At 39.9% G+C, this 144,179-nt stretch overlaps 1 protein-coding gene across 3 annotated transcripts; it reads right to left on the bottom strand.

The window, feature by feature from the left end:
• Positions 1 to 28,979: 28,979 nt before the first annotated feature.
• flrt1a (fibronectin leucine rich transmembrane protein 1a) lies at positions 28,980 to 118,882 on the bottom strand. Of its 3 annotated transcripts, none has more exons than XM_047378437.1 (3): positions 118,423 to 118,882; positions 56,045 to 56,302; positions 28,980 to 33,095 (listed from the first exon to the last, which is right to left on the bottom strand). In XM_047378437.1, exon 3 carries the CDS (start codon positions 33,003 to 33,005, stop codon positions 30,969 to 30,971), a length of 2,037 nt encoding a protein of 678 aa, XP_047234393.1. In that variant the 5' UTR covers positions 33,006 to 33,095; positions 56,045 to 56,302; positions 118,423 to 118,882; the 3' UTR covers positions 28,980 to 30,968. The 3 variants fall into 3 exon arrangements, 2 of the variants coding, with proteins under 2 accessions (XP_047234393.1, XP_047234392.1); XM_047378436.1 differs by having other exon boundaries at positions 118,427 to 118,882; XR_007040178.1 differs by lacking the exon at positions 28,980 to 33,095 and adding an exon at positions 44,964 to 45,127 and having other exon boundaries at positions 118,427 to 118,882.
• Between the last annotated feature and the right edge of the window lie 25,297 nt (positions 118,883 to 144,179).

The raw sequence follows: 144,179 nt of genomic DNA, 5'->3' as shown, positions 1-144,179 counted from the left end.
CTATTGTTAAGAAGTGAGTTTTACTTTTATTAATTTATATTAGCACTTTTTATTTAATTCAGTCAGTCATTTTCTACCACTTATTCCATAGTGGGTCATGGGGAAGGTGGTGCCTATCTCCAGCAGTCTATGGGCGAGAGGCAGGGTCCACCCTGGACAGGTCGCCAGTCCATCACAGGGCAACACACAGACAACCATGCTAAGGGGAAATTTAGAGTGACCAATTAACCTAATAGGCATGTTTTTTGACTGTGGGAGGAAGCCGGAGTACCCGGTGAGAACCCTACGCATGCACAGGGAGAACATGCAAACTCCATGCAGAAAGACCTCGGCTGGGAATTGAACCCAGGACCTTCTTGCTGCAAGGCAACAGTGCTATCAAGTGCGCCCCCGTGCAGCCCGTTTCTTTAATCCTTTGTGCTTTATTATATATACTTTTATCCTATTTACTCTAGTACTCTAGGTGTCTTCTTCTGACACCTTATTTTAAATATTTATCCACCTTTTTTTTTATATTTATCTAACAGGGGTATAGTATTTATATATATTTTTGTAGCCTACCATCAAATCAAAACAGAATTCCTCAACGGGCCCCCAACATCTCCCAAAAAACAGGCTTCAAGATCAAACACCTAGTTTGATAACCCTAACCCTAACCCTAAAAGGAGTTGGAGGACCCATAGGGCCCAGCGTCTCAAACCGGTGAAGAAAATAGCTGATCTGCGCCCAATTATAAAATGTCTCTCTGTAACATGTGGACAGGACTGATAAGCCTGAGCTTAATTCTGGTATCTTTCTCTGTCTAAAGCAGGATCCACAGGAGGTGATACCGAACCAGAAGAGATGGACATCTGACGGAATGCATCTCAGAACACTGACGGAAGAACATGACGCACATCCATTCCTACAGAATTTCTGGTATTGTTCATGGTGGCATATGCAACAATGAACTAGGTAGAAATGCACAAAAATGAAGGGAACGATTATGATGACATGTTGTAAATAAATCACATCAAAAGCCTGATTGTACTCATACATTGTATTTCATAAAATGACCTTACAGCAGAAAATCGAAAGAAGTTGTTGCTTAAGTGAAATGAGAAAAAGTACAATGATGACATAAACAGGGCAGACTTTTAAATTCTTTTATTTTTATGTTTTCAAGTATTATTATTTTATTTTTATGATTTCAAGTATTAATCATCATTTAACTTTTAATGGTTGCCGAGGGCGGCGGGGCCGTATGAGTATTTCCCACAAAATATAATCTGTTTACCGTCCGTGGGTTTTCGCTCATACAGAGTATTTTTCTTATTCATTTTTATATTAAATGTTTTTACTTGTGATAAAAGGAGGGACTGTTGGATGGGTGCGAGGACTTGTTATCACTCATGTAAAAACTTTGTGTTGCAAGGCACCTGCACTCCGCTTTGTTTTCTGCTCTGGTATGCCTTCCTCCCTGTGTGTGTGAGATCATCGTTATCTCCGTGAGAACCAGCCTCCTTTCAGTCTCACACACACACATATACACCCTGTCTGAACTGTCTGTTGAACTGTGTATATAAATAAAGAGATAGGGTGTCAAAACTTTGTAGTTGCACTGCAAAGTGGGCTACCCTTGTCACAAGTAAAACTGACTCTGTATCGTTCTTACCTCTGAGTTGACTGAATAATGCCTAACACCCACATAGGATTTTTCCAGGGAGATGAATTTCCTCCTAGTTTGCGTATAGCCTAAGCCTACTTTAAACTTCTCCACAACTTTATCCCTGACCTGTCTGGTGTGCTCCTTGGACTTCATGACACTGTTTGCTCCCCAATATTCCCTTAACCAACCTCTGAGGCCGTCACAGAGCAGCTGTATTTGTACTGAGATTAGATTCCACACAGGTGGACTCCATTTAGTCATGAGCAATCATCAGGCAACTTCTGAAGGCAGTTGGTTGCACTCAGAGTAAAAGGGGCTGAATACTTCTGCACACAGAACTTTTCAGTTTTTTATTTATAAAGAAGAAAATAAATCATGTATGATTTTCATTCCACTTCACAATTGTATACCACTTTCACTTAAAATTCCAATAAAATATATTTATGTTTGTGGTTGTAATGTGACAATATGTGGAAAAGTTCAAGGGGTATATATTCAGTCACCTAATTAGTAAATAGTCCACCTGTCAATTTAATCTCAGTATAAATTCAGCTGTTCAGTCAAGGCCTCCGAGATTTGGTCGAGAACGTTAGAGAACAAAAAGCATTTCGAGAACCAAGGAAAACAGCAGAGTGTAATTTTTGTCAGTTGAGGGAAGGACCCAAGTGCATATATGATTGGCAGCAGAGAATTTTAATAAGAAAATAAGAAAACTTACAGATGTAGTGGAATGAAGAGAACTAGATATCCAGAGTAGATGGCAAAAGAGGAACAGACTAAGAGGCCGATTAACGAAAGAAACCAGCAATGAGTGATAACAACCCGGAAGGCAGAGGTGCTGAAGGGGAGGAGACTGATTAACACAGAAGAGCTGAATGGAGATAAATAAAACCCTAGAAAAATCTAGCAGACATAATATAAATGTGCAAAAACAAGAAACTAATAAACAAAGGAATAAACTAAAATAGCATAAACAACAAGCAAATGGAAAAAAGACATAAAAGAAACCTAAAACTCCGACACCTAACGATTTTAACACAGAGAGGTCAAGGAGAAAGATCTGTAGCAGTTTATAGTGAGGTTAAGTTATAAAACATTATCCAAACCTTTGGGCATTTCTGGACAGAGCTGTTCCATTCCTCATCTGAAAATGGAAACAGGGTGCCACGACATTAACCTACATGGCCACCTACATGGCCATCTACCTGAACTGACACGCTGGCCAAGGAGGGATTGAATCAGAGAAGCAGCGAAGAGGTGTATGGTAACTGTTGAGGTGTCCTGTTAAGAATCATGCTCTCATGCTGGCAAGGAATCTGGAATGTCGGAGACTTGAAATAAGCAAATATGTTGAAATAATGTTAGAGGTAATTTGTTTTCAACCGGTCTCTCTGACCTTCCCTGATTAGTTTAGTAAAATCTCCTACTTTAATTTACTCCAACGAGACAGAAGCCATAAGCCTCCGAACTCGAGGTAGGTAAAGAAACAAAAGAAAGGTTGGCCTGATTGCTCCTCTTTATGCCCCTCCTGATTAGGCAAAATGAGCTGCAGTTGCAGGAGCGCACCTATCTTTTACACCCTGCAATGAGAGGAGGTGAGGAGAGACAAACATGCACACACCAACCTGGTCTGTGGATATGACATGAGGGGCTGCTGAGATCCACAGTTCAGGTGGAAGAATCTGTTAAACTCAACAACTGTAAGTCATGCCCTCAACCAATCTAGTCTTTATGAAAGAGTGTCAACAAGAAAGTTATTATTGATCGAAAATCAACAGAAGTCTTGTTTCCAGTTTACCACAAGCCATGTTGGGGACACAGTAAATGTGTGGAAGAAGATACACTGACCAACCAAATTACTGTAACACTGCATCCCACCATAAACACACCATCCCTACAGTGAAACATAGGGAAGGCAGCATCATGCTGTGGGGATGCATTTTTCAGCAGGGATATGGAATCTGGTCAGAGTTGATGGGACATAGGTAATGATAAGGACAAGAAATTCCTGGAAGAAAACCTATTGGAGGGATAAAATACTTGAGATTCAGTTTAGTTCACCTTACATCAGATAGTGACCCTAAACATAGAGTCAGAACTGCAATGGAATGGTTAAGATGAAAGCATAGTCATGTATTAGGATGGCCCTGGGGGCTGAATACAAATGCATAGCATTTTTCAGATTTTTAGTTGTATTCAATTTCAAATCAATGTATTATATATTCTTTCCTCTACACAATTAAACACTATTGTGATGGTCTGTCACATCACAGAAAATAGCCTTGTGGCTGTACTGCAACAAAATATGAAAAAACTATAGGTGTATACTTTTTACAAAGTTGTGTACAATAGATACCAGTATTCTAAATGTGTTGTAATGAAAGAATACATGATTGTCCCAGAATCTTTTGATTTATTTGAACTATGTAGAATGTGTAAATGAGAAAATATTGTTTTGACAGTTAAATGTATTAGTTCATTAAATTAAAAGACCATTGAGTAATTACACAAAGGATCATTACAGATCATTACATGACTCTTAACGCCCTGAAACAGTGTCTGGGTCTCCTAAAACCCCTGTTATCAGTTCCTCATCACCTCTGCAGGTGAACAGCTTTCAGCTGGTGCTTTAAGAAGCTGGAATTTCTAACAGTCTGCATGTAAGTTTGTGTGTGACAATGACCATGGCTGTATATGTGAAAACAAATTGTTTCTGTCACACTTCACTGCCCCTGTGAATTGCCTGTAGAGGGAGACATTGCGGGCAAAATGAGAAAATGAAAAATTAAAGGAACAAACCAAGAGCAAAGCAGGGAGACAGAGCAGGGCTGCACATGTATTATTCCACGTGTGGTCGAATTTGGTTTAATGCATGACACAGCAAAAAGTCAAATAAAACCACCTAACTGTTCGAAAAAACATGGCTGAGCAGGGGAGTAATTTGTTTTCACACAATCTCTACACAAGTCACTTGCTCATTAGATGAAACACGTTTCAATAGCAAGGATACATGTGTCACCCTAACACTGTGAGAAAAAGAAAGAACAAGACTAAATGAGTTTGTGCCAAGGAGCATGGACCTGTAATGTCCTGCAGTGACAACTGGGGACAAGCATAAATCACTGACAGGGGGGAAGGGGCACATGGAAAGACTAGAGCTTTCAGATGAAGACAAATCTAAAGACAAATGACAGAGAAGCTGGAGGACGTATCAGCCCCCGAGGTCCTGCAGCTTGGCTTGAAACAGTGACTGAGAGCCGAGCCGGGTTAGGCTGCAGGACACTATTGACTGATTGAGTCTGGCAGGTATTGATCAGCTATCAGCTCTATCTGTGAGGGAGAGCGTTAAGATTCAGGCCTGGTGTGTTGAATTATTCTCCCTGATGCTGCAGTCAGAGCACAGCCTTTATGTGTTCACATGTGTTACTTTGACATGTCGTATTTAGATTACTGTACATGAGAAAATTCTGGTTTCTAGTAAAATGAGCTATGATTTATCAGTAGGATACATGCAAGTTTTTAATTTAGTATTGAGGTTTAACCAAAATCCACCTCCTTCCTCGGCACACCGGTTAATTTAATCCAAAAACATAAACAATAGTCAGTCATTTTCTACCGCTTATTCCATAGTGGGTCGCGGGGGAGCTGGTGCCTATCTCCAGCAGTCTATGGGCGAGAGGCAGGGTACACCCTGGACAGATCGCCAGTCCATCGCAGGGCAACACACAAACAACCACGCACACACTCATTCATACACCTAAGGTCAATTTAGAGTGACCAGTTAACCTAACAGGCATGTCTTTGGACTGTGGGAGGAAGCCAGAGTACCTGGTGAGAACCCACACATGCACGGGGAGAACATGCAAACTCCATGCAGAAAGACCCCCGGCCGGGAATCAAACCCAGGACCTTCTTGCTGCAAGGCAACAGTGCTACCAACTGCGCTACCGTGCAGCCCCTTTTTTTCTTTTGTCTTCTTTTTTCTTCTCCAATTTTTCTATGGCATTGTACAGTAATTCCCTTATAGCATGTACTAAAGCCTTTTAGAAATTCAGTCAGTCAGTCATTTTCTACCGCTTATTCCATAGTGGGTCGCAGGGGAGCTGGTGCCTATCTCCAGCAGTCTATGGGCGAGAGGCGGGGTACACCCTGGACAGGTCGCCAGTCCATCACAGGGCAACACACAAACAACCAAGCACACACACACTCATTCATAGACCTACAGGCAATTTAGAGAGACCAATTAACCTAACAGGCATGTCTTTGGACTGTGGGAGGAAGCCAGAGTACCTGGTGAGAACCCACACATGCACAGGGAGAACATGCAAACTCCATGCAGAAAGACCCCCGGTTGGGAATTGAACCCAGGACCTTCTTGCTGCAAGGCAACAGTGCTACCAAGTGCGCCACCGTGCAGCCCAATAGTGCATTTAATAATTTGGGTCAAACAAACAAATAAAAAGATTTTATTGATAAAACCATCAAAACAGAACAAATTGTGTCTACATAAAAATTTCATTTTGAATTATTGAAAAACATTTCCTTTATTAGTTTGTTATATGAGACAAACAATCAATACCAGCATAGAACAAATCCTTTCAGTGAACTGCTTTCTTTTGTTAACTGTGCTCACGTGGCCTTTTAATGAAGATTGGATCCAGCTCTGCTCCTCATCAGAAAGGTCTCCAAACAGTCTTGTATTCAGTCTGAAATAATTAGCTGCCATCTGTCAAAAAATGAAATGTACAAAAATGAAAGATGCAAAATAATACACTATATTACCATAAGGAAAAATACACTCTCCTACCAAAAGCACTGGCTCGCTCCTTCAAATGATTGGACTGAGGTGTTCCAATCAGTCCAATGGCCACAGGCGTATAAAATCCAGCACCAGGACATGCAGATTGCTACTAGAATCATTTGTGAAACAATTGGTTACTCACAGAAGCTCATTGAATTCTAGTGTGGTACCATCCACAAGTTCCCACTGGCTTTTAGAGCACTGGAGATTTTCTCTGGAGAGATGAATCCTGCCTCTCTGTCTGACAATCCAATGGGTGAGTCTAGGTTTGACAACTGCTAGTTGAACAGCCTGACTGCAATGTGTCAAGTGTGAAGTTTGATGAAGAGGGGAATATGGTGTGGGCCTGTTTTGGATAAGACCCTTCAGACAATTTCATACTCCCTTTTCATCCAACATCAGTGTCTAACCTCACAAATATTCATCTAGAAGAATGTTCAAAAATGCACATAAACACACTCCTAAACCTTTTGAAAAGACTTCCCAGAAGAGCTGAAGCTGTTATAAGGTGGGCTGACATTATATTTCACTTTATGAATTATTACATTTGGCACATTTGGAAACTGAAATTTCCTCAAAACATTTCAAGCTCAGACAGGTTGGCTCTGTGAGCCATCTGTGAACATTGTTTTTTAAGCCCTGCCACAAATTCTCAATCAGACTTATAGTATGTGTAGACTTTGACTAGGCCATTCTAACACATGTGTATGCTTTGATGTAAACCTTTCCATTTTAGCTCTAACTGTATCATTATGATCTTTGTCCTGCTGGAATGTGAACCTTAGCCCTAGTCTCAAGTAGCCTCTAACATGGTTTCTTCCAAGATTGTCCTGTATTCACCTCCATCTATCTTGCCATTATCTCTAAACAGTCTTCCTGTCGAAGATGAAGCAAAGCATCGCCACAGCATGATGCTGCCGCTACTGTGTTTCACCTTGAAGATTGTATTTTTCAGGGTAAAAAAAAAGTTTCGTTTTGGTCTCATCTTACAAGAGCTGCTTGTTCCACATATTTGCTTTTCTCTTTCATGATGTTTGGCAAACAATAAACAGGTGTCCTTTCAGCTTTATTCCAGCAGGGGTGTTTTTCTTTCTACTTTTTCATGCAAATCAAGCCTGCGAAGTTCGAGACTAATACTTGGCCAATTAAAGGAGTCTTCCACTTGAGCTGTGGATCTCATCAGCTTCTCCAGAGTTGCCAGGAACTTCTTGGCTGATTTTCTGATTTATGTTCTTGCTGTGTTTAGATGGAAAGCCACGCCTTGGTAAGTTTGCTGTTGACGTACTCTGTTCTTTTTCAGATGATTTTTCCATACTCTGAGATATTCATAGCTTTGGTTATTGTTTTATAACCTAACCCTGTTTTAAACTTCTCCTTAAAACTTTAAACTTCGCAACAAATTCCTGACCAATCTGCGGTATCCCTTGGTCTTTATGCCACTGTTTGTTCACTGATCTTCTCTAACAAACCTCTTACTCCTTCACAGCAAAGCAGGATGTATACTGAGATTGAAATACACACAGGTGGATTCTGTTCACTATTACTACCATGATCTCTGAGGTTGGTTGCACTTGATTTTTTTTTGGAGTATCAGAAAAAGGTCAGCTGGAAATATTTTTGTTTACTGAAAATCAAATATGATTTTCCCTTCAATTAACAGTGATTTTATTTTGTTGGGCTCTATAACAATCCCAACATGATACATCGAAGAGAAAATATTATAGGAAAATTAAGAACTGTATCTTTAAGCTTGTGTGCATTTTCTACGGTGTCTCCAGTTTCGTCCTGCAATCAAAGATATGCATGGTAATTTAATATTAATCATAATTTTAATTTAATCTGAACTTACTTTGTGTGTGTGCGGATGGTTTTGTGTTTCCATATTGTCCCTGTGATGACCAGACTGGTGGGATGGGTTCCAGGTCCCCAACGTCCAAGCAGATAATCAATAGGAAGTCTTCAGGTTCTTGTTTGATTCTTTTCTGAGATGCAAACAGGTAAGTCCTCAACGTTATCCTTCAACCAACTGGCCTCAAACCAGTGGGTGTCATGACAACTGGTATTTTAGTCTTCCAGTCCAGAGATGTACAATACCTAAGTGTAACCAATGTTAAAAAGCAAAAAATGACAGCTTCTGTTAAAAGTCTCAGGTTTTCCAACACTTTTAAAACAGTAGTCTACTTTATTTGTGTGTGTGGTTGTATGTATGAGAAAGGCTGAAAATGAAGCTATATCAAATCCATGGTCACATAGACACATCATCTAATTCAAAGGGTAATTACATTCTGGATACCGTTACTTTATCAGGACGGTGGGTCTGAAGCAAATCCATCAGGCTTTGTTCTGGATGAAATTGGACTGATTGATTTATGTATGTCAAGTGAAGGGCAAAGAAATAGAGACAAAGAAACTCCGGAGTGTGGGAGCAGGTCAGGGGAGGGGAGTCGCAGATGTATGGATGAGGGATGGTCCCCTGATAGGGGGGAAGAAGAGTATTGAATCAGACAGAGACAAATGGAGTGTGAGCGACAGAGAGAAAGAAATTTAGACATATGCCTGCTGACCTCAACTCTTTTTCTGGACTGATCAATAGAGAGAAATGCATGTGTGTGTGGTGTCTGTGTGTGCCACTCCCCATAAACATTGGAACGGCAGTGACATTACCTCAGTCCCTGTTGGCTCCTCCCTCGCTCTCAAACCTTTTCTCATGTCTCTATTTAATTTGAGACCTTGCAATCTTGTCAACAACTGAGAGGTTTGGAGATCCTGGATTATCCTTGCCACTGAGTTTGCTGAGGAGAATCACAATTTCACTGCAGCCTGTGAGATTCAAGTAAATAGTAAATGCAGTTGAAATAGACAAAAGTAAATAAATAAAGAGCCAGGTAAAATATTTTTTATTTTTGGTTGTCATTCACACCCCACATCAGAAATGAGACCAGTCAGTCAGGACAACAGCTGCTCAAATGGGGAGCTATTAGAAGAAGCTACCTAAGATGTGCAGCGAATGCAAATCCATTTTGATGTTTAATAAGTAAACAAATCTATCTGAACTTCCTCTTCCCAATGTTTGGTTTTAGTTTATAATTGAAAATGTGTCTTTGGTTGATTATACAGCTGTACCTATGTTTCTTGGCAAATCTTACACCACTGGAAATCCTGTTTATTCCCTATAAATAGGGACATTTCTGTTGGGAAAATGCATTTGTGGGTTGAGCAGCAGACTTGAATATGTGAGGTACACCCAAGTAAAACTTGCCAAACAGGTTGTTCCGGTACTGACTCTTGTTTAAGTTTGAAGTAAAAAATACACATTGGTAATTTATTGGTTTATCATTTAACAAACAAGGGCCTTAGTTGCATTTGGAAAAAATGTACACAGCAACAACAGCTTGGAACCTCATGGTCACCACCGCCTTGGACACACACTGTTGTGGGATGGTTTCCCATTCCTCAACAAGTTTGTTGCAAGCCAGCAAATGTGGCTGATGTGGACATTCGGGCAGAAACAGCATGTCCAAGTGTTCAGTGGGTTTGAGGTCAAGAATTCAGGGAGCCCCTTCCATCCTCTTCACTCCCAAATACTGGAGCTAGTCTGGAAAACCGAGCTCTGTTGAGGTGAGTGTTGACATTTTAGAGGTTAGAGTTTGATCCCGAAGAGTGGAGATGTGGACTGTCACTGGTTGCAGAAGCTATTCTTCCTAATAACAGTTGTAAAAACCAACTCGGACTGAAATCTCAAAGAGTATACAAATGACTAGTTGTTGTGGTAGTGCTTTACACAGCTCGTATGGGTTCAGTCTAATGTTTCTTGACAGTGGGTGTCAGTAAAATAAGTTAAAAGCAGCTTTCAAGTTTGCAGCAAGCAATCCACACATCACAGCTGTAATATTCATATTCTAATATCAAAAGGGTATCATAATAATGACAGCACAAATGTCTCTCAAACTCTGCATTTAAAATGACTTTGGCTTATTGCAAAATAAAACAAACTTAACTAGCCTCTAACATTTTGATCTCTTTCTAAATTATCACTAGAGACACTTCAATTCAATATTTTCTTTCATTTTCTTAAACTGGGTCTTGCTTTTTGGTAATTTCTTGCATACTACTTATTTACTGTGTACTCATTAGACTTGAAGAAGGTTTTTAATGCAGATTTAGTTAATGATTTCCTTATAATCATGCAAATTCTCTTAATCAGAGAAAAAAGAAAAAGAGCTTCTAAACCCTGTATAATTGGTGAAATAGTAATGAAGCAGTGGACAGTTTGAGCACAAGGATAAGTGTTACTACTATCATAACAGTTCTTTAAAATAAGATCACATGATTCATTCAGAAATTCTGTAATTAAAGTTCTTGCATATTTATGTTTTAGGGCATTAAATATACCCCCTAAAAATATAGTGTCATTATAAATAAATAATGTCATTAATTTATAGATTCAGATAAATTAAAATATTTTTGCACATTAAATTTAATATTCAGAAAAAGATAAAGAAGAAATGTTTAATTAGTTTGGAGGAAAAGTACAGGCAAGCAGTCAAAGACTATAACTGCCCTGCCTGACAGGGACCAAAGTTGTGTAGAGGGTCGAGGGACCCTCCCCATCCCAGTTCTCAGCTGTTATTGGTTCTTAGGATAGCCCGTGATCACCATTAAAGTCTCATAAGGCCCTGCTTTATTAGACTGTAAATTAAGTTGACATTGCACAGTGTGAGATCTGGGTCAGTTTGATTTAGAGATGGACGCCCTTTTGATGGGCTACGAAACTGTCGAAACCTTGAGTGGTGTGTCACAGGGTGGAATCCCACCCCAGTTGTCACCCACTGCAAGAAGATAAGAGCATAAATATAAGACAATAAGAATAAACACTGGTGCAGTGCATGTTATCTTTACATTGTAATAAATTTTTGTTCTCTTAACTTAGAAACAAAAGTTCAAAAGCTACCTTAAAACTATGAGTAAAATGAAACGGTCTTAAATTCTCCCATGCAGACACCCATTTGGAACAACCCAGACAAAATAAAAGGGCTCTTAACTTTTCAATATGTAACAGTGAAGGAATAAATTATTTAGAGGACATATTTGATGGAAAAGATTTCATACTATTGATAAAAACAAATTCTTTGAATATTGCCGAATAAAATCAAATATCCAGTCCAAATTTAAGAATAAACAAACATCCTCAAGTAAAAACTTGCTTCCTTAAACTTCAACCCCCAAAGTTACTCTCAAAAACTTGCACAAAACTTTCAGAAATAGATTTAACAATCTCACTTCCTATCAGTAAATGGGATGTTGATTTATCTACCGGTAAAGATTTTAACTTTTGGAGTAAAATTTGCTCGAACTCTTTTAGAATGACCAAACACTCTGCTTATACAATACAAAATCCTTTATAGAAAGCACTACACAGGACAAAGGATGTTCGAAATGGGTTCCTCCCTTACTAACACATGTTCAGACTGCATGGGAGATTTACCTGATGACTATCTACATGCTCTCTCACACTGTCCTACTGTCTATGGCTTTTTGCTAAAAGTATGTGAAGATCTATCAACATGGCAGTCCACAGTCCCAGTCTGCCCGTCACTTTGCATGATGACATCACAAAAGTGCGTTTTGAAGCAAATAGAAACCACACACATCTTGCAATTCTAAGCATTGCAAAAAATTATATTTATCAACTGGAAGAATGAACAAAGTTTAAAAATAGTTTAATTTTAGCTTAGAATTCATCAAAACTTTTCATATTACCACAGACACACATGAAAACACCATGGGATGGAGGGGCTAAGCTCGGGGGGCATAGCATGGTCATCTTTTGTTCCTGCTCTGGTCTGGCAGGGACTGGAGGTATGGGGATGGCCTGGGATCTCTGACTGCGCCATAATGGAAGTGGCAGGAGGCCACCTTGGTGGGGCGTTGCTTATGTGGGTGCCTGAGCCATGTCCTGGAGTGGTGGGCTCCCATTGGGTGACCTATGACTCCTGAGAACTTTTCGGACTGGCTGTGGGCCGAAGGTGTTTTACAGAGCTTTGGTGGGTATCCCTCCCTATTGACCTCCCAGGGGCTAACTCACCAGGTGGGAATAGTAATGTGCCCTCCTTTATCCAATTGGATAAGGTCTTCTCAGCTGTTAAAAAGCTGCTGTTCCAGCAGATAACACCAAAAAAGATGGCTGAGAGTGGACAAAATGCCACCTGCACTCCAAAAGATCTATGTCTCCTTAGCAGGTAGAGTCTGCCCTGAACCATCCTGTAAAGTGCTTCTGGGTTGTGGCTCCAGTTTAACATGTTACTCAGGTGATTGCCCAGGTACCTAAAAGAATCTACTATCCCTTTGTCTTGTTTCCAGAATGGTCACTTGTGTTAGTGTAGATCTCTTGATGGTTAAAGAGATGTCCCAGATTATTAAAGGTGAATTTCATTGGACCTATCAGAATTAGTTCCATTACACTGACAAATGATGTGATATTGCTGTAAGCTTGTAGAAAAGTAAATAAATCCTTACTGTTGCGGAAAGCTAACAACAGACTGTCAGATGAACACCCCTTTTAGCAGTTTTTAGCTATTTAAAAACTTAAACTGAATATTTTCATATTTCTGAGATGCAGTTCTATACAGTCTTACATCCTTGCCATTTAATCAGCTGATCAGGCAACTTGATAAAGTCGGCAGCTTCTGCCAATATAACGTTAGCGAACGAACTTGTTTTTTGTGAAAGATCATACATTAATGTCCACTAATACAGTGCTATATTCCATAAGTTTGAACAATTTCAGCTTAAGATGTTTTGGATTCAAAATGTCCAAAATTGTCCAGCATAAAAAGAGCATTAGCTGAATAAGCAGCACTTGCTGCCAACATTAGAAATAAAACATTGGCTGGTTGCTAAGCTATAGTCTAAAAACCTAACCTGCCAGAGCCAGTCCTTCTTCTCTCCACATGTGAAAAAAAAAACTTTGAATTTCATTTCTATCCCTCCAATTGGTTGTTTTTGCCAAACGCTCTTCAGCAGGAATACAGTCCCACATTACTGTTTAGTTTTTCTTTTACTGATAATGGCAAATGGCTCAAATGCATTGCTTCGGTTAACAGCTCACATTTTAAATTAAACTCTGTTTTCTTTCTTTAATCAAACTCTCCACTGTGGCTTGTCGGTTGGTCAGGTTTACCAACCACTTCAAAACTTTCTCCGCATTTGACCAGTGGTAGGTGCTAATTTCAATACCTGTTTTCATTACAACAGTGTTCAGCTATCCTACAACTTTGTGAAGCCAAATTAGCCAAACACAAACCTAGGAAGCTAACATGAACATGCTAACACATTTCTCTGTTGTCTGCTGTTTCCTCAAAGACAGATGTAGCATTAGCCTGCCTGTTTTCACTGTCAAAATGTTGGTCGGAAATGTCTCATGCTGTGGCTATTTGCGCACTGACTCATTCTCTACAACCAGTGATTCTGACTTGTTAACAGCATCCACAGTTTACTGCTGTTTGACTAATTGTTTCTACCACTGCAAGATGCTGTTTCTGTTCATTACAGTGTACATTTTCAGCTTTTTGGAGGCAGAAAGAGTGCTTACTCACTTTGGTATAATACAAGGTTCAGAATGAAAATGGGTTTTAGACCCAATTTAACAACTCAGTATGCAGGGCACCTGAATCCACACTGAAATGTTTAAACGCTGTAGTCAGCCTTACCCTATGTCTGTTGACAGAAAGTCAATGAGGGAAAGGCCAATTCGAAAACAGTTTTTATCTTGTTTTATACAAATAATGAACCTATCCTTTTCAGTCTGGGCAGAAAAAGATGAGCCATTTGTAATGTGGTATAATGACTTATTTTTAAGGAGGCACAAACATGCTGAGTGTTTCACAAGTCCTAAATGATTAAGCATTTCAGTTAATCTCTTAAGAACTGAAAATATTACTTCTTTATATAAATATGAATGGTCTCTGGGAAATGGACAGAAATGTATTACCTTAATAACGGCCAATCTGATTTTTAATAGATACCTCTGTTGGCCAGACGTATCATTGTTGGGTTGTAAAATGTGCTTTTTACATAAGCAAATGTTGAAGAAAAAAAAAAGTATAATCTAAAGAGCCTGTTAGGCTTTTCTGGTACCTGGAAAATTCTTCTGCTTGCAAGTATAAGCTATTTTTATTGTTAGATTTGTTTTGTCTACTCTTACTGTTTAATAAGTTAGTGGATGGGTTATATAGAACAGAACTGTGTTTAAATGAATCACAAACAGAGCTATACAGACTTTTTTTTCTAACAGCGGATAAAAGGCATAAGAAAAGGTGGCAAAAGGGAGTTCTACATAATATTAACATTAGTGGTGTTACTACTTGTGGATTTGTAATTTTATGAAAACAATTGTTTTTCAATATGGGACACCCCCCTGTATAAATATACTTAAACTAAAGGTAACATCGTTCAGTGTTAAATTATGTTTCAGCAACAAAAATGAATTTATTTTAAGGGTTCTTACAAATGTTATTGGGGAGTGCCATCCCTCATACTGAACATGCATGTAGCAACAGTGGAGAGGAAAAACTCCCTTTTGACAGGAAGAAACCTCCAGCAGAACCAGGCTCAGTGTGAGCGGCCATCTGCCACGACCGACTGGGTTTGAGAGAACAGAGCAGAGAAACAAAGATAACAAAGAAGCACTGATCCAAGAGTACTTTCTATGGGGAGGAAAACTAAATGTTAATGGATGAAGCTCCTTTAGTTGTTTCATCTAGAAAGAAAGAACAGATAAACTCTGAGCCAGTTTTCAAGATTAGAGTCTGAGAGCACATATAATTAGTTACAGGAAAAGCTCAGTCAGTAGCTATGTTTAGGAGAGCGACAGGTTTAAACACTGAAAGACGGAGTCATGTAGATTATTGGTAGAGGGTGAGTATTAAGTTGTTGCCAGCAGAAGCTTGGACAATGCCCCTCTCCAGGACGGTGTCACAGGTAGACACAGTCAGGCCAGGGGTATCTTCTAGGAAGAGAAAAGAGAGAGAAGTTAAAGGCTGAAATAACAGCAAATTATACAAAATTGGAGATTAGTGTGAGAATGTGGCGTAGAAAGTGGTCATTATGTCCTCCAGCAGCCTAAGCCTATAGCAGCATAACTACAGAGCTAGCTCAGGATAACCTAAGCCACTCTAACTATAAACTTTATTAAAAAGGAAAGTTTTAAGCTTAGCCTTAAAAGTAGACATGGTGTCTGCCTCGCGGACCAAAACTGGACTTGTTCACAGTACCACACTGGAATTCACTGAGCTCCTGAGAGCGACCCATTCTTTCACAAATGTTTGTAGAAACAGTCTGATTGCCTAGATGCTTGATTTTATACAACTGTGACCATGGAACACCTGATTTCAATTATTCTGATGGGTGAGCGAAGACTTTTGGTAATATTGTGTAAGTGGAGATTGCTGTGAGTGAGTTACAGGATTTATAGTTGTGTGGAGAATGTAAGAGAAGAAATTTTCAAATTATTTGGGTGAGAAAAGAATTACGTATGTGTGAGAAGAATATATGTACATGAGAGTGGCAGAATTAATTATGGCTTAAATTGCCCCTCATTTCTGTTATACGTTTTTTAGAAGCTTTTTCTGTTGTGGTATCCAAACTTTGCAATACATTGCCCTTAAATATTAGGCAGGCACCTTCTCTTCCTGTTTTTAAGCCTCTTTTAAAATGCATCTTTTTTCAAAAGCCTTTGGCCTGGTGTGAGTTGACGTGCTCTTTTTATTCTCTCTGTTCTAATTTTTTTTTTGTGTTTCACATTTCTGTTTTGTGATTAGGTTTTATGCCTTTTATTTAACTTTTTTGGTAAAGCACTTTGTTCAAACTTGCTGTTTCTAAATGTGCTTTATAAATAAATTTGATTTGGCAGTTGTTATGCACACACACACAGGCTCCACAAACTCAACCTATATTGTTGTTTTTGAATTACTTGTATTTTGTTGTAAAAACTCTATGGATGTATTACCTAAAATAAAAAGAAATATAATTCTATTGACATGTAAAGAAAATTCATTGTTAGAGTTATTGTAGTTTATAGGTAAAGTGCTGGAGAGCAGAATGTGGCCTTAGAGTTTCAATGTTGCACATCCCTGCTCTGGTCCGTATCATTTAAGGATAGCAAAATATGGATTCTACATCTGTTACAATAGAATCACCTCTGTGAAACACTGCTTCCTATTAATGCCAAGCACCACTAGAGGAAGATGCAAACAATCAGGTTTACTGTTACATGTTCTTTGTATTTAAAGACCTATACATTCAATGCTAAAATTCACTTTTACACATCATTCTATTTTAGCATTTTACACATACTTTTTACCTTATAAGCTACATTAGTCAAATTTTTCAAAAAAATATTTATAAGTAAATGTCAGTCAGTCATTTTCTACCGCTTCTTCCATAATGGGTCGCGGGGAAGCTGGTGCCTATCTCCAGCAGTCTATGGCCGGGAGGCAAGGTACATCCTGGACAGGTATAAGTAAATGTGTTTTGGGTAAATCTCAGTTACTTTTATATACTTTGTAATTTGTGAGTAATAATATTACTCAATAAACTAGTAATCATTTTGTGCCTCAATTATGATTCAGTCTATGATGAAAATTCACATCAGCGAATAAGGAGTGTAATCTGTAAAGAGGCTTCTTTAAGAAGTAAATGTACAAAGATGTACATATACCACACTGTAGAAAAAACAACTTCCATTTCTTTGGCAAGAAAAACTATTTTTAGATTGTGAAAACATGAAAAACTAAGTTTCACATATTAGGGGCTGTCAGTTCAAAAAACCAAGGTAGCTATAAGCTGTTTACATTATGTAGTACACTGTCAGTACTTACATTTAAGTTGTAAGTCATTGCAACAAGTAAAATGTCTAATTTTTGTACTTTTGCTGTGAAATACGGAAAACACAACTTTTCAGGGTGGCTTTTGAGTCAAAAGTTTAGTGTGTTGCTCTGGCAAGGGGGCTACAGAGGTAAGTTTTGCTGTCCTTTTATAGGTTTTTAAACTGTAGCAGCCAATACAGTCTGTGATTTATTTTAAACAATTACTGTGTTTTGGAACAAAGAGCATCTTGGTAATAAAACTGTTTTATTAATTTCCATTCCCCAGTGCAGCGACAGAACACCCCCTGTGTAAAAACTTTGTCTTCTGTGTAACACAAAAGGCAAAGTTGATTTGAGGCAGTCATCTCCAAAAAAACAGAAAGGGAACAAAATATTCTGATATTAGTCATGTGGGTTTATGGTGGAAAACAAATTTCCATTTGATAACTTGCAATTACAATCATATTCACTTTCCTGGGTAGGTTATCATGGTAAGTTCAGAAGATCATAATGCTGATGAAACTAAATCTTATATATCATGTATATTAGTGTAAAAACAGGAATTCTCCTGATTGTGCATTTCCAAACTTGATTAGATCACTTTCACCTGTCCACACATACCAACCTACCTGATTTAACCTTTAGATACCATAGTGTGATTACAGTAGCGACAAGGCTATTTTTCACAGATCCTAAAGTGTTTAGGTAGCACAAATTCTGGTACGGTGCACATAAGATTTTTCTTAATGGTATTAGTTTTATTCATTGCCTTCTGTAAAATGTATTTTTTTTCTCTCTTGAACAAACGCATCGGTGGTATTCCCCTGATTTAATTTGGAAAAAAGGGCAATGCTAAATTGATTTACAAAATGTAATTTTATACCAGTCTAGATCAGGACCTCAGTAATGTGAGCCACATCACAATGATTACCACCACTTCAGAATAAATAGCCCACTTCAAACAGATGTTTGGCTACCTACAACAAATCTGTTCAGCAGTAAATTTGCTTTTGATAATACTATGAGTAAATTGAGGCTTGGATGTAATCTCTCACCCCCACGCACATATATTAAGTCTTCATTTAGCTCCCACATTAATTAATTAGGCAAAAAACACAAATGCAAGCTTTGGAGCAGATCAGGGAATACAGTCCACCTGCAGAGTGTGTTTCTGGGAATCTGCCACAGATAGTCTCTTAGACCTTGAGAACAACAGGATTAGACTGGTATACAATTACTGTATGGATCATTGTACAGTAATAAAATGTCACAGGGCAAATCATCCTGGCTCATGAATACCAGGGTATCATCTAACAGAAATAAAGTCAGGGGCTGATAGAAAGAATAGTGCTGTAATGTTTTGGGCTCAGCCATAGGAGGAGAAAAAGACTGAACTATACAGAGAGAACAAAAGAGACTGGTAAAAACTGTGGATCCCAGAATGAAAAAGAACAATCCATTTTCATGACATCTCCCAGCAATAAAGAAGTTTCACAACTTGAATCCCAGTGACTTCATAAAGCTACAAAAGTCTGCGGACAGCAGTGTTCAACCTCTTTGCCTGCAGCTTTTCACAGGCTGCATTGGGAAGGAAACATGTCTGTCAGGATCTGCTCAGTTTGGGTTTTATGTTTGTTTACTTTTTCAGTTAGGTGATTATGTTCCTTTTGGCTTAATAGTTATGTTCTGTTATCCTGGTGTTTTAGTTTTGTCTATACTTCTGCCCCTTAGTTTTAGTAGTTCTTTCTTCCCTCATCCGTAGGTTCCTTTGGTAATTGTTTACTCATTTGTTTATTCCTTTGAATTGTTTCTCCCTCTGGTTTATTATTATTAGTACAGTTCTCTTTGTCTATTCCTTATGGTTATTTCCCTTCTTTGGTTTTATTTAGTTTTAGTTTCTTGCTTAGTATTCTTGTGCTTGTTTACTTTTAGTTCTTTCCATGTCTTTAGATTTAGTTCCTTCTAGAGTTACTATTTATGTTAGTTTATATTCTGTTTAGTTTCTTGTTCCCTGCTTTGCTCAGTTAGTGTTTCCCTTCAGATCTGTTTCCCTGAGTTTGACGTTTAGTTTACTTTCTCCTCATGTTCCGTAGCTCAGTTTCCCCATAGCCATAGTAACCTATTTCCCTCAGTTCCCTACACCTGGTCATCACAACTGTCGGTACTCACCCTGATTACCTGCCTCTCCTTCCCATTGTCTCACTATTCACTTCCCTCTGTATAAAGGCTCAACGGTTTCACTTGTTCCCCATCCCCGTGTCCTGCTATGTTCCTGTTAAGCTCCAGGTATGTTCCGCTACTTGTAAGTCCTATGCGTTTTTGTTATTTGGACCTGAACTTTTTGCCTCTGTCAACTCTGCTCATCAAGCCTTCCCAATAAATAATGAATCTTAAAAATACCTTATGGTTCCCAAGTATCTCCCTGCATCCTGGTCTGACTCTTCAAACACTACTTCTGACAATGTCTTGATCTTGCTGGCTGAGTAAAAGACAACATCTATGAAGAAACCTTGTATCCAAAGTAAGGTGCGGTCTGCTGTGTTTTATTTTCCCTTATGCTTTGCATGTTTGAACACAACCAGTTTGAACACCTTGCTGTTTGAGAATGCCAGTGCATTCACTTTATTATTCTATAATACCACACCTCACCGACTCATATTCATGAAACAATTAATAGTTATTCATAGCCAAACCAAACTTATTGTTGCACACACTCGCAAACGTATTCACACCTATGGAACCTTTCTGCAATATGGTACATTACATCCACAAACTTGGATGTACTTTATTTGGATTTCATATGATAGATCAACACAAACAATTGCATAATTGTGAAGGTGAAGAGCAACACGTGAAACAAGGTACTTCATCCTGATGAGACTAAAACTGAACTACACTACAAGCAGAACGCTATACATGGTGAAAAACTTAAACTGCATATCACCCTGTGAAATCCCCACTATGAAACATTGTGATGGCAACATCATGCCATCGCCATGCTGTGTGGATGCTTTTCTCCAAAGAAGATGGCCAGAATTGATGGAAGACGGATAGAGCTAAATATAGGGTAATCCTGGAAGAAAACCAGTTAAGGCCTATACATACTCATCAAGAACAGAGACATTTGTTCTCTTTCCCAGGGCTGCCAAAACAATTTGATATGATTCTGTTCTCACAGCGGGCTGCACGGCAGCGCAGTTGGTGTTCAGTGATAACACATCAACAAGACAAAGACAGGTTGTCCATGATCTTTATACCGGACTTTAAAAGTTCCAGAAAGCTTCTACTTCACTGAGTTCTCATCCATGTTGGTCACTTTTCAAAAGTGACAAATAGAGTGTGAATGTCTGTGTTGACAGAAACTGGGATTTCAGTGCAGCCGGTGCAGGTATTACTCAAGATTCCTAAGGCTCAGATTAAGCATTACTTCAAAAATCCTTGCAGTATATTGTGTTATTCCTAACTAAGATGATCCTAATACAGTTGTATTAGATGTTAACTGTTGAAACCTTGGAAAACCAATCACATTAACCCGCCTAGTGTTAAAACCTAGTAGGCCAAGCCTATCTGCTGTTATACTTTGTAGACTCATCTAGCCTGTATCTCCATGTAGACACTCTTATACATGCTCCCAGTTTGGCCTCTATCCTATTTGTTGTTTTGGATTATTCAGTGCTGTAGCCTGTAATTGTGGCTGCACAATGAGATTTACAGGAGATGGTCTTAAATTGTCCAGTAATGAGGCAAGAAATTACTGCCTCACATCCAATTTGTCTCATTTTCGAGCTCACTTTTTATCTGTGTGAGCAAAAAAGAAGCGCTTAGTCCAAGACCAGCAGCAGATGCACATATATATTTACGTTTTGTGCCAATAAAGGCTTCAAGAAGAAACAATGAGGTTTTAAAAGACAACGCTAAAAGCAGAAAATAATCAATTTGTCTAAAAGTGTTTTCAAAATAAGCATAACTTCTCTTGACAATGATTATATGAGCTACCATCATCTCCAAAGTATTCCCTCATTTTTTTAACTTTGCGTTTTTTCTGTGCTTTGAACATGATTCACAGAGAAATCTTTATCATGTACCTGTATACTTGACCACTTTAGTCAAAAATGGTGGACCTTATTTAAAATGTTTGGTTTCCCAGCAGAAATCAGGATTTCTTAGTATAGTTCATCAATTTTAAACAGGGATTACCTAAGAGACTTTTCAGAAATTTACAATGTCACCCTTCCTTATCTATTCCAAAATCAGCTGTGATGTGTGCTTAAGATTGTTGTCCTGATGGAACTTTAATTTATGTCTAATTTTTAACCGTCTAGTTCTTGATTTGATGAGAAATTCACAGAAATTGAAGCTAGCCCTCCTTCGTTGTTTTACCTACAATGCGCAAAACAGAGCTATCACTGGTAGTGACAGACCCTCAGCATGATGCCACCACTGCCGACCTTGATAGCAAGTACAGTGTTTTAAATTTAAAAACCCTCACCTCCTAGAAACATTTTTCCTGTTCTTGTTGGCATCCAGCTCAGTCTTCTCCTGAAGGCATTAGACAAGTTAAGCAAGTTTACAAAATGTTTGTGGCTTCTCTAAACCTTGCTGAGCGACATTGCTCCACATATTAGTGGGACTGCATGTATATATTTGAGCATGTTTATATACACTGACCTTGTATGGATAAGACAAATTCACATTAAGTTCAAACTTGGGCAACTGATTGTTGTTGCAAAAGATCATAGCAGGTACAGTATTTGTTTTATCATCATTCCACCTTTTAATAAAGAACAGTTCAAAAATGTAATTAAAAACCAAAAATGAGTTGGACCTTTATGTTCATTATAAGTGCCAATGGTTATGGTCAATCTGACAGAGAGAGGTATCCCAATCGTTGTGGTCTTTAGTATAACAATGGCCATCAGTGGGCTCTAGATGGACAAACTGTCTACTTTTAAGGCTAGGCTTAAAACTTTCCTTTTTAATAAAGTTTATAGTTAGAGTGGCTTAGGTTATCCTGAGCTAGCTCTGTAGTTATGCTGCTATAGGCTTAGGCTGCTGGAGGACATAATGACCACTTTCACCCTCTTCGCTACATTCTCACACTACTCTCCAATTTTGAATTATTTGCTGTTATTTCAGCTTTTAACTTTGTTCTCTCTTTTCTCTTCCTAGAAGCTACACCTGGCCTGACTCTGTGTCTACCTGTGACACCGTCCTGGAGAGGGGCAATGTCCAAGCTTCTGCTGGCAACAACTTTATACTCACCCTCTACCAATAATCTACATGACTCCATCTTTCAGTGTTTAAACCTGTCTCTCTCCTAGACATGGAAATTGACTGAGCTTAGCTGTAACAAACTCTATGTGCTCTCTTTCAGACTCTAATTTTGAAAACTGGCTCAGAGTTTATCTGTTCTTTCTTTCTAGATGAAACAACTAAAGGAGCTACATCCATTAACATTTACTTTTCCTTCCCATAGAAAGTACTCCTGGATCAGTGCTTCTGTGTTCTTTTTGTGTCTCTGCTCTGTTCTCTCAAACCCCCAGTCGGTCGTGGCAGATGGCTGCTCACACTGAGCCTGGTTCTGCTGGAGGTTTCTTCCTGTTAAAAGGGAGTTTTTCCTCTCCACTGTCGCTACATGCATGCTCAGTATGAGGGATTGCTGCAAAGTCAACGCCAGTGACTGTCCACTGTCTCTACATGCTCATCCAGGGGGAGTGAATGCTGCAAGTCACTGACTGGATGCAATCTGCTGGGTTTCCTTAGACAGAAAAACTTTTTTATCCAATTTGAATAAATAACTAACTCTGACTGCACTGTTCAATGATTAGGATTTATTGGAATGTATGTACCTGACTTTTGTGAAGTGCCTTGAGACAACATGTGTTGTGAATTGATGCTATATAAATAAACTGAATTGAATTGAAAATGTGGGTGTAGGCTTTTCATTGATACTGTTAAGTTTAAGGAGCTCTAGGCTTTTGACCTTTTTTGTCATTTATCTTAAAATTTGATGACTAGTTAAGTGATTGATATATTGTTTTTCCTGCTAATGCAGCGTCATGCTGTTGGAGAAAGAGTCAGAGCAGGTCTGCCATGTTCATTTCTCTTTCACCTCTGCTATCAGAAATCTTCCGCTAACATTTGCTGCTCTGTGAAGAAGTTTATTGTTTTAACAATTTTTAATGGTAGCCAGAGGGCTTGAGCTGCCATTAGAAATTACAATTTAACAGCAGACTACACTTGCATGGTTATGAATAAATGAAATAGCAGCACATTGTATTTCTGTTGCAATCAACAGGGTAACAGGCAGAACCTGAAGGTGTAATAAAGAAGAAAAAAACTATACATCTATCTTCCATCCATTGTTTATTCCTGTTATCCCTGAAGGGTCAGTTAGAAGGAAACTGCTGTTCCCTCCACACTTATTGGCCCCTCTGATAATTAAAGCCATCCAATAGCATGATATTACAGATATTTTTGAAAGATCCAGTGTTTAATAAGAGTAAAATTTTTCATTTGTGAAAACAAAATAGCATTTTTTTACACAGTTATTAAAACCCCTTACAATGTCCATAAACTAATTGTATCTGAAGAATTTAACTAATATTTTAAGTTGATCCAAATGTCTATTGATTTTTTAATTAGTAATTCATAGCAACATACACTGCTCAAAAAATAAAGGGAACACTTAAACAACACAATATAACTCCAAGTAAATCAAACTTCTGTGAAATCAAACTGTCCACTTAGGAAGCAACACTGATTGACAATCAATTTCACATGTTGTTGTGTAAATGAAATAGACAACAGGGGGAAATCATTGGCGATTATCAAGACACACTCAATAAAGGAGTGGTTCTGCAGGTGGGGACCACAGACCACTTCTCAGTACCTATGCTTTCTGGCTGATGTTTTGGTCACTTTTGAATGTTGGTGGTGCTTTCACACTGGTGGTAGCATGAGACGGACTCTACAACCCACACAAGTGGCTCAGGTAGTGCAGCTCATCCAGGATGGCACATCAATGCGAGCTGTGGCAAGAAGGTTTGCTGTGTCTGTCAGCGTAGTGTCCAGAGCCTGGAGGCGCTACCAGGAGACAGGCCAGTACACCAGGAGACATGGAGGAGGCCGTAGGAGGGCAACAACCCAGCAGCAGGACCGCTGCCTCCACCTTTGCGCAAGGAGGAACAGGAGGAGCACTGCCAGAGCCCTGCAAAATGACCTCCAGCAGGGCACAAATGTGCATGTGTCTGCACAAATGGTTAGAAACCGACTCCATGAGGATGGTATGAGGGCCCGACGTCCACAAATGGGGGTTGTGCTCACAGCCCAACACCGTGTAGGACGCTTGGCATTTGCCAGAGAACACCAGGATTGGCAAATTCGCCACTGGCGCCCTGAGCTCTTCACAGATGAAAGCAGGTTTACACTGAGCACATGTGACAGACGTAACAGAGTCTGGAGACACCGTGGAGAGCGATCTGCCACCTGCAACATCCTTCAGAATGACCGGTTTGGCAGTGGGTCAATAATGGTGTGGGGTGGCATTTCTTTGGAGGGCCTCCATGTGCTCACCAGAGGTAGCCTGACTGCCATTAGGTACCGAGATGAGAACCTCAGACCCCTTGTGAAACCATATGCTGGTGAGGTTGGCCCTGGGTTCCTCCTAATGCAGGACAATGCTAGACCTCATGTGGCTGGAGTGTGTCAGCAGCTTCTGCAAGATGAAGACATTGAAGCTATGGACTGGACCGCCCGTTCCACAGACCTGAATCCGATTGAGCACATCTGGGACATCATGTCTCGCTCCATCCACCAACGTCACGTTGCACCACAGACTGTCCAGGAGTTGGCAGATGTTTTAGTCCAGGTGTGGGAGGAGATCACTCAGGAGACCATCTGCCGTCTCATCAGGATCATGCCCAGGCGTTGTAGGGAGGTCATACAGACACGTGGAGGTCACACACAATACTGAGCCTCATTTTGACTTGTTTTAAGGACATTACATCAAAGTTGGATCAGCCTGTAGTGTGTTTTTCCACTTTAATTTTGTGTGTGACTCGAAATCCAGGCCTCCATTGGTTAATACATTTGATTTCCATTGATCATTTTTGTGTGATTTTGTTGTCAGCACATTCAACTTTGTACAGAATAAAGAATTCAATGAGAATATTTCATTCATTCAGATCTAGCATGTGTTATTTGAGTGTTCCTTTTATTTTTTTGAGCAGTGTATTTTCCATGACACAGAGGCTCATTTCTCTTAGCCACTCTTCCAAAGGGAAAAGAACTGGGATTTCAGTCGACCAAATGTGTGTCGATCTTTATACGTCAGGAAACAGCTACAAGAAAAAAGCTACTTGCCTAAATTTGTCCAAATATACAGGAAATCTGGAACTAGAACTGTGACAAAGAAGGCTGGACATAAACCTAACTTTATTTCATCACGGTGCACATTTAGATGGCTAGTAGTAAACAAATCCTAGAAGCTAAGCATTAAAAAACCTGCAGGATAGCATTCTGAGGTCACAATGTCTTCCTACCAACCATTAGATGTTATTTACATACTAAACAGCTCTTTGGGAGGCATGTTGGAAAAAGGAAACATCTTCCCTTCCATAACAAAACTAAAATGTTTGTGTTTACTCTGTTATGAAGTTGTGTATAAAGTTTTGTGCTGCAGTCTCTTTGTTTTATTTTGGAAATCTGGGTCTCTATGTGCGCAGAGTTCATTGTGGTTCCTGTTTTATGTCACACTTGTTTCAGTTTCTTTTTGCTTTGGCATTTTAAATTATTCTTGTAATGGGTTATGTTCTGTTTTGTGTTTGCACTATTATCTAGTCTCTGTAGGTTAGTATGTTTTGCCATTCTATTGTAACATTTCCCAGCTAGCCCAGTCAGCTGTTTTTATTCAGTTAATTACTTCTACCTGTTGTCCTAAGATGGACTGGCGACCTGTCCAGGGTGTGCCCTGCCTCCCGCCCATAGACTGTTGGAGATAGGCACCAAAGGAAGAAGCGGTAGAAAATGACTGACTGACTGACTTCTGTTTCTTTTCTCAGTAAATCACTCATCCCTTTATATTATTTCCCCAGTTCATTTATTCAGTGCAAGAACTTGCTGTTGTCAACCCTTCATGTCTCTGACATGGTTTTTGCCTTGTTTCTTTTTTTGTCACTCATGTTATCATTTTGACTACTTTGGACATGGTTTCTGTCAATTTCTTCTGTAAACGTTTTATTATTGCATTAACCCTGCCTCTGGTCCGCCTGTCTACCAACATTTGTGTCCTCCAAAAACAAATAATCAGCAACAATTGTACTTTGCTTCACTCAACTTGATTTTCACCTGAAATTTTGGTCAGATGGGACTAAGATTAAAACTTTCAGCAGCAAATATCAAACGTGAGTGGGACATAGGACAGGGATGAAAATTTGAAAAACACTCTGCATACTCTGTTGAGTATGGTGGAGGATCTATGATGCTGGGGGCCTGTTTCTCTTTCAAATATCATTGGAGCCTTGTTGAAGTATGGCATTCAAATACGTCTCCAGAGCCATCTCTAGTTATCAGAACTCCCATGTTTAAATACGAATAACACTGATGGGGGAATTCACTACACATCACAATCTCCTCCAATTCTTGCAGCTTTTATTTACTTTAGTTTTGCACTGTATTAATAAAGCCAGTGGCACTAAATAGATGCAGAGGCAAATGCACCCATCAAGTCCAGTTAATGGGAGCAACTCCCACCTATTTTGCATTAGGTTGCAGTTTTCCTCATTTCAGGCACAAACACAGCATATGCAGTGAAGAGAGGGACTTAAAGAAAGATGGTTGAGCTTTTTACTATTATTTTAATTACCAGAGAACTCAAGTGCTTACCTGAGTCGGTGGAATGATTCATCTTTAATAACCACTCCATGTGAAGCACTATAACAATATGATTAAAAAAAAACAATTTACATTTACAATTTCTATTGGAAAACATTAATTTGTAAAGATATCAGGTACACCTCACTTTAAGAGACCATGTACTCTATCTTCTGTAACCTCCCTGACCTGATTTTGTGAAGATTTGTTTAAACTTAGTCAAATAGCTTCATTAATGTGCTGCAGTGTCCTTTAGCACAGATCAGTTGCCAACTTGCCTAGCGTTGTAAACAACAAGAGCTGGTCCTTGTCTATCAGATCACATGGCAGCCACTCAATAAATTTAGTCCTCTAGACATGTGTTACTGAAGTTCTGCCCAAGAATCAGAATGGGTTAAACTCAAAAAACTTGGTCATAGCACCAGATCTGGACAATAAAAGATTGTAAAAACATAGCCTGGTTCAATGGTTTAAAATTCTGATGATGAGGCGTGGTGCTGTGGCAGCGGTGGAGCACTTGTATACAGAAGCTTCGGCCCTTGATGCGGCTGCCCCCTGGTTTGAGTCCTGGCCATGGCGACCTGTGCTGCATGTCTTCCTCCTCTCTTCACCCCATTTCTTGTCTATTTGCTTTCAAGAAAATGACAAAATAAAGGGCACTAGTGCTATGAAACAAAAAATAAAAAAATAAAAAAAATATGATAGGGTCAGATTATGAGGTAAATAACATAAAAGCATGCATTCATCCTGGTGGCAGTGGAGGCATAATGGTTTGGGGGATATTTTCTTCGCAAATTTAAGGCGCCTTAATACCAACTGAACATTGTTTAAATGTCACACCCTACTTAAACAGTGTTGCTGATCATCTCCATCTCTTGATCCATCATGATCACAGAGGATCTATCTTCTCATGGTCACTTTCGGCCAGATAGTGCACCATGTCACAAATAATCTTAAACTGGTTTCTTGAACATAACAGTGAGTTCACTGTACTCCAGCAGCCACCACATCTTAATCCAATTGAGCAGCTTTGGAAGAAGAATGGTTGGAATGGGAGATTTACATTGAGGTAGTGCAGCTAACAAAGCTTCAGACACTGCTGCTATCAGGTCAATATGGACCAAACATTCTGAGGAATGTTTCAAACACCTTATTGAAAAGCAATATGTACCTAATAAAGTGGCCAGTGAGTATAAGTCAAATGACTCAACATGTGGTTAGAAACTAATTTTATAAAATAACATTTTGATCATGTGTTAAATGGGAATCTATTTTGGTGTTTCTTTATTATTGCCATGGAGACTACATACTAAAAGAATCCAACTGTATGCCATTCAGTCTTCCTTACTGCCTCTCGGGTACATTCACACATCTGTACTGAGTGCTGTCTACACATGTTAACGTCAGGTTTGAACAAGGCCATAAGGTCACATCTAGACAGGAGCCTGTTGAGAGTCTTGTATGCTCTGTCTCATACTCTCAGCCAGTTTCAAGCTTGTGGCTCCAGGCTGTGGTACGTTTTATCACAGCATACATTAGCCTCTTTTAAACTAAAACAATATGTGGGTTAGACTTATGCATGAAGACGGCTTATTTAAATTGATTTTTTTAATCCTCCAATGCTTGTCAAGCTGTTAAAAGATGATTTCCACAGGGTGAGGTGAAAAGACTGGTTGCAGTGATAACAAGATTATAAAACTTTTATTAATCCCCTCTAAAGATGAATTTATAAAGCAAATTCCACGGATATCTCTATTATTTTCTTTAATTTTACCAGAAAAAAATATTCATGTGGCTGTGGCCATGGTTTTATTTTTACAAATGAAGAGGAAGTACGCATCTTTAACAGACCCACTTAAAAAAACAAAAACAAAACAAAAAACACAATAACACTATATCAGCATTCCCCAAAAGAAAAATAGCCAGGCCATAGAGATTTGTTTAAGCCAGTAATTTTGGGTGCAAGGTCAATTTTACATTCCACTGACATATTGTCGGACACCAGTTCAAAGCTTTGCTGGACAGAACAGTCAAGGAAGCACAAACGGTTTCCCCTTTGGAAGCAACACAGTGATAAACAACTGATAGACGATAATAAAACCAGGGGTAGCATCCAGGTATGACAAACAGATTTATGCAGTGCTGTACCCAACTGTGCAGCAGCCATTAATTTTGTATCCTTCTCAGTACACAGGTTTGTGTCTTTACCCTCTTTCTCCCCATGTCTGTCGTTACTTTTATCCCTCCTCCATCCTAAGTGCTAATACATTTACATTTTTAGTGCTGCTCAGTCATAAAAAAGGTGGAATGAGTGGAGGCCTTTCTCCCGTCACTAAAACAAACATCAGTGAATCACTGCAATCACTGATGAGCCATCCCGCCCTCCCAGGCTCTCCTCCCCCCACCTGTCCACCCGCCCACACAAGCTTTGCCACCGCCCCACAGTGTAGGTCAACAGTGTTGCGGTTGGAGTCTCATCAAATGCACTCACAGTTCTTGGCCTCATCTTCTCCGTCATTCACAAGAGTCTTCCTCCAGCAGGAGGCTCCACATTATTAGTTTGTCCACTCAGTCAGAATGTTGGTGGGGCGGAAACAGTTTACAAACCAAAAGTCAGCAACTGAGGTTATAAGGTGGAGCACACGGACACAACATTGGAAAAGAGCAGCTGAGGTCGTTTTCTAAAGGAGCTGAGGGTCGACATGCTAAACTTTGGGTGGTTTGGTTTAAAAAAAAAAAAAAGAAACTACATAACAGTACACACAGACTCAATTCACATTTATGTTTAAAATGAAAAACTGAAATCTGCAAACAGCTATCAATGCCAGTTTTTTCACTGCTTAGATAAAACAAAGACCACATTCTCATGTGAGAGCTGAAATGCATTAATTATGACAAACATGAGGGACAAATAAAGATAAAGCAGTGTAAGCAAATCATCTCATAAAGGGCAATATAAATAAAGATAGCTCTACAAAATTTTATCATTAAATAAACCAACTGGAGAAGATGACAAAGCAATTACTGAAACACAGCCAAATCAGTTATGATAATGGTAAATAATCCACATACATGTGCTGCAGCACTACCTTATTGATCTCAGGTGAATTATCTCAAGAGGTAAAATCAAAGCTGACGAGCCCTCGTACCATCGTAACCCTGCCATCTGCTGGATAAGGAAATAGCAAGCCTACTTTAAGACAAGTGGTTATTGGGTTGTTTAAAATAGAACAATTCACAGCTTTACAAAGCCCTTTGCTTGGGTAGCTGGTAGGGCACATCAATATAGTTGAGGCATTTGGAACGAGTCAATAAGACTACATACTGTGTGTGACTGGTGACCAGGAAAAGAGTACCAAAAAATGTCTGTTTTTATCATTAATAAATCCATTTTGAGCTGAATGCTGCAGCTCCTATGTGTGAAAAAGAAACTCTACCTTCACCCACGCTAAGTTTGACCTTTCCACAAAAGATACATTCTTACATGTCACAGGGAAAGAGCAAAAAAAGGAATCATACACAGGCCATTACTAAGATGGTGAAGAAACACTCAGCTGTGCATTTACACCTGGGGCACTGGCTGCTGCCTCCTGCAGTGAATTGTTCCCACAAAGTTCAGTTAATCGTATCCAGTTCACTCAGTAATGAACTGTAGGTCATTTGGAATGGGAGACCAGAAGAAGAAGGCACAGAGGGTGCTTCAGAAGTGTCCATGCCAAGGGAAATTGTGCATCTATACAGTTTTACCAATTACACTATGAACAGCATCTGGTGCAATACATCATGTGTAACAGTAGTCTATATCTGGGATTCCTCCTTCTCTATAGCCACGGTTGGTGCCATGTGCTGCATTGGAAACATGGTTAGAGCCTTTGTACAAGCTACTGCCATTGGAGGGAAATATGGTGTGAATGATGTAATCCTCTCGTAGGGGTTTCGGCTGCATTGGCTGGCAAGCTGGCATTGGTGTCATCTGGAAACCTGGTCCATGAATCTCCAGGATAGTATTATCCTTCTTGGTGCCAGATTCAATGTAATCATCGTAGGTTTTGCTTTTTCTTGAGCTACTACGAGTATAGTGGTCACGGGAACATAAATTCCCAGTTCTATGTCCATACCAACAGAAAACACCTAAAATTAGAGCTAAAGATACAGTGGCGGTAGCTCCGCCAATAATCCCTGCTAGGGGGAGCACTGTAATTTGCTGTGAGTTCTCATCCTCTTTTTCTTCTAATGAACTAAGGTCTGATGTTTCTGCTTTCGCACAAACTAAAGTTTCATCAGAGTCAGTGTCTCCAGAAATTGCTGCTTTGCTTTCTGAACTGACAGGCAGTGGCACCATGCAAATGATATAGCTAGAGCGTGGTTGCAGGGAAGTAAGCAGATACTCTTGTCGATCCCCCCGTACAAGGGTCTCTGTGATTGATTCCATGGCATTCCCAGCGCCCTGTCGGAGCCAGCTTAACCTAAAAGAAGAGCTTGGCTGAGCTGCACTCCAAGTAACACGAATACTGTTGTGTGACAAAGGTTTTACATTTAGAGCCAGGCTCTTCCCCACACCACTGCTGCTAAGCGTGTAGTCTAACCCAGAGTCAGGAAACCCAAAGCCGGGCCTCTTTGAACGCAGGGTGAAGAGGGAACCCTGTGAAGGTGCATTGGTTGTAGAGCTCTCGACTCCACCAACAGCCCCTTTTTCTTTAGTCCCTGTCAGTCTCACTACTTCGCATTCCTCCATTTCACTGCCCAGATCAATCAGAGCCATGTCTCGCACCCTGTCCGGCCCATGGCAAGTCAGACCCCTGACAGTGATAGTGTTACCACGGGCACTCAACCAATCATAAAGCCATCGAAGGTTGCAACCACAGTGCCAAGGATTCCCACGCACAAGCAGCTGACCAAGACTGTCAAGGTCTTTGAACAGTCCTCTTGGTAGCGTAGTTAGGTTATTTCCTGACAAGTCCAACCTCTGCAACCTGTGCATGCCATCCAAGGAACCACGTGGCATGTGAGTCAGGGCATTATCTTGTAGAGATAGTCGCTGTAAATGGGCACTGGGCAGGTTGACAGGTGGGGTTTGTAGGGAATTGCGCACAAGGGACAATTCTGTCAAGTTGGAAAGGCGGGAGAATGTGTCATCTGCAATGCGCTGGTTTGCCAAAAGGTTCCCATCCAAAACGAGACACCTTAATGAGTTGAGGCCTCGGAAAGCATGTGTTGGGATAGTAGAAATCCGGTTATCATCCAGACGTAGTTCCTCTAAAGAAGCTGGCAGTCCTGAGGGAATACTAGACAGGTGGTTGCGTGAAAGAAAAAGCAAGCGTAACCGTGGGTTGTCAGCAAAGGCTTGATCTTCAATGGAGACAGTGGAAATTGAGTTGTCGTCCAAGTGGAGCTTTTCTAACAAGGGCATTCGAGCCAGCGTGCTACGAGGGATGGTGCGGATATTGTTGTCCTGCAAATGGAGTTCCCGCACAGATGGCGGAAGGTGCATGGGAAATTCATCCAGCTCATTATCATAGAGGTAGACAACGCGCACAGACAGATGACGCTCCAAGGAGGTGGGGAGGCCCGGGTTGTTAATGTGGTTGTTCTGAAGGTAGAGGACAGATGCAGAAGGAGGGAGTGATGGGATGGAGCTCAGTCCACGATCATTACAATAAATAAAGTCTTCATCGCACCTGCATACAGATGGGCATGTCATGTCTATGTCCCCAATGTATCCTTGAATAGTGGCTGCAGCAATGCCGGCATTTATAGTCAGCCAAAGGAACACTACGAAGAGCCGGGCACCAAGTTTGGCCATGTAAGAAGGTGCCATTATCAGGAACGGGAAGACTGTCTTTTTTCCCTCAAGTATGGTGTTACTTCCTAATATGCTCAAATGAGCTGGAATCCTGTGACCTCCACCCTGAGAGAAAAACAGAAAAAAAGGAAGCAGTTAACACTGATGCAGGTGTGAATTAGATGATTGTTGTAAATGAAAACTGAGATGATTTCAATTAAGCTTAATGAGTTTAAATATTTAACAGCATAATTTATTGTGGCTTTGCCATCATTTTTATTAGAATAAAAAAGATTTACAACAAAGGTACATATGCTTTCTTGCACCAAGCAGCAAGACTGAGTTTTTCTTTTCACCAGGTAATAATGATCATCAGGGGTTCAAACACACATGGATGGACCTGCAAAGATTCCTAGTCTCTCAACACAGTTTGCCATCATTTCAAAGCCAAAAAGACAGGCTGGTGCCAATTTAGGGACTAATCCAAGCCTACAGATACAGTATCTATCAAAGATTATTAACGGTTCTCAACCTTATAATTAATGTCTGTCTTATGAAAATCCAGAGTTGAACTGATAAATCCAATCTAAAATTTAGAATTAAACATTGTGAGTAAATGATAAGTCTTAAAATAACTATAAATTATTTTAAGAAATTACTTAAGAGGCTCCATAACGACTCTGTCTAAAGGTGTTAACTCGACAGACATGGTCATGAAGTAGTCAGAATGGCAAATGTAAATAAAGATCTTATCATCAACTGAATCAAGAACATATTGATACCTCATTAACAGGCTATGGTCATCCTAATTGTGCAGGAGGAAACTACATAAGATGCTCTCAGACCTTGATTGGGATCGTGATTTGCTGTTGTTAGTGATTAAATGAGTGATATAACAGCAAAGCATGGGATTGCATGGATTTGGAAACTGGTAAATTGCAACACTATCAGTGACAACTTGAGCCCATCACGGTGTTCAGCATCTTCATTTTGCGTTGTTCAGGCCCACACAGCAGCCAACACAGCCCGGCACAAGAATTGATTTTCCCACAGATCCGAGGTTATCTGCCAGAGTGAGTCACCTCTCGTAGAGATTACAGGATTTCCAGGAGTGTAAGTCAAACAGCGCGATAATTAACCAAATGAATGACAAACTTTGCAGGGAGTCCACTTTGGTAAATGCACATCTGCAAACATTGCCGGAGTGTGCTTCTTCAAAAACAGTCAAGAGTAACCTCAACTGGCTTTGTGTAACAAATCACCGTTTCAAAAAATAAACACGTGCAAACACTCCAGGAGCTGTAGAGCCAAAGCAGATTAGGGATCATTTACAGGAAAAATAAGAACTGCATGTCATTAGTCAATCCAAATGTTTGTGGAGGATTACATTCAATCTTCACAGGGATTGGGGTTGGTAGTGTGGGGGCATGTTAATGTATCATTATGACTGGAGGGGATTTCAGGGTCTCGTTAACAAATACATTTGAACACGCTTTTGCCTGTTGGTTGGAGCAATTTTACACTATAACAGCAATGTACCCAGAAAAAGAAACTGGGTTGGAAGTAGGGTTGGGCAGGTTACCTGTATCAAGTTTGTAGCTTGAACCAATTTTTAATTTTGACTTTTCACCTCCAGAAACCCTCTGCTCTTCTGGTCCATTTCAGCTGCTCAGCTGGATTTTTTTATTCATTTAAATTTAACTTTACATTAACCAAAATGAAGTATCTTTCTCAAAATAGTCTCTCAAAATATTGGATGCTTTTCTGACATCTAAAACTGTTGCATCGTTCTGTTTATTCTGTTTTCTAAAGCCACCTGCAGCTGTATGGCACTGCTGTATGAGACAAAAGAAGAAATCATGAAGGTTACTCATTTTATTTCCTTTTAAGTAAAATTATCTAGAATTAGCCATAAGAAGGTGTAACACTGAATGTTTATTATGTCAGAACTCTGAATGTGAAACAGATTTTATTCACCAAAATTATTACAGGTGAAATGTTGGTAAACTTCACACATCTGTGAAGCTCTACGACGTCACAGAGGCTACATGCCATCACAAGTAGTCTCGTCTCTAAAAGCATGCATGTTTATGGTATGGAAACGCTGCTAAGTTAAACAGTTGGTAAGTTAAGAGCAACATGTCAGTGAAGCAGCTGACTGCAGGCTAGCAGATGGGCTATTGAACTAACTAATATCAGCTTGGCCAAAAGTGATAATATTCTGTGCAATAAACACTGCTAAAAGTAGTAAGTATGTTTCAAAATAACAATAAATTTCTGTTAAAGGTAATATTATCACTGCAATAAAATATTTAGAGTGAAAAATATTTGTTACTTTTCTATTTTAAATAAAATCAGTAGACTATGTTGTTTTACACTTTTGTCTTATGTATTATCACTCAAGATATCATAACATGAGAATATCACTCTGGCCAATGCATGGTTAAAAACAATTTTTACTATGCATCAGAAATGAATAAAATAACAATTGGCTTTTTTACATTTGTTTTTCCTCTAAAATGTCTGCTGACACTACTGTTTAGGCCAGTTTTAGAGTCTAGTGCTGGTTTCTAGTACTTGCTTCAGTTTTACTTGACTGAGTACAGTCTGATAGTAAATCTTGGTCACCAACATCTATACTGCGTCCCCGAACTTCACAAAATATTCAAATTCACTGTCACCACACTAATCCCTTTTCATGGCTACTTCCACTCCAGTCCCCTCGACGCAGCAGAGTGGAGTCAGTGCACTCTAAAGTGGAACCTGAAGAGCGAAATAAAAAATTTAAAAAGCGTAGATTGTTACTTTACGCTTTTTGATATTGACTCGGTTTACGAGCAGAAAGCCAGATATACGCTGTTTTCTGCTGTAAATGTTTATAGGGTTTTAATGTGTGTGTGTGTGTGTGTATGTGTGTGTGTGTGTGTGTGTGTGTGTGGGAGCGAGCGAGAGTCAGAGTAGTGCTAAAGAATGGATGACTTTTAAATCCCAAGAGCTTCGGCAGTGAGTCTCTTGAACACTAGAGTATTTGGGTCAGCCCTTTAAAAACAAGATAGATGTGGTGTGAGATTGAAGCGGTGCAGAGAGCCAGAGGGATTAAAAGAACATATTGAGCTGTGATTCTCTGGATTAAGCAGGTGCTACACAGAATAACTGCCACACATTTTCGGATTTTCTTTCTTTTTGGCCCTGTGCTTGCTCATTTTTTCCTCTCTCTGTCACAAAATAGTGCAAAAATCTAAAGTGAAACTTACTGTTCTTTGTGTTTGTGAATAATTAAGGAGATCTCTTTGTTTGTCTGTTCATGCACGATCAAATTGAAGGCATTAACCTACATGTGGACCGTCGACCGAGATCTATGGCGGGGAATAAAGTTGGGATGTAGGGTAATGTGTGAGGTAGACAGTCACCTCAGGCTGAGTACAGTACACCCAACTACAACCGATCTAATGCTGGAACCCTGGGCTGGATCAATTTACATAAAAAACAGACACAGATGGAAAGAAAGCAACAGAAAGCAGGGAAAATCTGGAGAACTAGACTTTAGATGGCAAGAGAAGCTGCCGATGTATCAGGAAATCCACTTCACATGGCCACGCATAACATTTTAGATTTAAATAATTGACATGTGGAAAGGATGAAAAGAAAGAAAGAAACAAACAAACAAACAAACAACCAAACAAAACAAACAAACAAACAAACAAGCAAACAAACAAACAAAGAAGAGGGAAGCATGGCCCAGTCATTTTGGTTAATATTTTGGTTGTAGGATTTTATATGGGCTAAAAAAATATTTGTTGTAATAGTTTAGGATGCTTTAGCCTTGTAAAATGTCCCAGTAAGCTATGTAGTAAGTATGTAAGGTAAATAAAATCAGTTCAAAACAGCATTTTAACTTAATTCTATACATATTAGTATTCACATGAAACATGGTGGTGGCAGCATCATGATGTGGCATGCTTTTCCTTCAAGAGGGACAGGGAAGGTGGTTAGAGTTGATGGGTAGATCGTTGGAGCAAAATACAGGGCAATCCTGGAAGAAAACCTGCAAAAGACTTGACCTTGGGGTTGAAGTTCACCTTCCAGCAGGATGACTCCAAGCAAACAGTAGGAGATGCCTATATTTTCAGTATGTGTCAGAATGGTCCAGTAAATGGTCCAGACCGAAATCTAATTGAGAATGTTACAAAACTTGAAAATTACTCCTGACAGATGCTCTCCATCCAAACTGAGTGAACTTAAGATATTTTGCAAACAAGATGAGTCACAAATATCTGTCTCGACATGTGCAAAGCTAAAAGAGAAATATCCCAAAAGCAGCTGCAATTAGAACCATGGGAGGTTACATGAAGTAAGACTCAAACAGGACTGATTACAAATGAATTTATTTTCAGATGTTATCTAATTTCAAAGACAATTGAGAAAATATATTTTCCTTCCACCTCACAATTATGCCCTACTTTGTGTTGATCTAGGCACTGGATTTTATTTAGTGGTGTCACAGCGAAGGGGGCTGAATACAAACAATTCGGATTTTTATAAGGAAAAACTTCTGAAACCTATGTATGTTTTCCGTCCCCTAAACAATAATGCACTAATTTGTATTGGTCCATCTCATAAAATCACGTAAAATACATCGAAGTTTGTGGATGCAATGTGACAAAATGTGAAAACGTTCAATGGGTATGAATACTGTTGCAAGTATTATGAATAATGGGATCTTTTAATACGTCTAACATGTTTCTTAACAGTTCCTTTGCATTTAGGTCTGATGCAAGGGCGTAACTTTGGGTCTGGCATTGGGGGGGGGCGGGTTAAGTACTCTGCCTAGTTGTTTATTTATTGAATCATTTACTTTTGTAATAGGAGTCAGGCTAATTTTGCGTTCCTGTTTTAAAAAGTAATTCTAATGCTTTTACTGTGATTGACTCTGCAGATTTTCTGATCAAAATCAGCTAAGCAATTAATAAAAAGCTTACTTTTAGTTCATATTTTTTCTAACGCAAAACCAAATATTTAAAATTTTTAGAGCACCTTCATATTCATGAATGCTGCATTATGGTGTTTCAAAAGCCTCTCAATAATTTGACTTGGTTTTAATTTTGTGTTTGTAGTTTAAGTAAAGGATGAAGATTAACAGTTCATAGCTGATGAAAAAAACATGGCTGAAGCAGACACTGACACATTTTGTGATATTTACAAAATACTTTCTGCTCAGTCTATCCCACTAAAATTGTTCTTATACTCAGAGAAACTATATTTACTGTGGCTCAAATAAATGTGCTTCTTTCCTCATCCATGTAAATGACTTTTTAAATTTTACTCTCTCACTCTCTCTCCCCACATCTGGGGCTCCATTATCATAATTTCTTACATTTCTAAAAAGACAACAGCTATAAAATAGATTTTCCTAGATTTTATTGGAAGGGTAACCCCCTGAAAACACATTTATTTATTTTAATTATGCTGTGAGTTATCCCAACATTTCATTAAAATATGTTCCTCCTTTCATGAACCTTTTGACTAAAGATCAGATATTTTTCACATCATGATGCAGATCCAGCTAGACGCTCACAGAAAGGGTTCCTACTGTTTTCTATCAAAGACAGATTATTTAACTCTACCTGTAGCTCAGGTGAAAGTCCCTCATCATGACCCTGATGATGCTCATTAGTGAACCTCCACCTCATGTCTTGCTGGTGAATCAGTGATTAGCGCTAGCTTACAATTAGCCCATTCTGAGCCAGCTCTCAGGTTTAACGCTAACTTCACACTAGGTTAAGCCACTCTGCTTCCACCTGTTCCTGGGCGCGCACACCCACCAGGCTCCCACTCTCTGGTTGGCTGCTCTGAAATGAGCCATCTCCCCTATTGCAGCCCTGTTTGATGTACTTAGTGTAACTTTTCGGGTAATTAATGAGACAGCTGTTCTGGACTTGTCCAGAATGAATAAATTGCCAGTTCGCCTGAGCCTGCGAGCGTAGTTGTGCAGGCGCGGTACCATTTGTGTGCAAATAACCACTTTTTGCCTTCTTTTCCTTTAGATTCATTGTCAGGTTGGGTAGAGCGGGCAGTGATTACAGTGCCTTGCTAAAGTACAGACTTCATTAAACGCAATAAGATTTGTTTCTATTGTGTTCCATACACAGTGCCTTGCGAAAGTATTCAGCCCCCTTGAACTTTTCAACCTCTTGCCACATTTCAGGCTTCAAACATAAAGATATAAAATTCTAATTTTTTGTGAAGAATAAACAACAAGTGGGACACAATCGTGAAGTGGAATGAAATTTGTTGGATGTGTCAAACTTTTTTAACAAATAAAAAACTGAAAAGTGGGGCGTGCAATATTATTCGGCCCCTTTACTTTCAGTTCAGCAAACTCATTCCAGAAGTTCAGTGAGGATCTCTGAATGATCCAATGTTGTCCCAAATGACTGATGATGATAAATAGAATCCACCTGTGTGTAATCAAGTCTCCGTATAAATGCACCTGCTCTGTGATAGTCTCAGGGTTCTGTTCAAAGCACAGAGAGCATCATGAAGACCAAGGAACACATCAGGCAGGTCTAAGATACTGTTGTGGAGAAGTTTAAAGCTGGATTTGGATACAAAAAGATTTCCCAAGCTTTAAACATCCCAAGGAGAACTGTGCAAGCAATCATATTGAAATGGAAGGAGTATCAGACCACTGCAAATCTACCAAGACCCGGCCGTCCCTCTAAATTTTCATCTCGAACAAGGAGAAGACTGATCAGAGATGCAACCAAGAGGCCCATGATCACTCTGGGTGAACGGCAGAGATCTACAGCTGAGGTGGGAGAGTCTGTCCATAGGACAACAATCAGTTGTACACTGCACAAATCTGGCCTTTATGGAAGAGTGGCAAGAAGAAAGCCATTTCTCAAAGTTATCCATAAAAGGTCTCGTTTAAAGTTTGCCACAAGCCACCTGGGAGACACAGCAAACATGTGGAAGAAGGTGCTCTGGTCAGATGAAACCAAAATCAAACTGTTTGGCCACAATGCAAAACGATATGTTTGGCGTAAAAGCAACACAGCTCATCACCCTGAACACACCATCCCCACTGTCAAACATGGTGGTGGCAGCATCATGGTTTGGGCCTGCTTTTCGTCAGCAGGGACTGGGAAGATGGTCAAAATTGATGGGAAGATGGATGGGGCCAAATACACGACCATTCTGGAAGAAAACATGTTGGAGTCTGCAAGAGACCTGAGACTGGGATGGAGATTTATCTTCCAACAAGACAATGATCCAAAACATAAAGCCAAATCTACAATGGAATGGTTCACAAATAAACGTATCCAGGTGTTGGAATGGCCTAGTTAAAGTCCAGACCTGAATCCAATCGAGAATCTGTGGAAAGAGCTGAAGACTGCAGTTCACGAACGCTCTCCATCCAACCTCACTGAGCTCGAGCTGTTTTGCAAGGAAGAATGGGCAAGAATTTCAGTCTCTCAATGTGCAAAACTGATAGAGACAAGCCCCAAGCGACTTGCAGCTGTAATTGCAGCAAAGGGTGGCGCTACAAAGTATTAACACAAGGGGGCCGAATAATATAGCACGTCCCACTTTTCAGTTTTTTATTTGTTAAACAAATTTTTGACACATCCAATAAATTTCATTCCCATTCAAGTTTGACACATCCAAGTGGGACACGATTGTGTCCCACTTGTTGTTGATTCTTCACAAAAAATTTGAATTTTATATCATTATGTTTGAAGCCTGAAATGTGGCAAGAGGTTGAAATGTTCAAGGGGGCAGAATACTTTCGCAAGGCACTGTAAATGGAACACAATAGAAACAAATCTTATTGCGTTTAATGAAGTCTGTCATTTTGGGGCTTAATGCATCTTTTTAACTGACATGAACTCCTAAATGTCTTCTTTCATGAGATTCGGGGCTGTTCTGAAAAGATTTGGAGCTTCAGTACCAACAGAGGTCCGCGTGGCAGGTCTAACAAAGGACCTGGGTACCACTGTATTTAGGAGCTAGTCTACATGCACCGCCACTCAGTGTGTCTGTGTGTACAGGCGTTTGTGGGCGGCATAGGGAAAACTAACTTAACAATACATTTATATTTACCTACCTCATTTAGATTTTTGCTCTTTTTACAAGGGGTTGTTGTTGACCAACAGTGAAAAATCGTTGTCTGTCCACTTTTTTGAGAGGACAACCAATCTCGCAAGCACAGCAAACTGTGAATGCTTGGTGAGGAAAGCGGGTTGGGTGATACCAAGTTTTTGGGAGGGGGGGGGGGGGGGGGGGGAGGGGTTACATTACCAGATGATGATGTTAGTTTGCCGGCAAATGAAAATAAAAGAAAATCAACCACTTATTTATGCATTATTTATTTTTAAATCAGAGTGATGTTATCATATTGGGGGAGTCATATTGACTTGATCAGATTTTTGGAGGGGACATAACCCCCCTAACCCCCCTATAAATTACGCCTTTGGTCTGATGTACCAGTACATTGAAAACCTATCAAATCTCAATCATCTTGTCCTCCCTGGCTTATTCAAACGTACAATCTGAATGCACCTGACAGGAATACTAAATAACAGAAAGTAACACATTTGATTCCATATTGTCTAACGCTCTTTCTTTACTTTGGTCTTTTCATGTAATTCATAAAAAGATGGACTTATAACCTAGCACAGTGTTCCTGATGTATCTAAACATTTTTTCTCTTGCAACTTCAAATGTTGCTCTTATTAAAACCAGAAAGGCTAAATAAACTTTTTCTGAGTTGGACTGTGAGATATTAGCTAATTTCAGCATCAGCTACCCACAAATTAACTTGATCAAACAGCACAGACACTGTCCATGAAAAGTTAGTTCTGGAGCAATTATGTCCTTTCATTATGCAGCTGTCCGTTCATGACATCGGCAGCACTTTGACACACTCTGGGTGTTAAGGTTAAATACCTTAAAACATGAAGGCTATAATTAAGTACTTCACTCACATTTCACTTTCTGTATTTACAACAGTAAGGATTTGCCATTAGGTTCTGAAAGGTAATAGAAATTCAACAGTCGTCTTCCGAGTGCCCAGCATCATTCACAGTTGAGAGATTCACCTTTAGAGGGTTGTGTTTGTTGCCGGCTACGCAGCTCACAGGACCCTAAAGCCACTTGATATATAGCTTTACAGCACTATATCGTGTTTCATTTCTACAGCACCATAATAAGTTCTGCTCTGCCACCAGTCTAACTCCCCGCTCTGTCTGCTGCAGCTTCCCTCTAAATGCCTTTAGCTCACCGTTCCCTCTTCAGGATAGCTGGATTGCAGTTAAATCCTTTCAGCATTAACATGAGGGCGGCATCCTCCTTGCAGCAATATGCTCTAGCACTGTGAACAAAGCTGGGACAAAATCTATCATGAGTTGACAGGATTTTTATTGGGAGGGTGAGTGTTTGCAATGTGCTGGATTCTAACCTTGATCAACAGCGTAGTCCAGCAGGTTTCCCAAGGGTGTTACAGGGGAGTTAGTCATCTTAACTCAGATTCAGATACAGTTTATTTGCCATTTACAGCATAGAAAACCACATTGGAAGAGAGATGCTAGTAGCTTTAAGTGCGCGGTATGACATTCACACAAGCAGAGGGACAAAAAAACAGTAGCCACCCAGTTAAAAACAACAAGAGGGTCCCATGAATACAAAATTCAAAATTTAAATTGTGTACTAAAACCAAAATAAAACAGCAAGCCAAAAAGCTTTTATTGTAGTGCGATGTCCCACATTTAATTGCTTGATAGCACATCTCAGAAGGGAGTAGTTCAAACAGCTCCCTGGCAGAATGCAAATGGTCCTTAATGATGACTGAAGCCTGGGAACAAAGTTTTTGTTGGTTAATATCCTCCTGGACTGGCAAGTCCGGACCAATAAAACAGCTGACAGAGCGGACTACTCGGTTTAAAATTTTCCTTTCTTTAGGGATTGCTTCTTACTAAAATCAAAGACCAGTTCAAAGGTTTTAGAGGCGTTCAAATTCAAGTTGTTTTCCTTACTCCAAACACTACATATTCCACCTTAGTTCTGTAAGAAGTGGCGTCATATGAGGAAATCGGACCAACGATGGTTGTATCATCTGCATAGGTATACAAAGTGTACAAGAAAGGACTCAAAATACAACCCTTTGGCAAACCAATGTTTACAGTGAGTTCATCAGAGAAGCAGTCATTAACCTTAACCCATGAGATCTACAGGTTAAAAAAGTAAAAATCCATTTGCGAATGACATCATTCAATTCAAGCGCCTTTAGTTTATAAAGAAGCCTCGCAGGAACAAGAGAATAAAAAGAGTTGTAATCAATAAAAAGCATTATAACTTGAGATTTTCCCTTATCCAAATGTACATATACAGAATTCAGAGCAAGTGAGATGGCGTCTTCTACACTCCTATTCTGTTTGTATGCAAACTGGAGCAGATCCACCGACAAAGCCGGGCTTTAATATAATCCAGCACAAGACACTCAAAAGTTTTAATCAAGACTTGTGTGAGGTCCATGGGCCTGTGTGGAACAGTGCAGTACCTGAGTGACATGTTGAAAAGGTCAGTTAAAGCAGGAGCAAGTTGCTTAGAACACAGCTTAAGAGCGCGTGGAGAAATGCCATCCGGTTCAGGTGCTTTCCTGGCTTTAGTCCTGGACAGAGCCCTATGGACATCCTCCTGAAGAACAGTGAAACCACTATCCTCACTGTCCAACAAGAAATCTACGGACTGCCTTTCTAAAGCCTCAAGCCGGCACTAAAAGTTGTTCAAGTTATTCGGCAGTGAGTTATCAAAAGAAACAATCTTCTCATTCCTAGATTTTCAGGAGGTAATATTGTTGAGACCCTGCCACATTATTTGTGGATTGTTGTTTGAAGAATCCCTCATTAATGTCTCCAGAGTCCACCAGCAACAAGACCCCCTGTGTCCGTGTTAGCGTTCTCATAGTTTTGTATAATGTAACTTAATTCATGTAGAACCACTGAGGAGTCTGCCCGAGGATAAATGTAGACTGCGCACATAAACATCACAGAAAACTCCAATGGAAGATAAAAAGGGCAACACTTCACAATGAGAGACTTAAAATTAGCTGTACACAATTTGTTAACTGTAACATTGTCCGTGCACTGAAGTTCATTCATAAGCAAACACGCAACTCCACCCTTTGTTTTTCCGGTGTGATCTTTCACTTGATCCAAACCATGAACAGAGAATCCTGGTGGCTCAAAAGCAGAATATGTATGTTATTGTGAAGTCACGTCTCTGTCAGGCAAAACATCATGTCCAGAGGTCAGTCTTTTAACTGACTTCTGGATCTGACCTCAAGTTTATTACTAAATGTCCCATTTGGAAATCTTTTCTTCAATCCGGCAAACCAAACACTTTGGAGTCATAAAAATGCAATTTCATATCTTCCTCTTAATGAAATGTGCCATAATTTGAATTTGTAGTGCTTTGCACTGCAACCAAATACGCCACATTTCCCAGCAACACTTTAATCCCTCCAAACAAGCAAGAACATTTTCCACCATAGAAAAGTGTAATAAGACACACATCAAACATCACACTTATTTATCACGAGTGCTAATACTGGCATCGACATAGCAGGGTTGGTGTGAGAACAGATCTTGCATTAGTGCATTAGTGTGACTAAATTCGTCTGCAACCATTTGGCACATAATAGCCTCAAAAACAACAAGTAGCTAAATAAACTCTCACCCCTCCCAGTCAGAAGCAACCAATCACAGCCAGGACGAATGTCCTAGTCCTAGTCGTGTCAATCATGCTCGTGAACGCGCTGCTCACATTCCTCCCCTGCACAGCTCATACATTAAGACTGCCGGTGTGCTATAGCTGTTCTGACAGAACTGTGCTGATGAGAGGAGGACCAAGTTTGTAGTCAAAGTTTGGGCAGGCCATGGTCAATGTAAAACATATCATTGATGTTTCGTCCCTACCAGTGAATGTGCCATTGTTGTTTATCCGCAGTCATCAGGGGCCCTGCTCACTCCTCTCCGCTGTGGGTAAGGAGCAGTGAAGAGAGGGCTGTAGCACATCAGAGAGCAAGGGGGAGGGACCTGTAAGGTGTGCTTCAAATTTTCAGGCTAAATCCACCATTTCCTCAGAACTCCCTACTGCAGCTTTAGTAGAGACACATATAACACATACAATAAAAATAAATATAAGTATGTAGTATGCCAATTAAATTAATTAACTAATAAATTTTTTGGAATACCTTCGATCACTAGGTGGTGGTTGGAGGTCTTCTGACCCAACCCTAGCTCCTATTCAGTCTGTTTTATCTTTTTAACCATTCAAACTCTAATTGTGTGGAACATGTTGTATTTGGTTATGTCAACAGCCTTTCAGAAAGGTAAACTAAAGACAAACATTCTCTGGGGGATATTCAAAGAGACTAATGTTTACAGTTAAGGATGCTAACAGCGCTAATTGCTTATATAAAGAGCTAAAGACTAAAGCTGGCAGTAAAATGTCAACTTCGTAGTTGTTTTGTCTTTGTTTATAAATATTAGAAAAGTTCAATTCAATTCAATTCAATTCAATTCAATTCAATTCAGTTTATTTATATAGCGCCAATTCACAACACATGTTGTCTCAAGACATTTCACAACAGTCAGGTACATACATTCCAATTAATACTAACAATTGAACAGTGCAGTCGAAGTTAGCTTTTTATTCAAATTGGATAAAAAGTTTTTCTATCTAAGGAAACCCAGCAGATTGCATCCAGTCAGTGACTTGCAGCATTCCCTCCTCCCGGATGAGGATGTAGAGACAGTGGACAGTCACTGGCGTTGACTTTGTAGCAATCCCTCATACTGAGCATGCATGTAGCGACAGTGGAGAGGAAAAACTCCCTTTTAACAGGAAGAAACCTCCGGCAGAACCAGGCTCAGTGTGAGCGGCCATCTGCCACGACCGACTGGGGGTTTGAGAGAACAGAGCAGAGACACAAAAAGAACACACAAGCACTGATCCAGAAGTACTTTCTATGGGAAGGAAAAGTAAATGTTAATGGATGTAGCTCCTTTAGTCGTTTCACGTAGAAAGAAAGAACAGATAAACTCTGAGCCAGTTTTCAAGGTTAGAGTCTGAAAGAGAGCACATATAATTAGTTGCAGTAAAAGCTTAGTCAATTTCCATGTCTAGGAGAGAGAAAGGGTTAAACACTAAAAGACAGGGCTATGTGGATCATCAGTAGAGGGTGAGCATTAAGTTGTTGCCAGCAGAAGCTCGGACGATTCCCCTCTCCAGAAAGGTATCACAGGTAGACACAGAGCCAGGCCAGGTGTAGCTTCTAGGAGTCCTGTTTCATAGAGACTCCTCTACTGGTCACAAAACTCCACTGGTGCATCTCTAGATAATATTGTGAAATCTTATGTAAAGAAGCAGTTTTCCAAAACAAATATCTGTCTTTATGCCTTTATGCTTATATACAAATTGAATGGTGTGTTTATAAGATACTGTGTCATCCTGCGTACTACTGTGAATAAGAGATGAGGCTAAGTTATTGTGGAAAAAGGAAAAATTAAAGCTGTTCAAATGCTTTTTTGCTTTTTTAAATGCTTTTGGTAATACATTTATATTCTAAGGCAGCCAAACAATATTTTCAAACATCCATATCATTAACTGGTCAACATCTGATCCACATAAAGAAAGAAATGTAACTTCAGGAAGAAATGTAATACACTTGGAGGCACAAACACAGTGCAAAGCGATGTCATTACTTTCTGAGAGGCAGATGTCACAATTTTTGCCCCATGATCAAAATGAAAAGACATGGCATGAGCAGAATGTCTTCCCAACATAACTACTGCGGCCTTTTCAAAAGGAAAATGTGTTAATTATCAGACTAAAATGTGGGATTAGCTTCCAGAACTGCAGGGCAAAAACAAAGAAATCCGGCATAATGTTGAATGTTATTTAAGACGTCTTTCTGACATTACATTTCCTCTAAATTAGCACCGCCAAATTTATTGGCACTTCCCGGTAAACATGTAAAAACAAATTCTAATAAAATAATATCTAATCACTGCAGCATAATTTCACTCACTCTCTCTTTCTCTCTCACACACACACACACAAACACATAAAATTGATCAAATTAATAAATAAAAAGTGCAACCATTTCAGTAGAGTTCAAAAAATCCACGGCTACTACTTGTAAAATAAATGTTCCTACAGCATTTTTGTATGCAGCAATAAACATGGATTATTAAACAGAAGTTTCTCAGTGTCGAGAAACTTTTATTTAATAATCCATGACATCCTGTTTCCCTGGGGTATATGACTTTACAAACAAGGCCCATTTGCCTTAGCCACTCTTCAATATGGGAAAGACAAACACATTCTAGAAGGGCAGATATTTGTGCAACTTTTAGAACTGTGACAAACAGAGCTGTAGGAATGGTGGTTAGGTTTAGGACACCACCACATTAAAATAATTAGTTTTATCATATTTTCTCTGAACAGTTGCACATGCTTTAAGCTTTTGTGATGGAAGTTTACAGTGATTTCTTCTATAGCTAAATAAAACAGAAAAAAAAGCTCACTGTTTGACAATTGCAGCTAAATTTTCTTCGTAAAATTATGCTGTTACAATACAGGATTAATTATAATTTTAAGGCGTTATACACATCATTACTTTAGGTGCCAATAAATGTGCTGCTTCTATTTGTATGTTTTTGGCTGGAGTTCCAGAAATCCAGTTTCTTGTCACCGCAAGTGAAATTTGGTCAGACCACAGGTAGAAATAAACAAGACAGACATCTGCCCTTTAGAGACGGATACATTGGGACATCGGTGGACAGCATGAGCTTGGTAGAGTACCTGTTAAATAAAGTTTAAAGGTGTCAAACTGTGACTGTGGTCATACCACAGGCTTTAATTAAGGCTTCTGGATTAAAGGGCTCTGTTTTCATTGTTGTTGCAACAGACCATAGAGGACACTGTTTCATCTCAAGAAGCGCTAGCTTCTAGATTTTAAGAAAATGTACTTCATGGTTTAAAATGGGGCATATAAAAGGCAAATTTATCTCCCCCATTCTTTAAGTCAAAGAGTCAGCCTGTGGTTGTCACGCTTCAGCAACAACTCTGATTGGATTTTTTTTTATTTGTGAGAGACACTGAGAGGGAGGCTGGTTGGTTTAATTGGTTAGATTTTAATTCAACCCTGACGAGTTGCAGGATAAACGCAAGGCGGTGGGAGACCCAGTCAAACAACAAGGCCTTTCCTTCATGGAGAAAATGAAGATAAGAAAAGAAAAAGAAGAGCATTTTTGCACACCTTTTTGTGTTAAAATGTATCTGGCAGGCATATTGGACTTTTATCATGTATAAATAACTGAACATGTCTCCAATAACAATATCTTAAGCCATTACATTAACATGAGGATATTGTGTAAAATATACATAACACAAAAATTCCGGCAGCATTTATGTAGACATTTCAATGTTTTGTACGGTGGCCAACAGGTGAAAACACAAGGCAAAAGTCTAAAGGTGCCACAAACGGAGAAAACGCGCTGCAAACACATGAATTATGCAAACTACATAATTTCCAAATAATGTTCTGACGAGCATTGTTATTCTGACAGGTATCAGTGGCCAGGTGTGTCACCAGAGAATCATGAAAGTATATTAGAAAGTCGTGCAGTAGTTGGAAAACACAGAAAAATCAGTATACAGTTCATTTGTTTTTGTTTGTTTTTTTACAGCAAAATGCTTTCTGATTGTTTTGTGACTGAAAGTAACGTTAAACGTTAATATGCAATCACTGGTTCATTTGGCTCAGACACAGAGAAAAAAAAACAAGTCACTGTTGCAGCTACTTATCATGGAAAACATGGAGGGAACCATTTAGAGAGGGGAATTATACAGGTCCTTCTCAAAATATTAGCATATTGTGATAAAGTTCATTATTTTCCATAATGTCATAATGAAAATTTAACATTCATATATTTTAGATTCATTGCACACTAACTGAAATATTTCAGGTCTTTTATTGTCTTAATACGGATGATTGTGGCATACAGCTCATGAAAACCCAAAATTCCTATCTCACAAAATTAGCATATTTCATCCGACCAAAAAAAGAAAAGTGTTTTTAATACAAAAAACATCAACCTTCAAATAATCATGTACAGTTATGCACTCAATACTTGGTCGGAAATCCTTTGGCAGAAATGACTGCTTCAATGCCGCGTGGCATGGAGGCAATCAGCCTGTGGCACTGCTGAGGTCTTATGGAGGCCCAGGATGCTTCAATAGCGGCCTTTAGCTCATCCAGAGTGTTGGGTCTTGAGTCTCTCAACGTTCTCTTCCCAATATCCCACAGATTCTCTATGGGGTTCAGGTCAGGAGAGTTGGCAGGCCAATTGAGCAGTGATACCATGGTCAGTAAACCATTTACCAGTGGTTTTGGCACTGTGAGCAGGTGCAAGGTCGTGCTGAAAAATGAAATCTTCATCTCCATAAAGCTTTTCAGCAGATGGAAGCATGAAGTGCTCCAAAATCTCCTGATAGCTAGCTGCATTGACCCTGGCCTTGATAAAACACAGTGGACCAACACCAGCAGCTGACACGGCAACCCAGACCATCACTGACTGTGGGTACTTGACACTGGACTTCTGGCATTTTGGCATTTCCTTCTCCCCAGTCTTCCTCCAGACTCTGGCACCTTGATTTCTGAATGACATGCAGAATTTGCTTTCATCCGAAAAAAGTACTTTGGACCACTGAGCAACAGTCCAGTGCTGCTTCTCTGTAGCCCAGGTCAGGCGCTTCTGCCGCTGTTTCTGGTTCAAAAGTGGCTTGACCTGGGGAATGCGGCACCTGTAGCCCATTTCCTGCACACGCCTGTGCACGGTGGCTCTGGATGTTTCTACTCCAGACTCAGTCCACTGCTTCCGCAGGTCCCCCAAGGTCTGGAATCGGCCCTTCTCCACAATCTTCCTCAGGGTCCGGTCACCTCTTCTCGTTGTGCAGCGTTGTCTGCCACACTTTTTCCTTCCCACAGACTTCCCACTGAGGTGCCTTGATACAGCACTCTGGGAACAGCCTATTCGTTCAGAAATTTATTTCTGTGTCTTACCCTCTTGCTTGAGGGTGTCAGTAGTGGCCTTCTGGACAGCAGTCAGGTCGGCAGTCTTACCCATGATTGGGGTTTTGAGTGATGAACCAGGCTGGGAGTTTTAAAGGCCTCAGGAATCTTTTGCAGGTGTTTAGAGTTAACTCGTTGATTCAGATGATTAGGTTCATAGCTCGTTTAGAGACCCTTTTAATGATATGCTAATTTTGTGAGATAGGAATTTTGGGTTTTCATGAGCTGTATGCCAAAATCATCCGTATTAAGACAATAAAAGACCTGAAATATTTCAGTTAGTGTGCAATGAATCTAAAATATATGAATGTTAAATTTGCATCATTACATTATGGAAAATAATGAACTTTATCACAATATGCTAATATTTTGAGAAGGACCTGTATTGCCATTAGAAAGGTCTTTGTTTGAAGAAACAAAATCTGACACAGTCTTCTGTTCACACTGCTTTGAATAACAATGGAAAGACTGTTTTTTTTAAATTAATGTTTCATTCTATAAATGTTTCCCAAAATATTTAGATTTTATACCTCATAAATATGATGAAACTGGCTCTTTAACCTAGGAATGGAGAATTGCATAAACTTTTGCTCATCTTAAGGATTATGAATACACATATTACAAAATTAGCATTTGTGGATCTTAGATGTGTTGCTGACTGAACTTGTTGGAAAACCTGAATCAATATGAACATGTTGGCTGCACTTGCCTTTAGTAAATAATTCTTTAGAAAACAACTAAAACAGTAGTAATTCAAGGTATATGAATTTGTTTTCGGGGCTGCACAGAGGCGCAGTTGGTAGCACTGTTGCTTTGCAGCAAGAACGCCCTGGGTTCCACTCCCGGCCAGGGGTCTTTCTGTATGGAGTTTGCATGTTCTCCCCGTGCATGTGTGGGTTCTCTCCAGGTACACCGGCTTCCTCCCACAGTCCAAAGACATGACTGTCAGGTTAATTGGTCTCTCTAAGTTGCCCTTAGGTGTGTGAATGATTGTGTGCTTGGTTGTTTGTTTATGTGTTGCCCTGCGATGGACTGGCATCCTGTCCAGAGTGTACCCCGCCTCCCGCCCATAGACTGCTAGAGATAGGCACCAGCTTCCCCGCGACCCACTATGGAAGAAACAATAGAAAATTACGGACTGACTGACTGAATTTGTTTTCAGCTTACTAGTGGTTATAAAGTGAGCAGAAGCAGTCACCATAGGGAACATAATTGCAGCACTGTGTGGCTTAAACATGGACAACTGTGGCGTAGAGATTAATTCAAGGGAGTTAAAATGTGATCAATTTAGTTTTTCACTGTGGACTTCCACATACTTTAATGTAATTGATCTTTAGTCAGAATGTCCAATTAAAGTCAAATCCACCTACTATAAAAATAGATCCACTCAATATGATAACTAGAAAGGAAAACACATTGGAGGCATATTACACACATTAAAGTCACCCCGATTCATTTCAGTGGTTTTGCTTAAACTCTAGGATTTCTGTGCTTTTGTGGCCAATATTAGATCAATTTCCTTTATGTGCTCTTAGGATAATGTGTTCATGCTATTTCCCAATTTAATTGATGCCTCTGCTTCTCAAAGACTTGTATTAGCTTTGCTTTCCAAGTTCAAAATTCAAATCTGGAACTCTAAACGTTCCACAAAGCAACACCCTCTAAACATCACACACAGCCGGCATGTCTGGGGTTCAACTTAGTCTGCAGGGGGTTTAAAAAAGGAAGTTCTGAGTTACACTTCAGAGACATTTATTCTTGTCCTTGCTCTCCCTTTTGTAAATGTCCCTACATGCCTATGGGACCTATGGGAACAATAAAGCAGCTGACTAAGACTCAGTTTCCTTTCGCCCCATCACTGAGTTCATAATCATGTGAGTTTTTGTCTGGGTTTGCCTGTCCTGTCAGCTGACATAAACATGAATTTTATATTTTGCATCTGCGTTTCAAGATGTTTTCATCCAGAGCCGTTTCCATCTGTGTTTCTGTCTCTTTGTCTTTGAGCAGCTTTTGTTAAGCTTCTTGGTGAAAGTGAAAAGGCTCAGTAACAATTCCTGAGATTGACACAAGTAATAAATGTTGGCAAAATGCCATCCAGTTAAAATCCACTTTGGCTAATAATGTATTTCTCAAAGGAAATTACAACAGCGAAGAAAAAAAGAAAATCACATTCATAAAGTAATTTTTGGTTAGATTGTTTTCTAGTTGTCTTTAAAATAAACTAGATTGCAGCGTGTATGTTTGAAAGTGACTTACAAAAGTCTTAACCTTTTTACATGTTTTCATGTTACCATCACAAATTTCATAGTTTTTTAATCCAGCAGTGTGTAATTTAATCTCAGTATAAACCCAGCTGTTCTTTGGAGATCTCAGAGGTTTGTTAGAGAATGCAATGGAGACCTGGGATTCCATTATTTCATGATTATTGATATTGTGTGATGTATGACTGAGTTATAAACCAAATGGTTGGGTTATCATAGTTCTTTGTTGTAGTTGAGTTCAGACATTCTCGAGAGACAAAGGGACTGGCCATCCTTCCTGTATAAGGAGAATGCAGTTACAAATGTCAGTTTGTGTTTCCTTAAATGTATATTGGTTTAACTTAGTTTAACAAGGTACATGTTTAGTGGAAGAAACATTTACTTCTTCCTGGCTTGTCTCCTCAGCAGAGTGGGGCAGCAAAGGGAGAAACATGCTCCAGGTGCTGATAAAAAGCTCTTGGAGCAAACTAATAAGATTAGAAGGGTAGTGCTAAGAGTTAAGCTAAATTTGATTTATTCTTTTTATTTACTTTTTATTTGTTTAATTGTGTTTAGTTGTAATGATTTGTATTTATGTAATGAGAGCATAAATCAAAAAAGCAGCCAAGTTCCCTGTGATATCTCTGGACAAGCTGTAGTGATCCACAGCTTAGGTCGGAAAATCTGTTGACAGGACAGCTATTATTGGTGAACTCCAAAATATCTGGACTTGAGAGAAAAGTAAAAAGAGTAAATCAATTGTTGATAAAAAGCCATAAGAAGTCCCATTTAAAACCAGCCACAAGGTATATGGGGCACAGCAAAGAGGTGGAAGAAAGTGCTCTAGTTACATGAGACCAACATACAATGTTTGGGGGGAACTAACACTACACATCACCCTAAAAAAACTTCATTCCCACTGTGACATCTGGTATTGGCAGGGACTAGAAAGTTGGACAGAGTTAGAAGATAGATGGCTTAACAGGTTAATACAGAGCAATCCTGTAAGAAAACTAGAGGCTTCAAAAGAGTTAAGGGGCAGAGGTTCGTCTTTGTGGCAGAATAACAAACCTAAACATGCATCCAGAACTAAAGTGGCCTTGTTCAGATCAAAGCATAAACACATGTAGTGACTTAGTCAAAGTCCAGACTTAAATCTGATTGAAAATTTGTGTCGAGACTTGAAAATGTAAATTCACAAACAACCGGAGCTTCAGTTATTTTCCAGGAAGAATGGGAATAATTTCAGTCTATAGATGTGCAAAGCAAGTCCCAAATAATGGCAGCTGTAATTCCAGCAAAAGCTGTTCTACAAAGTGGAACAATATTTCATGAGGGATGAATATACTGTATGCCTGGAAAAGAAATGTAAAAACATTATATCCTTTTCCATCCATTTCACAAATATGCACAAAATTATGTTGGTCAATCACATTCAGTCCAATTAAAAATCTTGAAGTGTGTGGTTGTAACATGTGGAACGGGAAAAAGTTCAAGGAATACTAATTCTTCTGCAAAAATTGTAACAACCATCTTGAAACCATATGAGTTTATTCTTTTTTGTAAGAGAAATCTCTGGAGAAATAGAACCAAAACCCTTAAAGCCCTGAAAACATCCTATGAGTCTACACTCAAATATGACTTTTCCGGATGTGTGGGGTTTCTTATGTATGAGACATCGGATGTGGGAGAGTTCTGGTCATAAGAAGACGCTGAGTGTAGAGTTTCTTTACACTGATTTTCTTAACAAAACACCTAAAATAAAATCATCATCACTTTCACTATAAAATCTGGTAATCATTTCCTAATTTAAGATGAATCAAACGATCCATTAAACTAACTTTATCTTAGATTTTAATGGCATATTTCATATTACATCATCTATTGTACATATTTAAAACTGAGAAACTGGAAATTTTCGTGTCCCAACGCAAAGCTCTTTTAAAAACCATTAAGTAGTTCTGTTCTTCTAATGGGGACTGGCTTTTAGAGAAACCTTTAGTGATTGCCCTCTATGGCTTCCTGCCCACAAGAAGAAAATGAGGGGGATAACCGTGCTTTATGGCTCAATTTTTAACTGTTGATAAGTGTTTGTTTTTAATGAGTGCATTTAGGTCAGATTTAATTACTGCCACAAATTGGGAAACAGCAAGATGATGCTCTGGTTTGGTTGGTGTTTGCTACAGCTTTCTGTTCTCGTTCATGTTAGGGATTATTTACAGTTTTTTCACTCAAATGATATGACTATGAGGGTGAAAGAAAACTTAGCCTCAATTTATGTATTTTATTTGTTTAAGTCTATCAAAAGAAAATATAATAACATAACATAATATAATACTTTTTGCATTTCTGTTATAATGTTTGTGTTAATCTTATAATACTGTCGAACCGGGGTTATTTTTACTCAAGGTTATCATACCATGAGAATTTTATACCAACTCATACTTGCATAATAGCCAACAATGAAAAGGGGCTTCATTCACAGAAAGAAAAATCCTTCCTGTTTCTGAATTCTAATCCAAGTCTTACACATTTTATAGAGGAATTTGTAAATGTTTTATTTTAGGCACTAGTGGCTTTTATTTTTCACAATTTTGGCAAGTAAGTAGAACGGAAATCAGGTGGAGAGAGGGGTGAGGGTCAGGATTAGTAAAGGTCAGCGCGCCAGGACTCCAACCTGCGACAGCCTGCTTCGAGCACTAAGGCCACCGAACATGGGTAGCACACTTAACCCCTGTGCCACCAGCGACGCGCCGCGCCCAGAGGAAGTATTTTGCTTCAGTTGCATAAAAACAACCTGGGAAACAAATACATTAAAAAAACATAAGACCGACAATACATCTTTCTGAGATGCCACCAGTAAGATCTCTCATGTGATAAATATTAGTGATGCGCCGATCAATCGTCCAATTTTCAATCAGCTCGATTTTCTATGACTGGTCATTTATGCAGGGAGGCTGCAGTATAATGTGAGTCACGGTGAGATATAAAAGATAACAAAAGCCCAATATACCAGTTGGACTCTTTGACATAATATCTTAAAACCTTTAACCTTATTTCAGAAATTCAGTTTCAAATGTATGAGGCATATGCTGCAGGCTGCTGGGCCGCTAACGGAAAAGGAGAGAGTGTGAGCCATCACAGCTGAGCTGGCCACGTGGTATGTACATTACAGCTGGACACAATTTTACATCTGGATTGAAAGGATGAATGGAATGATTTTAGTTTAACCACTAAAAGTGTTGGGCTGCACGGTGGTGCAGTTGGTAGCACTATTGCCTTGCAGCAAGAAGGTCCTGGGTTCAATTCCCAGCCTGGGGTCTTTCTGCAAGGAGTTTGCATGTTCTCCCTGTGCATGTGTGGGTTCTCACCAGGTATTCCAGCTTCCTCCCACAGTCCAAAGACATGCCTGTTAGGCTAATTGGTAACTCTAAATTGCCCTTAGGTGTATGAATGAGTGTGTGTGTGCATGGTTGTTTGTGTGTTGCCCTGTGATGGACTGGCAACCTGTCCAGGGTGTACCCTGCCTCTCGCCCATAGACTGCTGGAGATAGGCACCAGCTCCCCTGTGACCCACTATGGAATAAGCGGTAGAAAATGACTGACTGACTAAAAGCATTCTACCTGTTTTTTTATTTTATTTTTTATTTCTGTTTCTTAGAAATCAAAATAAAGAGAATAATCTTTACACTTACTTTTTGAAGTGGGGCTGACAGGGAAGGAGATGATGCCACACCATCTGCGCTATTCTTTCCAACACCACTCCTTCAGCATCTCCGAACGCTGTACTCTCAGGCTGCTGTTTACACAGTCCGTCAACTCAAAGGAAGCTGAGGCGAATGATGGCGTGTAGGAGTGTGTTCTCTCTTTTTTATAGGAGCCGCTCCTTCTATGTTTTCAGATTTTGGGCTCTGATGTAGATTAGTTGTCGCTTCTGACTCCAGATCAGCTCCCTGCGGGGAAAGAGTGAGACGTAAACATCACGAAGGATCACATGTGAATATCAGTGTCAATCAAGTGTCAACATGGCATATTTCTGATGAAACTGTAACAGGATTACAGGTCAATGCAACACTGTGCCCGTCTCATGTTGTTACTGTATGTCACATTCAGTCTCTCAGTTTATATTTTTATTACTCTTTTGTTCAGTGTTGGATAGAAATGATTATTGTAATTAAATCAGATGTGTGTTTGCAATAGAAGTAAATTCAGTTTAACAACAAAAAAATGCTTAAACCAGTTTTTTTTTCAATGTAAAAAAAAACAAAAGACAAACATAAAATAGTGATTATTAAAGGTATTGTTCAGAATATTTGAAGCTAAGTTCTGTTAAAAGGTTATAAGAAGTTAAGAACATGCAAACTGCTAATCTGAGAGGAGCCCGGACGAAACCAGGCTTCTACAGTCTCAAAACAACTTCAATATCAAAGACATCATAGCGATTTGCACTCAGATTTAATCTGATATAAAAGTAAAGCAGCATAAAAAGTAAATGCTGTTTTATTGGTTTCTACACTGCTTTACATTTATATGAGAAACCTATTGCATTCTGATAGGAAATGCTTTACATTCTCAGTACGTCTCACACAGAAAGATCGCTGGTGTAGTACTGCCTTCTACCTCTATTTCCTGTGTAAAAACCCATCCAATGGAAAAAATAATATGGCAGCTTAAAGATGACAAAAACTGCATTTGTATGAACAACTATGACGTTTTCTCAGCTTTGTTCTGGCCTCTCTCCAACAAGCTGTTAACTTTATCCTCCAAGATGAACTAATCTGGATTCAAACTAAAGAAGTTAACTAAGTGGGAAGTAAGAAGTTAACTGCTTATAACCTGTTAACAGAACCTCACTTAAAAACGACTGAACTATCCTTTTAAATTCAGTGATGTCAAAGTAATTTCTAAAAAAAAAAAAAAAAAAAGCTGATCACAGCTGTTCAGAGTGGTTTCAACACATCTTACCACAAAGCTGATTAAAAATAAATAATTAAATATCGGAACATGAAGTTTCTAAATCACAAAAGTAATATTTTTTTTCCCCGGAGGATGCTGTGAAACTTAACAAAGCAGCCCTGATCACTTCTGTCACCCTGCTTCTGCGTTGATTCTGACTGTGTCAATCTCAAAACTGAAGCTTTTATGGCACAAGACAGCATGCCATCTTCCTGTCAGTCAGAATGAATAACTCCACTTGTCCTGAAACCAAGCCTCGTCAGATCATTTGATTTAAGCTCAAATCCCCAAGAAGTAATGTTTTCCCTTCTTTCCTGAAAAATCCTCAATCAAATGGTGTCTATCAGGTTGCGTTTGCCTGTTATAAAGTGAAAATGTTCTAGGGTTTCTGTGGGAGGTTTTGACAAACGTTTTAGAAAATGTTACAGTCTCTTCAAGAAAACATTGAAGCAGTGCAGATGAGACTGGCATTATTTAAAAATACAGCAGATGGATTGCCTTTGATCAGTCAGATAACACTTCCTGATTCTAAGAAATTATTTGCTGGGCAGACAGCTTTCACTGATATTGGTAATAATTTGGAGTCTGGTGATAATCACAAAAGAACATGAGGCTGATAAATTCAGACCAAATGTTTTTATATGAAAAAACCTTGAGATGCACAAAGAAACTGGCTAGTGACAGGAATTTACCTGTTTTCTTCAGTATTCTTACTAGAGTAGAAACTCAAATTCTGGATCTCTATGCGATCACTAAATGCACCATACCAAGCTCTACCAGGTTGCAGTTACATGTCTTCTGTGCAGATCCTGCTACTGAGTAAAGAACACCTAAATGTAGCTGTTTTCAGCGGGATGTTTAAAATCAAGTCAGATTAAGTAAAGATACAGTACAGACCAAAAGTTTGGACACACCTTCTCATTCAAAGTATTTTCTTTATTTTCATGACTATGAATATTGTAGCTTCACACTGAAGGCATCAAAACTATGAATTAACACATGTGGAATTATATACTGAACAAAAAAGTGTGAAACAACTGAAAATATGTCTTATATTCTAGGTTCTTCAAAGTAGCCACCTTTTGCTTTGATTACTGCTCCACACACTCTTGGCATTCTGTTGATGAGCTTCAAGAGGTAGTCACCTGAAATGGTTTTCCAACTGTCTTGAAGGAGTTCCCAGAGATGCTTAGCACTTGTTGGCCCTTTTGCCTTCACTCTGCGGTCCAGCTCACCCCAAACCATCTCGATTGGGTTCAGGTCCGGTGACTGTGGAGGCCAGGTCATCTGGCGCAGCACCCCATCACTCTCCTTCTTGGTCAAATAGCCCTTACACAGCCTGGAGGTGTGTTTGGGGTCATTGTCCTGTTGAAAAATAAATGATGGTCCAACTAAACGCAAACCGGATGGAATAGCATGCCGCTGCAAGATGCTGTGGTAGCCATGCTGGTTCAGTATGCCTTCAATTTTGGATAAATCCCCAACAGTGTCACCAGCAAAGCAACCCCACACCATCACACCTCCTCCTCCATGCTTCACGGTGGGAACCAGGCATGTAGAGTCCATCCGTTCACCTCTTCTGCGCCGCACAAAGACACAGTGGTTGGAACCAAAGACCTCAAACTTGGACTCATCAGACCAAAGCACAGATTTCTACTGGTCTAATGTCCATTCCTTGTGTTCTTTGGCCTAAACAAGTCTCTTCTGCTTGTTGCCTGTCCTCAGCAGTGGTTTCCTAGCAGCTATTTTACCATGAAGGCCTGATTCACACAGTCTCCTCTTAACAGTTGTTCTAGAGATGTGTCTGTTGCTAGAACTCTGTGTGGCATTGACCTGTTCTCTAATCTGAGCTGCTGTTAACCTGCGATTTCTGAGGCTGGTGACTCGGATGAACTTATCGTCCGCAGTAGAGGTGACTCTTGGTCCTGTTCGGACTGACTGACCTTCATTTCTTAAAGTAATGATGGCCACTCGTTTTTCTTTACTTAGCTGCTTTTTTCTTGCCATAAAACAAATTCTAACAGTCTATTCAGTAGGACTATCAGCTGTGTACTGTATCCACCTCCTGCACAACACAACTGATGGTCCCAACCCCATTTATAAGGCTTGAAATCCCACTTATTAAACCTGACAGGGCACACCTGTGAAGTGAAAACCATTTCAGGTGACTACCTCTTGAAGCTCATCAACAGAATGCCAAGAGAGTGCAGAGCAGTAATCAAAGCAAAAGGTGGCTACTTTGAAGAACCTAGAATATAAGACATATTTTCAGTTGTTTCACACTTTTTTGTTCAGTATATAATTCCACATGTGTTAATTCATAGTTTTGGTCTGTACTGTATGTAAAAATATATTTCAAATAAACTATCTTCTACAACATGTCAAGACATATCTGAGGTTCTTTCAGGCTGTTAGAGTGTGCAAGATGTAAAGTAGATAACAGGAAGGCTGGACAGAGAACAGTGACTCTACTCTGTTTTATGCATTTGAGCTTTCAGCCTCTGTTCTTGGACATACTGGACTGTGAAATGTTGGCAGGATTTTGGAAATCTCAGAGTGAAGTTAAGGATCTTCACAGGAGACTTAGCCAAGCTAACCATGCTAATAAAGACGTTAAAGTTAGTTTAAATGTCAACTCTGTCTTCATTTTGGGTGTTTTAAAATAGCAAAATCCTATTGTACAGCTCCATTACATCTCCTTATGGCAGGGAGGCTAAACCAAAAAAATGTATCTAGTCTTCTTGCATATCCTCTTGCATATCCTCTGCTAAAATTTGTATCAGCGGGTCAAAGATTAACAAAACATGGATCTTTGCTGTGTCTGTTAATTTGTCCTATGTCTTGTTAAAATTGTCTGAATAATTTTGCAAGACAATTTTCTGTGCATTCAGACAAGATGTTTTCCTATCTTAATTTATCTTTAGAAAAAATATATTTTAGAACTTGATGGTGAAAAACGACAACACTTGATGTGGCTTAAAGATTGTTTTCCCAGGTTTCCAGCCTAACAGCTATAATCTTGTCATCTATATGCAGTGTACACAGCAGTATAGTACAAATCACATTAGACATTGGTGCATCTTAATACCATAAATGCCTGAAAAGAGCACTACCTCCCTAAAAATGTATCAAGAGCTGGAAGCATGGGATTTATTAAAGGATGTCAGGTAGTATATCAAAATATGGCCTTTTCCTTGTTAACAGTACTGTCAGCTACAGGGGATTTAGGTGTCCCTTAAGAACTGTGAGGCCAAAGCTAATCTTAAAGTATTTCCAGATTTAAATATATTATCAGTCAGGAGATAAGTGGCATTTTTTGGAAAGTGTGCCTTGTATTTGTGTGCAGACCATCTAACTTCGTAGAACCTTCAGTTAAAATGCAAGTCTTTTGGGGTCTTTCTCTACCAGCTTTGCACATCTAGCATGGGAATCCTTCCCTATTCCTGTTTGCAAAATAGCTCAAATTTAGTCAGATTCGGTTGAAAGCTTCTGTGAACAGCAATTTTCAAGTCTTACCACAGATTGTCAGTTGGATTTAGGTTTGGACTTTGATTAGGCCATTCTAGCACATGAATATGCTTTGATCTAAACCAGTGGTTTTCAATTCTGGTCCTTAGGACCCACTGTCCTTCATGTTTTAGATGTGTCCCTGCTCCAGCACACCTGAATCAAATGATTGCAGCCATGAAGTGCTGCAAAGGCCTGTTAATCACCCATTTATTTAAGTCAGGTGTGTGAGGGCAGGGGAACACCTAAAACATGCAGGACAGTGGGTCCTGAGGACCAGGATTGAAAACCACTCATCTAAACCATTTTATTGTAGCCCTTGTAGTTGTTTTGTTCTTTCTAGTCTTGCAATAACCCCAAATTTAGTAAGTGAATGACTAAAGGTCACACCGTCAACAGATTCTCCAAGTTCTCTGCAGCTCCCCCAGAGTTACCACAGGCCTCATGGCTGCTTCGCTGACTATTGCTTTCCACGCCCAACCTGTCAGTTTAGTCAGATGGCCCTCTCTTGGTGGGTTTGCCATATATTGGTGTATCACATAAAATCCCAATAAAATACAGAAATGTTAGAGGTTGTAAAGTGACCAATGTGAAAAAGTCTGAGGTGCATGAATACTTTTGCGAAGCACTGTAGCTACTAGCTTCACAGGTCCTGCTGCTGACATTAACATACAGGCCTTCCTGATGTCCTATTTAAACCATGTACCACGTTTGTTTCATGTCTCCGCAACTGTGTCACGCTCACCCAGGGAGCTGTACCGCACAGTTGAAAAACCTTTGAAGCAGATAAATACTTTACACAGATGTTAGGTGCAAATCAAAACCTGCATTCAGTGTAGGAAAAATAATGTTGTCACTGAAGCTGGAGCTGCAACAAAGGCAACACCTTCCAGATCTCTGCATCCTGGGCAGACGGTGCATTTCAGCTATGATTTCATGCCAGTACATCATGAGTTATATGGATGGGCTGTGATTAAAGAATTTTCAATGTGACAGAGCGGCATACTGTGTGGAGTCAGGCTTACATACAGGGGGAGAAAGAAAAGCTTTATCAGTGATGAGCGTATACAGGTCCTTCTCAAAAAATTAGCATATTGTGATAAAGTTCATTATTTTCTATAATGTAATGATGAAAATTTAACATTCATATATTTTAGATTCATTGCACACTAACTGAAATATTTCAGGTCTTTTATTGTCTTAATACAGATGATTTTGGCATACAGCTCATGAAAACCCAAAATTCCTATCTCACAAAATTAGCATATTTCATCCAACCAATAAAAGATTAAAGTGTTTTTAATACAAAAAACGTCAACCTTCAAATAATCATGTACAATTATGCACTCAATACTTGGTCGGGAATCCTTTTGCAGAAATGACTGCTTCAATGCGGCGTGGCATGGAGGCAATCAGCCTGTGGCACTGCTGAGGTCTTATGGAGGCCCAGGATGCTTCGATAGCGGCCTTTAGCTCATCCAGAGTGTTGGGTCTTGAGTCTCTCAACGTTCTCTTCACAATATCCCACAGATTCTCTATGGGGTTCAGGTCAGGAGAGTTGGCAGGCCAATTGAGCACAGTGATACCATGGTCAGTAAACCATTTACCAGTGGTTTTGGCACTGTGAGCAGATGCCAGGTCGTGCTGAAAAATGAAATCTTCATCTCCATAAAGCTTTTCAGCAGATGGAAGCATGAAGTGCTCCAAAATCTCCTGATAGCTAGCTGCATTGACCCTGCCCTTGATAAAACACAGTGGACCAACACCAGCAGCTGACACGGCACCCCAGACCATCACTGACTGTGGGTACTTGACACTGGACTTCTGGCATTTTGGCATTTTCTTCTCCCCAGTCTTCCTCCAGACTCTGGCACATTGATTTCTGAATGACATGCAGAATTTGCTTTCATCCGAAAAAAGTACTTTGGACCACTGAGCAACAGTCCAGTGCTGCTTCTCTGTAGCCCAGGTCTGGGGAATGCGGCACCTGTAGCCCATTTCCTGCACACGCCTGTGCACGGTGGCTCTGGATGTTTCTACTCCATACTCCGTCCACTGCTTCCACAGGTCCCCCAAGGTCTGGAATCGGCCCTTCTCCATAATCTTCCTCAGGGTCCGGTCACCTCTTCTCGTTGTGCAGCGTTTTCTGCCACACTTTTTCCTTCCCACAGACTTCCCACTGAGGTGCCTTGATACAGCACTCTGGGAACAGCCTATTCGTTCAGAAATTTATTTCTGTGTCTTACCCTCTTGCTTGAGGGTGTCAATAGTGGCCTTCTGGACAGCAGTCAGGTCGGCAGTCTTACCCATGATTGGGGTTTTGAGTGATGAACCAGGCTGGGAGTTTTAAAGGCCTCAGGAATCTTTTGCAGGTGTTTAGAGTTAACTCGTTGATTCAGAGGATTAGGTTCATAGCTCATTTAGAGACCCTTTTAATGATATGCTAATTTTGTGAGATAGGAATTTTGGGTTTTCATGAGCTGTATGCCAAAATCATCTGTATTAAGACAATAAAAGACCTGAAATATTTCAGTTAGTGTGCAATGAATCTAAAATATATGAATGTTAAATTTTCATCATGACATTATAGAAAATAATTAACTTTATCACAATATGCTAATTTTTTGAGAAGGACCTGTATTTAACTTAAACAGCGCATGATCTGCAAGGACAACAACTGTTCAGTCATCATAACAACAAAGAAATCTGATGTAATTCACATGAGGAGAAAGCAGCAGTAGAGACTTTTAATTAGAACAAACAGTGCTGTTCAGTTTATATAATTTCTGTTTTCAGGATTTAAATAAATAATAAGGTTTTTTTTTCATTATTTAAAAGCCACATAGTGAGAGACTTTTAAGAAACAGCGCTGCAATTAATCCAAAAGAGTTTATATCATCCTCTCTAAGGATGTCTGACATGGCCAGACCATCTTCTCTCTCTACTCAAAACCCTTTGGCTTTGTCACCATGTCCCATAATTCCTCTCATCATTGCTATGACACATAACTGACCTTTTGATACCCAGCTCTGACACACAAGTTGGGTTGCATATCTTCAATTTTCAAACTGAAATCTCCAATTGGACTCCTGCCAAACACCTCTCTGATTGACCTTGACAAGACAGAGCGGCTGTTCTCCCCTCAGAAATCCTGCCCTTAACAAGAGCCGTCAATCAAGGCGACACGTGCGCACTCTCTCCTTCCCTGAGCCACGTTCAGGTTGATCTCAGACAACCAGCTGCTGCTCCTGCTGCTATTGCTGATCTGCTGCGTGTAAAATCTGCTGACTCAGGTCCACAAATACTCTTTGTCTCCCATCTGGAATGCCGCATCACCGATGTGGCTGAGCAACCTGAAATAACTGCAACACAACAGCTGAGATCAGCTTAAACATACACATTTTTTACATGTTTTCCAAAGCTGGTAAAAAGGGTGATCTAATTTGAAGTTTGGGCTGCTGGGAGGGACACCTTTCTCACCTTTTGACCGTTTATCTTGGTTTTAGTCACTCAGGTCTCCAAAACTGGGCAAATAAAGCAAATATAATGTTAAACATATTTGGCACTATTCCTCAGAGAACTAAGTTACATGAGAAAGTTAATACTAGATACCCATGGCGTTTTATACATCATTAGTGGAAGGTTAATTGCTATTAAAATACAGAATTTAGCATAGCTATAACTATTTCTGTTGGATTTAGACACAAGAAATGACATGTATGGAATATAGCTATCTTCATTCTTAAAGGGCAAATTCACTATTTCTTAAAGCCAGAAAGCCTAATAATCTTGAAAGTATGACAGAAAAATAAATCATAGTCGGCCTTTCAATTACTTTTTAAAGCAGATAAGTCAATTTCAAACACAATTTTCTGACACAAAAGACCATTCAGAGGCATACCTTATTAAAATTGAATAATCATTACCATTTATTTCTGATGATGTAGTGTACATAACAGCACAGCAAAGGTGCTAATTCTATTAACCAGAAAATTATTTGTTTTCTCAAGAAAAGGCCTCTCTAAAAGTGAATGAATGTTGCTGTTACTTTGAGAATTTTTGGTCAGAACCAAGGCAGAAACTACCTCTACCTTAATAATATAAATTTGTCATTATTAAAGTAGATGTGAAAAGGTTTATTTCTGTCAAAAATGTATAAAGCATGTAACACTTTCCTTCCGCTTCACAATTATGCACGTTGTTTTGGTCTATCCCATAAAATCCCATGAAATATATTAATGTTTGTCGTCATGAAGTGACAAAATATGAAAAAGCTGTAGGGGCATGAATAGTTTTATAGGGCACCGTAAGAGCTGCTTATGTTCAGCTCTGTATTTCTGTTGCATCCCTGTTGTAATATCCATGTGGATATAACTACAAGATTCAAATGAGCACATCGTTGTATTACAAATGGCTTCTACCTAACAGTGGTTCACTATGCATAGACAACTAAGGTGCAGGACCTGAAGCTGAAGTGAACTGACACTCTCACACACACTGCTCTCACACAGACAGATACCCAGCAATGTGATCAGACTTTAAACACAGCTGCACATTATGTGTATTCACTGACAGGCAGGTGGTGGAGAGCCGTGTCGCCGGGGACGACAAAGATGACACAAAACGAGCTGTGGCAGATCATCTCATACAAACAGTTGGCTCAGACCTTGAAGTTGTCCTCACTCCTTACCAGTTATTACGTGCTTTTCCTGCATGAACCGTCTCACTGACATCTGAGAGAGCGTTCTCTCTTTCCTTGTTAACTAAGGACTGCCTCAGACCTAATAAGAAAGCTTTTACACGCTTAATTAGGAGACACTGTAATGCGGTGTGTAATGCTCAATTTACTCTATATGATTCTCCTTCTTGTCCTCTTTAATTTCATTCTGAATCAATCTATCAGACTCTTTTTTTCCCTCTCCATTAAGCAGACTTTTCCACATTAAAGGCCCACAATGACTGTCCAGTTTGCTCGTGCCGACTCCATTTTGAGCCTTTATAATGGCAGCCCTCACCACTGCACCCTCTTTTCTCCCATTTCTTTTAATTCTTAGTCTTGTTGTTAATGCAAAGCAGACGAGGCAACAGAAAAGGAGAAAAACGTATGAAGGAAGAAATGAGATGGAATTAACACCAAAACACAGCACGCAGGTGGCCACAAGGACCAGCCGATTGAGTTAATGTAAACATGGAGGAAATATAGAGTGGAGAGGAAAACAAAAGCTGTTAAAATAGAGTGTGAAGCGAAAGTGGATGGGTAAACAGACCAATCACACTTTAAGGGCAAGGAGGAAACAGGAGGCAGAACGGAGGACGCAAGAAGAAGGAAGTAAAGTGGAAAGACACTCGGGAGAGGTTAGCAGACTGAGGTTGGCAGTTTAAAGGTCTGCACGTTTGGCCATTAATTAAAAGTTGTCCCCTGATGAATTTCACTGCACTGAATTGTTTCCCTTACCATAAAAACCTGCACGCATCCCGAAGGGATGGAGCCAGGTCACTAAATCTGCCATCCATGTTTTTCATGCTCTCTGCCTTTGACAGTAATGAGCCAAGCCAGTATGGTTGGCTCTTCAGCAGCTGATTAGAAGCAGTTTCCACTAATACATGGATTAACTTCGACATTTCGCAGGGAGACCTTAAAGTTTAACAACACTGGTGAATATCATTTTATTTTCAGTATTTATTTTAACTAGAAGTTGTGTCTCAGTTTTTTTAAGTGGATGGTGTTTCAACACAAATAGCCTACTTCCTTTCTTTAAAAACAGCTACATTTTGTATCATGTTTCACCAATTAAGATATTTGACTAGTGTTTTTTCAACATGTTACCATGACGACTCTACTTCCTATGCCTATGATCACACCATAACCAATGCCCCAAACTGACACAACATTTGTAGAATGTATGTTCACACTAAAAGATTATACCATGCTATCAAGATGCTACCATTGCAATATTACCACATCTTATCTGGTTTATTTTTGACTGTCACATTCTGTCCAATCTCCCAATATACGTTGGAGATTTCCGAGCATCCACCATCACTTTCAGCATAGCTGAAAAACATTATCAAGATTTTCTGTCTTTGGACAGAGAAACGGCCTGGTGAATGGAATTGGCTTTCTTTACCAGCCGATCAGAAAAAAATCAGATGTTTTGCTGGTAAGTGAATGCACCATAGCTATGTGATATAATGTCACGCTAACAACAATCTTCAGTGTGAAGATTTGGGCAGATTTAAGCATTTTCAGTACCAGTGAGGTGTTAAGATGCTTCTACCATTGAAACTTCATTTTTTTGTTGAGCCAATATTAGTAGTTCATTCAGGCTGAATCTTTTAAACAGAGAACAAGACTAGCAGATAACAGGTTGAAGGTATAAAAAAAAAAGTTATTCTGTTTTTTTTTTTTTTCAAGCCGTGTCTGTCATGACATATGCAGGATATGGAAATGTTGACAGCCCTTTGGGAATCTCAGCGTTAAGATGAGGTTCTACATTCTCCTGGGAGTACAAGACTGTTGGTGACACTTCTTAATGCTAACTGCACTGTTTTTTGCTAATCACAGATATAAGGGGCTTAAACAGCCTAAAATAACAACAGAATTCCATTTAATAAAAGTAAGACCCTGTTTAATACCATCTCCTTTCTAACAAATGTGGTATAATATCATCTCTGTTCCTAATATAAGTAGGATATGATTACGTTTAAAAAAATACTATGAATACTATTAACTGTAGTTTGTTCAAGGGTAACAGAATCATCTCATAACAGTAAGAGCTCAGTCACAAAAACCTGATTGGAGATCATCAGTTTAAAGTGAATAATCAAGACATCAGCTATAATAATCAGGTTTTTACCGGCATGAGTGGGTGAAGGTGAAAAAAGTTTTTCTAGAGAACATTGCTCAACCCTTCTTTATTTCTCATCCAGTAGGCCTGACCCTCATGAGAGAAAATCTTCTGGTTTTGCATCCAAAAGGTACCTGAAGAACTGCCGTGCATCGCATGATATATATAGAGATAATGTGAATTCATCTTTGCAGCCCAGTCTCATTAAATATGAGAATGGCACAGTTGAAGCAGCCAGGCAGCCAACAGCGCTGGCTGCAATAACTTCTGCCAATAACCACGGGCACAATGGGTTAATAGCCTATGCATGAAGCCAGCATGGCTTGGTGATCACTCCCATTTCTGCCACCATGATTTCCTAAGCTCCACCTAAGACTGTAATCGTCTTAAGCCACAATAATAAACAACCATAAACTATAAAAATTTTGTGCCCACTCAAAACCCCTCACAACCAAACTTCACAACCTGTGGCAGGGGCACACTGCATTTATAATAAACCCTTTGAAAACCCAATATCTTGCCAAGAGACCATCCGAGTCTAGGATTTAAATGACATATGCTGGTCAATGATGACACCAAGATTTGATATATTGTTACTATACAGCATGGAAATGTGCTTATTTATGTAATAAATAATATCTACCAGGGGGAGGCCTTAATAGTTATTTTGGTTTGATCATGGGTTAGAATAAGTCATATTTCATAAGACTCAACTGGCCCAAATTAGGATGAGCAAAAGAATAGGACGATATAGGGTGAAAAAATAGGGTTTTTTTAGAAAATAAAATACACTTAAATTGAATTATACATAACATTTTAGCATTCTGACTATTTCTGACATTATTTATTAAATTAAATAACTACAAAGAAGAATAAACTGAAATGAAATAGTTAGGTGCATGGGTACAAAATTATTGATATTTCATTATTTAAATATTCTTTTTAGCTATAGATGTTGTAGTTTTAGAAGAAGAAGAAGCAAACATTGTATTTGTGTTCCTTTAGGATACATTGTAAGCTTTATTTACTTTTACTCATATTTTACCTATTTTCTCCAAAACCAAAATAAAACAATTCTAATTTGCAATATTTTACTGTCATTATTTCTACAGTTTTGTCATATGAATCTTTAAAGTTACTGTAAGTACCTGAAAGCCTGTAGCGCATTAGTCAAGTTAATCAAGCCTATGTCTGATTGATGTAGATGCACATCCCTACTTAAAGCTCTACCTTCTCAGCAGAAAACAGATTTTTGAGGCTAAACAGCCTACGGTACTTTGAATAAATGTATCCCCGGCCTTAACATTTTTTACATTACGTCACTTTAAAACCCAAACTTGAATGTATTTTATCCTGATTTTATGTCAAAGGCTGCTCATAACTGCAACAACAGATGTGAAATTAGAAATACATGGAATCTATCTACTAATTAGAAACTTCTGAAGGATTTTATTTAGGGGTGTCAAAGTGAAGGGGGTGGAATACAAATGCAGTGGACACTTTTCAGAACTTTTTTTTTTCAATACAAAAACCATGAATCATTTTCCTTTCATTTCACAATGACATCCTTTTTTGTGTTGGTCTATCCCATAAAATCTAAATACATTAAGGTTTGTCATTATAGTGAGACAATATCCAATGGTTTACAGTTTTTCAGACACTTATTTTTATTTCTGTTTATTGTGTTTTCCAACATTATCTGTAACAGTTGCAGCTGCTGAGATGCGCTGGAAGAAATAACACTTTATTTTCTAGTAGCACAAAGCAATGTAATTTGTTGAGTAATATTTAAACAATAACTTATCACACTGATTGGTTTACACAAATAGCATTCCCAGCGGCAGCATCTTAACAAACTGAAATGACATTTGCAGGTTCATTTGCATATTGTTTTATGTGCTTCAGCAGCCATAAATGACACGAGCAGCACACTTCTCACCCAGGCAGGTTTGAGCACCAGCATGAGGTGCTGGACATGTTATCATAAGTTACATATCCAGAGATAAAACGGGAAAAAAAGACAAAACAGGAACTCTCACCAAAACTAATACAGGTTGTTTGCTCATACAGGGAGTCTCCAAAGTAGTAATATGCCTTTCCACATTTTGTCCCATTACAAAACAAAAATGTATGCTATTGGGATTTATGCATAAAAAAACGACAAAAAATCTTTTTTTTTTTTTTATCTGAAAAGTATTTAACCCTTTCAGTCAATAATTATAGAACCATAGCTCCAAGGCTTTTAGGGTTTGTCTCCACTTTTCCATATCTAGAAGCTATAATCCTTACTATTCTTCTTTGAAAAATTGGATTCAGGTGTGGACTTTGACTGTGCTATTCTAACACATGAATATGCTTTGATCTAAACGATTACATTGCAGCTCTGGCTGAATCTTTAGGGTTCTGGTCCTGTTGAATGGTGAGTCTTAGCAGCCTCTAACCAGTTTTCTTGTAACATTTCTCTGTATTTAGAGCCATCCATTATATCAATTTTGAAGAAAAGCATTCCCACAGCATGATGCTGCTACTGCCGTGTTTCATAGTATTGATAGGGTGCTCAAGCTAATATGGATATGATGTTTTCCACCACACATGGGACAAGAACATTCACTTTTTGTCTTATCTGACTAGAGCAACTTCTTTCACTTGAGTCTTCTTTATGACTTGTGGCAAACAGCTTTTTGGACTTTTTAAAGGCTTTGTTAGCAGCAGTTTTATGAAGTGCACCGCTAGGAATTGTCCTGTCAACGACTTCCACCTAAACAGTGGATCTCTACAGTTCATCCAGTGACACCATGTATCTCTTGGGTTCTTCTCAGATTAATGCTTCCCTCGCCTGGCTTGTTGGCCTAATTAGTGCTCTGAGGGGGATGTTCTTTGAGCAAATAGCTTGTTTTAGAGTGTATACTCCAGTTGATGATTATTTGATTGCTAAATTAGTTGACAATTTTTTTAAATTAATTTTTGATTAATCCGTATAATTTTCTCAGCCCGAATGAACTGTGAGATGTTTAGAGTGTGGCATGTTGCTTTACAGTCTTACCCTGCTTCAAACTTCTCCATCTTCCTTCAAACATCTCCACATTGTAAACATTGACCTAGATGCTTTTTTGAAAACCCTGTATCATGCTCCTCATGATGCTGTTTGCTTAAATTACACACTTGGATTCTATTTACCAATTAGGTGGCAGTGGCCTATGACATAAAATCCCAATAAAGTACACTGAAGTTTGTTGTTGAAAGTGACAAAATGGGAAAAATATTTAAGGGGAGTGAATACTTCTGAAAGGCACTGTAGGTGTGTGGAGTCACTGTATCATAAAGCATTAAAATAGTCATGTTAAAGGAATAGAAAGCATGACTATGAATGAGTACAAAGGAACTTAGATTTAAAGCAAAATAAGCATTACTCGTTAAATTAAACAAAAACAGAAATTTTTTCATTTGCTTTTATATTTTTATTCAAAAGCAAAAATCTGAGACAAGAGCCAGCAATAAGCATGCAGTATAATTCCCTTTGCATCAGTGTAAAATCCCAGCTAATTATTAAATGAGTATTCATTTTAGGGCATTTGCTATAGAGGATGGATTTTTAGAGAAGTTCTCTTTCCTCTAACAACGTTTCAACATGCATTGTCTCAGATGCGGACTGTAATCATATTGCATTCACAGCGTTGTATTTCCTTCCTGCAAGAGGCCGAGTAATGCAAACGTGAGATATTCCGGCCTCTCGGCAATCAGGAATTCACATGTACCTCGCCGCGGGGGGCATTATAAGATAGGCACAAGGCAGGACAGCCGCGTGTGCAGCAAGCTTGCACGTGCCAGTCACATCGAAGCTGTTATGTGACGCGGAGTGGGAGACAAATTGCAGCGTTGCAGGCCGAAATGGTTCATAGCCTCAGCTGAGTCTGATAAATTCTGCCCGCTGAGCTCCACTAATCACTCAAGCCTGCCACAGACACGCCCACCTACCCCCAGAGAGCCGACAATCACACTCCTGATCTCAGGGCAGTCACTGGCAGACCCGTATAATGCACGCTTAAGGACACACCCATATGGGCCCCTCCACAAATCCACAATGAAGTGTAGAATGGACCGTAGATGAATCCAATTTCCTCTTCATCTGTGCCTGGTAACAGAAAAGAAAAATTTAGTTTTTCCAGCTTCCTGTGTGTTTTTATGACTTACCTTTAGTCATAAATCACACACCACATCATTAATATTTTATATCTGACTCTTAATTGTTTCTCCTTTTCTTCTCCAGCATAGACACAAACGCACCAAGCACATTCATTTGTAAGCTGGATCAGCGTAATTGATGCAATGACTGGAAATAAACAGGCAATTTAAGTGCTGGACACCTCACTGCCTCCCATTGCTCCTTCTCCCCCTCCTTGCGCTATCTCAAACCCCTTTGTTTCCTCTTTGTCCTTTCTCACACGTACATACACACATATACACACACACACACACACACACACACACACACACACACACATCGTGGACCACCCTACAATCGAACAAGGTAGAATAAGTGACATGGTCAGCATTGCTGGAGGAAAAATACAAAAAAAGCATGTGAGACGCAAAAGAAATTAGGCAGGATGAGAATAGCGAGGTACATGCAGCAAACAGAGACTAATCTTGCAAATGACTCATGACTAGATGGTCTGTTTAATGATAAATTTGCAGCTTGGACAGAGAGAAACAGATCCTATTATCACTAACGAAACTACTTTTTTATCCATTTCACGTTAGCAGCATCAACCACAGCACCTGTTCATTTTCTTCCATGGTGACCTGCAGCTTCCATGAGCTTCAATTCACGAAGCCCTCTCCCCCTTTAAAATGATTGGACAAAAAGGCATCCCAGTCTGCATTAGTAGGATCCCTTTGTCATGCACTGGGTGTATCAAATATATCAGAAGATCTGATTCATGCATAACTCCAACTAGGTTGTAACTCTAGTCTGAAAAGTGGGTTGTTTTTGTATTCAAATGGAAGGAGGTAAATACAGGACAATCCTGAAATAAAACCTGCTAGAGGCTAGAGAAGACATTAGACTGATGTGCATGTTCAGGACAAGAACCCAGGGCTACTATACAATGATTTTGGTCAAAGCCTATTCATGTGTCAGAATGGCCTGGCCAAAGTCAAGACTTAAATCCAACGGTGGCAAGACTAAAAGACAGATTTTCACAGATGCTCTGGATTCTTTCTGACTGAGCTTGAGGTTTTATGCAAAGAATGGGCATAGATTTCAGTCTCAACATACAAATCTAGTAGAGGTATACTGCCAAATATTTGCAGCTGTGGTTCTAAACATTATTGACAAAGGAAGGCTGAACATCAATCATCGCCACACTCATTTTTCTTCCACTTCACATTTATACACTACTTTGAGCTGGTATATTACATAAAATCACAATAAAGTGCATAAAGATTTGTAGTTGTAACATGGAAAAAATTTTAAATGATGTGTGATTACTTTTCTACACAATGTGAATGCATTTTCAGACGAGAAGCAATTTTTGCTGCATGTTTTTTGTACAACCCCCATCTCTGATTAACTCCAAAACAAACTGTCTAAAGCTGGAGATGCAATAAAATGTATGGTCAGGTGCCCATGGGAGTAGCACAGTAATGAAACCAAAGATGTCAAAAGATTTGCTCAAGGGAAATTTTTCAATCACTAACAAGATATTTTCCTCTCAGTTTTCAGCAGCAGTCAGAAAAATTACTGCAACTGTCTCCGACAGCCATCTCATTGTCCACTTCTTCAATAACTTCAGTGCTGACAAAATTACATCCTGCATATTTTATCATACAACAAATAGAATAATGTCAACTCCATTTAAAAAGTCCAGTAGATATTTTTGATGAGAACATTTTTCAATTTTCGTACAAAAGTGATGGGTCTGAAAAGGCAGGACTGCTTGCCATATTGCCACCCAACAAATATACTCCCGCCCAGTCACTCTTCATTGAAAATTAATTTGAAAGTAGCTGGTATTGCTTCTCAGATATTATGATCCTTTATCTGTATGGTTCCACCTACATACAGTACAGACCGAAATAGTTTTCCAACAGTCTTGAAGAAGTTCCCAGAGATGCTTAGCACTTGTTGGCCCTTTTGCCTTCACTCTGCGGTCCAGCTCACCCCAAACCATCTCAATTGGGTTCAGGTCCAGTGACTGTGGAGGCCAGGTCATCTGGTGCAGCACCCCATCACTCTCCTTCTTGGTCAAATAGCCCTTACACAGCCTGGAGGTATGTTTGGGGTCATTGTCCTGTTGAAAAATAAATGATGGTCCAACTAAACGCAAACCGGATGGAATAGCATGCTGCTGCAAGATGCTGTGGTAGCCATGCTGGTTCACTATGCCTTCAATTTTGAATAAATCCCCAACAGTGTCACCAGCAAAGCACCCCCACACCATCACACCTCCTCCTCCATGCTTCACGGTGGGAACCAGGCATGTAGAGTCCATCCGTTCACCTCTTCTGCACTGCACAAAGACACGGTGGTTGGAACCAAATATCTCAAACTTGGACTCATCAGACCAAAGCACAGATTTCCACTGGTCTAATGTCGATTCCTTGTGTTCTTTAGCCCAAACAAGTCTTTTCTGCTTGTTGCCTGTCCTCAGCAGTGGTTTCCTAGCAGCTATTTTACCATGAAGGCCTGATTCACACAGTCTCCTCTTAACAGTTGTTCTAGAGATGTGTCTGCTGCTAGAACTCTGTGTGGCATTGACCTGTTCTCTAATCTGAGCTGCTGTTAACCTGCGATTTCTGAGGCTGGTGACTCGGATGAACTTATCGTCCGCAGTAGAGGTGACTCTTGGTCTTCCTTTCCTGGGCCGGTCCTGATGTGAGCCAGTTTCTTTGTAGCGCTTGATGGTTTTTGCAACTGCACTTGGGGACACTTTCAAAGTTTTCCCAATTGTTCGGACTGACTGACCTTCATTTCTTAAAGTTGTGATGGCCACTCATTTTTCTTTACTTAGCTGCTTTTTTCTTGCCATAAAACAAATTCTAACAGTCTATTCAGTAGGACTATCAGCTGTGTACTGTATCCACCTCCTGCACAACACAACTGATGGTCCCAACCCCATTTATAAGGCTTGAAATCCCACTTATTAAACCTGTCAGGGCACACCTGTGAAGTGAAAACCATTTCAGGTGACTACCTCTTGAAGCTCATCAACAGAATGCCAAGAGAGTGCAGAGCAGTAATCAAAGCAAAAGGTGGCTACTTTGAAGAACCTAGAATATAAGACATATTTTCAGTTGTTTCACACTTTTTTGTTCAGTATATAATTCCACGTGTTAATTCATAGTTTTGATGCCTTCAGTGTGAAGCTACAATATTCATATTCATGAAAATAAAGACAACTCTTTGAATGAGAAGGTGTGTCCAAACCTTTGGTCTGTACTGTATACACCGACCTCGGTACTACTTTCAAAATGGATGCATTAATCTGATCCCTCTTGGTCCAGTTAGCATCCGTGAGGAACAATCATGCTGTCTGAATATTGGAAGGATGCATCTAGTTGTGTATGCTAAACTGTTAATAAACAAGCTCTAATTATTGAATTAGATATGTTCAGGGTGTGTGGGGTCTGCAGAGATTTTAGCAGCTCTTTTCCTGACCCTAGACCTGTATAAGTCCTGGATGGAGGGAAGGTCAGCCCTGATTATTCTCTCTGCATTCCTGATTATTCGTTGCAGTCAGGACCTGTCCTGTTTTGTGGATGAGCCAAACCACACTGAGATGGATGAAGACAGGACAGACTGAATGATGGCAGTGTAGAAGATGACCAACAGCTCCTGTGGAAGGTTGAACTTCTTGAGTTGCCTCAGGAAGTACAGTCTCTGCTGGGCCTTCTTTCGAACAGTGTTTATGTGTGAAGACCATCTCAGGTCCTCAGAGATGGTGGTTCCTAAGAACCTGAAGTGGTCCACGGCCGATACAGTGTTGTTGAGGATGGTGAGGGGGGCGTATGGGGGTGGTGTTCTCCAAAAGTCCACCACCATTTCCACAGTCTTGAGTGGGTTCAGTTCAAGGTAGTTCTGACCGCACCAATGTACCAGCCAATCCACCTGCTGTCTGTATGCAGACTCATCAGCGTCCTGGATCAGTCCAATGACAGTGGTGTCGTCTGCAAACTTAAGGAGTTTCACGGACGAGTCCGATGAGGTGCAGTCATTTGTGTAAAGGGAGAAGGGGAGTGGGGATAGAACACACCCCTGGGGGGGCACCAGTACTTATTGATCTGGATCGGGAGAAGATGTTCCCCAGTCTCACCTGCTGCTGTCGGTCCGTCAGGAAGCTGTTGATCCACTGACAGGTGGAGGCTGGGACGTTGAGCTGGGTGAGCTTCTGGTGGAGGATGTCTGGTATGATGGTGTTGAAGACCGAGCTGAAGTCTACAAACAGGATCCTAGCGTATGTCCCTGGGTGGTCGAGGTGTTGCAGGATGAAGTGTAGACCTAAGTAAACAGCATCATCTGCCGACCTGTTTGCTCGGTAAGCAAATTGCAGGGGGTCCAGCAGGGGGCCTGTGATGTCTTTCAGGTGCTTCAACACCATCCGCTCAAAGGATTTCATGACCACAGACGTCAGGGCTACAGGCCTGTAGTCATTTAATCATACGATGGTGGGTTTCTTGGGAACCGGGATGATGGTGGATCGTTAGAGGCAGGAGGGGACCTCACATTTCTCCAGTGACTTGTTGAAGATCCTTGTGAAGATCGGAGCGAGTTGATGTGCGCAGGCTTTCAGACATGATGGGGAGACGTTATCAGGTCCTCCAGCTTTCTTTGTTTTCATGCGCTGAAAGAGCCTGTTTACCTCTTCCTCGGAGATCTTTAGTGCAGGCAGAAGATCTGAAGGTAGGGGGTTGGTAGCTTTATGGGAGGAATTTGTTCCTGAATGGGATGTAGAGGGGATGATTTGAGGTGTGAATGGCTTCTTGTCATGTCTGCAGTAGAAGCCATTCAGACGGTTGGCCAGGAGACGACTCTGTTCAGGAAGGGTGGGGGGGCTCCTGTAGGTAGTCAGGTTTCTCGGACCGGTCCATACAGCTGAAGCATCACCAATAGAAAGGCTGTTCTTAAGCTTCTCACTATAGCTTCTCTTGGCTGCTTTGATCTCTTTTGTTAGTTTGTTCCTGGCCTGCCTGTACCGCGCCCAATCTCCACTGCTGTGAGCTTCTTCCTTTTCCCTGCGCAGATTCCTGAGGAATGGAGTAAACCATGGCTTATTGTTCCCACAGGTACAGAAGGTCTTGGTCTGCACACACATGTCCTCACAGAAACTGATGTATGATGTCACCACATCAGTTAGTTGGTTTAAGTCAGTGGTTGAGGTTTCAAAAACAGTCTAGTCTGTGCATTCAAAGCAGGCCTGTAGCATCTGCTTTGATTCCTCAGTCCACTTCTTAACAGTGTGAACCTTGGGTTTGGAAGCTCTTAGTCTCTGTCTATAGGTTGGGATGAGGTGGATTAGATAACGATCCGAAAAACCCAGAGCAGCCCTGGTAACAGCATGATATGAGTCCTTTAAAGCTGTGTAACAATGGTCCAGTGTGTGTTTGTCTCTGTTGGGACACTTAATATGCTGTCTGTATTTGGGGAGTTCATTTGAGATGTTTGTTCTGTTAAAATCTCCCAGTATTATGATGAAAGAGTCCGTGTATTTTTTCTCCACGTCTGTAATCAGCTCAGCAAGATGTTTTTCCGCAGCAGAAGTGCAGCCATGCGGTGGAAAATATGAGCCGATTATTATAAACGAGGAAAACTCTCTCGGTGAATAAAACGGTTTACAGATTATGAAAAACGACTCCAGATCCGGGCTACATGTTTTTCCCAGCACTTTTACGTCTCTGTACCAACTTTCATTTATATAAAAGCAGATTCCGCCTCCTCGCTTCTTCCCCGATAGCTCCACGCTGCGATCCGCTCTGATCAGCTGGAAGTCCGGCATCAGCAGTGCGCAGTCCGGGATGTTTTCACTCAGCCATGTCTCAGTGAAGCAGAGAACCGCTGATCTGCGGAGGTCTGTGTTTTTACCGTTGAGGAGAAGCAGCTCGTCCATCTTGTTGTTGAGAGAGCGGACATTTGCCAGGTGGATTGAAGGCAGTGGTGTGCGAAGTCTTCTTTTGCGGAGCTTTACCAGCGCGCCAGCATCCCATATAGAGCGCAGTATCCTGTATAGCGCCGCAGCTCCACTCGCCAGGAGCTCCGTGAACCTCGGATCAATGAAAGATGGTGAAAAAAACCCAAGAGAGGACTCTCTGATGTTGAGAAGTTCCTCTCTACTGAATGAGACCACAGGATTGTGGCTCGAAAAACATAAAAACACACAAAATACACAAACAAAGAGAGAGCAAAGTTCAGAGGCTGCCATCATCGCGCCATCTTGTTTAAAGTCATAGTTCAGTATGTTTTTGGTTATCCTCAATCAAGAGAAAGAAACAAAAAGCGACCACTATTAAAACTGAGATTTGGTTTGATTTTTTTTTTCATTAATAAGAATAGGTATAAAAAACAATAATAATAAAGAGTAGGTATAGACTCTGACTGGATGGATGGATGGATGGATGTGACAACCAGAGGCCTTCGCGGCTGGATTACCAGTGAGAAATAAGAGTAACGGCAAAGGAAGGTGGAAGTAGCAGTTGATTTATTCAGGCGCACTCCATCAAGCCTCAGCATCAAGCCTCTTAACAAGACACAATTGCAGCCTTAAATAGGCACAGCTGATAAAAGGACTAAACCATTCTCTACATGGAATTTAACATCTCACAACTTCCAACACAAACATACATTTTATCAAATATATACATATTCCCCCTTACTTTTTATAAATATTTTATACTTTTTTTAAACCTACACACCCAAACACCATAAAACCTCACAAATACTAAGTGCACAAATCCCCCACATTTTCCATGGTCTCTCCCAGAACCTATAAATGGTGTCTGTACCCCTGGGGAAGTATTTGTCCAAACACCCTGGAGAGGACACAGAAAAGACAGGTGAGTCACTTCCTTAGCACAACACTTCTCCTTCACTGACACTTTTAAACAGACTTTACACAAACATTTGCTCAAGTTTCACAACAGTAGACCTTATTTGCTCTGACTAACAATTCTCCTTTCACAGACACCCATGCCACTTCTTAATGAGGAGCAGCTGTGCAGAGCCTGGAACAAAAGACTACATGCTCATCACTAAAATACTCAATAAATATTCAATAAAAAGTTAAACTTGTGTGCAAATGATTATGTGCAAATCCATGCCTAAAGTGCAGTGCTAAATAAAGTTTGTTAAAGTGCTAGATAAAGTGCATTTAATAAACTGCAAAGGTGCTCTTAAAGTGCTATGAATTACTTAAATAGGAATAGTCCACGTAATGAAGACCTCTTCATTACAGGATGGATGGATAGATGGATTATACAAGACTGTGCAAACATTTGAGACTAAAATAGGTTGAAATTGCTTTAGAGTTATTTTGATTCTTAGACAATCCAGTGTACAAGATGTACTTGAATGCACCACAAAAGCGCAGCTGTTAGGTAATGTCTTCTGGTCAGAGGGACTGGTCAGCACCAGCATGTTGTCGCATCTCATATGCCATGCTGCGTTTTGGACTGATTGAATGCTCGAAGCAGCTGCTTTTAGACATTAGCTGTTTTTTCTTCAGTGATATTTATATTCAGCTTGACGTTGTTTCAGGTGAGAAATCCTTCAGTTAAATGCAGAGTGAGCTACATACTTTTTCTGTTGAAGGATGCGTACGCTGACATAACGTTTTGGTTCAGTCCACCGTTCTTTCTCCACTGTAGCTGCATTGAAATCCTTAATGTTCCCAAATAGCAGAGTTTAGTGATAGGCAGGAATCCTCACAGTTTTGTTCGGTGTCACATTTTAAAGTTGTGCTTCTGAACGTTGGATGGCAAACTTGGTTCCCCTCATAAACTTTCTGCATGTGTTCAGGCATAAAACAAGGCTGTATTTGTTGGGCACAAGTGTGTACCAAAACATGTGTACCAAATATTTCCAGTACCAAAGGACCTATGATCTAGAGAGTACCAGTTCATTACTGTTAATTAATTATACAAAGCAACTAGAGGGGCAGTATCAAAGAAGGACTGTGCTACTTTTGTGTCTGCTAAATGGTATAAAGGTTATAATTAGAAGAGAAGAAAATAGCTGCCATCTGATATCACATGAGCACAATCTGCTAAAAGATGCTTAAACCCGAAGGGTGTGTTTGCACCAGTATCTAATTAGTGTTATTTGCTTAGTGGATAAAATGCCAGATAACAGGTGTAAACAATGTCCAGTTTAGAGCTTGAGTGCTTTAAACTTGAGAGTTTAGAGCATGGACAGCATTTTTTGCGAACCAAAGTATTTTCCAACAAGGATCCTTAATTCTGTTTTGTCAATAGTTTGCAACCTCTTGGAGGTATGATTGTTCTAGGTTACAATGGTTCTTTACAACTCAGAAGGAGAATAATCTTCATTAACTACAGCTACAGTGTTGGTTACTGACACAAAAATAACCTGCACCACAAATATATCTCATTAACGTAAATTGTAACGTACCACAGACTTCACTGTCAACACTTGGTCAGCTGCAGCCTGTATCATACAGGTCCTTCTCAAAATATTAGCATATTGTGATAAAGTTCATTATTTTCCATAATGTCATGATGAAAATTTAACATTCATATATTTTAGATTCATTGCACACTAACTGAAATATTTCAGGTCTTTTATTGTCTTAATACAGATGATTTTGGCATACAGCTCATGAAAACCCTCAAACCTTCAAATAATCATGTACAGTTATACACTCAATACTTGGTCAGAAATCCTTTGGCAGAAATGACTGCTTCAATGCGGCGTGGCATGGAGGCAATCAGCCTGTGGCACTGCTGAGGTCTTATGGAGGCCCAGGATGCTTCGATAGCGGCCTTTAGCTCATCCAGAGTGTTGGGTCTTGAGTCTCTCAACGTTCTCTTCACAATATCCCACAGATTCTCTATGGGGTTCAGGTCAGGAGAGTTGGCAGGCCAATTGAGCACAGTGATACCATGGTCAGTAAACCATTTACCAGTGGTTTTGGCACTGTGAGCAGGTGCCAGGTCGTGCTGAAAAATGAAATCTTCATCTCCATAAAGCTTTTCAGCAGATGGAAGCATGAAGTGCTCCAAAATCTCCTGATAGCTAGCTGCATTGACCCTGCCCTTGATAAAACACAGTGGACCAACACCAGCAGCTGACACGGCACCCCAGACCATCACTGACTGTGGGTACTTGACACTGGACTTCTGGCATTTCCTTCTCCCCAGTCTTCCTCCAGACTCTGGCACCTTGATTTCCGAATGACATGCAGAATTTGCTTTCATCCGAAAAAAGTACTTTGGACCACTGAGCAACAGTCCAGTGCTGCTTCTCTGTAGCCCAGGTCAGGCGCTTCTGCCGCTGTTTCTGGTTCAAAAGTGGCTTGACCTGGGGAATGCGGCACCTGTAGCCCATTTCCTGCACACGCCTGTGCACGGTGGCTCTGGATGTTTCTACTCCAGACTCAGTCCACTGCTTCCGCAGGTCCACCAAGGTCTGGAATCGGCCCTTCTCCACAATCTTCCTCAGGGTCCGGTCACCTCTTCTCGTTGTGCAGCGTTTTCTGCCACACTTTTTCCTTCCCACAGACTTCCCACTGAGGTGCCTTGATACAGCACTCTGGGAACAGCCTATTCGTTCAGAAATGTCTTTCTGTGTCTTACCCTCTTGCTTGAGGGTGTCAATAGTGGCCTTCTGGACAGCAGTCAGGTCGGCAGTCTTACCCATGATTGGGGTTTTAAGTGATGAACCAGGCTGGGAGATTTAAAGGCCTCAGGAATCTTTTGCAGGTGTTTAGAGTTAACTCGTTGATTCAGATGATTAGGTTCATAGCTCGTTTAGAGACCCTTTTAATGATATGCTAATTTTGTGAGATAGGAATTTTGGGTTTTCATGAGCTGTATGCCAAAATCATCCGTATTAAGACAATAAAAGACCTGAAATATTTCAGTTAGTGTGCAATGAATCTAAAATATATGAATGTTAAATTTTCATCATGACATTATGGAAAATAATGAACTTTATCACAATATGCTAATATTTTGAGAAGGACCTGTACACTAACTGAGAGTTCAGTGAGGTCTGCATCGGGGTGCCTGCTAGCCTTCATGAATGTCATTATATTCTGGGAACGGAGTGTAAATAGTCTACATCACACCCATTAACCACAGCTCTGTTACAACTCTGTTAGGAGTGATCAGACTTAATCTCCAGCTGAAGAAAAGATACATATTATTAGGTGTCTTCACCAGTGTCATCACCTTGAGTAAAACTACCACGGTTTTAATGTATTTACCCCAAAAATGTAAACATAAAATGTATAGCATTATCTTATTGCTTTTACTTAAAATGTTTACCTATTTAAACAGAAAACCAATAAATAAAGCTACTAAAAACTTGGTATTATTATTTTCAAACTTTGAATTAAGAAATAATCTAAAATAAACAGCTCCTACACATAAATTTGCCATTATGCTCTCCCATAAAAATAACAAGCAGATACTAGATGGTCAGTAAGTTGGGCTCATTACTTGAAGCTTTTCAGCTGTAGTTTCTTAAAAGACTAACTTCAATAGAAGGGATGGGTGATCCTTCCTTAGTTTCCTTACAATGATTTATGTTTTTTGTAAATATAAAATTTCCAAACAGCCAGATTTGTTTTTGCTTTAAGCATGAGAAAAGCTATCTGACCTCCAGGGGGTAGAACAGGGTAGGGGAGGGGCCATGCTATGCTTTCAACAGCAAGAGAAAGCTTTGATCACTCTTCAAGATCTCACTGGAGGGATTTTAAAACCATACGGTATTTTGCATCATAAAATAGTAAGAAAGATAATTTCAGTACTTTCCAAACAGTGATTTTGTTTTTGGTTTTTACCTTGGGATACTTTTATACCTTTAATACACCTAATTAAGCTTTGAAATAGCTGGACACTCTCAGATTACGCATCAGGACAGAGCTTCACAGGTTATTCAATGTGTTAAATTGACTCTTAAGCATAAATCTAAAAGTAGATTGATCAGTTACAGCATACCAGAGTCCTCAGACCCCTTACTGTAGGGTTCAAGTATTCAGAGCTGCAGTTTTATTTGTGTATTCCACACTTACATTCGCCCACTTGTGGAGAAAATGTCGAAGAATGATGCATCAGCCAACATCCCTTTATTTTACATCTCTGTGGATATCCACCTATGGTTTCTGCCCCAATGAACTTTTGATTTCATATCCATCTTTGTAATAAGGGGTTAGTACACTGAAACTATAATAACTCTCAGTGTGTATTTCTGGATGGAGCGTTCTTATGACAGTCTGTCTCAGCCTACGACTCTCTTAGTCATCTGAGGATCCGTCATGCTTCTTTTTTTCCTTTATGTTGCCAAAATGCAGGTAACTTGGTGATAAATGGGAAGGTGTAGTTGTTATTTAACACTATGATGAAGTGTACTAACTTAGCTTCTCAACTCTTTTATCCTTGACCATATGTCTTCATATTTGCTGTTCTTTCTTTTCTGTTTTTTTTTTGTTTGCTTCACTTCCAAGTTTCATTTCAGTTTCATTTCAATTTTCTTGCTTCTCCAGCCCTCTCCTACTCACTTCCTGATGTTGCTCATTCTCCTTTGAAAGACTTCACTTCTTGATGGCAGCATTATCACAGCCACCTCTTGACAAACAAAACCCCCACTTACGCAACAAATGCATACTCACACAAACTCTGCACACGCACGGTGATACACACACACTGCGTAGGCTCTCTGCAGTACCTCTACCTCACAGTATATTACTTCATTAGCTATAGAGCAGATTTTACCGTTTTAAGTGAGATTAGCTTCCTTTGTCCCCTTTTGGCTTCTGAAAAGGCCCCCGCCATAAACATTCTCTTCAGACACAGAGCCAATAACCTCAAAGTCAAGTCATTTTATGTTTTCCCGGCATTTTTCTATCCGCAATTCATTTCTTTACTCCTTGAGAGTGTGTGTGTTGGATGGGATCCATGACCATCTGACAAATTGTGACTGATGCTAAAACTATGACCATAAAAACACAATACCAGAAGTCAATACCCCCTGTTAGAAAGCCAGTTTCATGAAAAAGGTAAGATGCAATTTACTAAAAAGCTCTCACATACTAAAATACAGTGCCATGTTTTGTATATTTAACAACCCTGTTGTGTAATATTAAAAACCAGCAATATTAAGAATTAGACTGCTTCAGGCAGTTTCTATAAAGGGCAGCCATTTGTCTTTCTATACAGAGCCAAGTTAAAAAATTTAAGAGGTAGACTGGCTCCACAGAACTCCATTTTAAACCTTCGGAGAAATTTTCAGCGCAATTGATCATCGCACTTCACTGCAAAGCATGGAGCCTGTGAAGCTCAAAGAGAGAATCGCTTGGATTCAGGAGTAAGAAGAGGAAATCAGAAACACTAAACCTGCCCATCTGGGCACAGTCTGAGTGGGCCGGTGGTTAATGCACCCTGACCGAGTGGAGATAGGCTGATGTGTCGCTGTAATCTGACCCAGTGATGGTAGTGCAACAAGCTCTGTTTGTTTCCATATAACGGTGTTGTGAAATTAATACGTTTGCAGCTGGTAAAATATGAGTTGTTTTACTTCTTTGCAATTGCATTTTTCACAGCTGGCTGCATTCAAGCTCTGGAACTGGAAAGCATTAATCTGAAAAAGTAAACTGTGAATAAAAACAAGGCAATGGGAATACATTTTCATTTTAAGAACCACCAAATGGCTTCCTTTTTCGGTAAAGAGCGCAATAGATGCCTGGAGTGGATATAAAAGGTCCACGCCCTATGTTTGACATTACTTAAAACTGGATGTTTCTTTATAATAGATTAAAGGTCCAGATAGACAAGGAGAAATTATGATATAGAAGCATTTTCTTTTAAAGAAAAAGTCAAAGTCTGGCTAAAACCTCCCAAACCAATGTGGAACACTGTTATGCTCTTGAACTCTTGGCAACAATTTCAAAAGGTAAGTTAGACACTAAAAACAACAGCACACCATCACAATAGCACATTACCCACAGTAAAATAGGATGGTGGCAGCATCATGCTCTGGGTTTACTTTTTTTATATAGAACAATACATTTTGTTCAGGTGGATGAAATCATGAACCCAGACTCTAGAGCTAAGCCTAACAGAATATCTGTGGAATCACTGGGCTGAGGTCAAGAAATGTCCACACACTGACAGAGTATCTGCAAGGTAGTGTAGGCAAATAAAAGTCAATATGTGGGATGATGACAGCCTCCTACTTTTTATATACAGTTTCCCCCCTACAGATTTGTATGTTTCAGTTAAATTGTACTGGATATATTTCTAATTAAAAGTGGAAAACATTTAGAAATAATTTAGTGTATCATTGTCTCATTCTCTTTTACAAAAACTCCAGCATTTTAACAGGGCTGTGTAGAACTTTTATATCCACTGTATGTGTCATGTTAATCAGTCAAACAATTCTAGCAAATTTCACGCTGATGCTTCATCACAGCCACTATTTACCAATATCCACTGTAATAGAATCTGTATTTGTGCCGTTTTCATTCATGTCACTGCACTGTATATGTTGGGTTTTCACTATCGTGCCATTAGATGTTAAAATTGCAATCAGAAATATCACCAACCATTAAAGTTTAGAAAACCATTGTGTTTGTTAGCAAAAAAGATGAAAAAGAAAATGATTGAAAAGAAAAGAAGACTCATACATGTCCTGCAAGCAACACTTATAAATCAGAGTTTGATAATCACAGTGTAATGCAAATATGGGATGCTGCCAAAATGAAAAGGCTGGTATGGACATGCAACACAAATGTTCACATTTCTTTAATGCATTTTCCACCCATCTAGCCCCCCCCCGGACTGATTCCATTCAGCTCTCCTTGCAGCTAAAGGGCAGTGTCCTGCCTGTGAGCCAATTCCCAGAGCTTTCTGCAATGGTTTGTGAATTATTCATTCAAACATGATTGACTGCAGGATTGAATTACGGGATTGATTGATCAGTGGGCTCATAAAATGGGATCCCGATGCCCACTGCAACCTAAGTGTGACTTACACAACTTTAAGGGGGAGAAGCTTTCTAATTATGGTTAACCATCAGAGCTTTGGATAGTTTGCAAGAGTCAGTAATGTTTTTATCTTGGATTCTCTTATAATAAATCAGTTTTTGAATTTTGGCTCCTTTAGAAACAAATATGCTACTTACTGAAGCAGATAAAGAATTTAGAGAAAGCTAACATTTACATGATCGGTTCTTTGCTTTTACCATAAAATTATTTATTTGCTGTATTATAATAGATTTTATTGTTACTGTTTAGCTTGATGTTAATATTTTACATTTTGAATTACATTGCATTGACAACACAATGGTTTGAAATATTTAGACCTTATGGTTGGTGGTAACATGGTAATAGGGTTTGCGTGGGTATCCACAAATAGCAACACTATCACTTTGAATACTGTCATTAAAAACTGCAGCAAATTTATATTTGTGTTGAAGCAACAATGAGCGAGTGAACTCTAGTATTAACGTGCTTGTAAGTGAACATTTTTAAGACTCAAAAGTGCCTTTAACGACACTTTAAAGGCCTATAAATAACATTAGCCAAATTGACCAAAACAAGAATAAACCATCTGACAGTCAAAAACTGAAGAGAAGATGAAAGCAGCCTAAGACCTGGAGATGCCTGGTCTTAGGCATCTTGTCTGGTTGAAATGCAACGTCTGATTACTTTTGTGTACATAGCATACACATCTTGAGAGTGGAACTTCAGCTGGAAGGTTTGCAGCCTGTTTAGGAAAGGAGTTCAACACGATGCAAATAAAAAATAAATGCTACAGTCTTGCGCAAACAAAAAGAAACTTGTTAGGTAGCAGTAGCATCAGCAGCTGAGAATACCATAATGAAAGATTTTTTTTTCTGTTCAATAAAAACAGAATTTGCTTAGGTCTTTAGCTGGAAGGTTTGCAGCCTTGTGCATCCTATTCTCAGACCTGATGAGGCCACGATGTTGGTAGGCTGATTTCTAACTAAAACGACCTTTAGAGGTGACTTCTTGTTTCTGTAGCCCTACTGTGACATTAAGAACTTTGCTTTACATTCTTATCATATCTGTTGCTTAGTTACTTTAAAAATGTGTGGTGTCTTCAGTAAAGCAAAAATTTATTAAAAATGCATTAGAAAGCCTCAAGCTACCCTAAAGCTGATGCAATAAGTAAACTACATCACTAACCTGATCAGACTGTTTACCTCGGTGTTAATTTTGTAGGAATGTTTAATGATATAAAAGACTAAATATTGCCCAACCCTGTTTAGTATTTAAAAAATTATTTTAATTTTCCCAGATCTTCGTGTTTTCTCTATATTACTGATTATTAGATATACCTTGAACCTCTCAACAAATGACATTGGGGGACGGGGGATTTTCCGGTTTAATGCATTTAACCTCCATTACAAAGCTGTTTTGTTTTTTTTATAGTTTTTCACTGCAATTTAAAGTGTTCTAATGTTATATGTAGTGTAAAAGAGGCTGTCTCCCTTGTTTGTAATAACATACATTTCCACCGTTACTGTGGTAACTGTTACAATGCAGCACGTCGAATAGTTGCTACCAGCCAGAACAATATTCAGCCAAATGTCCGATTTGTGCAGAAATGTCTTTGAATTGATTCCAGCAGATTACTGTAGCAGTCCTTTCAGTCTCAAATGCAACAGTCTGTCCTGTCAAAGCAAAACAACGACTCTCTGCATCCCTGGGTTTTCATTAATGTCTTGCTTTATCCCTCAAGGTTCAAGTTTCAGCCCCTTTTTTTAGTCTCTTCTTCTGTTTGTGTATTTTTCTATCTTACATCTCCCTGTGGAACTAGCACAATCCCAGATTACATATAAATATTCACTACTTATTCATATTTGTGTCTCTGTGTACAGCCTCTTATGGTCTTATTTTTTTTCTTTTACACTCTATCTATGTTTCATGTAATCCTTTCATGTGTCCTTTTATTTTGTGTTTGCAGATGATGGCCTCCAAACCTTCAAATGCTGTAACACTGAGCAATCAGGTTTCCAGGAAACCCTAATCAGAATCTGGATATTCAGAACTGCTTTTTCATCCTGCATCATGAAAGAACCTGACCCAGTTTTCAATTCCAATTTGGTGGGAATGGAGGAAAATAAAGCTGACTGCCTTTGGGAGTTTCCTTAAAATGTGGAAATTAAAAAGAGTTGTTTCATGGCTTCCACTTCTGTAACCATTTTAAGACTCAATAAAGAAAACATGATAAGGTAAGTCATAACTCTGGAATACTAAAATTATGTATATTCAGTTGCAGATTCAGATTTTGGTACAATGACTGTCCACCCAGGGTGCAATTCAATTAAAGGTTGGCACAAGTACTATAAAAATAGTTACCCAGATGACTTTGATGGATCTTCAATCTACTATTATTTCCATTAAGGAAACTGCAGCATCCTGATCTCACTCAAAACTGATAAAAAGAAGAAAAACTAGTAATGACAAAATAATATGTTTTGTATTAATGAGAAGGTTTATGTGATATGTTGTTTGTTTAATATAAAACCAAAGTAAAAAACATCCCTAAAAAGATCTGATGTTTTTCACACATTGATAGTAGATAAGTTTAAGAATTGGCTTTTTTATTACATGTAATGAGTAATAAACTTTATCCAAACAATAAAACTCTAAAACTTCCCCTTGTTTCACAAAAAATAAATTTTGTTGTAGTGATGATCCATTCAATGCATGTTTTATGTGGCCTGAACCTGTGAAAAAATATAGCCTTCTTTACTCAATAATAGTAAAGAAAGCCACCGCACAGTACAGATCCAACTGCAACTGTTTTGGCTAGTTGCTGCGTTGTGGTCCGTACTGTAAATCCTAACAGCGTTTGTGAGACCCAGTATGACTACCCTCACAGAATGTTTCAGAAAAGCCCTTGGGTGCTCATATTAATGGAAACCAGTGCATGCCTGAAAGGGTCTAAATAAACAGGCAGAGTCTGGACGGCTTTCCGTCTCTCTCTTAGAGTGCTGCTTGTCAATCTGCCAAGATGCTCATATTTAGTAAACACAAAATTATCCTGAAATGTTAATTTAACATCTCTTTCTCACTCTCTCTTTTCTCTCTGTATATATATATATATATATATATATATATATATATATAAATATTTATATATATATATATATATATATATATATATATATATACACTACTGGTCGAAAGTTTTAAAACGCCTTTTTCATTTAATGGCTTTCTTTAGGTTTATCACATATGTTTATTACATTGTACGTAGATTCTCACTGACGGCATCAAAACTGTGAATGGACACATATGGAATTAACTAAAAAGGCTTCAAACCATTATGACCATTATGACCAGTTCTGACCATTATGACAGATATCAGATCCAGGATACCTTTGCTTATTGAAATTGTTACAGCAGCATAATTGAACACTAAGGTGAAAACTCCAACCTTAATTTTGAAGAGATTTCTTCAGTCGTGGAAAACAATTATATTAATATAGATAAACCGAGAAATAATTTTTCAACTGTCAGCTTGATCAGCTGAAACTCTACAATTATATTGCTTCCAGTTGATGAAAGCTCAAAGCTAAGCAGTACAAGTTTACAATGAAAACAACACTCTTCGATGTGGAAGTTGTTACTGCTGTAACAAGACTGAGGTCAGAGGAAACAAACATGGAATAAGCTTTTGAAGAGGAACCTGTATTTTCTATGACATTTCGAGACATGTCTGATACACATGTTTTGAGAAAGCAAGAGAGAACAAAAGTTAAAACAGATAACAGGAAGAATAATGATATTATGGAAAAACTGATCCGTTTTATCCATCTGAGTTTTCAGTCTGTCATGGACCAGGCTGGATTTGGAAATGTTAGCAGCATTTTGGAAATCACAGGGAGGAGGTAAGGATCTACATTATCAAGAAAAAACTCAATGAGACTGCTGGTTTTACAACGCTAGCGTACTAAGGGCTTGATCTTCAAAGATCTCAAATAGGGGGCGCTAAATTGCTTGTACAAAAACAAATTGCATGTGCATTAAGTGGGCGTGTTGCATGCGATTTTCAAATATTGCAAGTTAAATGGATAACAGGTGCAACAGAAGTGTAGACCGCCCTATTTAAATGACGATATTGTGGCAGCAGCAGATGATCTCACTGACAGCGATAGTGCGCTGGATTGATCCAGACGCAAGAAAAAAGTGTTGCAAGGAGTTTTATCATCGGAGATATGTTATGGCTTCTGTGTGTGATTGGCTCTAAATCAAACCTTAGATAATCCTGCATAGATCCTGCATAGACTATGCCGCCTTCTGGCCAAAGTGACAGTGGACATTTTTGCGCCCCAGTTAGTACCTGCATTTTAAACGAGCTAAATCTAGGCGTAAAAACAGAACCCACAATTCGTTTCAGGTTTGATAAATCGCATTGCAGTGGGTGAGGGATTACATTTCCATATCCCTTCGCATAAATGTACGTGTTTGGGTCATTATCATATGTTTTGCATATTCATGAAGACATGCTAAAAAATTTGCGCCTGCTGTTCCACTGATTTTACAGACGCAATCCCATTAGCACCTGGGTTGTAGATCATCTTTGCGAACGCAAACAGGTTTGCATGATGTATTCTACACACAAACCTTTTGAAGGTCAGGCTTTCACTGCGCCAACTGCTAACGTAACATTCAAAACACAGTTTAAAATGACGTTCTATAATCATTCTGCTAATGGCACAAAGTGTAGAACAAAATATTTCAAATGTTTTTAAATTAAATCTCATAAAGAAATATGAATTGGTAAAATTGCCTGTTTAAAACCTTCCCAAAGAAGAGATGAGAACTCAGACAAAAGATTCTGATCTGATCTTTACCCACTGAGAAATAATTTTATTTAGTATTATTTATTTGGTGTTTTTCTGTTTAGAATTGTTTTCTAAATTGATTTTAGCATCTTCTTTTACCTTGTAATCGATGACTTCCAGTTTTCCAAGGGGTATCAACACAACTCAAAGAACAGGCTCATTTTCCGCAGACATGCTTCAAAATAGGAAAGACAAGACAAAAGGCCATTCAAGTAAGTCAGATATGTGCTTATCGTCATCAGCGAGGTCATTTCTTCAAAAAGGCAAAACTTGCTTGTACCTACAGTCTGAGCAATAGTTTATAGTTTACAGTCTTCACACTAAACTTGACATAAAAGGCTGGGCAAGGACCTATGTTTCTATCTTACCGTTGCATACACTGAGGAAGATAGTGAGGGAGGTAAACAAAAACAGATTTATATATTCTGTGCTAACTGTTAGATAGCTACAACAAAGTGGAGCATCTTGGGGTCACCATGTCTCATTTTATTTTAAAGCATGTGTGTTATTAATTGTGGAGAGTGCTGTATCTTAAGACACTGTGAGAACATTTGACATCAGTCAGCCCCATTTCTTTTAAGAATTTCTCATTTTCTTCTCGACATGTTGCTGCTTTAAATGTTTAATTTTATGCGAGGCCACTGCCTCCAGACTGTCCCGCTGGATTCATTTAGAGACTTTTTGTAAACGTGTTGTTCGTATGTTTTGGTGACCACAAACCTTTGTGGGTAACAGGGAGAGTAATGTGTCTTGCATGTGTCAGAGCTGCTATCAAAAAAAAACTAGGGAGAGACTGGGAGAAAAGAAAAAAAGAACATAATTAGGAGACACAGAGATGCAGCATGCATGAGTCATTCACGTTCAAATGTGTATTTTCTCAAGTCAGTTGGCAAATATATGCACTTGGGTTGGCATGCCCGCTGTACCCTACTGGCTGCCAGCTGTCACTCAGGAAGATGGAGAGATGGAGGATTGAGAGGGAGCAGAGAGAGATAAAGGGGGTGGTGGTGATGTGAGGACACGAGCCCTGAGGCTTTCTCTCCCTCTTGTTTCTCATTTGTCTCTCTGATGATAACAAAAAACATGGCAGCTCAAAAGGAGAGAGGTCGACATCAGAAAGGAGCAAGCACAGAAAAGGACAGAGAGGATGAGAGTGAAATGGAAGAGGAATGTGAGATTTTTCAAGTTGATAGAAAGTATGCAGGCCACAGCATTGATATTCCTAATGCATTAGTCCAAATGGGCAAACCTCAGGGTTCCCCTCAGCATTAACTAAGAACAGGATATTTTATGCAGACGTCCAATTGCTTTGTTTGCAGAGGGCTCCATGTTTTACTCACAGCCTCTTGCAGTATTTATTACAGTTCTCTTCTGACTAATTAGGATAGTCTGGGGGAAAATAAAGCTCTTCTGCAGAAGGAGAAGCTCCTCGTGAAGAATAAGAACTCATTTTAGTCTGAACAAAAAACAGGCATCCTTTTGGGTCCAGATTCTCTTTTTATCCTCTTGCTCTCTAATTAGGAAGGAACGGGCCCCTGCTTCTCATGCCATTGATGACAGACAGGTTTCAAAATGCAATGAAAGAACAAATTTATCACCACCAGTGAAAGAGAGGTCTCTTTTCGGTGCCACATTTGGCAATGCGCACAGACAGCATGTAGAGTCAAGCACCTAAGCAAATTCATTCTACTGTACTTATTATAACACAATAACAAGCCAACTACTGCTACTGGAAAACCAACATCTTTAAGAAAACATTGTTGCCTGCTTGAACATGACAAATGAGGTTTGTTGTAAGCCACTAATGGTGCCTGCTGGACTAACAGCACACCATTCAGAATCTGATGTCATGACTTCTGTGGCCGACTTTTACAGCATCAATCAACCTGCAGCAACGAAGCTGCACGCAGAGAATTTCATAGTAGTTGCTCTGAGTAAAGTGTCAACAGAATGTGTACAGAGTTTATTTAAAAATACATCATATAAGCAACAAACCATATATTGTATTTGACAAAAGGAAACTTGATATTCTGTGCTACACCACAGCACACTTATTGATTACAGCATTCCATGTTGGACATGCACATACAAGCAGCTCATGTTTTATTTTTTAGGAAATATAAATATTTTATATATTTAGATTCTGAGGCCGAATATTTTTTTCGTATTTGACTGTTTATTTTGGCAGCTAAAATCATGTACAGACTAATTACTTACTTGTCATGATTCGCCTGTGTTAGGTCTGCACTTCCCTGTTTCTGTTGCTGTTAGTTCAATAATTGTAGATAAGGTTCATTCTTGTGTCTTGTTATATTTACCTCCCCGTTCTATGCCTATGTTCCATGTCCAGCTTTTCCTTTACGTTTACCAATTCATTTATCATTATAACCAATTCCTAATGACAACTGTAGCATGAACTAACCTCACACTTTTTCATCACAGGGACTTTCTTTTCAATTTTATGTGGTCTGTTAGACTTTATGTCAAATACCAATGTCATAATAATTATGTTTTTTCTGACATTCCAAGCTGTTGCTGTGTCATTCTATTTATGTAAAACTGTCTACAGCTGCATTGGACTGTCCTATCAGACAAAATATTAACCACTTTTTTCCTTTTATGTTAAATAAATCATTATTATTTTCAAGGATTAATGTTTTATATTATATCAACACTTGAGTGTATATTTTTTTTTTTTCTAGAATCATCTATCTGTATAAAATCTTGACCCGACTGGTGAAACCCAGACAGCTCATCCTGGCAACCTCTGGTTGAGGTGGCTAGATCAGGAACACGTGGTTCCAAACAAGTCTAGAGTTGGAGCATCTTTACTGTTCTATCTCCGACATTCTGATCCAGATTATTTTCCAAAACTTAGTGCCTCCATCTCCCAAACTTTCCTCAGAATTAAAGCTTTATGATAAAACTCCTATAGAAAACAAAATAATTGATATCTTCAATTTAAAATGACAGTTAATCGTTTTGAGTGTCTTTAATCAGCTTAATTCCTAAAGAAAAGTCTTAATTTGGTAAAATATCTTAACAGTTGAAAGAAATCTCTTTCTTTAAGAGTGCAATTGTGGAAAACCTAATGGAAAAATGTCATTAATGTTTCATATAAAAGTAACTTATTTGATTAGGATAACCATTGGAGTCAGCTGAGTAATAGACATTAAATTTGCTTAATGTGCCTAATAGTTTGCTATATTACAAATAAAACTGATGATGCATACTAAGGTTGCCTATAAGAGATTGAATGCTTTGAGACACTGGCTTAAACAAAACTCTGCTGGATTTATTTGCTTTAATGTCAACAAATGCCAGTCCTTTTGGGCTGCAAAAATCTTCCTCCATCTCTTATTTATTTCACAGCCTTCGCAATTTTAAACTAAAATCCCATCAGCTACTTCTCTTTTGTGTATTAAACACTAAAGGTCACAGCATTTTAAATGCCTCTGTTTTTAAATAAACTTTAAATTGGTCATAAAAGTATTAGTCAATATTAGCTTAACCTTAGACCTCAAATACAGTAATTTTTTCCTGTTGCACATAAAGATTGTTATTAAAATGCTAGGTACATGAATATCACAAAGCCTCACAGTGTGTACATGTTTAGGTTAAAATGAAACTTTTCTGGCAAGGCTGAGAGAGATTGGCCTATCTGAATGGTAAGGTTATAGAGAGTACTTCCATGTGCTGTGGTTGTGCAGTGTGCTCTGTGTTATGAGATTTATGTTATTAAAACAAGATACAAGTTTCTTCTAATTTGGCTAACTTGTTTTTCTAACTGCATTCTGTGTTATCCATGTTTTACAATATTTCCTTCCAGTGTGTAGCCTAAGCCTGTTACTGTAATGAAGAAGGGATGAATATTGAAAAGAGTTTCACTCTCCAAACACAGCAATCTCATGCACAAGCAAAGAAAATATTATTGCCGAAGGCAAAAAAAAAGCAAAATAGGTTCCCTAAGACAGACAAATTGCAATTTTATTCCAGCTCAATATACTCTCACAAGTAGCTTTAAGCTATTGATATCTGTTCCTGCAAAGTACTTATGTTCTACATTCAATTCAGATAGATAAATAGATAGATAGATAGATAGATAGATAGATAGATAGATAGATAGATAGATAGATAGATAGATAGATAGATAGATAGATAGATAGATAGATAGATAGATAGATAGATAGATAGATAGATAGATAGATAGATAGATAGATAGATAGATAGATAGATAGATAGATAGATAGATAGATAGATAGATTAGCTTAAAGCAAGCTATGTGTCTTTATGTATGGTGTCTTTTGCTCAAACCTTACCTCTAACTTCTTTACCTAAAATATCACCCTTAACAATTTTGTCATTGCTAAAGGCTAACTGCTAAAGGCTAAGTAAAAAATATGAACTACTTCGGGCACAGCACGTGGCGTATAAGTAGAGCGCGCGACCCATATACGGAAGAAGAGAAAGAAAAAGAGAAGGGGAGGAAGCGCCCCCTTGTGGTTCCACACAACCACCTCTAGGAAGCAAGTACTGACTGTTACATATGCCCCCCTAGTAGATAAAGGCTGTCCTCAGCCGTACACGAACATAGACACCTCCACAGAACTTACCAAAGCTACACATAGCCGTAAAACTGCAGGTACATATGGGAAAAGGTACCGGATCACACCAGGATACATATAGGTGGACAACCAGAATATATAGCCAGTTTGCTATTCAAAATACAAATATAAAAACAGTGTGGAACTCTTTTCGGATTGTTTTATTTATTTATTTTTTTTCATGAGACCAGCTTGTTTTTGTTGGCTTGGTTTTGTGAGCTGACAGACTGAGCAAGATGCAACATAACGTTTAACATCACCTGACATGCCAGGCCTAAAAAAACCTGTGTCGTAGTCTCATCAGTGTTTTAGAAACACCAAGATGGCCAGCAGTGGGATGGTCATGATAGTAGTTCAACAGTGTTCCACGAAGAGATATTGGGGCGAAAAGTTTGAGTCCTTTCAACGGGTGCAAACCACACGTAGCCTTTGGGTCATTGTAGTACAGCAAACTGTCATAGACAGCATATTGGTCTTGGTCTTTTGCGTTCATTTGAACTTGTGAGTCTGATTCCATGCCTCTGAGGAGCTGGCCTGTCACAGGGTCGTCCGTTTGTAGCAGCTTCAAATGTGACCGATCTGACAGTAACACTGGGGGCAGGGAACAGAGGTCCAAACTGCCTATAACTGCATGTTCTGGCAGAATATCAATGGGTGTGTCACTCACATTTGGCAAAGCATTCCTGGACAGAGCATCAGGAACGGCGTTATGCATTCCTGGCTTGTGGACTATTGAAAAGTCAAAGACCACCTAGCCAGCCGGCCAGAGGGGTTCGGATGGGACATAAGCCATCTAAGGCTGTTGTGGTCTGTGAAAACAGTCACGTGAAGGCCTTCAATATATGGTCTGAAGTGTTCCAAGGCCCAAATGACAGCCAAACATTCCTTCTCAGGGGTTGAGTACGGTTTTTCAGCCTTGCGTAGAGAACGACTTGAGACCACAATCTCTCGGTTCTCCTCATCTTTTTGCATCAAAGCGGCACCCAATCCAAGGTCACATGCATCAACATGAACATTGAAGGGTCGTCCAAAGTCTGGAAATCTCAGAACGGGCGCTGAGGTGATCCGTTCTTTCAAAACATTCATGGCTTGCTGACACTTGTCATCCCAGTGAAAGGCTGTGTCTTTTTGCATGAGTTTGTGAAGTGGGTCGGCATGTCTTGCATAATCTTGAACAAACCGCTGATAATAGCCAGTGAGTCCAAGAAACTGTCTGACCTGTTTCACTGTGGATGGCAACTGAAAATAAACGACAGCTTTAATTTTATCTGGGTCAGGTTTTATCCCAGCAGGCATGATGCGATAGCCCAGAAACGTGAACTCACTCAGACAAAACTGACACTTTTTCAGCTTCACAGTGAGGCCAGCCACTTCTAACCTGCTCAGGACCTCCTCCAAATCTTCCAAATGCTGTTCAAATGTAGGAGAGGCCACCACAATGTCATCAAGGTACACAGCACAAGTCTTATAAATCAGACCAGCCAGTACAGAGTTCATGAGCCTCTGAAATGTTGCTGGTGCATTACATAAGCCGAATGGCAGCACACGGAAGTGGAAAGGTCCACAGTGAGACACAAAAGCTGTCTTTTGTCGGGATTCTTCTGAAACAGACACTTGCCAATATCCTCGAGCCAGATCTAATGTAGAGATATACTTTCCTCTTGCCAAAAAGTCGAGGGATTCGTCAATTCGTGGTAATGGATAGGAGTCGTTTTGTGTCACTTGGTTCAGACTTCTATAGTCCACACAGGACCTTGGATCAGAACCAGGTCTGTTTACAATCACCACTGGAGCAGCCACGGACTAGTGTATGGTTCAATTATGTTGTCTTCCAGCATTTGTTGAACTTGTTCCTCAATCAAGCGCTTTTTAGTTGGTGATGTACGATAGGGAGGTAGGTTTATGAGTTTCGCAGTCCCGGTGTCAATCACATGTTCCGCCATTGTGGTGTGTCCAAGATGACCATCGAAAATAGAGCTGTGTTGGGAAAGGAGATCATACAGAGTTGATCATTGTGTATCTTTAAGGCCAGCCTCAGCCACCTTTGACTCTATGGTGTCTGACAAAATGTCCAGAGACATAAGAGTTTGTTCAACCGGAAACTGTTCCAGAGTGTGGTCCTCATACTCATCCATTACAGGACAGGCACTGTCATCAATAAAAACAGACCGTGTCAGTATATGGATAGTTACAGAGGCTCTCATCATAAAATCCATCCCTAAGATGAAAGGAGAAGACAGGTTTTGGATGTGTTGGGACCACAGCCATGGGTTTCAACACTAAAACTCCAGTACGGGCTGTGGCAGAGGCAAAAACTCGGGCCTGGGAAGAGTTCGGTGAGGCCATGGAGAAGGACTACCGGTTGGCCTCGAAGCGATTCTGGCAAACCGTCCGACGCCTCAGGAGGGGGAAGCAGTGCTCTGCCAACACTGTTTATAGTGGGGGCGGGAGACTGCTGACCTCGACTGAGGACATTATCGGGCGGTGGAAGGAGTACTTCGAGGATCTCCTCAATCCTGCCATCACGCATTCCGTGGTGGAAACAGAGGCTGGGGACTCGGGGTTGGACTCTTTCATCACCCAGGCTGAAGTCACCGAGGTGGTTAAAAAGCTCCGCGGTGGCAAGGCTTCGGGGGTGGATGAGATCCGCCCTGAGTACCTCAAGTCTCTGGATGTTGTAGGGCTGTCATGGTTGACACGCCTCTTCAACATTGCGTGGCGGTCGGGGACAGTGCCTCTGGACTGGCAGACGGGGGTGGTGGTCCCCCTTTATAAGAAGGGGGACCGGAGGGTTTGTTCCAACTACAGGGGGATCACACTCCTCAGCCTCCCTGGTAAGGCCTACGCCAGGGTATTGGAGAGGAGAGTCCGACCGATAGTCGAACCTCGGCTTCAGGAGGAACAGTGTGGTTTTCGTCCCAGCCGTGGAACACTGGACCAGCTCTATACCCTCTACAGGGTGCTCGAGGGTTCATGGGAGTTTGCCCAACCGGTTCACATGTGTTTTGTGGACCTGGAGAAGGCATTCGACTGTGTCCCTCGTGATGCCCTGTGGGGGGTGCTCCAGGAGTATGGAATCGGGGGCCCTTTATTAGGGGCCATCCGGTCCCTGTACGAGCGGAGCAGGAGTTTGGTCCGCATTGCCGGCACTAAGTCGGACCTGTTCCCAGTGCATGTTGGACTCCGGCAGGGCTGCCCTTTGTCGCCGGTCCTGTTCATAACTTTTATGGACAGGATTTCTAGACGCAGCCAAGGGCCGGAGGGGGTCTGGTTTGGGGACCAGTGGATTTCGTCTCTTCTTTTTGCGGATGACGTGGTCCTGCTGGCCCCCTCTAGCCAAGACCTACAGCATGCGCTGTGGCGGTTCGCAGCCGAGTGTGAAGCGGCTGGGATGAGGATCAGCTCCTCCAAGTCCGAGGCCATGGTACTCGACCGGAAAAGGGTGGCTTGTCCTCTTCAGGTTGGAGGGGAGTTCCTGCCTCAAGTGGAGGAGTTTAAGTATCTCGGGGTCTTGTTCACGAGTGAGGGAAGAATGGAGCGGGAGATCAACAGACGGATCGGTGCAGCTGCCACAGTAATGGGGGCGCTGTGCCGGTCCATTGTGGTGAAGAGAGAGCTGAGCCGAAAAGCAAAGCTCTCAATTTACTGGTCGGTCTACGTTCCTACCCTCACCTATGGCCATGAACTTTGGGTCATGACCGAAAGAACGAGATCACGGATACAAGCGGCTGAAATGAGCTTCCTCCGTAAGGTGGCCGGGCACTCCCTTAGAGATAGGGTGAGGAGCTCGGCCATCCGGGAGGGGCTCGGAGTAGAGCCGCTGCTCCTCCACCTCGAGAGGAGCCAGTTGAGGTGGCTCGGGCATCTATACCGGATGCCTCCTGGACGCCTTCCTCGGGAGGTGTTCCAGGCACGTCCCACCGGGAGGAGGCCCAGGGGACGGCCCAGGACACGCTGGAGGGACTATGTCTCTCGGCTGGCCTGGGAACGCCTTGGGCTCCCCCTGGAGGAACTGGAGGAGGTGTCTGGAGAGAGGGACGTCTGGGCGTCTCTGCTGAGTCTGCTGCCCCCGCGACCCGGTCCTGGATAAGCGGAAGACGACGAACGAACGAACGAACTCCAGTACATACTTTCCTGGAACTTTTCAAAATAAAGTGCATTGACCTTCTTCCAGCACAGCCAGGAAAGGGGGTAACTGCGGACTTCCTGTGGCGCCATTACCCAAATAAAAGCCCCCACCTTTCCACAAGTCTTTCTCTTCCACGCAGCCTTCCATAGGAACCGGATAGGAGAGGAAAGCGCGCTGATGTCTTTTGCTGGCAAAAATACAAATTCAACTGGATCCAAAGCCATACGATCATCGATCATATGCAAAGTTAAGTAGAATGAAATACTGTCTGTGTATCCGGTATTTTCATTCATGAACGGGGAAATTAAGGTGTAAGAGTTGCTTACATTTTCTCTTCGAGGCCCCACAGAAGCAAAACTGTATCGAGGAGAGATCCCGGTGGAGAAGCTGTTTCTACAAGCCGAGCCGCAAGGACGGACTACGGCTTGCACCACCGTGTTATGGTACCGAACAGCCGCCCAGCCCTCCGGAGCTAACGCTATTGCTCACAGAGCGAACGCAGAGGTTAGCTGAAAACCAACCGCTTGTTGACTGTGGACGTTTATTCGAAATTCATCGCCCTTGGACAACGTTTACTCACCATGGTCAGAGGTTGGGTTTGGGCAGATTAACAGATAGGTTTAACATGAAATGATCTAAACATTTTCATATTATGAAGTTTGTTTTGTGGAACCTGGCTATCTTTAGCGCTAGTAGGCTAGCTACGGCACGCGCCGGTTCTGTGTTCTTTGTATGTTTTAAAGCTAAGATAAACTTTATTTAAAGGATGGTTTCAACCAGAACATTGCTCATAACGCGCCGTCCGCGCTTATGCATTGTAACCCTGGTATTTTAAAGGTATGTGTTGATTCTGGCGCTAAGCTATCTTCTAGCTTAGCACTTTAGCTAGCTTTTTTGTTAGCCCAACGACCAGCCGGTAAGAACACGTGTGCTAGCATTAAGGCTAGTCAACAGAAAGGTTGTTGGTTTTCAAGCTAGTGAATAATAGTCCCTGAACATCATTTGCTAGAGTTGATAACTAAGTAAACACCATTAAGCCCCATTTCTCCAGAAAGATTTGGCTCTTTTCCAAAATACTCAATAATATTTCTTCAAATATAATTTTAATAAATAAAGGCAGTTAATTAGACACCGTTGAGAATTAGTCATCCAGGAGGTTGGTTTTATTCAGCAGATCATTATTTAAAACATTATTTTATTAAAATAATATTTTATCTGATCTTGCATTATGAATGGTTGTCTAAACTTTTGCTGATTATTGCCTAAGTTAGTTCCAAGACTAACTTAACTTCATTTCCAGATTCTTCAAGATAATCCTTGGTTCTCAAACATAAACATTGCCTGGTAATGTTGCATCACTCTTTTTGGTCATGATTTCCAATCATCTTTAATCAACTTGTTTATATTGTACATAGCCCATTAGTCTTCATTATTCTTTAATTCTGCTTTGTAGTTTAGTTGAATTGTTTTAGCATAGTAAAGAGTTTGTTAATTGAAATATGTTTGACTTTGAGTTGACTTATTTTTGTTAATAAATTCTTGTATTTTAAGAAATTGTGTGAATTCATTCCATATATGTGCAGAGTTTATGCTGTTCAATAATGCCAGAGCTCGTCTCACACCTTTCTATTCTGTCCTAATACCATCGCCTTACTGGGCTGGTATTCACAGGACAATCCTTAACAGACCGAAATATTATTTGGTAAAATGTTAAAATATTAATATTAAAATATTAATATTAAATATTAAATAATATTCTCAGATTCATATTTACAATAGATGATTGTGAAACGCTGATAGAAGCGCTTATTCATAAAGCCAATAGTCAGCCAAGTCACACCATCAGAAAGGCAAGGAGCATTGCCAGCTAGATTCACTGGAGGCCCCTGCCACTGATGTGTTTTTTGTGGACAAACTCCATTTACTTTAATGAGATCAGCACGTACAGCCGAAAGCGATGCGCCTGTGTCCAGGGTCGCCTCGATGCAGGTTCCATTAAAGTTCAGCTTAGTTTTACAGTGCCTTGCAAAAGTACTCGGCCCCCTTGAACTGGTCAACCTCTTGCCACATTTCAGGCTTCAAACATAAAGATATAAAATTCTAATTTTTTGTGAAGAATCAACAACAACTGGGACACAATCGTGTCCCACTTGGATGTGTCAAACTTGTTTAACAAATAAAAAACTGAAAAGTGGGGTGTACAATATTATTCGGCCCCTTTACTTTCAGTTCAGCAAACTCACTCCAGAAGTTCAGTGAGGATCTCTGAATGATCCAATGTTGTCCCAAATGACTGATGATGATAAATAGAATCCACCTGTGTGTAATCAAGTCTCCGTATAAATGCACCTGCTCTGTGATAGTCTCAGGGTTCTGTTCAAAGCGCAGAGAGCATCATGAAGACCAAGGAACACACCAGGCAGGTCCGAGATACTGTTGTGGAGAGGTTTAAAGCCGGATTTGGATACAAAACGATTTCCCAAGCTTTAAACATCCCAAGGAGCACTGTGCAAGCAATCATATTGAAATGGAAGGAGTATCTGACCACTACAAATCTACCAAGACCCGGCCGTCCCTCTAAACTTTCATCTGGAACAAGGAGAAGACTGATCAGAGATGCAGCCAAGAGGCCCATAATCACTCTGGATGAACGGCAGAGATCTACAGCTGAGGTGGGAGAGTCTGTCCATAGGACAACAATCAGTCGTACACTGCACAAATCTGACCTTTATGGAAGAGTGGCAAGAAGAAAGCCATTTCTCAAAGATATCCATAAAAGGTCTCGTTTAAAGTTTGCCACAAGCCACCTGGGAGACACACCAAACATGTGGAAGAAGGTGCTCTGGTCAGATGAAACCAAAAACGAACTGTTTGGCCACAATGCAAAACGATATGTTTGGCGTAAAAGCAGCACAGCTCATCACCCTGAACACACCATCCCCGCTGTCAAACACAGTGGTGGCAGTATCATGGTTTGGGCCTGCTTTTCATCAGGAGGGACAGGGAAGATGGTCAAAATTGATGGGAAGATGGATGGGGCCAAATACAGGACCATTCTGGAAGAAAACCTGTTGGAGTCTGCAAGAGACCAGAGACTGGGAGGGAGATTTATCTTCCAACAAGACAATGATCCAAAACATAAAGCCAAATCTACAATGGAATGATTCACAAATAAACGTATCCAGGTGTTGGAATGGCCAAGTCAAAGTCCAGACCTGAATCCAATCGAGAATCTGTGGAAAGAGCTGAAGACTGCTGTTCACGAACGCTCTCCATCCAACCTCACTGAGCTCGAGCTGTTTTGCAAGGAAGAATGGGCAAGAATTTCAGTCTCTCGATGTGTAAAACTGATAGAGACAAACCCCAAGAGACTTGCAGCTGTAATTGCAGCAAAGGGTGGCGCTACAAAGTATTAACGCAAGGGGGCCGAATAATATTGCACGCCCCACTTTTCAGTTTTTTATTTGTTAAAAAAGTTTGACACATCCAATAAATTTCATTCCACTTCACGATTGTGTCCCACTTGTTGTTGATTCTTAACAAAAAATTATAATTTTATATCTTTATGTTTGAAGCCTGAAATGTGGCAAGAGGTTGAAAAGTTCAAGGCGGCCGAATACTTTCGCAAGGCACTGTAAATGGAGTGTTCCAGGGAGCTGTAGAGTCTTTGTCCTCCACATGTCCAAGAATGTGGAACTCATTTGTAGAAAGGTGAGGTTCAGTTAACGTCTGAAGGGAGGATTGCCTCAACAAAACGTTCTACCCCCCTTGAAGTTTTCCGACGGCCTTGGGGGTACAGAGTCTGCTGTCGGGCTGATGTCTCGATTTCCTATCCCAGTTTCAGGTTTGTCCATAGAGGTAGCAGGATGGAGTTCATTATGAGACTGAGCTTGACATATGTCTATTAATGCTGTCTTGGTTACAGCAGGGACAAGTTTTAGATGTATATCCAGGGCGTGAGCATTTATAACATTGTGGCTCAGCTCTCTGTTGCTTCCAGTGTGTCTTTGGAAGGTCCTGGTGACTATCAGTTCCCAGCACTGCATGTAATTCATGGGCCCTCAACATACAGCGCCACTCTGTATTTTTCAAGTGAATGTTTACATATTATTTGAATACGCTCCCTTTCAGGTGGTGGGCTCCTTAACTTGTTGAACTCACACAGCATATGAATACGAATGTCAGGAGGGGTTCATCAGCTGTCTGGACGCGGTCGAGTATGCCTCTAAGGATTCTTTCTTGGTTGTCAGTGGGCAGAAAAACTGTCCTGAAAAGTTGGCAGAGGTGTGTCCATGAACTGATGTGTGAACTGAGGGCCTTAAATCACTTACTTGGCTCTTTTTGTAGAAAATGCGGCAACTCATTCAGAATTTGTATATCAGTCAAATTCAGAGTGGTCATGTATGTTGACACAGCCTGCAACCACTCTTCTGCATGCACTTAACCATCTCCAGCAAATACTGGGGGTTCCAGTTTAGCGTGATGTAGTGCAGCAGCAATCACCCTAGTGCAGTTAGTCAATTCAGTTGAATGAGGCTGTAGAAAAGAGCTATGTTGGGCCTCTTGAGTTCCAGGATAAAGGCACGTGTTAGTTGATCGTCTCCCCCCAATCTCCCCAGGGGGCACATATGATGTCGAGGTGGCCACTAGAGGCTGTTGTGTAGGGCGGTCTCCCGACCCACAGGAGTTTATTCTGTCTAGATGATCCATCATTTTCCGCTGCAGGGTCAAAGTGTTCTGAAGGACATCTTTTAGTTGTTTGACATCGTCTTTTAATTCTTTCACCTCCTGTCGGAGGGCTGAATCTCTGTGATGCTGTGCCACAGATTGAAGTGTGTCAATGGCCATGATAGAGTCAAAAATAGGAATATCAGGTTCTAATGCCATCTTATCGTTCCAACTCTTTTGGAAGCATCCAAAAATGGTATAGACCCACAGTACAAAAATTGCACAAGCAGAAAAACTTATTTTGGGAAACACCAGTGTTGTTCAAAAATAATGCTGTATAAAAGATAGTTTATAGGAGATTAAATGTCCAAATACGGAACGTTAAGCAAAGCAAACGGCTTGATGATGATTCTTTCCTTTTTTTTCTCTCTCTCTGCCGTGCAAAAAGACAAAGACCAACAAAATAGTCCACGTGTCTATTGAAAAACAATCTCAAAAGCTCATCCAGGTCCTCCATGAACAACAAATATATTGTGGCCTTGTCATTCGAGTATATCTCCTGCTCAGCAGATTAGCATATGTACAGCACATGGGAACAATAATATCTGACAGGGACAGCTCACCATGGAGTCCAATAAAATGCAGGCAAGGGTAGCTCACGTGAACTCCGACACTGCTCATGAAGGGACCTCCGTAGTAACTGTATGTACATCGACATCCACAAAACTGGAAGAAAGTCACTTTTAAGTCCGAAGAAAAAACAGTAGTCCGGAGGGAAGGTCCAAAGATATGTTCGGGCGCCAACCAAATGTAATGATGCGGTGCGAGGTTGGAGAGAGCCAGTAACTATTATCCACCTCCTTAATCCAAAGAATTCGGCACAGCACGCCGAGGAGGTTCCACACAGTCTCTTTATTAAAGCTCCTCATACAGGACAGATAAATTGTGCGTTAGCACCGCAACACAACTTATCTAGCTCTCTCAAAAACATCGAAAAAGAATAAAAACCGAAGAAGAGAAAGAAAAAGAGAAGGGGGGGAAGCGCCCCCTTGTGGTTCCACACAACCGCCTCTAGGAAGCAAGTACTGACTTACAAAAGATATATATTAAATACTTTAACTGCTATATTTTGCTAAAAGTTAACCAGTTCAACACTTCACTTTTACTTGTCTGTTAATATATATATATTTTAAACATAACATTTAGTGGTGGGATTTGCTGTGGTTTATTAGTTCCTGGTCACTCCGGTACAAACAAAACTTTCGCTCTTTTAAAATGTAATTAAACTGTAAAAATGTGTATTTCAACCAAAAACTATTATTTTTTACTTTTACAGATCCGAATTAAATGATCAGTGTGCTTCAACTTTTCTAAACAGCCAATGAAAAAAAAAAAGAAAACATATTCAGGGTGAAGTTCAGTCAAGAATACCATTAATATCCCCTTGAACAAGATGGAATCAGATGGGATGGAAAGAAAATAGACTCAGAATTCAAACCTTTCTTTTAGATATGTTATTAAATTGTAAGCAACTGAACACCTTCCACTGCTTCCACTGAGTCCCAAAGGGTGACGTTAAATCCAATATTTGATCCGCATGTTCTGGACTAATGTATGATGTATGATGATGGTGGCTTAGCATAAAGGAGAAACAAGAAAGATGACCTGGGTTTCATTGAATGGAAGTCCTTGTTGCAATGAAAAAAATGTATTATCCATGTCATTATTCAGTCACAAAAACTCAGCCATGAACATCTTTTTTTTTTGCAAACACAGAAACATAAAGGTTATAGTTGTGACTATCTGGCTTTTTAAAGTCATGTTCAAATAAAAAGAGCATAGTATTGGTTTCTGGAACATAGGAGTCTTAGAAGATGTTCCTAATCTGGTGTTAGACCACAATTTATGTTGAAACCAAATAACAACATCTTTCTTTTAATTGTGCTCCTCCGCAATCCTTCCACAGAACCCTTACTGAGATGCATTCCAGCTAACCCCTGGTGTATGAGTAACCGAGCTTGGAAATGGAGGCCTAAATTGAATGATGTGCCACCCCGCTCCAATGTCACCATCGATCTTTACAAACAGCTGCCTTGGCCGTTTCAAATAGAGAAAATTGTATCTGCCAACAATATAAGGAACACAGACAGTAAAGGCATTCAGTTTTTCCACATATAGAACTCAAAAATAGAGAATCAAATCTATTCCTCATTACAAAGGTGGATAAATTTGCATTTTTAGGTTATTAATATAATTGTATAAGATACCTAACAGAAGATAAATACCCTAATACTCATGATATTCATTTCAAATAATGAAATGCATCAGCTGGGCAAAGATATTTTTATTTTACATATTTATGGTAAAACTGAAAGTACTAACTCCCTGGTATAATGCCTCATTACTAAATCACAGTTGACATATTTTGCAATCAACATAACAAGAATCAGCAGCAATTACAGGACAACTGGTAATGTTTTCATCCCCCTTCAGATTTTATTTGCCTTGGAAGCATTTCGGTTTGAGGAGCATGTGCTGATCCTGTCATCCCCACCCTGCCAGATAAACAGTGCTCATAAAACTCGGGCTTCAGCCGCGCAGGGCGGCGGGAAGTTTACAATAAATGTCTGGATAAATCCACAAAAGCAAGTGTTGCCAACTCTCCCCCAATGAAATACGCTAATGGCTGCTCGAAAAGTCACACAAAAAAGCCGAGGCGACGCCCTAATTTACATGTGGATTAGGTTAATGGTGATTTATCAGCAGAATAAAAGAATTTACAACAAGATTACAGTGAAATGAATTTTGTGACTGGAGATGTGATATAACTGAGTTGTGCAGATGTATAGCGAGAGGCGCGTTCTGTCACTAAGACAGTATTTTTTTTACCTTTAAGGTATCTTATTAAGAAACTGATCTTTGAATTTTACATTTTAAGCACCACTTTAATGTTCTGATTAGAGTGCAAATGTTCAACTAATTAATTTACCGGCTTAGTGCAGGTCTGTACCACCACCACAGGTGAAAAACCTCCTTTACCTTTCCCTCCGTTCCTTCACTTCCAAATGCTTTCAATAAAAATTACATGGTCTGTGTTCCTACTTATGCTGCTGCAAGGGGAGTGTGACTCAAACATGGGTTTCATTTAGACAGCAGAAAAACAAACTGTACAAAAAGCATTCCAATATAAAAAACAACACTTTTAAAACTAGTATGTTTGGCAGGGGTGACATTCTTAAGACGGGAAAAAGCTGATTCAAAAGCTAGTCTTCCACAGGAAAGCATTTGAGCTTTTAGAAAATAAAATGGACAATGCATGCTCAAATGCAATAAATTAAAACAGATATTTTTTTAATTTTAGGATCTAATGTAAATAGCAGATACCAGGTAAATGTGCAAGTGTCGAGTCAAACAAAACACAATTTCATTGTTTCTGTGGTAAAATCCAATTCTAAATAATCTTCAGTTGCTCTAAAGCATGAAGGTCTACTGGGTTATGTTCTTGGGTTTATTTTATTTGTGCTATATTTGCTTCCTTTACACAATCTTTTAACATCATTGGATCATATTTTCTATTACAGCTATGCTTATAATATTTAGCTTCTGGCTACTTTAACACTAGTATTTCTGGCATTTTCAGTCACACAGAATTGTTTAAAATACAGTATAGTCTGGTTGTCTAATGATTTTCTTCAGCTAAATGAGAATAAAACAAAGGTTCTTATCTGTGTTATGGATAGCTTGGTCCCATAGATTTGATAGTAAATCATCATTTTATTTCCTCCCACTTATATGATTGTAATTCAGTTTTTACACGCCTCACTAAAACTTCTCCTCATCTTCATTTGCAGTTTGCCCAAAATGTACATAGGTTAGTGTGAAGAACCTCATAATTTTATCAAGGTGCTATAAAATATAATTTACATTCTTTACAATCTGTCATTTAAATATGTTTCTCTGTTTTGTGTTTCAGTTACATCTTGTGCATTTTATATACACTGCCTTATATTACCACTATGTTGCTGCAAATAATACAGCAGAAATTACTAATTTTTGCAATTAACAATACGAATCAATTTTGATTATAGAAACTTTATAGCAAAATCTGTCAATTCTGCATTCTTTTTAATTACTGATACTTTGTCCACCTTAAGTCTCTTCTAAAAGGTTTCCACCTGCTGCACAGCACACACACTGCAATCGTCAATTTTTCACCGTCAGTAGCAACAATGGATCCCGGGAAGGCTGTCATTCCTCTAATGACTGTGCTGTCGTGAATATAATGGCGATGCTGTTGCGTTTTATAGACAGGAAGTCCGCACAGTCCCCCATGTGAGCAGAAAGCACTGACACTCAGGGCTGCTAGCAGCCACTCGCCGAGCGACACTTTCATTCAATTCTGTAAGGCTGCTTTGCAGCAACACAGAGCAGGATGTGACGGGGAAAACAAAGCAACACTAAATGAGGATAAGGTCCGGAGCTGTGATGTTGCTGATATGAATCCAGCTGATCTCTCACTTGATCTTGCTTACTTAAATTCTCATCTGCCTGTTGCAATATCTTCCATGCATCATCTCCCTACCCTGATTTGAACAGTTGTCATGTCACTGTTGTGTGATGTGTTGGGGCTAATCTGTCAGAGATCAGGACAAAATGATCTGCCAATCATTCAACATCATCAATACATCAAATAACAGCCAGTAATGCTACCTCGCTTTCACGGTTGACTGAAACGACCACTTATGATTTAAGACAAGCTTATCACTGGCATCAACAACGCAGGCCTCTGATCTGCTACAGGTTGCCAAGTGAGGTACTCTTACAGCACTGGTCATTACTGAAAGTAAGCCTGAAGGCCAAATGCAATTATAAACGGCTCCCTACACATTACCCTGCTTATTGCATAAGCTGCAGACCAAAAACATTGTGTGCCTGCCAGTATACACTGTTTCTACAATTTTTCTTTAGCTGTATAAAAGTGATTAGCCAAGCACATCGATACTTGAACCTTTAAAAATATTTTGTAGCTAGAACTAATGGCTGAACACAAAAAAATCTGGAGTATTTCTTTAATCACAATTGATGTGTTTTTGCTGTTTCCACACAAGTTCTGTAGTTTTAGACAAAAATTGGGCCAATTCTTGAGCTACTGTTTTAAATTAGATAATCAACTACAAGAAGCCTTAACATTCATCAGAGAGCACCATTTTGAACCACGCAATGCCCTGATCAGACTTCAGTGAACCTTTAGTGAACCTTTTTATTTCACAGGATGAAATAAGAAATGTAAAGATGGTCAATTCTGCAGTATAATTTTTTATTGCTAAGCTGTGCTAATAAGTTTGTAGTTTTTTTTCGCTATGATTGTTATTGTTAGGTGTTTTCCTTATTAGTTTACTATTTTGTGCTTTTGTGTTCTCGATCCATCTAGAGTAAATTTCCTGTCATCTGTGTTAATTAGTCTCCCTCCTACAGTTGCTCTGCGTTCTGCGGCCCACAGCTGCTCTACATCTCATCTGATTAGCTCTTCTGGTTCATCAGTCATTTTTCCAACCTGCCTCTGTATTTAAACTCACTGGTTTTCGTTACTTACTGCTGGATTCTCCTGTTTGCCTGCCTGTTTACGTGCTCGGTGTTTCCTCTGCTGCATGCCTGTTCTTCCAGTGCAAGGCCTTTGTAAGTTTACTTTCTTATATAATATCAACAATACTGTAAGAGACAAGTATGTTGACTTAGAAAAATAATACAGGAACGTTTATTAGTGCTTTAAATACACCTAAATTTACAGTTTCTCACAAAAGTGACAACACCCCTCTCGTTTTTGTAAATATTTTATTATATTATTTCATAGGACAATATTGGAGATATGAAACACCACACAGCCATTAATGTCTAAAGCAAAGGCAACAAAAATGAGTACACCCCTAAATGAAAATGTTCAAATTGTGCCTAATTAGCCATTTTCCCTCCCCGGTGTCAGTTCACCTGTTACTGTTACAAGGTCTCAGCTATAAATGGGTAGCAGATGTGTTGTATTTGGTGTTATTGCTCTCACACTCTCTCATAATGGTCACTGGAAGTTCAACTGGAAGGAACCTCATGGCCAAAACACTTTCTGAGGTTCTGAAAAAAAAGACTGCCTAGGCTATAAAGAAGACACCTTGAAACTGAGCTGCAGCACGGTGGCCAAGACCATTCAGTGGTTGACCATGACAGGTTGCACTTAGAACAGGCCTTGCTATGTTCTACCAAAGAAGTTGAGTGCAGGTTCTCAGCATTATATCCAGAGGTTGTCTTTTGAGAGTAGATGTATGTAGAGTGCTGCCAGCATTGCTGCAGAGGTTAAAAGGTGGGGGGTGGAGCATCAAATTGGTCTTCAAGGCTGTCGTTCAAGAAAGAAGCCTCTTCTATAGATGATGGACAACGAAGTTTGCTGAAGACAAGAAAACCTTAGACACGGATTACTGGATCCATGACGGCACCAAGATAAACTTATTTAGTTCAGATGGTGTCAGGCATGTGTGTAGTGGCAACCAGATAAGAGGTACAAAGACAAATGTGTCTTACCTATAGTCATGTATAGTGGTGGGAGAAACTGAGGGTAAAGGTGCTGGACTAATCAAGCATGTCTCCAGGCCTAAACCACTGAACATCTGTGGGGCATCCTCAAACGTAAGGTAGAGGAGCGCAAGGTCTCCAACATCCACCAGCTCTATGATGTTGTCGTGGAGGAGTGGAAGAGGACTCCAGTGGCAACCTGGGGAGATATCGTGAGCTCCATGCCCAAGAGAGTAACGGCAACGCTGGAAAAAAATGGTGGCCACAAAAAATACTGACAATTTGGAAACAATTTGGATATTTTCACTCAGGGTTTGACTTACTTTTGTTGGCAGCAGTTTAGACATTAATGTCTGTGTGGGAGTTATTTTGAGGGGACAGCAAATTTGCTTGTTTTGTTATACAAGCTGTACATTGACTACTTTACATTGTATGAAAGTGTCACATCTTTAAGGTTGTCATATGAAAAGATATAGTAAAAAATTTACAAAAATGTGGAGGGTTTACTCACTTTTGTCAGATACTGTACTCCTACACCAAACCAAAAATTTAATTCAGTTTTAGTTATAATAAATAAACTGTTCTTTGTTAAGCTGTTTTCTTTAGTCAATTAATTATTTAAGGAGTGGTGTGTTTCAACAAAATTGCCACTCACAACATGGCGATAATGATGTACAATCCTGACTCTAATGCGGCATCTATTCTTCTATTGCTGTGTCGACTTGTTGCAGAAGGGGAGCTTATCGCTGGGAGTCACATCACACCTGAGTAGTGCATGTTCTAGTTGCGATTCAGAAAACTTTGGGATATGCTGTTTATTTTAGTGCTAGCTACTATTAGCAATACAAGCCAATGTCAAAATATTTCTCTCAATCTTATGCATTTAAACACAAAAGAAACATGTTCACAAATAGATATTTTACACCAGTTTGAGTCCATCCTCTTGTCTAAATATATTTGTGGCATGCAGAGCCTAAATTCCTCACACTTAAGCTATATTATGATGCAATGTATTGAATCACAATCTTTATTGTAATTTAGTGTACCGAATGTGCAATATTTTCATTTTGGATACGGAACTTGGGGTTGATTGGTGAACTTCTACATTCCCAGTTGAATTTCCGAATTCAGGGAGCGTTTTTGGGGGTTTTCTTCGACTAGGAACTCAGAAAATCTGACTTCTGAGTATGATTAATTTGTCATAAAGTCAATACAGAGAGGTTAAGAAGCTATATTTATTTTAAGTTTTCTTGCAAATGTGTTATTCGGTTATTTTAGGAAATCATCATGAGTACATTTTGTTCTTTGCTCTAATGCCTATCACTTGGACCGCATAGGCTAGGGAGATGAGTGAAAGACAACTTTCAGAACTCCCGTAGGACATTTTGAATACCTCATCATGCCATTTGGACTCACCAACACCCCTGCCATTTTTCAAGTCCTTGTAAATGATGTTCTCCGTTATTTTATTAACCTCTAAACGTTTTTCTACCTAGATGACATCCTGATCTACTCCAAGATCCTCATTGATGACAACAAACATGTCCGACAAGTCCTCCAACGTCTCCTAGAGAACCGATTATATGTCAAGGCTGAAAAATGTTAGTTCTACCAACCATCTGTAACTGGGTTACATCTTTGAGGGCAGACAGGTTCACATCGATCCAGAAAAAACAGACGCAGTGGTTAACTGGCTTACCCCCCACACACACAAACAATTACAGAGATTGTTAGGATTTGCAAATTTTCTCTGTTCTTTTCTCGCTTTAACTTCTCTATTCCCTACCGTCCAGGATCCAAAAACATCAAGCTAAATGCCCTCTCTTGTCAGTTCTGGTCCGATGAACATGACAAGACCCCATACTCAATTCTTCCCCCCAGCTGTCATCGATGATCTGTCCTGGGAAATCGAGGAGACCATCAGGCAGGCCCAGCAATCTAAAACCCGACTCCAGGACAGAGCCAGACAGCTGTATTCACTGGATCCACACAGCTAAATTCTCATGTCATCCTGGTACCAGTGGCATGATAGCTCTCCTCAATAGAGGATTCTGGTGGCCTAATTTACATAAAGACGTCAAAAAATATATTCTCACCTGTTCCATCTGCACAAGAAATATGGCGACTAATAAAGCTCCTTGAGGACTGCTCCAACCCCTCACCATACCCTCTCGACCCTGGTCTCATATCGCCATAGACTTTGTCAGAGGACTACCCGTCTCCAAACCATCACTGCTACTGGTCATTCTCCTTTTGAGGTCTCCCATAGTTACCAACCTCCTCTGGGTCCCACAGATGAAAAAGAAATATCTGTTACAACAGCACATCCGCCGCTGCAAGAAGATCTGGTCCAACACTTCCAACCCATTAAACCGCACCTTGAAATAAAACTAAGAATTTGCCGGCCGCAGAAGAACCCCTGCTCCATAATATACCCCCGGACAAAAGGTTTGGCTATCTTCACGTGACATGCCTTTAAAGTTCATATCTACGAAACTCTCCCCCAGGTTCAGCGGTCCCTATGAGATGGATCCTGCCATCAGTCCCACAGCTGTTCGCCTTCATCATCCAGACGACATGCGCATCCATCCCACGTTCCATGTTTCCCAGATAAAACCAGTCCATTCCAGCAGATTATGCACTCCATCCGAGCACCCTCCACCCGCCTGGGACAATGAGAGGCACCCTGTTTATTTGGTCCGACGGATCATGGACTCCTGTCAACGAGGTCGGGTTTGGCAGTATCTCGTCGACTGGGAGGGCTACGGTCCTGAGGACCGATCTTGTATGCCCCGTTCTTTTATTTTGGATCCCTCCTTGATCTCGGACTATGTGTACTCGCTTCCTTCAGGATCGTCTGGACCGCCAGATGGCAGTCATTGAGGGGGGGTATTGTCAGGAATCTGTGGTGATTGTGTTCTGTGTGGTTGGTTTGTGTTTTAAAACCTTGGGTTTCCACTGGAGGGTGCAGATATTATGTTTATGTCCCGATTACAGCCCTTCAGCTCTACCTTGACTGTGCTGATTACTCATTACCGTCACCTGCACTGGGCTGCTCCCTATTTAAACAGCTGCTCGTCACCAGCTCAGTGCGAGATCGTCTGTTGCCCCAGTCACCGCTTTCAAGCCTTGTTTCATGTTCCAAAGGAGTTTTCTGGTTTTCTGATCCTGCCTGTTTTTTGACCACAGATTTTTGCCAAGTCCTTCTGCTGTTTGGAAGAGTTCTGACCTCCCGTTGCTGAAACCTGCCTGTCTCTGACTCAGTCTTCTGATTACTGGACTTTCATTGCCTGAGACCCTCCCGTGCATTACCCCGGATTGTTTCACAACTCAGCATCTGGTTGGTGGATTTTGTCCCTGTCGTCTGTTTATCCCCTTAGCCCCAAGACCTCCCGTTGTCCATTCCCCCCACCCTCCCCAGCTGGATTCCGGCCCCCTGTGGACCCTCCATTCCTGGCCTACCAGTTTGACCACACCCTGTGGAGCCCTTTCTACCCTATTATTTTTGTAATAAAACTTTTGGTGAACCGCCCTCTTGTTTGGGTGCGTTTTGGGTTCTGGCTGATTTTGCTTTAACGTTACAGTTTATTAATCCAAGTTCTGGTTAACTCTATTCAACTCACTCTTTGGTAGCCTTAACATTAGACATTAGGTATTTTAACCCATGTTTAGGCTAAAAATAACCCAATGTAAAGATTCAAACCATAAGTTCAACCCTGTTGTGGTAAATCAGCCCAGGGTTAGATGGGTCCATATGAACCAGGGACTGAGTCAGCAAAATAACCTAAATTGGGTTAGGGTTTTTTTTACCCACCAGTTTTTAAGAGTGTAGAAAGTAAAATATATAACTTATATTTGAACAACAACCAAAAATTTGTTCTCTTCCAGTGAATTGGTGTCCTCAGTGTTGTAAACAGCGTTCGCTTATAACTGCTGACCACTTTAAATGAACAAACATCAAACACAACACTTCACACAAAGACTCTGCCCACAACACACTGGGCCTGCTCTGTCTGGAAATAAACCTTACCATTCAATAACCATGTTAATAGTTAAACATCTAATAGCACTGGAAGAGGCTGCATTGTGCCGAGGCTGCTCATGCATTTGCAAATCCCAGTAGCTCGCACCTATTGATGTACGATGGAGAAATGCAAATCAGTTCAGCAACCTTCAGCAGCACAGCTAGAGATCCTATAGGATTTTTCTGTATTTTTTTTAAAGGTGAATGGAAGTCATATGACTGTGCAATGTAATCAGCGAGGCCATTCAACACTGCTGCCATGACTGCTGCCAGACGCAGGCCTCGCTGCCAGCGAGCCAGAGGGCAGCCGATCCAAGAATACCTCTTCCCACATTCACAAGATGAATTCCTTTTGAGATGCCATCTGTTTGTCTATCAAGTGCTACGAGCACAGGTTAGATCAAGCTATTACATCAGGCGTGTCTCTAGCCTCTCCTCATTCATGTGAGCCCTGGTTTTGTTTTCCTCTCCTTTTAAGTCCAGGGACTTTTTAAGAGAGCTGAAATATGAAGCAGGTGGTGTTGATCATCTTCATCTTCATCATTCCTCTATCAGGATCCTCTATTAGGATCAAATATTCCAAGTCATATTTTGGATTTGTCAGAGGTGTTTACAAAGATGCAGTTCAAGCTGTCCCAGTGGGTGTTGGTCATTTTACCCCATTGCCATTTCATACCTTTGGAGTTTTGGTTGTTTTATCTATTTGTCCCTATTTCATGGATGCTTTATAACCACTTTGAAAACCGAGAATTCTGCATAATTGTCTGTATTTGACTCATTGTCTAAGGTAAGGAAATGTGCTTTTATGACTTCAATATATATTATCTATCAGCAGAAGGTCCATCTAGAGATATTTTTGATTGATCAGGGCTTCTAATCTATCATACTTTATAAGAATCAACTGGCAAAAACATGAATTAAAATCCAAATAAATGGAAACAAGGTGAAATACAAAGTTTTGAAAAAGTAATATATAACAATAAATTATGCATGTTCTATGAGTATTAATCTCAATAATCCATAAAAATACAATGCTACAAAAAAATATATATTGCTAAACAATGGTTTGAGTTAATAACAGGCTGAAATGAGATTTTCTCATGGTGGATCCATACTCCATTGGCTACACCGCTTGCCCATGTAGGGAGGGCGGGTGCCTATCTCCAGCAGTCACTGGGCGAGAGGCGGGGTACACTCTGGATAGGTCACCACTCTATCACAGAGACACACAGGACAAACAACCATGCCTGCACACAGTCAGACTGAAGTGCTATTTGGAGAGACCAGTTCACCTAAGTCATGGTTTTGGAATGTTGGAGCAAGCTGGAGTACCTGGAGAGATAATACAGATGCATGGGGGAGAACATGCAAATTCCATAAAGAAAGACCCGATGCTGGGATTTGAACCCAGGACCTTCTTGCCACAAGGCAACTGCGCCACCATGCACAAAACATTCAAAAGGTAGCTAATTGATTTCATGTCAACAGAAAAAGCAACAGCTATTCCTACTGCTGCCAAATAATATGATTTATTTATTATTACATGTATATTAATGCTATTTAAATGAATCTAGTTCAACAGCTCTATTAATTAGCTGATATTACCTGGTTAATTACACAGGCTATCTGCACAGGGAGTCAGCTTGCAGTCAGACATGCTGCCCGTAGCTCGTTAAACAGCTATGCCTGAGAGAGAGTGATAAATCATGACCATCCGTGTGTTTCGTGACTGGAAATATGTTCAACCAGCAAAATGTGTTTCTTGTAAGCAGGGAAAAATGCATTCTTTCAGCCAGCTCAACAGTAGTGCACAGCAACTATTATTCATAGGGCATATGTAGAGAATAACCTGATCATGGAAGGACTTTAAAGCTGTAGAATGGATGTGATGAAAATGTCTTAGCACACGTGCTTGCTGCTAAAGAATATTTAACCAGAAAGGGTGTTAGTTTTCAATCCAGTAAATAATAGTCCCTAAAAATTATTTTACTAAACTTGATAACTGAGTAAACACCATTAAGCCCATTAATCTCCAGAAAGATTTGGCTCTTTTCCAAAATATTTCCTTAAATATTTTACCATTTCCTTTAATAATATTTCTTTGAATATTATTTTAATAAGTAATGGCAGCTAATGAGACATCGTTTAGAATGAGTTATCCAGAAGGTTGGTTTTATTCAGCAGATCATTCTTTAAAACATTATTTTATTAAAATAATATTTTATCTGATCTTGCATTGTGAAGGGTTGTCTAAACGTTTGCTGATTATTGCCTAAGTTGGTTCCAAGACTAACTTCACTTCACTTCCAGATTCTTCAAGATAATCCTTGGTTCTCAAACATAAACATTGCATGGTAATGTTGCATCACTCCTTCAGTCATGGTTTTCAATCATCTTTAATCAACTTGTTTATATTGTACAGAGCCCATTAGTCTTCGTTATTCTTTAATTCTGCTTGGTAGTTAGTTGGATTGTTTTAGCATAGTAAAGAGTTTGTTGATTGAAAGACGTTTGAACTTGAGTTGACTTATTTTTGTTAATAAATTCTTGTATTTTAAGAAATTGTGTGAATTCATTCTGTGTGTGTGCAGAGTTTTGCTGTTCAATAATGTCAGAGCTTGGCTCACCCTTTTGATTTTGTCCTGATACCACCGCCTTATTGGGCTGGTATTCACAGGACAACCCTAAACAGACCGAAATATTATTTAATAAAATATTAAATTATTAATATTAAATATTAAATAATATTTTAAGCTTCATAGTCACAACAAGTCTGTCCTGGCAGTTAAATCCCGTCTATCCATTTACAGCAGCTGGTTTTCCTCTGAAGCAAAACCTTTCTTGGTCTTCTGTTTGGAAATATAGATAGCTACATAATGGTTGAAGTTAGCAATAGGCTGCAATGTACAACCTTGAATAAAAAAAAAATCTCATGGTTTAGATTTGCTTCATGCTGTGTTGGTTTAAGCTGTTTTACAACCTTAATGACAATTTAATGGGAAAAATGGCGGGGGGGGGGGGGGGGGGGGGGGGGGGGGGGGCTATTGCAGGCATTATAAGCGCAGTAATTCTGTCCACAAGACTTTATCAGTAAATGGAAATCTGGCAGGGTGGGGCTTCTGAAACTTACCTGATCAAGTTCTTGATTAATCAACACCAGGAAGAACAGGGAGATAAAAGGCTGCTCTGTCCTAATTGAGTACATAATACAGCTTTTAAAGTACTGTTTTGCAGCAGTAGCACAAACTACACAACTAGTAATAGTTATCTGATTAAACAATTGAATAATTACAGAATTATAGACTGCATGTGAACATTTGAAATATAGAAATTGAAAAGCAGCTTCACGATGTTGATGCTTTTGCATGAAGCCAATCGGTGCCTAATCCCTGAAGCTTTTATTCTGTCTCTGCTTTTGTAAGATTTTTTTTTTTTTTTTTTACCCATGGTGGGCCTGCGAACCGAACCCCAATCCTCACATCAGACTGCCAGCTATTCACTGACAGCCGCATCCTCAATCATTTGCCCTGGCATTTGGGAAGAGTCGAATGTTTTGTCTCACAGACAGACCTAATTGTTTCTTGAACCGTGCCATGAATATTGGTAGGGAAAAAAGGAGATACTTGTTGGGCTACAGCGCGGTGAAGCACTTCTGAGGTGATTTTTCTGCACCTATCGGTTGATGAAAAGCATATTGGCAGTCCGGGCACATCAATCAACGCTCACCTACCGGATGGTGTTTGGGGCTGCCGCTCTTTCTCTTTCTCTCTCCCTCTTTCAGTCTTTCTCTCGGTTGGTTCAGGCAAAGTCCCCCGGATTTTGCCACCTTTTCCCCGCACGGTGTCCTCCAGAATCAGGTGCGATCACAATCTCGCCCCGTTGTATTCCCATATGTGGACGCCACCGCAATTATGAACGCTCCAGTAGATGAGTGACTGGATACAGCCCGTGTGATCATGTGCTGCCAGCCCCTCTCTCTCCCCTTCCCTCTCTCTCCCTCTGTCGACTCAGTGTAACTGCTCCCTCCGCCCGATTATCTCCCCGCTGCGGCACTGGCTGCACGGTAATACGGAGGAATGAAACGAGTCGGACTCGCCCGCCGAACTTGTGTGGGGTTTATGATGGGAATTAGTCACCGGACCCGACTGGTCCGTGCTCGCTCATCCGTGCAGGCCTGGAAAATGCGCTGTCTCTCATGTGCTATTTGCACCGAATAAATTGGCTCCAAGACGCGGAGACGTGTTTTATTCTCTGAAAGAGAGAGAGAGAAAACAAAGGAAAAACCTCTCCAATGTTCCAGCTGAGAGTGGTGAAGGATGGTGGTGAAGGAGAAAAGGAGAAAAGAAAAAGGAGTATCTATCTATCTATCTATCTATCTATCTATCTATCTATCTATCTATCTATCTATCTATCTATCTGTCTATCTATCTATCTATCTATCTGTCTATCTATCTATCTATCTATCTATCTATCTATAGGCCTCTTTAGTAAATAAATCTCAGTACAAATGAAGCTGTGCTGTGAATATGGGGTAAGGTTTCTGTCAATGAAAACCGTGTTCATAAAAAGTAATTTTGTAAAAGACAGCCATCTGTTAACAGCTGTCTTTTAACAGATCAAAGTTATGGTAACTTTTGAGATGTAGACTATAACTTTCAGTAGGAGCAGTCAAACACTGTGAGATTTGGGAGTAACCAGCAGAAACTTAGGTGTGGTTCTCTCATATTCTTTATGCCATGGATCTGTGCTGCTTGCAGAGTTTGTAGACAATTTTACGGCCCTGTTTCCTTTCCTTTTTCATCATAAAATATGCTTAGGAGTTCTGTGGAAAAGCACATGTTACAGCAAAAGTCAAGGCCTTTCAAGGCAGAACATCAGTGTATCAAATCAATGATCCAGGAAGACTAAAAAATGCAGCACCCGTATGATCATTGGTCAAAAGTATTCTGTGTTTCTTTGGGAAGTAATCCTGTTTTACACCTGAAAGTGGCAAGAACATCATAACAGAGGGCAAAGAGACCTCCAACTTAACTGTATTTAACTCTCAGCTCATCTGATCTCTTGCCAAAGTATCCCCCTCCTTTTCATTATATTGTTTCACTTTAGAACTACAAGCTTAAATTTATTTTGTTTGGATTTCTTATGATTGATCAACACTAAGCAGTGTGTAGGTGTGAAGTGTATTGAGCAGCATACATGGTTTTCAATGTATTTCAAATTAAAAACTCAGTAGTGTCACTTGAATTTGTGTTCAGCCCCCTGACTCAATGTATTGTAGAACCTTTTCCACTGCTACTACAGCTTAAAATCTTTGGGGGTATGTCTCTACCAGCTTTGCATTTCTAGAGATGGAAAACTTTGATCATTCTCCTTTGCAAAATAGCAAATGTTCAGTCCAACTGAACAGAGATTTTTCAAGACTTGAACCTAGATTTAGGTTTGGACATTAATTAAGCCTTAAAAACCCTTTGATCTGAACCATTACGGTGTAGCTCAGGTTGTTTGTATTGCACTATATTTAGCTCCACCCATTTCCCTATCAACTCCGACCAGCTTCCATGTCCCTGCTGAAGAAAAGCATCTCACAGCATGGTACTGCCACCATCATGTTGCACAGCGGGGCCAGTGTGTTTAAGGTATAGTTTGCAGGGACATTTTGATGTCATCTGACCAGTGTACCATCTCCCACGTTTGCATGAGTTTTGTGATGGCTTCTTTACTACCACTCATCTATAAAGGTTAAAGAGGGTATAAATCCTATTGCAAGGCACTGTGTGGATTCCTACCATGAATTCAGAAATCAAATACCTTTGATTTTCTCAGAACAGCGACAGCTCAGTGTTGCTGTCAAGATATCTATGAGTCGATGCAGATTATGAGCTTGTGAGTCATTTTGAGCTCAAACTGTGTGTTTCCACTGCCTGTTATTTTTTTCACTTATAAATGAAAACCTTAAAGCAACAAGTCTTTTTATAAACTCTTGCCTTCATTAATGTTGCTGCCTGGGCGCCTAAGAGCACGGTTACCAGCAGTTGTGTTGTACTGGCTAATGTCAACAACCTTGTTTGAGTTCATGAGTCAGTGTCAGCAGCTAATGTTGGTTTACAGTCGCTTGCACATTTTCAGACGTGTTAATTAAATCTGCCTGTCTGGTGATATAATATAGGCTCGCCCTGTAATGCTGTGTGGTCAGACTGATAGTGTCGCTGTCCTTGAGGATTGCGTCTGTCTGGCTCTTTTCTTGGCCAACTGCTTGCATTGAGTCTTAGTATAGTTTCTAAAATGTTGCTGGCCTCTGAAATGACCGCCTTGTATGTAAAGTTCCATTTTTGCTTTACTTTAAAGAGACCGACTTGCACCTTCTAGTACAGCCGTTTAGAATATTTGATGGTGTTAACAGTGTACATTCTTACCATTAACATGTGTATAAATGTATGATAATTGAGATCATGATGTTAAACATCACCTTTTCCCCTCTCACAGTGGCCAGCTCACATCCAGGACTCAGTGAGGGAACGACTAACATCTGACCCTTCTGCGATATTTAGTTCATCTTTCCTTTTTCACCCCCCTCATGCGCTGCTTTCCGTCTCTGCCGCATTCACTCTCCATGGCGTCTCAGCGGGAGTGGGAGTGTAATTACGCAGTCAGACGGTGTTTACAGACGCAAAAGCGCCTTAATTTATTCCAACAGTTAGCAGTAATTTCCTAGTTTAATTTATAGCTCCTCCACCCAGTGGGAAAGTGAGAGAAGCAGATAGTGAAAAAGGGAGTGGGGGAGATAGGAGGAGGAGAAGAAGCATATGGACCTTATACTACTTAACACAGCAACCACAACTTCTACAAGGCACGTTCACATGTAAAAAGCTTAGTCATTGGTTTAACTGCACTTTTAAGTTGTTTTTTTCCCTGATCAGTGGTTATATTTCGATTGCTTTTACAGTGGAATGAATGCAAACCAGGAATGTTCATTGACAGAACCTTACAGAGGTTTCACACTGCCATGCAGTCACATAAGAGCCACAAATTTCAAAGCATTTTATTTTACTTTTATATGATAGACCAACATAAAACAGTGCATAATTGTAAAGTGGGATGTAATGATACATGTTTTTCAAAATATTTTCCATATAGTGGGGTGTGTATTTGTATTCATCTGCTCTAACTCTGGTACCCCTAAATACAATTCAGTGCAAATTACCTTCAGACGTCACCTAAATAATGAACAGAGCCTACCTGTGTGTAATTTAATCTCAGTATAAATCCAGCTGTTCTGCGAAGGCCTGAGAGGTTTGGTAGATAATATTGGTGAACGAACAGCATCATGAAGACAATGGCAGGTCATGGAGAAAGTTATAGAGAAGTTAAAAGCAGACTTAGGTTATGAAGCAATATCCCAGAGTTACTACTGTTATGATCCACATGTGTTTGGGTTTTGATTGTCATATATGTATGTGTTTTTATGACATCCATGTTGTTTATATTGTTCTGAAGGTCTTGCCATAATCAGCAGTTATTTTTGCCATTAGGGTTTTGCCATATTCCTTTGTGTTTAGTTTCTTATTTTTTTCTTATGTTCTGTTCTTTGCACTCCTTGTATCTGTCCTGTTCTTCACGGGATTCCACTTGGAGTTCTATCTTGTTCATCATTAAAGTACTCCATTTCACCTCAGTCTGTCTCTGCACTTGGGTGCTTCACAAATGAACAAACATGACAGTAATATCTTACAGTGCTCTGTTCAATCTATCATCCGGAAATGAAAAGAGCATAGCACAACAACCTGCACAAGAAACCTTCCAATACATAGATGTGCATCCAAACTGGCAGACCTGGCCAGGAGAGCAAGTATCACATAAGCAGAAAGAAGTCTATTGTATCTCTAGAGGAGCTGCAGAGATGCACAGCTCATGTGGAGCATTTGGTTCACAGGGCAACTATTTGCTTGGCATTCCACAAAAAGGGGAAAAGTTCAAAATGGGAGAGAGATAAGAGGAAAGACACACACAGACAGGTTCACACTCACACACACATACAGATAGACCAAAAAGTAGAACGTCATAAAAACCCAAGTTCCTATTTCATTGGTGTGACCTGTCTGTATTAATGCCAAATGCGAATATTCTAAGGTCAGCTATGTAAGAGACACAACAAATATCAACACTGCACATTATCCCAAACACACTTTCCCATGGTGAAAACATAGGGATGGCAGCATGTTGCTGTGGGGTGCTTTTGTTTAGCAGGGACAGAGAGTTAATGGGAAGACACATGGAGTTAAATACAAGGCAATCCTGGAACATGCCAGATTCTGTTAAAGACTTAATACTGGCATACTTCACCTTCCAGTGGGACAGCAACACTATATTGAAGGGACCAGTCAAAGTCCACAGCCCAATCCAATAAGAACACATCGCAAGACATCCAAATTCATTTTCTGCATCCAGTTTTACTGAGCTTAAGCTATTTTGAAAGAAAAAAAAAAAAAAACATGTGCAAACGTTTCCATCCCCGGGATTGCAAAGATGCAGGGACATACTGTTGTAGCTCAAGATAAGTAAGGATAAGTATTGTCCTGGAAGACTGAATAAAAATACACTTGTGAGATTTTAATTTGTAAAACGTTTTGAAAACAATGTATATTTAGTCAATTTCACTATTAAGCACTGCTTTATGTTGGTCTGTCTCATTAAACCCCAAGGATTTACATTGTAGTTTCTGCTTGTAATGTGACAAAATGTGGAAAAAGTTCAAGGAATATGAATTTAAATTTGCAAAGCACTGGATTTGCTACTTGTGACCAAAAAATCTTCTGTCATGCTTTGCTTTTACAACCTGCGCAAGCAGACAACAGACTGACAATTGCGTCACGTCAGGCAGCAACTGTGTAAAGAAGAGGACTGAAGGCTGGATTAGTTTGTCCTGACTGGGATAAAATTATCACTGTGACCATGCAACATCTCACTCTTAGTAAAGGGTCACATTTTCCTACTTTTAAGTAGAGTTTCAGTTTATTTTGGATGTGATTTACTGTGAACATGGGGTCCTACCATGCTCAGAGAGCATATACTCCCACATTTTCTGTGCCTTCTTCAACATGAGCTGTGAGCACAAGGTATTGATTATATTCATGCGCCTCCCAACTGCTACAGTGGCTTTTATTGACTTCTTGGGGACCATGTAAGGCTAGGTACAAAACCTTAATGACCACGCTGAAAGACTTATGTCAAGATACCCAGGAAAAACAGCCTGCTGAACTGAAATGGCTGCTGCGGAAACACGACTTTCCGCCTTCAGCTTAAAAGCAAAGTATTGATGGAGCACTTTAGTGCAATTTGAACAAGCAGAAAAACAAGAACAATTGGCCAAGGAGTGGAAAGCATGATACCAATCTTTGTCAAACCTGAGAGCAGTCTCAGAAATCTAAAAACGTGTTTAAAAACAACTATTTAAAGCTGGAAAAATCTCCAGTTTTGCTATGATATGGCTGCACATTGCTAAATAGTATTAATGACAACCTGCTTTCTTCATATTCTACATTTTCTCCATCATCATAAAAACAAAAACACTCCACAATACAACCCCAGGGCTCCACCGAATTGGACAATTCCAATTTACATCTATTCATTGCGTTTAGCTTTTCGCTTCAGAAGGTAAATTGCATTTAATGTAATGCTAGAATGAGCTCAAGTTCCTGGACATTCAGTAGTACAGCTATGCAGTAATAAGACAACTAGCAGGAGTACAAAAGTCAAAGCCACTGGGGCCTATGAACACTTTTAATGGAGAAACACTAATTAGAGAAACCAGGAGTTCTAGCTGAAGGAGGAAAAATAAAATATATTACACGACTGGCTAGGGTGGTGAAGAATTACATAAAGAAAGCAGGAAGATTTAGAAACTGTCACACCCTGATTCTCTGTTGACAAGAATGATGTGACTAACTTTATCTGTGAGATGATGACAGCCACCAAGTTCTGCATCAGATAATCAATGTTTTTCTTGTTCATAAGCTGACAAGTAAAATACCCATGACAGGACACGCAAAGACTTACTCCATGTAGACAGTTAGACGATAATAATAATTTCTTGGATACACTTGAAGCAATCCTTTTTCAGGGTAAAATGCTTTCTGAAGATATGGCTTCACTGATTTAAAAAAAAACAAGAATAACAAGTGAACTTTTCTTCAATCCACAAGGTTAACATTTTACATACAGACACAAATATATTCAGGCTTTAGTCCATACACTTTGATTATGGCTCAGGTTGGGACTTTAGGGGGGGGCTTTCAAGAAGCTCAGCAGTGGCCTGCTTCATCCTTTCCAGAACTTGCTCTGATGTGTTATTGAGACCATTGACCTGATGGAACACTTAACTACATCCAGGTTTCCAGGATCTGAGCCAAATTCACAAGATGAAAGGAACTGGTTTAAGATGTTTAGGTCCAAAGAAGGACCAATGTCTCCACCATAACAGCCATGGTGTGAGAGGGTGCTGAAGAAAGACCCTGCTCCCACATTGCTACTTTCAGAAGTTACACAGCTGCCCACATGGAAAGCTAAATTAATTAATTATAGAGAAAAGAGGAGACAAAGACTGAGTCATTTGGACACAATGACACAAAGAATGTTTGTAGGAGTAAAGTTGAGGTTCTCAAGCTTATGAACATGGAAGCAACTGTCTATCATGGTGGCATTAGCATGAAAGGTGTTAGAGAAGTTCAGACTGAAGAATGAAGCATTTCCCAGTTACACTTTTTCACAACATAAACTATGTAAATAAATGTATACATATTATGTATACATATTAAAACAGCGCAAAGTACTTCCTCTGACAATATATACTGTTTACTGTATATTTCCTTGACCTCCAAACGGCAGGTTCAGCAGATAGAATAGAAGTAGAAGAAGAAGCTTTTGTACAAACCAGAAGTCTCACTTTAATGTAAACTGTATGTATCTGTTTGTTTCTGGTAAATATTTTGGTTAAAACATGTTTGTTCTTTCTTGGGTGAAGTACTGTAACTATAGGTGGGTAGAGTAGAAACCATACTCAAATAAGATTAGTGTTACTGGAAAATAATATTACTCAAGTAAAAGTAAAATGTATGTTGTAGTAAAACTACCACTAGTAGTACATTTCTTTCAAAAAGTTACTCAAATTATGTAACTGAGTAAATGTGACTAGTTACTACCCATCTATGGATAGCTTCATGCTGAGGGTCTGCTTTGTGATGTCTACCTAAAAACTGTTTACATCAAATCAACGGCTAGATGGCTGAAATTTGGACTTATAGGATACCAACAGGAAAATGGATCTAAAGACACATCAAAACTGGCTTAAAGATGAAAAAAGGATAGGATTAAGATTCTGGAATGGCCCTGACCTTTTTACCATTAAAAATGTAAAGAGAATGCTTGATAGCCTTGCTGTGCTAAGAAATTAAAATGAGCTTCATCTTTATGACTATATATCCGGCCAGAATTACACCAGGAGCTTGTAATTCTGGTGTTGGGTTTCTTTGCAACTTCATAGATGTATTCAAATGTTTGTGGGGTTGTTGATCTGCATGTAAAAATACACTGTGGAAAAATAAAGGAAATACTTGAACCCTGGAAAATAACAAGACATTCCTGCCCATGATGACTGTATTTAAACAGGTTACTGCAACAGTTTAACAGAAGCCTGTGTTGAAGCCATCTTGTCCGGCATTAGTCTTTTATAGTGATCCCTGGAGCTCTCTGTACTTATTAACATACATTAAAATTTAGTTCTTTAAAGTGTTCGAATCTTCTTCTGTAGGAAGTTCTTTAATCCCCGGTCACACCATCAATAAGAAATGCAACTTGGCATTCTCTCTTTTATTCAGGAGCAGCTATACATTATGAAACAGAAACTGCAAAATGAATTTCAACCACCTATGAATACAAGCCAGCCTCAAAAGTCAAGTTCAGTTTAAGTGCAAGCTTTATTAGATGTGTTTTCACCTCTTCGCTTGCTGTTAGTCGGAAGCTGAAGGCTACCTTTTTCCTCTTCTCAAAGCCATTAGACTCCTTTTTTTAATATCAATAATTTTACTCCACAGTTCGCAGGAGATGTCCGTCTTCCTTCGCCTCGATCAGTTGATGTGTTTGCAGGTTAGGATGTGAACTACAGCCAGAGGAGCATAAAGACTTCAGGCAGCGTTAGACCAGCAGCTGCTGCGTTCTGTGAGGTAAACTTGCTGTTACAGTCAAAGGAGACACATGGCTTTGAAGAAAGCATACACGGTTATGATTTCTTCAGTTCTGTGCCATGAAAGGCTTTACTGAAGGCATCCTACAGCTCCCGAACTATGCCAAATATAGCGTGTAACTCCACAGGGAGTGACACAAAGGGCCTTTATGCAATTTTTGCTCACAGTAGTATTCCTCGACACCTGTAAACACACTCTGATGTGTAAAATCAGTGAAGTTCACTTTTAATGGAACAGTGCTGTGGCATCTGATGCATGCATTAGAAATAAAACTTGGGCATTTGAGTTTAATCAAATACAAAAATAAAGAATAACTGAGAAACAAGGGGGGCAATATAAGATGTTGCGTTGCCTCCTATACCAAAAGAAATAAATAATCCAACACCCATCTTAGATATGACCTTAAATTCACTCCTTCAGCTACAACCGCATATTCAACAGTGTGCAAAATCTCCAACATTTCACTCAATATCACACTACTTGTGTATGAATAAACTGCTCTGTGTTGCCCTGGAAGGCATTTTTTGTTTCATAGTTTAACAGTAACATAAATAAGATTTTATGTGAGCATTAGGACTCATCTCAGGAGAAATTGTCTGAATAAACTCAGTGAAAAAGGAGCCACTGGATAGTGTATTCATTTTGAAGAAAACATCCAAGAGCTGTAATACCAGGCCTGCTGTGTCAGGATGAGCTTGGATAATGAAAAATTCCTCTGTGTGTTTTTGAATGTTGTAGCATTTCTTTTGAAAAATAACACATTTTTACAAAGAAAACGTAGAAGCCTAAACAAATGAGCGCATAAATGATCACTTTAAATCCATTCCATTCCACAGAAGCCCTCAAGACCCCACACAAGGTACACATAGAGCATCATATAATAATCTGATGATGATAAATCTAATGTGTCCACAGGGAGAAACTTAAAATGGCGCGCCACTTTACAGCCTTTTTCATACAGATCACAGCTTTTTCTAAAACATATTCTTACAATTCTTTGTAAAAGTATTTCTACCACTTTTTTGTATTTTGCCACATTCCAATCACTAATTTCCATGCATTTTATTGCGATTTTAGATGATACACCAAAACAAAGTAGCAAATGACTGTGAAGTGGAATGATACATTCTTTTTAAATAAATGCAAGTCAGTTGAGCTTTGCCTCTACAAGTTTGCACTTTTAAAGACTGAAATCTTTACCCATTCTACCTTAGAAGACAGCAAAAGATTTGCCTAAGTGGATGGAGAACATCGGTTACATCGGTTTTCAAGTCTTGCCACAGTTTCTCAATTGGCATTAAGTATCTACTTAGAATAGGCCCACCTACCATATGAACATTGAGCCTCTAGTTGTTTGTTTAGGGACGTTTTCTGATGGAAGATGAATCTCCATATCTGGAAGCTACACCTGGCCTGGCTCTGTGTCTACCTGTGACACCTTTCTGGAGAGGGGAATCGTCCGAGCTTCTGCTGGCAACAACTTAATGCTCACCCTCTACTGATGATCCACATGGCCATGTCTTTTAGTGTTTAACCCTTTCTCTCTCCTAGACATGGAAATTGACTGAGCTTTCACTGTAACTAATTATATGTGCTCTCTTTCAGACTCTAACCATGAAAACTGGCTCAGAGTTTATCTGTTCTTTCTTTCTAGGTGAAACGACTAAAGGAGCACCATCCATTAACATTTACTTTTCCTTCCCATAGAAAGTACTCCTGGATCAGTGCTTCTGTGTTGTTTTTGTGTCTCTGCTCTGTTCTCTCTAACCCCCAGTCGGTCGTGGCAGATGGCCGCTCACACTGAGCCTGGTTCTGCTGGAGGTTTCTTCCTGTTAAAAGGGAGTTTTTCCTCTCCAATGTCGCTACATGCATGCTCAGTATGAGGGATTGCTGCAAAGTCAACGCCAGTGACTGTCCACTGTCTCTACATGCTCATCCAGGAGGAGTGATTGCTACAAGTCACTGACTGGATGCAATCTTCTGGGTTTCCTTAGATAGAAAAACTTTTTATCCAATTTGAATAAAAAGCTAACTCCGACTGCACTGTTCAATTGTTAGGATTAACTGGAATGTATGTACCTGACTGTTGTGAAGTACCTTGAGACAACATGTGTTGTGAATTGGCGCTATATAAATAAAACTGAATTGAATTGAATTTTCAAGTATTTTACAGCCTCCAACAGGTTATCTTTTATGATTTTCCTGTATTTAGCTTCATCCTTGTTCCCATCAACTCTGAGCAGCTTCCCTGTTCCTTCTAAAGAAAGACATGCCCACAGCATAATGCTGCCACCCTTATGTTCAACAGGGAGAATTTTGTATGCATAACATTTATATGTAAGCCACCAAGGTAACAGTTGGATTTGTACAGTACATAACTTGACAGCTAATGACTGACATGTCTATAGATTCTTCCACCTGAGCCGTGGGTCTCTGTTGCTCTTTCAGAGTTACCATCATCCATTTGGAGGCTTTCCTAGCCCTATTCAGATCATAGATGCAACCACAGACCCCACATCACAAGTCACTTTGTGCTGGGACATTGTGTAAAGCAACCTGCTGTGTGTGCTTTCATGCAGCTGGGATTAGGGGCGTGGATTATAATTGACAGCATTTATTTGATAGTCGACATGTGACTGAGATATTTCCCCAATGTCGGCTCGAGCTCTGTGCTGTGATCGTCAGTCTGGCTGACCAATTATATGTAGTTCTTTAACCCCAGGCAAAGCTGTTGTATGTCATTCTCAATGTGTTATTATCTGCATCAGATTCTGCTGATCAACATATTTCTCAGATCAGACTGGTATTACAGGATCACCCAGTTGCTTCTGCTCTGTTTGTGCCTGCAATTGTGCAGCTGCCTTTTCTGGGTTTCTTGATGCAAGTCCCACAGTCCAGTATTAACCCTAATAATTCCCAGTGGTTGCAGGTCTGTGATTACCTCCTTAGGTGGATCAGGGGCTCAATATCCATTGGTCAAATTCAATCCCCCATTTCATGCCAGGACCGTTTCAGTTGTGAACACATGTAAATCACATAACTGAAGTATGATCTGAAATGGGCTTCTGATTAATAGTCTCCTTGCCTGACCTGTCGGGTTAGAAGGACAGCCATAACCTGGTAGGTTTGCAAACAATGTTTTTTGTCTTGTTTAACAACCTTTAAAATGTATGAGTCTAAAAGATATGACTACTCTTCCCATCCAATCAGATGAAACCATGGCAAATATATAACTGGCAGAAATTTCTCGTTCATGTGAAAGTAAATGGGTTTTGAGGAGAACCATAACAGTGTCTGCTCTCCAACCATTTCAGTTCTCATTGAAGCCTCAAACTATGAAAACGATCACACTTTTCCTGCTTTACACTTACATTTTAATGTTCATTCTCCATTTAAGGCATTCGCCTGGCTGCGGTTTTACTTAAGAAACTCATAAAATAGGCACTAGGCGGGTACAGCGCGTCATTAGGCCCTAAACTGGAGGGGGAAAAGAGTGACATTGCTCGGGATGAAGAATGGGATAAAACGGTAATAAAAAAGGAAGGAAGCTAGAAGGGAAGGACTTTAATGTTTTTGTCAATCCTACAATCCAGAAGCCATCTAGCCATACTGATATGTGTAGTGATCCGTTATAACACGATAACAGTCACATTGGTAAGATGAACTGAGCCAGACCACTCAACTAAACACAAAGCAGCTGTCAAATTCAACTTAAATGTCACGAGGTGGCAGCTGCTACCTCCAAATTACTGCACACATTTTGTTTGTCCTTGTGGGCAGAATGATTATATTTATAAAAGTCATGTTGGCCTCATCTGCTATGTCCGACCTTGTTTCCCCTAGCCTGCTAAATACTCCCGAGACCTTTTCTCTCCCTGCTGCCGTGAGGGAGGCAGCCATTACAGTCAGGCTGGACTCTGTCTGACTGCAGTGGGGATGCTTAGCATTGAGACCCAGAGATGTTCTTCCACTTTGCCATAAAGGGTGGTGGTTTTCCCCCAACACTCACTCAGGCATAACCAACTCCTTACAGGAGCAACGGATCATAGACACAGTTCCTTGGTGTTTGTTTTCCGGGGGTTTTTTCACTGACAAATGCAGACTCATTAAAAAAAAAAAAAACACCTGTTTTTTTCAAGGAGGAATTTTTGCAGCAAGATTTTATTTCAGTTTTAATTCCATTTATTTGTTTGGTGCCAATTCACAACAAATATTCTCTCAATTCCATCCAATCATACAGACAAATACCAAGTCATTTACATATATTATAAATTGATCCTAGTTATCAACCAATGCGATCAAATTCAGTTTATTATTCAAATTGGTTAAAAGGTTTTCTATAAGGTAACCCAGCAGATTTCATGGAGTCATTGACTTGCAGCATTCGCTCCTCCTGGATGAGCATGTAGCGAAGGTGGACAGTCCCTTTCATTGTGTTGTTGACTTTGCAGCAATGTCTCATACTGAGCATGCATGTAACGACAGTGGAAAGAAAAACTCCCCTTTAACAGGAAGAAACCTCCAGTTGAACCAGGTTCAGTGTGAGTGGCCATCTGCCACGACCAAGTTTCAAAAAGTGCACTGAAGAAAAAAATACTGTTCATTCTGTTTCATGTGTATTAGAGTTGATGATATCATAAAAGCCACGAAAAAGCATAATATGAGGGACATGAACACAATGGTGGAAGAGGGACTCCTGAGAGGTTTCAACATACAATCAGGTATTTACATACACTATAAAAATTCACGTATCATTTTTCCCCTACTGTCTGACTTTAAAACAGATGAAACATTTCCTGTTTTAGACCAGTTTGGATTGTCAAAATTATTTCTAATTTGCATTTCCTTCATTTCCTTAGCATTTGATAGAGTTGTCTTTTAAACTGCACGACTTGGATCACATAAAGTACTTTGGGATATGCAGCCTCAAGCTTCTCACAATGGTTAGTTGGAATTGTTGCCCATTCCTCCTCACAGAGCTTGTGTAACAGGGTCAGGTTTGTACACTTCCAAAACCCTTTAAGCTCTACTGGCTAATTTTATATGCTACTGAAATCAGAATTTGTGATGGCCACTTTAAAACGTTTCTTTGTTGAGCCATATTTTAGCTACTTTTATGGTATATTTTAGGTCATTGTCCATTTGGGCTCAAGCTTTAACTTCATGGCTGATGTCTTGAGATGCTCCTACCCCCCATAACATCACAGTTAGGATGTTTCCCCTTTCCCCTTAAAATCTAATAGTGGTCATTATGGCCAAACACCTCAATTTTAGTTCCATCAAACCACAGATGATTTCTTCAAAAATGTATCCCTGGGTGCATTTACAAATTGGTCTCGTTGCTTTTGTTTTGGGGTTACAACTCACATTTTGCACCAAAACACAGAACCCATCTCCTTCCTGTGTTTTGGTGTTTGCACCAAAATGTGGCACCTTGATGAACCAGACTTTTGTAGGCCCACAGTTCTCTTCTAGATATCATACCTGATGTTTTTCCCATGACGCCATACAAGGAAGCAGCGTGTTTTAGGTTGTGCCTTAAAATGCATCCAAAGATGTGCCTCCATTTATCTCAAATGTTGTGAATTAACCGAGATTTAGAACATTACTCAGAAGTTTACCAAGCGATGGCATCCTCAAATTGTTTAAAGGCATAATAATTCCTGTGTTCCATCTTCACAAACCACTTCAATGGGTTTTATACTTGCCTAATTATCCTGAAATTCATGCAGTCTTCTCATACTCCGCTCATTTTGATGCAGCTGTACAGAATGACGGTTAAAGCCTTTGAAGGAGAAATACTATAAAAAGAAACATGCAAATATGGAGGATAATTAAAAATTACAAACATTACTTAAAACTTACTTAAAAGATCTTTAATCAGTTACCTTATACCCTTTGTAATGTCACCTGAAGCACGTGTACATGTGTGCTTTTGGAGGGTAAAGCTTATCTTGATTAAATCAAAGGTTACAAATAGCAAATTACATAGAAAATAAACTGACCATGGCACACTAAGTTTAATGGATTTTACAGAAAAGTCTGCCTGTTCACTTTAGAGTCACACTGCAGCCATAATCTGGAGCCCGAAGAGGCAGATGTGAACCATTACTAGCACTGAGAGTATTGGCATGGACAGAGTGGGTTGTTCACGAAGGAAGGAACCCTTGGTTAAACAGCATCAGCATATATTATCGGGTCAGTGGCTGTAATGCAGTACGTTCACCAACATTCAGGGTCTGCTTAGTTTAAACAAATCCAATTAAAGTGATAAACAGTGTTCCTCTGACCATATTACGTTTTTCTGACAGCCATTCTGCAAACCATCATGCTGAAAGGGTACTGTAGAAAACATTTTTAAAAATGCATTATTTTAATTCTGCAAATGTCTGATAACTGTCTGATAATGGTTAATCGTTTTCAAAAGTCTCTGTTCATAATAGAGCATCATCAGACTGAGTGGCACTGTCAGGTGTATCTAGACCTAATATGTTGGCTGTTGATAATGAAAAATATCCCTTTTGTGTCCTCGTTTATTTTAAGCTCAGCCCGCCCCCCCAACCCGCTAAGGGTAAATTACTTATCAAGGATTTCTTGTTGATGATTCCCAATTAATGATCTAATTTTCCACCCTGCTGGGCCGCCTCGCTCCATCCCGAAACATACGGGACCAAAATACTGCAGGCAGGGAAAAGCAGACAGACTTTACTACACTGGCATATTGCCGGGGTGTGGGCGAGTGTGAAGAGAAAATCCTCTCACCTCTCTCACAGTGGTGGTACTCAGACTCACACACTACTGTTTTTCTGTTTTTTAACAGGACATGTCAGAGCAACAAATGAAGAGTACAGTCTCAGGCAGATTTCTGTCCTAAAATGTAGAATAGTGGATGAGTAAAATAATGTGTCTAAAGGGGAAATGATAATTATAGAAGAAAAAACATTCTATTTGGACTTTCAAGTCAAAGCTAGGGTTATCATTTTTGGCTTTACTGCATTTAAAATAACTGGAATAGTTACATTATTGGCAGGTATTATACTACTGGTTATTAATACATTATTTTTTGCTGCACACCTTTTTGATTTAGTTTCACTCTTCAGTCTTCTTTGGTAGGAGGCTATCATCATCCCCCATCTTAACTTTGCAATGTTTGCCCACTCCACCTTGCAAATATTCTCCAGAAATCTTCAGATGGTGAGGCCCTGTCTTGTTGACAGCCTTCTTCAGGTTGGCCCGCAGAGTTTCTGTCAGTTTTAGTTCTAGACTTTGGTAAGGGGGTTTCAAAACTCAGATTTCCTCTTGCACCTCCATTCTTTTGTTGATTTGGGTGTACATTCGGTCTCACTGTGATAATAAAAAAAGTAAATCAACCTTTATTTTTAGCTTTTTTTTTGGGCCAAAACTGAATGTAATTACAACTGTTAATAAGTTCATTCATTATGATTAAAAACCATAGTTCCCAGATCATGATACTTCCACCCCACCAGCATGTTTCACTAAGGGCACGGTTTTCTTTTAGTGTTGCATGGTGTTTTTTTATTTTTTATTTTAGTTGTTTTTGTTTAGTTTAGTTAGAGTCAGAGAAAAGCCATTCTTCCCAAAGTTTTTAGGAGATCTAAGCCAAGTCTGGATGCTTTCTGTAGAAGAAAATGTTTCTGTCTTGCATCCTCCTTAGTCTGGACGAATGGAACAACAACAGGAACTTGTTGTCAAATGTAAACACATGCAGTGCTTGTTAGAAACTCCAACAGCTCCTTCAGTGCTGCTACCAGCCCTTTGGGAGCTTGCCTGATAAGCCTCCATTTTGTTATAAATAATTTAGGAGAAATGTCCAGTTTTTGTAATGTGACGGTTGTTCCATATGGATTCCAGTTATTGATGACTTTCTCTATGGTGCTATGGTGTATAAATAATGCTGTGGGTATTTTGGTACCCTTCTTTTGACTGATACTTTTCTGCAGTGATATCCCTTTGGCCATTTGTTACCTCTCTGCAAACTATGTATTTGTGGAATATTTGTCAGGAAATTCCATCTTGTAAACCTGAACCTTAGTTCTATTTAATCAGAACCACACTAATCTAGGTTATTGCGTTCTTTAAAATTTTTTATGATTGTCACAATATGTGGAAAAGATTTTAAAAGTATTTATCCTCCTCTCGTTTTTTACTGACTAAACCTAGAATTTTACCAGGGTGTGCTGACTTTTGATAGGCACTTTAATTGAAGTAGTTAGAAGAAGCCGCTGATCATGATTATTGATCTGGATTAGATCTTAAGAGGAAAAGAACAATGTGAAAGATATTTTTTTGTGAAACTGGATGAGAAATTATCAAATTTTTCTGGGCTCGCTTGTTTCCTTGAACTTTACCAACACAGAGAGATGAGCGTTTGATCCTGAGCTTGCTGAAGACGGACAGGTAGGTGAGATAAGCATCCAGTGATCTCTCTGTGAGATGTAACGTTGTTCTAAAAAGGTGAGAGGATGAGGCCGGGCAGGTGTGCAAGTGGTGGTGGCTAAAAAAAAGAGGGAGGGGCAGCTGCAGGCATATCTGGAAGTTCCTGAGAGTCCTGGTGAGTATGGCAGGGGTGATCTGACCTGGCAGGAGCAACCTTCTGAAATACTCTCAGAGATTGATCCAAGAAGGTTAATCTGAGACAGAAAAAAACAAGGTTTGAGTAATGAGAAGTTTTGTAGAAGCTTAGCACAAAGCTAGTCTTTTAAAGCAGTGAGGTTGATAGAAAGATGAGGAACAGGTGGGCTGCGGAGACAAGTAGGCCCCGCCCACATTGAGACGCTTCAGCTTAGGGCAAAGACAGAAACAAAATCAAACAGCTGAGAATTATGACAAAATGGTCAAGTTTAGCTTGCAAATTTGTTCTGTTTTTGGAAGAGTTCCAAGACAAAATGTGCTGGTGGTGTATTGATCTTGGGCTGCCTTGCTGCTCAGGATCTGGATGATGTGTTACAATTGATGGACCCATGAACTTTGCTCTCTGGCAGAATATCATGTAGAAGGATGTCCAGCCTCTGTTCATGACCTTGACCTTGACCTTGATGATGTAACGCTCAAGCACACTGGCATTAAAAAAAAAATCTTCACTGAGAGCAAAGTGTACCAGAGTCAAATTCCTTTTTTGTGTGCACAAACTTGGCATCAAAGCTGATTGTGATTCTGAATATGAAGGAAGACAATGATCCAAAGCACATCAGCAAGTACACCACTAAGTGGGCAAAATAAAGAGATTTCTGAATGGCCCAGTCAAAGTCGTTCATTTAAGACCTACATCTAAATGAGATGCTGTGACATGACCTTAAACAGGCCATTTATGCCTGATAAACCCTCCATTATGGCTGATTTTAAACAATTCTGCAGTGAAGAGTGAGCCAATTTTATGTGGTCTGAAAAACAATTTTTGTTGTCTCTCCATATCCTTTAAGTCAATATCCTATCGAAAGACCCACAGACAACACAGTGTCAGTCTGATACAGTTCACCAAATTCTTACTGAAAATGTCCTGTTATTTCAGTCCATGATCAAATGCTCTCTATAACAAACCTCCCATGGCCGTTGGAAGAGAAATAGTCCCACAGCATCACAGATCTTTCACCATACATAACTGTGGGCATGAGAAGTTTTTCCACATATCCACACTTTATTTCAGTCCAAACCCACTTGTAGAGTTTGCTGCTCGACCCTACCCTCATCAGATCAAAGCACACAGTTCCAGTTAAAATCCCTGTAGAGTATAAAGTTGATGATGGTAGGATAGGAAAGGCTTTTTCCTGCTGTTACTCCCAAACAGTTGGCATGTAAATAGGTCTAAGAGTTGGTGGCCTGAAGATGCCACTTTTTACTGCAGTTCTCTAATATGGAGATCGAGGGACTGAGATTACAAAACAGAAAATAAAGCAAATTAACAATTTATTTAAAGTACACAAGAATAAATGCAATGTCTGCAGGGAGCATAGTCTCAACTCTTTTCTGTTTTATTTGTAAATGAAGCTTTTAACTGTGACTTAGATGAATTCTTATTTACTCAAAGTTCTTAATGAATAAATTCATCAAAAGTAATGAAAAAGACCGTTTAAAGGATAATTTTGTCATGTTATATTGTGTCATAAATGAAAGAATAGCCATCTCACTGAAATGTAACTGAATTCGGGTTTGTTTTTCATAGATATATAAAAACATATTTTTCCATTTTATTGTACGAATGTGTTCCTGTTTAAAGAGTCAAGGTGGCTCTGTCTTTCTTTGTGTTGACTGATATACTGAATCAGCCCCATCGTCAAAGCGATGTTGTTGCCATTAATCAGATTCCAGAGGGAGAACGTTGCAAATATGTTGACTAGAAAGAAATTAGCCAGTACATGTACAGTAAGATGTTCAGCTGCATGGGGCTGCTTGATAGTTTCAGAAACGTTTTTTTTTATTTTTACACACTAAGTTTTTGCATAAAGTTTCTGAATTTTCCCAAGAGAGATAAACTGAACAAATCAAATAAAACGTTTTTTTATTAGTTATAATAGGAAAATGTTCAGCTGCTACATGTCTCTGAGCATACAGGAGAGTGTGAAGAACCACCAGGTTTAGCAGGCAATTTGAAGGTGAAATCAAAGTAAGGTCTTCCAATCAATGCAGGTATTTGTGTTGGGCTGTGGGATACAGAAATGTTTGGACATCTTTAAAAACTCTGTTATTTGAAGAAATGGGTTTGGTGCTCCTGAGAGCACCACCTCTCCCAAACATGACCTGCTGGGGATAAAAACCAAGGGCATCGATTGATCCAGCGATCTCCTCTGCATGTGGGCAGGGAGTCACAAGTGCACTGCAGCCTTTTATTTCCAACAAGCTACATGAAATGGTTTATGTGGAACAAGCAGGCACAAGAGGCCTCGGAGTTCGCCAGGAGGTCAGTGCAGCGTCCAGCTCCCTGGTGCAGCAAAATGGCTTTGTGCCAAACAGAGAGCAGCTCAGTGGACAGTACCTGCTGTTGATTTTCTGTCACACCTTTCTTATCCATTCAGCCCAATACAGCATCTGCTGGACCTCTAACAGGGTCAGAACGTCTTCAGGGAGAGCTGTCCCTATTATTACCTGAGCGTTATCAATAAATGACATTAATGCTGACTTGTTTAACTGGATAGTTAGAATACAAGGCCCTAAAACAAAATCCAAAGCTTATAACATCACATAGCTCTCCTCAGCCTATCAAAAAGGGAGAAAAAAAGGGAAGAGAACGGTACAACTGGAAACCTACCAAGGCTCAAGAATCTGCAAATGTTTCTGCAAAGATCCATATCTTAGGTGGGAGAATCTATACAGGCTGATTGGACATCATTTGCAATCAGAAAGTTGAAGGTTCGATTGTAGCTTCCCCCTCTGCTATGTGTCGATGTGCCTTAGACAAAGTGCATAACCGTAACGTAGAGGGCTTTAAGTGGTCAGTATGACTACAAAGCTTTATATAAGGTGATTTCATTTATCGTACTTTTAGTTATTGACTTCACAAGCCTAGCCTTTATTGAAGAGTGAAGAACGAAGCCATTGTTTCAAAGACAGCCGTAAGAAGCCTGTTTGCAGTTTGCTACAAACCATGTGGGGAAAACAGCAAACATGTGTAAGAAGGTGCTCTGAAGAGATCAGACCAAAATTACATTTTTCCTTATATAGGAAAATGTATCAAAAAAATGAACACTGCATATTAGTCTGAACACATACAAGACCCTACTGTGAAACGTGATAGTGACAGCATCATAGTGTGGGAAAGCTAGTCAAAACTGTTGAGAAGATGGATGGAGCTAACTACAGGACAGTCCTAACAAAAAACCCGTTAGAGGATCCAAATAGGACTTGAAACTAGGGCAAGGGTTCACCTTCCAGCATGACAATGACCTTACAGCCTGACTGACAAAGGAATGGTTTAGATCAAGGCATATTCAGGTGTTGGCCTATCCAAAGTTCAGACCTAAATCTAATTGAGATTGTTTGGCAATATTTAAACTGTTGTTGATCTTAAAATGAAAAATATACGCCATACTTTTCAGATTTGTATTTGCAAAATAAAAAAAAAAGCCAATAAAAAATGAAAACAACAAGAAACAACATTTTCTTTGTCTATCAGATTAAAACCTCAATAAAATACATTTTGAAACATGAATGTGGACACGTTTAAGGCTTCCTTTGGCAAGGAACTGTATCTCCTGGGTTTTAACATTTCAATCTTGCTTTCTTTTGTCGAGGATGTTTATAAATCAGTCTCTAATGCTGTTTATGCTCCATTTAATTCAGTGATTCTCCTGAAACAGTTGGCCACTGTGTGTTTTTATTTCTTTATCATGAATCACTGAAACAGCATTAACTCATGCATTTCTTTTGGAGTATTTTGCAGCAGTGGATTACTAAATATTTTTTGTCCAAAAAGGATTTAAACATCTCTGGATGCTGGGTGGATTACCTCAAATAAACTGCAGAGCATATATTCATTGCAGTCAAGGGACAAGCTGCTCTGGAGCATATATATTCTGTTGAGGTGCAGCAATAAACCCCCAACATGTTCTTTGCCAAGCAAGCATCTGAATATTTAACATATAATATCAGTTTTGATTTGGGAAATTGTGAAGATTTTGTACACTCAGCTCAGGAAACAAAATCCATTTAGGAATAAAAGGTAAGTCAACACAACACAAGAGGAGGTAGTGAATTAATAATGAAAGAGCTACAAAACAGATTTCCACCTTCATTGTGCATTATTACCCCATGTAACCTCCATCTTTTACCCTCACTCCACTGACTCTCCTCCTGCATCCAATGGGGGAGGAATCTCCCTGGTAATTATTATGCTTTGCTGTTTGTGCACAAGGGCAAGGACGCATTTCATGTCTCCTTCGGCTGCATGTGCCACTTCCAGCTAATATGTGGTCCTGTGAATGTGCTGCAGCGGCTGCAGCTGGGAGGCTTGAGTGATAGCCGTAGGCGCTCGGAGAGTTCCTGTACACACAGGCATGCATCAGCAAAGAGCAATTTGGAGGCTGTTAATAAGAGCAGGGCAGAGCACTCCACAATACACTCGATTGTGTCTCATCTGGAGCGGTCATCCTGTGTGTACGTTGGTCTTGTGTCTGCCCATAAAAGCGCTCATGCATTACAAGGGCCTGACCCAGATCACAGATAGACATAATAATGCATGACAGGTTGTCCTTTTGAAAGCTGTATGTCCTAAAAGGCAGATTGGCCATTCCCAGCCTCTGCGTCTGATACGCTGACGGCTGAAAGAAGCCTGCTGAACTGCTGGGTTTCATTTGAAATGCAAAATATTCATATTTTTACATTTTGTCACGTTCCATCATCAAACCTGTGGGGGATTTGATTTGAAAAACCAACAGAAAGTACTGCATAATTATGGAGTGGAATTAAAAATATACAAGCCATTGTCAAGGGAAAGTCATTAGCGGTCCTATTTGCAGCTTGTAACAAGTCATGTAGGAGACACAGCAAACATGGAGAAGCAGAATCTTGGATCAGAAGAGACCAAAGTGGAATTTTTTGACCAGCATGCAAAAAGCTATGTGTGGAGGAAACCTGATATCCTAAATACACAGTACCTACTCTGAATCATGGTGGCGGCAGCATCATGATATTGGAAGGATTTTCTTCAGCAAGGACTGGGAAGCTTCTGAGAGTTGATGGGAAGATGAATGGAGGAAAATATCAGGTTTAATCAACCTAAAATACCTGTAACATCACAAAAAGAAGAGAAAGACAAGAGAATTAGTTTCTTACTCGCTGCGAGGAGATAAGACAGAGATGTGCTTTCATTTACAAATGTCCTACCGCACTGAAAAACATCTCTCCAAATCCTCTTTTTATTATCTTTAGGGTGGTCCCTAGTTACAATGAACGTTGCTGCTCTGAAGGGTGGGGGAAGATAAAACAGCAACAACGTGACGTAGGTCATACACACCATTATCTTGTACAAACACGCTTGCATAGTCTCCATAATCTTAAGGTATGTGCGATCTTTGTTCTGCACAATCAGCTGTTGTCTTTGTGATGTCCTCAACTGTGATTGCATCATCTCGATTCCACCTTGCCTCCTTGCCTGCAAACAACTCATCACATGTTTGCTTACACATACAACATGAAAGGTTATAAAAGTCAAATAGCAAAGGTAATAAAGAGAAAATGTAAGATAAATCTATATACAATTATTCCAACAGAAAATCCTGGGAAAAAAAACAGGAGCCTGCAGAAGATTTGAGAGTGGAGTGGAGGAAAACAACCCCAACCATACATCCAGACCACCAACTGATTGGTTTAGAGTTATGTGACCCTGGTTCCACTAATCACATCCCCAGGAGGTATAACCCTTTCAGTTTCAGAAACTCCTTGCCAGATTCTTCTATTTCCCTGTCTGACCTGTTGCCAGCTTGTTTCTAGCTCAGATGTTTTCCCTGTCTTGGTTGTCTTTGGATTTTGTTGGACTTCTGTTTTTTTTTTTCCTTATATGTTTTTTCCCCATTGTTTTAATAAATCATCATCCCTATTTGCTGCCATCCGCTTTTGGGTCATTTATAACCATCGCACAGATGCTGGGCAACTATTTTCGATCAAATCTCAGGTTAAAGAAACACTGAACATCATCATACAAGGAGGATACATGACTTTGACCCTCAACATGTAAACTGCACAAGGCCATCAAGCCAGGGTCTTATTCCAGCCGCAAGAAGCTCTTAAAATACTCTTAAGATTTGCTCCTGCAACAGGATGTCAACTTAAGCACAGTTTCCATGGCATCTGTGAGAACACTCAGATTATATGTTTTCATTATACATGGGGAAGTATGAGTGTGATATTAAAGATGCATAGAAACAGCTTATCCCAGACTTTAACAGCACTCCTTTCCAAACAAATGCAGAGTATGTATTATTCACACAATCTCATGTTGTGAAACTGCAGCAGTGCTAAATCCCTCTGCTTTGACTTCTTTAGACTTAATGAGGAAAAATTCGTTCTCTGAGTGGTGTCGTCTGAAGGACACGTGCATCATGTGGAGAGGCTGATCATTGAGATAGAACATTTGCATTTTATCTAAAATGTATGTAAACATGTGACCATAATGTCCTCATTTGCATCCCCTGATTGAATTTCTTTTGTGTGTTTGATCTTGTTTCAAGTTGAAACATCAGCACTTACAGCTTGGCTGCAGTGCATGGAGATAACACATCAACTTTTTCTAAATAATGCTGAACATGTTGAGAAGGGAGAATGTTCCTCTAAATGTTTTACATTTTGTCACATTACAACAACTTCAGGGTATTTCATTGGGATTTTTTTTTTTATAGTAGACCAAAACAAGGTGGAGTATAATTGAGAAGTGAAGGGAAAAAGACATAGTTTTCCATATAGTTTTCCATATTTTACTAACAATAAAATGAAAAATGTGGTATGAATTTGTATTTAGCACCTTTACCCGAAAACAAGCTCAGTCAGATTTGGTGGAGAGCATTTCTCAGCAGAAATTTTAAAGTCTTGGTATAGATTAGTTAGTTGGATATATGGCTGGACATTGACTAGGCTATTTGATCTCAACCATTCAATTGTGGCATTGGCTGTATTTTTAGGGTTTTTGTCTTGCTGGAAGGTGGACCTCCCTCCCAGTCTCAAGTCTTTGCCTATAACAAGTTTTCTTCCAGAATTGTTCTTTACTTAGCTCCACCCATCTTTGTCAGCTGAAGAAAAGCAACTCCAGAGCATAATGCTGTCCCCACCATGATTCACAAAGAAGATATTACCTTTTCCTCCACTTGGTCTGTTCATCACGGCAGCTCCTCCAGAGTTAACAAGGGCTTATTGGCTTCTTCTCTGCTTAATCCTTGCTCAACCTGTCAGTTTAGGTCCACAGCCATGTCTGGTTTGGTTTGCGGTTTTGCCATTTCCTCGCCATTTATACTGACATTAAGGGACTTCTGAGTACATATTAAAAAGAGGTTGAATTTATATGTTGGGCATTTTAGAATGTTTGTATTTGTAAAAACATGTGAAAACTATGTATCTTCTTCAATCTGCTTCTCCATTATAAACTATGTTTTGTTGATATTTTGAATAAAATGCAGACAAATTTGTGGAAGCTATGTGACAAAATGTGGAACAGTTTAAGTGGTATGAACATTTTTGCAAGACACTGTATTTAACATGCATGTTTGTGAAAGACTGAGAACGTGAAAATATGTTTAACAGCACATAGAATTAAAGCTCACATAAAAAGACTATTTCCAACTGGAACTTAATATTATCACACACCATGTGCACCATGAGATGATTCTTCCAGGTTAATGGGTGCAGACCTGCAGGATCTGAGATGATTAAGATTGATTTTGTAATGTAGTGAAAAAGATTTCTTACTGGCGGAGGAGAAGATCATGTTCCAGGAGGAGGTGAGTATATGGGGCAACAATGGGATGAAACAACCACTGAGCTAAACACACAAAGAACAAATAAGCTGGTAAAATCTCTGAATCCCAGAATGCACAGGATTAACCCATCATCCTGCACAGCTCTCTGAAACGAGGAGTCACAGCTGGAATCCCCCATGATGTCTGAAAAAACTCTTCTCCCAGCAACATTTCTCTCTTTTACTCATCAAATGGCCTCATCAGAAAAGAAGTGCATGAATGTCTGGAGCTCTCTGGCCAAGTAAAAGACTACATATAGGATCCAGAGAATCCAGGACATGTGGGCCAACGACTGTGCTCTGTCTGTCTTTTATTATTTTGCTCTTAACTCAGTTCAATACACACACGTTGGAATTCCCTCCCACGGCTGATGTCACCGCATTGTTGACCGCATCAGCCATACAGTACATTTACCCCCCCTAGCAGGGCGAGGTTCAGGTTACAACGGCTCAACTGGTGCAATGGGTTCACGTTGATGTGTGGCTGGCTTCGTTGGTCATAAGAGGAAAGTCCTCATTCTCACCTGTCTGGTGTGGTTCAGCTGCAGCCCACACAGCGGTGAATGGTTGGGAGACCCGCCTGAGGCAGCTGGAAGCCATAGGCCAAACAGAAGGTGGCTGGTCCTAACTGTTCAATGACCTGCTGTGGTGCAGACCAGAACGAGGATAACTTGTGGGGCCGATGGGGTCGCCAAATCCAGACCTAGTCTCACACCATGAACATAGAGCATTTCACCCTGTGTTTTCTGTTGAACTGCTGCTTCATGCGGTGTTGTTCTGCCACTTTGCTG

The sequence above is a fragment of the Girardinichthys multiradiatus genome, chromosome 11 (assembly GCF_021462225.1).
Source record: "Girardinichthys multiradiatus isolate DD_20200921_A chromosome 11, DD_fGirMul_XY1, whole genome shotgun sequence".
In the NCBI taxonomy this organism is placed as follows: Eukaryota; Metazoa; Chordata; class Actinopteri; order Cyprinodontiformes; family Goodeidae; genus Girardinichthys; species Girardinichthys multiradiatus.
Note: the sequence above shows the minus strand (reverse complement) of the source record. Positions and strands in the feature narration are given on the sequence as shown.

Excerpts from the sequence above, each read along its gene's own strand:
- flrt1a (XM_047378437.1), bottom strand. The coding sequence starts at position 33,005 with ATGGCACCTTCTTACATGGCCAAACTTGGTGCCCGGCTCTTCGTAGTG.